The sequence below is a fragment of the Podarcis erhardii genome (genome assembly GCF_964252035.2).
Source record: "Podarcis erhardii genome assembly, chromosome: 13".
NCBI lineage: Eukaryota > Metazoa > Chordata > Lepidosauria > Squamata > Lacertidae > Podarcis > Podarcis erhardii.
Window position 1 is genome coordinate 53606970 of NC_138502.1, and position 122023 is coordinate 53728992.

Consider the following 122023-nt stretch of genomic DNA (forward strand, 5'->3'; position numbering starts at 1 on the left):
ATTAACTGTCATCTACAGGGGACGCGGGTGGCACTGTGGGTTAAACCACAGAGCCTAGGACTTGCCGATCAGAAGGTCGGCGGTTCGAATCCCCGCAACGGGGTGAGCTCCCGTTGCTAGGTCCCTGCTCCTGCCAACCTAGCAGTTTGAAAGTATGTCAAACTGCAAGTAGATAAATAGGTACCACTCCGTCGGGAAGGTAAACGGCGTTTCCATGTGCTGCTCTGGTTTGCCAGAAGCGGCTTAGTCATGCTGGCCACATGACCTGGAAGCTGTACACCGGCTCCCTTGGCCAATAAAGCGAGATGAGCGCCACAACCCCAGAGTCGGCCACGACTGGACCTAATGGTCAGGGTTCCCTTTACCTTTACCGTTAATACCTATCCACAATAACTACTAAGCAAACTGAACTCTGAGTAGGTTCCAAGGGACCAAGACTCACTGGTTATTTGCATGCCAGTTTCTATAAACTCAAGAATAGCTCTGGATGAGGACTAGGGAAGTGGGAGGGTGGGGAATACAGGATGGTTTTTTTGTGTTACTCTCTTCAGTTTTTACTTTTGTAAAGCTATAAAATCCAATTAATATTTTTAAAGAGTTGCTCTGGTGATACAAGGCTGGGGGAACCTGTGGCCCTCCAGGTGTGGTGGGACCTGGATCCACCAACCAGAAGGGCCTATGATCAGGCTCCCCAGCCCTGTATTACAAAGGAAATATACATCAGGGTGGCGGGGGAGGTTTATCTTTCATTACTGCTTTGCTTCAGAGAAGATTATAGAAGCAGCTTTTGCCTAATGAACATGGGCTACTGGCGATCCTGCTGGTCACTCCCTTTTCTGTAGCCACTTACGCCCAAAGCGCCTAGGAAATCCTCAAGCCCCCTGCATTTTACAAAGCAAGCATAGCCCCCCCACCCCACTCCACCTGGACATTCACCATATGAACCATGGCCGTACTAACACCTGAAATCCAATGATCAGCCAAGTATTTGACCCCAAATGGCTTTTTATTTTTACCACAAAGGCACTAAAAGGAACAAAAAAACACTCTTGGAAACACTCTCTATTCATGCCTACAAAGAAACTAGATGGCCAAACTCTTGAGACAAACGAACACTGTGTGGAAGGAATTCAGTGAGCCATCTCTCTCATTGCCCTGGGGTCAGCGCCATCACATTTCGAAATGTCAGGTTGATTCTCGGAGCCAGGAGCTTCTTGCGACTGGGCAGGCTGTGGTACCAGTAACGGTTGGTGGGGAAGTTCATCATCAACAAGCTCCCATGCTCCAGCTGCAACTTGACAGCCTCAATGTAGCGCGAGGGGTTTTTGCCTCGGGAATCCTTGTGCCGGAAGACAAAGTCCCTGCAGGCTCCAAAGGACACGGATGCGATGGGGCTGCGAGGGGCCAGCTCTCGCTCATCATCTCTGTGCTCCCCCATGTGATCGTGACCGTCCTTATACCTGGCAGGGAGGGGAGATGAGTGAAGCAGTTAGGTAGTTTTAGACTATGGACTCAAATGCGCTTGCAGAGTGGAGGTCTATACTCTTTAGATAGTGATGTGCATGATTTCACTTACTTCAGAATGCAGTAAGCCAGCCCTGCTGCTGTGTTTGGGGTGCTGGTCTCCTGCTCCTTCTGTTCAGGGGGCAGCAACTAGACTTCTGCCCTGAAGGTCCTGCCCCAATGGTTCCACAGGGGAAGATCCATGACATCTCTCCTCCTTTCCGACTTAATCTGTACTATACCATATGGATTTCCTACAGGCATCTTTTTGGCCACTGCAAGAACAGGATGGTGGACTAGACTGGCCATTGGCCGCCAAATATTTCGGAAGAGAAAACTAATTACTTAAATGCACCAGTAACAGTGATGGAATTACAACAGTTAATTAACCAGATAAAAACAGGTAAATCGCCGGGTCAGACGGTCTATCAGCAAAGTACTATAAAAACTATAAGAGCTTTTGGCACAGCCTTTGAAAGATGTAATGAATAAGATTTTGAATACAGGGAAAGTATCAGATTCTTGGAAAGAGGCATATATTACATTAATTCCAAAACAAGATACAGATTTACTATCAGTAAAAAATTATACGCAGGTATCTCTGCTAAATAATGGTTATAAACTATTTGCCAATAATGGCAAATCATATGAAGATGCTGTTAAAAGATTTAATTCATCAAGATCAAGCTGGCTTTCTTCCTGGCCGCCAGATGAATGAAAAGCAAGCGGCTTTAATGTCTGTAGATGCAGAGAAGGCCTTTGATAATGTGTCATGGATTTTTATGGAAAAAAACTATAGAAATGATGAACTTTGGAGAGTCATTCCTTTGGAGAATTGACGCGACTTATTCAGATCAACAGGCTATATTGATAGTGAACAATGTGATAACGGAAAAATATAACAAAAGGGACAAGAAGGGGATGTTTCCAGTCACCATTATTATTTATATCAATTCTAGAAACCCTGGTGTGATAGAATAAAAGGTATAACAGTAGGGTGCAGAGCTTATAAATTGAAAGCATTTGTGGATGACCTTGTGATAACAGTAGAAGACCTGATGGTAAGTATATCAAGGGTCTTAGAGATAATTCCTGAATTTGGTCAGGGAGCAGCTTTCAAGTTGAATAAAAATAAAATGAAAGTATTGGTAAAAAATGTGACCGTTCAATAAAAAAGAGACTTACATCGAACAACAGAATTGACAATAGAAAAAAAGTGAAATATTTAGAGGTATGGTTGACAACTATATAGCCACTTGGAAAGAAAAAAAGAAAAACCGAAAGGTATGGGGGAAGGATGAGCTTATCACTATGGGGAAGAATATCAGTAATAAAAATGAATGTATTGCCAAGAATGCTATTTTTATTTCAATCAGTACCCGTTATCAGTAGAGCAGGACACTTGAAGCAGTGGCAAAAAGTTACTTCTAAATTTATCTGGCAGGGAAAGAAGCCAAGGATTAAATATAAATTGTTAACTGATGCAAAGGATAGAGGCGGTTTTTCCAGACTTGAGGTTATATTATGAAGCGTCCTGTCTCTGCTGGCTTCGGGAGTGGATAATGTTAAAAAATGCAGGCATTCTAGATTTAGAAGGTCATGACAACAGATCTGGGTGGCATTCATATCTCTGGTATGATAAGACAAAAGTGCATAAAGGTTTCCTAAACCATTTGGTAAGAAAATCAATTTATGTAGTATGGGAGAAATATAAATATTTATTAGACCAAAAAACACCTTGGTGGCTTTCCCTGCTAGAGGTGAAATCTGTGAAAAAATTAAATGCAAAAAATGAATGGGCAACGTATAAAGAAAGAGCTGTTAACAAAAGAAGAACAATTGAAAATGAGAAGTTTGAGGATATAAGACTTATTAACTGACTGGTTACAGTATCACCAATTAAATGATGCATTTAGAATGGATAAAATAAATGGTTTTAGAATATATTAAGAATTTTTAAGGTTTGAAAAAGACTTGTTGGAAAATAAAGCGAAAATACTTTCTAAAATGTATACTGTTACATCTGTATTGATACAATGGGCAAGGGATATTGGATATAATATACAATTGTCGTCATGGGAAAAATTAAGGAGGGAAGACTTAAAATGTACAGCATGCTGTACGTTGAAGGAAAACTCTATGAAAATGATGTACCGTTGGTATTAAACTCCTACTAAATTAACAAAAATGTATAGAACTACTACAAATATTTGTTGGAAGCGTAAAGAGAAAGAAGGCACCTTCTACTATATATGGTGGATGTGTAAGATAGCAAAAGCATTGGAAAATAATTTATAATGAGTTGAAAAAAATGTTTAAAATAACATTTGTGAAAAAACTAGAAGGTTTTTTTAAAGGAATTTTAGGTACAAAAATACCAAGGGAGCAGAAAAGATTGTTGTCAGGCTCTGGGGGCTTGGCTCCCCCCCCCCCCCACTTTGGCTGCGGATAAGCAGGACAAAGTGACAAGAGTCCCTTACCATTTAAAGGGTCTTTAATGATCACAGGAAAATAACGAAGCATCCATTCCCGAGATAAAGGTGCTCCCAATTAAGCTTCCCTCCCCGGCATCTCACAGCCATTGAGCCTTCTGCATACCAACCTTATCAGCTCTCCTTGCCCTTGGAGATAAAGGCTAGACACTCTGCAGCAAAGGGGAGTCTGTTCTCTCTCTCTCTCTCTCTCTCTCTCTCTCTCTCTCTCCTTCTCCTAGCTGTTCCCCACTCAGCTCTGCCCAGCTGTTATTTTCCGATGTAACATGAACAATGGTATAAATTGAATATTAAAGATAAATAGAGAACTTTATCAAAACAAAACAAATTCCTTCCAGTAGCACCTTAAAGACCAACTAAGTCAGTTCTTGGTATGAGCTTTCGTGTGCATGCACACTTCTTCAGATACACACAGTGTATCTGAAGAAGTGTGTATCTGAAGAAGTGTGCATGCACACGAAAGCTCATACCAAGAACTGACTTAGTTGGTCTTTAAGGTGCTACTGGAAGGAATTTGTTTTGTTTTGACTATGGCAGACCAACACGGCTACCTATCTGTAACTGGAACTAGAGAACTTTATAGGATGCAGGTGGGAAAAGATTAATAATGGAACCCATGGAAGGGTGGCAGGGAGTCCAAGGACTCAGAGAATCCTATTTTTTATGATTATGACTGATATTTGAATGTAAGTGTTAAATGCAAAAATGAATGTCCTTTTCTTCCCATAAACTATCGTGTAACTCTGCTGGCAGTGTCTGGTGGGAATTGTAGTCCAAAAACATCTGGAGAGCAGCAGTTGGCAAACGTAGTCAAGGGCAGCTCCTGTAGAAATGCAGTAGGATGTCAGACTTCCGGGTTGGCGCCAGCGCCGAATGGCGGACTCCCTCCGAGCTCCGGAGGGAGTCTGCTCGGCAGGGGCTGGGTCCTACCGCACCGGCGATGCGGGGACCCTTAAAAACCACGGCCAGAGGAGGCCGTGGACATGGAGACTCGGCTGGCACCGTTAGCGCCCTCCCGACTCGTGAAGGAGCCTTTTTAAAGGCTCCGGATCGGGTGCCGGGGAGAAGCGTGGTGCTTGAGTTCTCTGCTATCCCTGCCGAGCGCAGCCGCATGCCATCCGGCGGAGAGCGCTGACTTCTTCTATTGAAAATTTGGATCTAAAAGAAGAACCCGTGAGTAATTGGAATATGGACTAAAAAAAGGGGACAAATTTTTAAAATTTGGAGCGAACGGGGGAGGTGGAAAAAAGGAAGTCAGCCCCCCCCGAAATTGTAGAAGAGCCAAAACAAAGGAATGGATAACTAAGATCGAGAGTAACCTTATTTCACCGAATTAGCAACTTCGCGAGGGAAACTTATAAGATTGAGCCGGAGGAGAAAAGTGGAATTTGTATTAAAAAGCAACACCCCCCCCCCCCCCGGAATCCCTGGAGCGATTCGTGAAAATGCCTGGAGAAGAGTAACGGAGGTTTTGACAGGTTTTGACAGCTGTCAAGGAGCTGTCAAAACGGAAGAATGTAACAGAGACTTGGTTATGGACTTTGCCGGTTACATTTGATATAAGTTGGGTATAAATTGTTTCAAATTGTTCAAATAAGGATAAACAAGCTATTTGGACTGGTGGATGGGCTTTGGAAGGGAACTTTGTTACGGGAATCCACCTAGAGGAGCTGAGGGATATTGCATGTGTTTTTGACAGGAAACTTGTGCAGTTGAATAGAACTTTTAATCTCCTGGGAAACTGCAGAAATGGAACACTATTTTGTCTACAGAGGTCTACACACTATAGGAAACAATGGAACTATCTGTTGGAAAATGAAAGGATCATGATGTAATGTTTTGCTCCTGAACAACAAGCCTCTGCAGGGATATTAGAAACTTTTGGAGAAAGAACATTTCTGTGGGAGAACAGAGAAACAAAAAGGAGGAGAATGGCCGACAAGAACAAGGAAATAACAAGAACTGGACAGAAATGGGAAAGGGGATATTTGGGATATCCAGATTTGACAAGCTTATGGATTTAAAATTGGAGTTTCTACTCCTGGATATAAAAATCTGGATAGAAGAAATGGACCCTCTTCTCGTTAGACTTCTTTTAGGATTGGACATTCGTAATTTAATGATTGGACATTCGCAATTAATAAGACTGGCAAAGAATCAGAGGGATGTGGGTTTAACGCAATGTGGGAACTCCAGGAAGATATTAGAGATGGAGGGTTAGGAGGAACGTAGCAGGGAAAAAGGGGAGGGAAAGTTGGAATCCAAAGGTTGTAAAATTATTATTTAATTCTATGTTTTTGTTTTTTTTTTGTATTATGTTTGAAAGGGGGAAACTCGTGGAAGGGAATAGATCGATCTTAGGGGGATGGGAATTACGCTAAACTGGGTAATGGAGGATGATTGCAATTTGGGGATAAGAATTTGTTGAACCTAATTGTTTATTTGGAAGATTTGGAATACATGAGGGGGTGGGGAGGGGAAGTCCTAGTTATTGGAAAAAGTTTATAAATTGGATTTAATTTGTTTTAATTTGGAAAACCTTAATAAAAATTATTTTAAAAAAAAAAGAAATGCAGTAGGATGTCAAGCTCCTCCTGCACTGCCCTCTGTATGTCACAACAGCAATCACAAGTCAGTGTAAGGGACTGGGCATGGAGAACTGGTTCCCTGGTGCTCAATGCCATACTAACCACCACCACCTGCCCAACGTTACCTGTTAATGAGAACAAAATTGAAGGTGTCCCCAGTGGTTAGCTGGATTTGGTCTCTTATGTGATCCAGAACTGGAATCCATGGCTTGGGTGAGAAAGTGACACCTGAGTATGTGTACGTCAAGCCAGCATCCCCGTAGGTCACTTGCTTCCTTGGGATGTTGTGCCACTTTCCAAATATGTGGAGTTTAGTGAACTCTCCTGCTTTGAAAAAAAGATGACAAACTCAAGATGGGCTTTCATAACCAGATGCAGGGAAGAAATGCCACCAAGTAAAAATTTCCCCTGAGAGCAGTGGTGGGGAACTTCTGGTGGCCCCCCGATTCAATTCATGGGGCCCTCTGGACACTGCGGTTGATCTCTGCTTCCTACATCACCACCCCTCTAGAAATTGCTTTTCCTTCCATGCCGTGTGTGTTTGTGTGGAAAGGAGAAAGGGAGAGCAGGAGAGACAGATGTAGAGGAGAAAACCTCTTGCCGCGAGTTAGGGAGAGGCCAGAGGGAGAGAAGGGTGTGGGGAGAGAAGAATGTTTCACACAGAGACATGTAACTCTGCAAATTTAACCTGATACGTTCTGCATGCAAAGCAGGTACTCTACAACTGAGCTATGGCCCTTCCCCATTAAACAACCCTCTTCACTGCAGCCCCCTGCCCATTCAGTGAGAAACTGCTTCTCAGCCTGGCTATTATTATCATTACTGCCCCTGAAGACGGTTTGGAAGCTTCAGCTGGTGCAGAATTTGACAGTCAGGTTGCTCACTGGTTTGAGCGTTCACACTGATCCTGGTCTGATTGCACTGGCTGCCAGTTAGTTTCCGGGTCCAATTCAAAGTGCTGGTTTTGACCTATAAAGCCTTAAACAGCTCAGGACCACAATAGCTACGTAATGGCTGTTTGTGGAATGCTCTCCCCAGGAAGGTTTGCTTGGTGCCTTCATTATTTATTTTTAGGCACCAGGCAAAAACATTCCACTTCAGCCAGGCTAATTAAGATTCTACAGCCTTTTAAACGTGTTGTTGGAGGGGGGGTTATTGTTTCGTTTTTGACTTTTTATTTTGTGCTTTTATCTTGTATCTTTATCTTGTGAACTGCCCATAGATCTTCAGGTGAAGGGTGGTATATAAGTTTAATAAATAATAATAGCCATAAAAATGAGGAAATCTATTTATAGTATGCTCCAGAAAGCCCTGCCGCGCACAGAGAATTCATGAAAGATTCAAAGATCAGATCTGTTTACCTTCAAAATATTCCACTTCCTTTTCAAGCTCCTGGAAGATCCTGTCAGCCTCTGCTTTGTTGAAAAGGATCCTATAATCACAGTTTAGCCCTTCTGCCCGGATGTGTTTCCATGAAGCACCAACCAAGGGAGTCTTGCTTTGGTGGGATGCATCCAGCTTGGGCCTCTTCTTGCTTCTTCCACTGCCTTCCGCACCAGAGTCAGCCTCCTCCCGCTCTGGCCCAGGGGACTTCCTCTTGTTCTTTGCTGCTGTGGTCTTAAGAGGCCCCCGGACAATGAATTTCTCCATCGCCAGTTGCTATGCACCTCAACTGAGGCTGTAGGAGGGCAACCCTGTGATTGACCAGAACCAGATTAGATATGCCTGGAGTGGGGCGCTCCTGGCTGTGGAGTGCTCTTTTTACTAATATACTTGCAGCAGCTGGAAACTATAATTTGTCTGCAAATTATACCCAAGGGATGGGGAGCCTTTGGCCTGCTGGATGGTGCTGTATTCCAATTCCATCAATCCTAGCTTGCATGACCAAAATGGAACCTCCAAGTTCAGAAGCAATGTACCCCTGTATACCAGGTGCCGGGGATACATTGTAGGGGAAGGCTGCTCTTTCATGCCTTAGGGTTAAAATGCCATGCTATGGCTGCACTCCAGTGCACGTCTTACCTCCCTGCAATGCCCAGGATATTCTCCAAGGCGCCTCCTGGAACCGAGGCCAGGGAGCCTCACTGCCTGAATCCTGTTTCAGGTCCCACCTTCGTCTCCTTTCCAGTCACTCCTTGCAGCTCCTCCCTTCCTGCAAAAGGTACTAACCGAGAGCCCTGCCTGCTAGAAAGAAAAATGGTAGTGTTGTTATTTCAGAACAAGACAAAGTCTGTTCGCTCCATCCCGAGGGCTTCCCAAGCACCGTAAAAGCTTCTCATGAATGTAAAATCAAAATTGCAAAACATAACCTCGGAGCAGCACAGGCGCAGTTTCCAATATTACTTTTGACCACACTTTGTTTGTAAGGTTGATTGTGCTTTGATGGTGATCTGCGGCGGCGGAGACACGGCTCTCTCTTCCTACGCGCACGCTCATCACGCAAGTCGGCGGCCCTAGCGCGCAAGGGGAGGCCTGCACGCCCCTCTTGCAAGGAGGACGATCCTTCTCGCTGTTTCCCCCCGCCTCCCGAGAACAGGCGCTGCGCATGCGCACAAGGAGCAAGCGGGCGGGCCCCAGACGCTCCTCGGCTGCGCATGCGCGCTCGCTTGGGCGCCAATTTTCAAGCGTACCTGAAGCGGGAGCGGGCGGCGGCGGCTCTTGCCGTGAGGGGCAGAAGAGCTGAGCCAGCGGCTGCTGCGCCTGCTGCCTTTCCCTCGGCGCCCTTCTTTCCGAGCTGCAGCGCCGGAGCCCGTCTGCGAGCGGAGCCACCATGATCGGCCAGAAGACGCTGCTTTCGTTCTTCTCGGCAGCGCAGGCCAAGAAGCGGAGCCGCTCCCCGGAGCCAGTCGGGACCGCTGAGGTACAAAGGGAGCCAGGCGAGAGGGGACGGGGAGCTCGCTCGCCCGAGGGCCTCGCTTCCAGCGGGGGAGAAAAAGGCGCCTTCCTGAGGTACCGGCCAATGGGAAGCGCTTTAGCCGCCCTCAAGCCAATGGGAAGCGTCCGGGGGTGGGACTAAGTCCGACTCGGTGCTCTTAACCAAGAAGAGCTAGGGCTACCTTAGCAACAGAGATCAACTGAAGGCAGGGGCTTTCAAGCAGAACTGCGATAGGGCGAGCGGGCTGCAGGGCTCCGGACCGGCGGCCAATTAGGAAGCTGTTTTGATGGCCCGTAACCAATGAGAAAGGAGGGGGCGCTATCTCGCAAGTGATAGGCCGATACACGGCGCTTTTGGTGTCGCGGGCCAATTGGGCGCGCAAGTCGCCCGTGTTTTGGTTTCTCATGGCGGCGGCGAGGGCGGGCCCTGGTCTGGCCTCGCTCCGCTGCTGCCTGGCTCCTGCTGCCGCTTGGCCGCCCCTCACGCGCTTCTTCCGCCCGCAGGCCGGCTCTCCGAAGAGGTCGAAGGCTGGCGCTCCGTCCCCGCCTCTCAGCCCGGAGCAGCTGGAGCGGATCCGCCGGAACAAAGAGGCGGCCTTGCAGAGACTCGCTTCCCGCCTCAGCAGCCTCGCTCCTCCGGAGGTCGCGCCGGACTGGAGGCTCGCTCTCGCCGCGGAGTTCGCCAAGCCCTACTTCGCCCAGGTGGGCCAGAGGCGGAGAGGAAGGCGGGGGGGGGGCTGCCATGGGCAGGGCAAGGGGGAACTGCCGCCCCGTCTGGTGCGCGGCGGCGCCCCAGGAGGGGTCTCAGCCCATCTCCCCTACCTGACGTCCTTTGAACTGGAGAGAAGGGCGATTGCAACGCACCTGATGCGAGCAAAGGATGTGCTCCCGCACGGAGCTGCAGTCCGGGCCACTTTAATGGATCCCCCCCCCTTAATTTATTATATCGAAAACAGACCTGCTGTTGCTGTGCTGTGTTAAATGGACTGTACCAAAATCTGCACACTTGCCTGCCTTGGTGCCTATCTCTTTCCTCCTTTACAGACATGCATTTCTTCCCTTTCTGTTTCCCTTTATGCCGCGTCAATAGCTTATTCAGTACTTGGTAGCAGACTTCTATGCTTGTTACTCGCGCAAGTGTGCCGCTGGGCTCAATAGGGCTTCCTAGTAAGTGTGTGTAGGGTTATTTATATATTTATGATTAAAGTTTTCCTTGGCTTAAACACCTTGTCTCTTTTTTCAAGTTGTGCTGTACAGTCTTTTCTACAGATCAGTTACATTGTTGAGTACAGTATAAGGTTTGGGAGAGGAGGGGTGGTGGTGAAATTGTGTGTGTAGGGTTCTAGTCCTGCAACCTGGTCTTTTGTATGTTTGCATGGAAGTGGTTCCTTTTGTATGTTTGCATGGAAGTGGTTCCTTCATGGAGCTAGCACTCATGGAAATTTACATAGGATGTGGTCTTACTCTCCTTGTGTATACTGTATTTACATAATAATTAAGTGGTTATTCCTGTCTACCTTGCGGGCCCAAAGTGGCATTAACAGTTTCTCCAAAACCATTATTGATCAGCCTTTATATACAAGAGAGATGCAAAAATATTTAGATTTCATCTACCCTGTCTGAAGAAGCTCCTGGTGGCTAGAAGTATTTTGTTAATTATTGAGCATGTATCTTGCTGCAACTGACGTTGGAGTCCATAGATGTTAGGCAAGAAGCTGTGGCTAAAAATTGGAGAGGGGCTCCAGGGTCATCACTTGTCCTGAAATGGGAGGCTCCACCTTGCAATGTTCCCCTCACTTTCAAGCATGTTTCTCAAGTTTCTGTATCTCTTGAAAGTTCATCACAACTTTTCTGAAAACTCAGCCGCCTGGCTTATATCATGGGATCCAATTTCAAGTCTGCGTGAAGCAAACTCTTCACATCTTTAAAAACAAGTGGCTGGCTGGCCTCTCTTTAAAGCCTTGGGCATTAATGGGATGTATTGACAGAAGAAAGCTTTATGCGTTAACTGAATTGAAATTTTAAAATGACTGCTTGAAACACAATATTGTGTGTGACGCCTAGGTGCTTGTGTGCAATCAAACAGCTACCTACTTAACCTGCTGGCCCTCCTTAACCAGGATTTGAAACTCTGCTTCTGTTTCCCAAAACAGCTAACGGACTTTGTTGCTGCAGAGCGCAAACGCTACACAGTGTATCCAGCTGTGCATCAAGTCTTCACCTGGACTCAGATGTGCAGTATCCGTGATGTGAGTAAACCTGGTACAATCAGCCCTACATTTATTCTACCTTTTCCTTCAGGAGTCACTAAGTTGTCAGTGATATCTTCTCTTTTTTCCGCCTCTAGATAAGCGTTGCACTTTGTGTCTGCATTGTTTTGAAAACCATGGGCTAGTAACAATAATGTTTGGTGCTGCTAGTTGCATTTTGGCCTCAGAATGTTTTGCATACACTACTGTATCTAAGTTGTCCTGACTGTAAAGGGAGGCCACTATTAGTTAATCCAATTGGATAAATGCTAGGTGAAGCTGAAAGGGGTGGAATGGAATGGAATGGTGGGGCTTCCTTAAAACTACCCATGTTCTGAGATTTGAACATGGAGCTTTTAATCAAGCACGCTACATAATAATAATTTATAATCATTTATTATTTGTACCCCATCTGACTGGGTTGCTCATGAACTGTGGTGTTTATATAGTTGTTCCATTGGTCTCCTCTGGAACACACGAGAGAAAGAGCAAGGTATAACCAGCCACATAACGGTGTCCTACCAAAGGGACGTATTAAACTGGGCAGAGATGAATGACAGTAGGAGTGATTGTATTGAACAAATTTCCACTTTTGTAACGTTGTTCAGGTAAAAGCTGTCATCTTGGGCCAAGACCCATATCATGGACCCAACCAAGCACACGGACTCTGTTTCAGCGTCCAGAGACCAGTTCCACCTCCACCCAGGTAAGATTAGGCTTTAAACTTTGTAGTCCTATTAGGACCAGATATGCAATGCTGCCTTTCCATTAGTCTTTCATTTTCATAGTTATCACTAATATGTTGTTATGTAATAAATGAAATCCCTATGATACAAATGCATGAGAGGAAGTCTGTCAAAACCTTTCTTATTTTTGATCATAGCCTAGAGAACATCTACAAAGAACTGGCTGAAGACATAGAAGGCTTTTCTCATCCTGGCCATGGAGACTTGACCGGGTGGGCTAAACAAGGTGAAGCAGGATCAAAGTTTGTTGGGCGCTTTTCCCCCTGTGGTGGGCTTCCCCCAGCTGCTATCATGTGTGTTTGTTTCACCTTCTGGATACAGATTGCTTCTTTCCAGCAGCCAATGGTAGTACTTGCAGCAGTGGATGGAGAATTCCTTTCAGCACGCCCCAGATTTTAGCAAGGAAACAGCCCCTGAACATCCAACACAATCCCAGCCTCCTGCTGCTTCAGAGAGGCTAGATCTTGCTGAAAAGAGCAAGCTTAGCTCAAATACAGTGGTACTCTGGTTGCGAATGGGATCCGTTCCGGAGCCCCGTTCACAACATGAGCAGAACGCAACCCGCTTCTGCGCATGCGCGTGACGTCATTTTGCACATCTGCGTATGCACGAGCGGCAAAACCCAGAAGTAACCCTTTCCGGTATTCCCGGGTCGCCGCAGGACGCAACCTGAAAAAACGTATCATAAAGCAAACATAACACGAGGTATGACTGTACAGTACAGACTTTACAGAACAGTGGATAGTTTTGCTGCTACATGCAGCTCCCTTACAGAACAGCTGCTTATTATAAGTTTATACAGCCATTAGCATTAAATTAAACACACAAGCTACAATAAAATGCCCTCAAATACGCTGGGAGGTGGGGGTTGACCTCTTCTGGTGTTGCAGAATTTGGCTGGGATAAACATACTGAATAAACATATTTTGTGTGCAGAGTATTGATCATTTGCCCTTCCTAGCAGCAAAAGCAGCATATTTTTATTTAATGTTTTCTGCATGCTTGCTCACCCTTTCCTGTTTCATTTTCAACCTAGGAGTACTGCTACTCAATGCTGTTCTTACAGTCCGAGCACACCAAGCCAACTCCCACAAAGAGAAGGGCTGGGAGCAGTTCACAGACGCAGTGGTCTCCTGGCTAAACAGCAACTTGGATGGTGTGGTCTTCATGCTTTGGGGGGCTTATGCTCAGAGGAAAGGCAGCTCTATTGACAGGGTAAGTGCACCGTTGCTTTTCCATTCCTCTGGAAGTGACACTAGTCTGGACAGTGGGGAAAGGCTGGGAGCTGGTCTGTGTGGTATGCAGCATGGAATCTAATCCTGAGCTTGGATTACGGCCTCATGCAGCACCCATTAGAGTACATTGTTTTAAAAGGGTATTCTGGGACTGCAGAACTGGGATTATTAGAGGATGGGCTCAGGTTTGGTCAGTGTTTCTGTTAAATGATATTGGTCCATGGGACAGCAGTACAAAACCTAAGATTCTGCAAATGTGGTGGCAGTTCAGTGGGGCGGGATGACTACAAGGTATTAACATCTCTGATTTCTTGCAGAAACGGCACCACGTCCTACAGACAGCTCACCCTTCACCCCTGTCAGTGCACAGGGGTTTCTTTGGCTGTAAGCATTTCTCTAAAACAAATGAATTGCTGAAAAAGTCTGGGAAGAAGCCCATTGATTGGAGCACCCTGTGACACAGAATTTGAAACCAACTGTGTTTGATTCTTAGAGTACAGTCACTACTTGGGAATAATTCTTTGGATTTGTTTTAATTGAATGTGCCAGATCAAAGAGTCTACTCCAAATCTCTTATTTTGGAGTAGCTTAGAATTTAATGGAATTAATCCTGAAAATGTGTTTTTCACATACTTGGTGCATCTTGGGACAAAAATAGATTGGCTGAGATGTTAGCCTTTTTATGTTCACTCTGGCTAGTGCCAAGGAAGGCATTCCATTCTGTTATTAGCTATTGTAAAATGGGCTTGTTGGTTTTTACTCCCCATCTTGTACATCTCATGTTGAGGGAAATGAAGGCACCTTTTCATATATATTTTTACACCAAAGAATTTCATTTTTCATTTTTGGCCCACTCAGTGAAGTATCCATTTAGCAAACTGTTTATGATGTACAAATCAATGTCTTATTTAGTCTTCTAAGCTTGTCCTTTTATCAGTTGTCAATTAAAGGTTGCATCAGTTGCTGTGAACTGTGACCCTGTTTTCACATAGTTTTCTGTGGTCTGCAGGAATTAGATCAGCTGTGGCAAAGTCAAAGGATTCCAGTTGCTTTTTTCTCATTGGGATAAGGAAAGGATGGAGCCAAATGTTGGAAAGCATTGCCTGACCTATAGGAGAAGTGGGGTTCCCAGTGCTAATGATGGTTGTGTTAGGGAAAACATCACACATGAAAATCTTACTCAGCCACAGTTGGCAGCTAAACTTCTGTTGCAGGTATTGGGCTTGTAGGAGCCATCATTATCAACTTCTGTAAATTATAAGAAAGTCTGGCATACCCTTTTTATGTGCAAATTGCATAATAAGATATTCTGTTCTGGTATGTTTTAAATACCAAATTATGACTTGTACTTGTGGTTTTTTTTACTCTTTGTACCACTAGGTGACAACAATGCAACTATTTTTTTTTACAGTCACTGTATATTTGTTATAAAAATAAACATATTTGTTATTTGCTGTTTGTTGGCTCCCCCCACTGCTTCTTTTGCATATGTGTTATTAAATTTATTACCCACATTTCACCAGCAGTTCCCAGGGTGGGTTGCAACAATTTAAAATTGGGAATTAAAAACGGTTAAAATGTATTGCATATGCAAGAATAAGGTGGATCCTGAAAACACAGATTTCAGGCGCCAAAGGCCAGGGTAACGCAATGCACTTTAAGCACTCGCCAAAAACTTTATAGTGAGGCAGCCAGATGCACCTCTGGGAAAGGAGCACCACAGCCGAGTTCTGCAGACTTATTGAATTACAATAAATCTCAGCAAGTTTCCAATTAGTTATTGAAATGAGAATGACTGTTAGCGAAACACACTGTACCAGAGTTGTTCGTGCGTAGTGGGGTCCAGATAGTATTATCTACTGAAAAGGTTAGGGTAAGATACCATATTTCTAAGAGGTTGCCAGCATCTTGGGTGGAGCATTTAACTGGCGAGTTTCTCCATTAATGCTACTGTCCACACTCCTGAGAAAACTGAACTATGCTGAAATGGCTAAAATGACCGAAAGAATCAGTAATCGGGAAGACCAAAATTTTAATAAGGAATGGGGGGAAAGTATAACTTATCTTAAAGACGATTGTAAATAGTTAAAATTGTTAGTAGGATTGGAATAACACTCATAGTTTAAGGTTGAATTCTGGACATAATGGCAGAAGTAAAGGACTTGGAGTATTATAAAAGATGCGGGAGGAAATTATGAATAATCGCCAATAGCACAACATTTGTAGGGTGCCCAGCTGGGCACCTTCTTTGCTGGAAGACGCATCCCTGTTCTGATCTATGCAGATGATGCAGCAATGCAGTGGTACCTCGGGTTACATACGCTTCAGGTTACAGACTTCGCTAACCCAGAAATATTACCTCGGGTTAAGAACTTTGCTTCAGGATGAGAACAGAAATCGCACGGTGGCGGCAGGAGGCCCCATTAGCTAAAGTGGTGCTTCGGAACGAATTACGGTAAGTTCTTAACCCGAGGTACCACCGTACATGGGTAGGCAAACTAAGGCCCGGGGGCCAGATGCGGCCCAATTGCCTTATCAGTCTGGCCCGCGGATGGTCCGGGAATCGGCGTGTTTTTACATGCGTAGAATGTGTGCTTTTATTTAAAATGCATCTCTGGGTTATTTGTGGAGCATAGGAATTCGTTCATTACCCCCCATATAGTCCGCCCCCCCCCCCAAGGTCTGAGGGACAGTGGGCCGGCCCTCTACTGAAAAAGTTTTCTGACCCCTGACCTTTTAGAACACATGACATGACAAAATGGAATATGGAATGCTGCAGCATTATGCACTTCATGTGGAACCCAGAAACTTTCTTCTGAAGGTGAAAGGAGTAGAGACGTAAGCCGTTTCTTCTTTGATGGAAGATCAAGAAAAACTTTGCTATAAACTTTGATAATTATTATGGACAAAATAGTTATGGACAAGTCTGTGCAAAAGGCTTATTTACTTACTTACACACACACACACTTGTAGTCTGCCCCGTGGAAAGATGGGCTATACATATTTTAAATAAATACCTGACATGGGCAAATATTTTGATGGAGGAAGTAATTTTTCAGGAAGAAGAGCAAGATTATTGCTGTAACCTCTGAAATAATGAGAGTCAGAATTAGGGAAATCAATTTCTGATTGTCTTGAATGTACATTCTGTTTGGATGTGTCTAATAAGCCTCCTTCTGAACTGCTGTGCACATGACTAGAAAATCAAGGGCAGAGCCCTGCTAAACTTGTTTTGCTGGTGATCTCAATTTAGTTAGCACCACAGAACAGGCAGTTCCTTCTTGGTGTTCAGTTTATGAAAGTTAACAGTAGAAACTTGACAAATTCCCTCTTTTGTACTCCCTCCCCCCTTGTCCAGTGTTACAAAACGTGGGTTAACCCAAGCAGGATGTCTACCAAGGAATTTCAGAATGAACTCTATGCTCTTGGTAGCAAGCTATGGCTCAAGCTCGAGGGACTACCCAAGGCTGAACCTTGGGAGATTGTTCTTTTTCTTCATCATCTTGTTCATTGGTATGTATGAATCATGCTTGCAACTTTCTGAGCTTGTCAGATGGGTCTATTTTGTCATTCAGGAGCTATGAATAATCTATTCTTTTTTTTTGAGCTTTTCTTTAATCTACATGGTTTCTGATTCCTCAGCAATTGTGATGCTCAGGACAGGCTTTAAGTAAAGGTTTGTAAGAATTCAGTGCAGATCTACACTGCTAAGTTTCACCATACAATATAAATGTGTGTGTGTGTGTGTGTGTGTGTGTGTGTGTGTGTATGAATGAGAGAATATTTGTGTGGCAGAGCCAGCCCCTAGGTTCTACAGCACTTAAAGTTTCAAACTGAACTTTATCATATGAATGGCATGGGAGTCAACATTGACAGAAATGGTTAACTCTGGGTCAAATGGTAGTGTGGCTTTGGGCTACCGTACTACAAGATTATGCATGTACAGTTTAGAGCTAACAGCGGAATCTCCCAGCATAAAGAACAAGGGTCGATTCACAGATAACTTCTCATCACTTGCATTCTGAGATGAATGTAGGAAGTGTGCATATCCATTGCAAAGCAGCATATCCAAAGCAGTATGAAAGCTTTGCCTGTGACAGATGTTCAAATATGAAACCGTCATCAAGTGATTAACATGCATGTGTCCAAAGATCCACCAGGTGGCATGGAGCAGTTCCTGAAACAAGTGACGGGGTAATTAACAACCAGAGATGCCGAAGAAAGCTGGTAGATATAAAAGCAACCATGTAATGTTTCCTCTGTTGAATTCCAAAGAAGAAAAGCCTCCTTGTGTACTGCAACAAATCCTCCCCCTGTTGGCATTGGGAAAGAGCCAGATGAGCCTAGCCTTCTTTCAACTAGAACTCTGGGCTAGCCTGAACTAAAGCTTTATTTCCTTTGCCCTTCACCTGCTGGTACTACAGTTCTTTACATTAGAAGTCAGCTGTACCTTTAAGAACAGCTACTACCACTCATATTCTGTCTGATTTGCAATGGGGTTTATAATCATTGTGCAGCTCACACCATCCTTTGAGAACTGTCGGTATTATTTCTGTCTCGCTGATGTACTAGGAGTAATAGTCATTGTACAGCGGAGTGGGTTAGTGTTCGCAAGTTTGAAAGCCATGCAAAATGCTTCCCCATCCCATTACAAGAATTTCCTTTCCCAGTGTCCGCTATAGCCCTAGTGTTGTTTATGTCCTTTATCCATTCCACTTCCCAGGCCTCAGAGAACCAGCTGCTTCTTCCTTTCACTCCCTCCCCCTGCCTGTATTTTCTAGGAACCCATTACCTTGACAGTGATCGTGACTGTCTACTCTCCACTCCAAGCCTGGGTGCAGCTGGGAGAGCAGGAAAGTGCAGGTTACTTTTTTTTTTGTAGGTGCCAAAAGCAAAACAATGAAAAACAATGAGCATAGTTTGGGCATGCTTGTTCTAGAGCTCTTGTTGTTAGCAACTCTTATGCCCTCTAAAAGCCACATCTCTCCCTTTCTGGTGAGTCTATTCATTGTATTAGCAGGTTGGGTTGCTCTAACTCCTGGTTAGCAATTCCAGAAGCTAATATTTTCTCGCACTCTCTCTGCCTTTCAGTCACGGTACTTTCCATCATGGTGACAGCTTGCACTGTTTGCTGTGACCACTCCTATACAAGATCAAAACCTAGGAGGATCCAAGTTCACCCAGCAGACTAGGTGTAAGAAGGGTATGAAGAAAAGGGTGTTCTCATCCTGAAGGAAAGTTCTGTACCCGAGGTAATATTTCTGGGTTAGTGGAGTCTGTAACCTGAAGCGTATGTAACCCGAGGTACCACTGTAATCTTAAATGCTTTGGCAATGCTTATATTTGTATGCATTAATATTTGTATGCATTAATATGACCTTATATCCCTTCCCAGCTCTTGCCACCAGGTGCTGTGAGTTACCAATCAGCCTCACCTGTGCGGCCGTGCCTTGTCTCCTCAGAACAAACTTAGGAAGGCCCCAGTCCTGCGAAGTCCTACTGGTCACAGGGCCCGGCTCCTGCACGCACTCCTGACAAATGCCACTCTGAGACTAGACAGACTTCACAAAAGTGGAGGCTAGAGTGTGGTGACTATACTCAACTACTGGCTCAGACTATCTCTATTTCCCCTTGGCCTTATCCCACTAACTATGAGTGATGATTTTCAATCCACATGGAAACAGGCAGTGGCAACTAAAAACTCATCCCTGGGCTTCTCTCCAGGTCTTCTACTCAGCATGGGATATGATCAGGCCAAAGCACTCATTAAACAACATGTAGCAGACACAGAACGCCAACTGGATCTAGCCAGGACCCCAACTTTTATTGCCAATGAATCTATCAGGTACTCTGCCTCCCTCATGGCATATCTAACTAAACTTGAAGTCCTAAGCATCGGAGGGCCTTTACCCTGGCACCATGTCACACCCTCCCCTCGGCTGTCATTGAAGGTTGATATAGGAAGAGAGACAATGCTGCTGTGATTCTGGACAAACAGAAATATGTGCTTCTCCAGTGCCTATATTATAGAGACATTCGTATTAGCCTCATCTACCCACTCATCTCCCCATAAGGACCCAGGGTGCACAGGGCAATTCTATACCTCCCTGCTGCTTTCAGATACCAACCCTGCTACAACATACAAGTTGCCAGGTTCTGCATAGCAGTGCTCAAAATTTGTCGGATCATGACCTGCGCCACAAACTAGATTTAATGAACACTCATATTGGCGTGCTTTGTAAATCGATAGCCATAGCCTTTTATATACTAACCTTTTATGCTCTTCCACATCTGTTTAATGCTCCTAACCCTTCTTTTAGATTCTTTTAGCTTCTTATAGTTTTTTATATATACCTTCTGTTTTAATAATTTTAGCTTTCCAAAACGTTTTACAGATTTTAAATGATTGTAACCCACCCTACTTATGCTGGTCTATGACCGTAAGAAAGATTTTATTTCATTAATAATAGGACCCACAAAGGGGAGGGTGGAAGTCCAAGATTCCTAGGAATCTTGTTTTTATTATTTATGTTTGATATATCTCTGTAAAATTTTAATTTGAAAAACCAAATAAATAAATTTGTAAAAATAGAAAGGCGGGGAGAGAGCGGAACTGAACTGGCTCAGTCAGGCAGTATGCCTTCTGCACAATTTCAGATGGAAGTTCTTTGCAAAAGAAGAAGAAAAAATTAAAGTTTAGGGTTTTTCAGATTAAATGATATTTGTTAAATTTTCAGCAGCACAAAAAAATATACAAAAATGGCAGCAAAAAGTTAATGTACAAAGCATTCTTTATCAATTTGGTCTGTCCACAGGGTTATATTCACTGTAAATGACATTTATGCTACCTATTACAATGTATCGCCACTATCCCTTCTACAAGAAGTCATGTTTTTAAGTTAGTTTTGCTTCTATGAATAATTCTGTCTTCCTCTATGCTTCTTCCTTAAGCAGCTAAAATGATTTCTGTGGCTGAGGGGGAAGCAGACCCCAATCTGCAACACATACATCCCAAGCAGTGCTTGTAACCATCAGAAACTATCTCTAGAAGGAAAACAATTACGGTACTATCCCCTTTTAGGCTTTTTGTAAAGGCCAATAAAAGAACAACCACCACACCATCAAGACAAGCGTGGATGACAGACTGGAGTACTGGGCCCAAGCTAGATGTCAGGTTCTGCACTTGGGCAGGAAGAGCCAGCTGCACATAGATGAGGTGGGGGACACCTAGCAGCACATGTGAAAAGGACAGAGGACCACAATCTGAACATGAGTCAACAGTGTGATGCAGCAGCAAAAATAGAAGAAGAAAAAGCTATTGCTAATCTAGGCGGCCTCAACAGAAGTATAGTGTCCAGATTGTTATGTACAGTGGTACCTCGGGTTAAGTACTTAATTCGTTCCAGAGGTCTGTTCTTAACCTGAAACTGTTCTTAACCTGAAGCACCACTTTAGCTAATGGGGCCTCCCGCTGCTGCCGCGCCGCTGCAGCACGATTTCTGTTCTCATCCTGAAGCAAAGTTCTTAACCCAAGGTACTATTTCTGGGTTAGCGGAGTCTGTAACCTGAAGCATCTGTAACCCGAGGTACCACTGTATTAAGATTAGCTGCAGGTCTCACTCAGGGCCACCAGTATGCAAATGAAGGATTGAGAACTGTTGCTCACTTATTGGTTAGCTAGTTGGGAGTTGTTACTGTTACAAGTTACTTAGTATTATATAAAGCAGCCAGCTAGGCTGCAGTGAGTCTGACTCCAGGAGCAGTTCTAACAGCTGCAATAAAGAGCTGTGAATCTAACAGAGCTGTGTCCTTCGTCCATCATTCCCACTATTTAACACTGGCGATGAAGGTGGGATCAGATGAAACAAGACACAGCCAGAGCTGAACTGCTGAGCTGAACACTCAAGAGCTGAGATATCGCCGAAGCTAGCGTCCATCCCTCACCATTCAACCGGCACCGGGAAAACATGGCGAGGGTTTGTTGCTCGTCTACGCCAGCAGATACTCTACCAGCACTGGGAAACAAGAAGGCATCGGCAAGGTATGCTAACCAGGACTGCCACGCTGTCACCAACTGCCGTTGCTCAGCCGAGCTGACAGTTGGCCGGGCTGACGGGTCGGAACACAGGAAAATTTATGTCACCGTGACTATTGAGGGCAAACCATGTGACATGGAAGTTGACAGGGGCTCTGCCATGTCCATCGTCTCTTGGAGTACCATCAAAAGGTTGATTCCCAAATTATCTAAGAAACAACTGGACTCCACCTACCTGCATTTGCAGGATTATCAGGGAAATAACATTCCGGTTGTAGGTGTGGGCAAGTTCAAAGTGACCTTTATGGAATTTTCGGGACCGCTGAAGTTAGTCGTGGCCGATGGAAATCGGCCCAGCCTGCTGGGACTGGACTGGTTTGCGTCCCTGGGGTTGGAAATTACAGGCATCCACAGTGTTTTGCAGTCAGAAATAGATGCCATCATCACAGAGTTTTCGGAAGTGTTCGATGGAACCTTGGGACAGTACGTGGGGTCGCCTATGTCCTTTAACCTTGATCCGCGAATCAAACCCATCAGAGTCAAGCCTCGACGCGTACCATTTGCACTCAAGCCTAAGGTGGATGACAAGCTGATCACACAGGGGTCCTGGAACCCATAGACAAAACTAAGTGGGAGACTCCCATTGTGACGCCCATCAAGCCTGATGGATCAGTGTGCATCTGTGCTGACTATAAGTGCACGATAAACAAGGCGCTCCAACAGCATGCGTACCCCATCCCTGTCATCCAACACTTACTACGCTCACTGGGAGAGGGCAAGGTTTTTGCGAAACTCGACCTTGCTCAGGCATACCAACAGCTGCCGGTAGATGACACCACTGCCAAGGCCCAGACGATCCACTCACCGTGGGGCTGCAGTTTGGAGTCAGTGTGGCGTCATTTCCACTATCTAAGGCAGATCAAGGGAAGTACAGGATTAGTCCCCCTCTCTTCTGCCTTGGTCAGAAGACACCTGGAATACAGTGTCCAGTTCTGGGCGCCACACTTGACGGAGGAGACTGACAAGCAGGGGAGGCTGACTGGGGCTTGGGGTTGTTTTCTCCTGCTCCGGATGGGAGAACTCAAACAATGGCTTCAAGTTACAAGCAATATTTTGACGAAACATCCGGAAGACCTTTCTGACAGTAAGAGACTCCCTCGGGAGGCGGTGGCCTCTCCTTCCTTGGAGGTTTTCAAGCAGATGTTGGCTGGCCCTCTGTCACGGAGGCTTTAGCTGAGATTCCTGCATTGCAGGGGGGTGGGCTAGAGCAGTGTTTCCCAACCTTGGGCCTCCAGCTGTTTTTGAACTACAACTCCCATCATCCCTGACTAGCAAGACCAGTGGCAAGGGATGATGGGAATTGTAGTCCAAAAACAGCTGGAGGCCCAAGGTTTGGAAACACTGGGCTAGAGGACCTCGGGGGTCCGTATCAAATACCTATTTTTGGTAACAGTTTTGAAAAACGTATACGTCGAACGCCGCGAGGTTCCAGAGAAGATGTCACGCAGCAGCGACTACAGTTCCCAGCATACATTTGCGCCCTCCGTGCTTGTTCTTCAGCCCTTCTTCCAGCGGTGCATGCTGGGTAACATAGTCCTCCCAGTGGCTGGTTTCCACACAGATGCCGATGGGAGGTTGCCGGAAATGCCTCCCTCCCTCCCGAGGCACGCTGGGTAGTGTAGTCTGTCCATGCCGCTAACCTCCGCAGGAATAGCCGGCGGGCCGAAGGAGCTCTGTGCAAGGCATGCTGGGAAGTGTAGTCCTCTCCCGCTGGAACGGCTCTCCGGGGCGACCCTGCTCAGTCCCGCTGCGGGGGCATAGCATAAGGGGACGCTGGATATAGAAAATCGATCATCTTGGGTTTGCGTGATTTTCACAGGAGGCCAGCGCATCACAGATCACATCTGCCTCCGCTGACTGAACTGGATCTGGTGCTCTGTAGCAGCCGGGCTGTGATGCAACGCGTGGATCCCAGGAGCGGGTCCTGATTCCACACGGGGCCCTCTTGAGACCCCCAGCAAAATGCTCTTGGATCCTTCCTTCCTTCCTGTGACGGTGTATGCACAGCTGTGCTGCTGCCTGATGGATTAAGGCAACCTTGTAAAGTGAAATATAATTTCAGTAGTAGCTTTAAGAAAGACATGAGACCTAAGACAAATTAAGGATTCGTTAAATTATGAGAGACGTGTGTACTGGCAACAAGTAATATATAATTGAAGTAAGGAATAGACCTGACGTTGGGTCTATAGTTCAAAGACCAAATCTTGCTTTATTGTTCTGTAAATAATTTTGTGTTCATTATTATTTTCATTTGTATTTTTGGTTTTCTTCCTTTTCTCTCTCTCAGTGTATCAACAAAAAAAGCAAATGAATTTATTTTTTTAAAAAAGAAAGAAATATGAAACTGACAGAAATAAATTCTATGATGCTTTCCTTTCCTTTATCATCTCGGAGAGAGACTTCTTAACCTGAATACTGTTTGATTTTTCTTGTTTATCCTTCCTTATGACAACACACCATTGATCATCACCAGGGTTTACTGGAGAATGCTTTTGAGTCCAAAGACTTTTCTTAGCTATTGACTTCCTGGGTTTGTTCACTGTGATTGCCTTTTCGCAATCCTTGAGGCTCTGTGACTTAGAATCGTGGTTTTGTGCAGTGCCCATGTCAGGAAAAAGTTTATGTCTAGATTTTACAGTTCAGTCAGTGGAAATGGATATGATCTGTGATTTGACCAAGGTTTTGGAGGTCTCTTCTGTAAAAGTCATCTGAAGTCAAGCAAGATCCATTTTTTCAATGTCCTGGATTCAACGGTTGCCTCCATCCTGGCAACATTACATTGCAAGTGATAAGCTTAATGGGGAAGGATAGTGTTGCCAAGAGGATGCATTTGCAAAAGTTGGATTTCTCATAACTGCCAGAGCGGCGCCTGCATTGTAAGTCGACCCCCCAGCATGAATTATTAAGTCCCATTCATTGCCCTGGAATTAAAGCCATCTCAATTAAGGGCTTTGGTATGTTTATCCACACGTAAAAAAATTCTTCTACACCCCAAGACCAGGCCTTGTTAAGAATCTGATTCTGACCCAAATGCAGAAGAACACTTAACTCCGGAAACGAGGGGTGCTGAGACTTCAGCTTATATCCTCTGCCCTAGAGCAGTTCCTCAGTGTTGTGGTGTGAAAAGGGTATTCTGCACATGCCTAGAGGTACTCCTGTCTTGCTTACTACCTTTTGTGTTTCAAGACTTCCATTGTTATTATATAACGCAAAGCTGTATGTACACAGAAAGGGTCTTTGGCACATTATATGTGTTGATTGGCTTATAAATGCCAGGACGTCTGTATTACCATCATCTTTTTTTGTGAAATACAGCAGAGAATTATTCAATTATTGCTATCTATACTACATATTATTTTCATCTGACCTCGTTGTTTGCAACCCCCTCAAAAAGATAACCACACAACACTCCATGCATTTGATGAAGTCTGCTGTAATCCACCAAAGCTTACACCATAATACATCTTTTTGTTTTTAAAGTGCCTTAAGACTCTTTGTTGTTCATCTTATACATGTCAGCTCAGAAGTAAGTCCCACAAAGTTCACTGTGGCAGACTGCCAGGAAACTGGGCAAAGAGTTGCAGGCTTAGGCATGTTTTATACTTTTACAGTATTTGATATGGTTGTTGTGCAGTGTTAAGAGGTTTTGGGGCAACGTGCCACCAGTATGCCAAAGACACACATCTATACTTCTCCATGACATCTGAGTCAAGAGAGGCTGTGCATGACCTGGACCACTGTCTTAGCACAATAATGGATAGGATGAGGATAAATAAGCTGGACTGCGAAGATGGAGACACTCTGGGTGGGTGGTCTGGGAGGTTGGTCAGTTGCCTCCATGTGAAAGAGCAGCTTTGTAGTTTGGGGTGGCTTTGTTGCTGGAGGCTCCAGCAGCCTCAGTGACTGAGTGCCTTTTATTAGATATGGCTGGTGTACCAGCAATGATGGCTGTTCTTGGAGGTGGGTAGTCAGGCCACAACGATTCATGCACTAGTCACCTTGATTCTAGATTCAGGTAGGTAACCGTGTTGGTCTGACGCAGTCAAAATAAACATAAAAATAAATAGTCCAGTAGCACCTTAGAGACCAACTAAGTTAGTTATTGGTATGACTTCTTCAGATACACTGAAAGAGAAGCCACCAGACCCTTATATACTGTGGGAGAGTGGGGTGGTGTTTTCCTGAGAAAAACCTTCCCCTCCCAACACTCCCACTAAGGGTCTGGTGGCTTTTGTTTCAGTGTATCTGAAGAAGTGAAAGCTTATACCCAGAACAAACTTAGTTGGTCTCCAAGGTGCTACTGGACAATTTCTTTATTTAGTAACCTTGAGTTGTTGAATGAGCTCTAGGTGGGACTGCCCTCACACCTGGGCTGGAGGCTCCAGCTGGAGCAAAACTCTGCGGCCAGACAGTTGATGGAGAAATACTATCCTGAGCTTAGAAGCTTGCCAGGGGAAGAGCAGAACTCCATGTCACACTGTTACACTTGCTGCATTGGGGCAAGCATTTCCGCTCGCCTGATGGAATGATCTCTCCCCCACCCCCCTTGCACTGTTCTGGGTGCTCTCCTGGGTCCCTCCCCTGAGCCACTTTGGGGTGGGGCAGAAGAGGAGACAAAGTCCCAGAGGTGCTTGTGGGACTCTTTGTGTTGGCCCCCACTATGGTGACTGTATAGCTGAGTCCAACCCAAAGTATTTGCATTGATTTTCAAGACCCTTAACAACTTGGGTCCAGGATGCTTTAAGGACCACCTGATTTCTTAGACCTCTGCCTGATCCCTGAGGTCTCCGGGGCGGGCGGGGGCGGGGGAGTCTGTGTGTGTAGTCCTTCACAGCTCATATTCAGCAGGTTCAGGAGCATGGGCCCAATCCTGTGGAACTCCCTCTGAGCTGAGATCTGACAGGACCCTCTCTCTGTTGAACTTCTGGTGCCTAGCAGGCATTTTAAGACAGTCCTGATTATATAGTTAGGCTTTTTAAAAAGACAAAACAAAACGCTGTCATATTTGTTAAGCTGACTGCACACTGGTTAAAGATGATTCTGATTAAGTGGTATACATGCATTGCCAAAATAAAATACAAATTATCAGAAATTGGAAAAATAAATACATAAAGGCTAATTCAGGGGGATTAGGTCAAACTGCCCCCTACTTCCCGAACCCCAGCAAATGTCTATCCATCCCTCCTTCCCTTTTGGAACAGTGATTCCCTTCCCAGGTCCGTTGTGAAGTGTTGTCATCCAGCTGGCATGAATTATTGAATGTTGCTAAATTTTTAATACAGATAGGATGGCTTAATGAGACCCTGCATTTGCCCTACCCTGTTAGATCCGCTTGATAAAGACGCCCACATAGCAACGCCCAGCCTCCCTCTCTTGCTTGCCTGCCTTCTGCTTTCCAAAACGGAGGGGCTGGAAGGCAGGCACAGGCCTAACCCCCGTTACACAAGGAGTTCTTCCTTCAGGGCCACTGGAGGTGGTTAAATGCTGAGCTTGGGTGTTGTCCCAGGAAGCCCTTTTCTCCACACTAAAGCAAAGCTTGGCTACTTGGGCATGTGAGTGTTAGTGGAAATAGCAGAAAACTGAGTCATGATATGGCTGCACCCACCTAACGCAGAATAACAGGTAAAACCTTTGCGAACCTCCCCCTGTAGCAGTTTCACAAGCTTCCAGGTGGATTATACTAAACTTGTGTAAGATGTTTTTTCTCACAGACTTCAAGCTACAAGAATTATTGTTCTTGGGGGCTACAGAGGGGGCAAAATATAGTCTGGTTGTGACCTCCCACCCCATCCTGGATAGTCACCTTTGGCTTCACCCCTTGGGTCTCATCCTGAACTCAATCAAAGCCAACAGCAGACTCCCTCAACCTGGTGCCCTCCAGATGCTTTGGACTACAACTCCCATCTACTTCCATCAGCGTGGCAGGTGGGAAGCCTACTGCACAGTGCTGAGGCTGATAGGAATTGTAGTCCAAAGCATATGGAGGGCACCAGGTTGGGGAAGTCTGGCCTACAGAGACATGGAACACCTGTCCACTGCTGGCTGCTCCCTCCCACCGCATATCAGTTTCCCTTCCCTCTGCCTTCACCCACAGTGGTCCTAGCACATGGGTCACTCTCCCAGAGGTATCATATGCAGCCATGCCCAGTTCCTCCTCCTTCTTTGGGGATTCTTCAGAGCCGACTAAGATGGTCTTCCATTAACATGGTCTGAACAGGGAGTCCATGACTGTGGAGGCCAGTTCTGGATCCACACGTCCTTCCACAGTGGGGACATACCGTAGGTTTCCGGGTGGGTGTTGATCTTGGTGAGGGTTTGCCAAGCGTGCCTTCCTCTTAGCACATTTCTCCCTTGCGTCCGGAGTTTGAGTGTCTTCAAAACCCATGGCACCTTTAGTAAAGGCCGTTCTCCAATTGGAGCACTCACAGGCCAGTGTTTCCCAGTTGTCGGTGTTTGTACTACATTTTTTGGCCTGCCCAGTTCCATGCAGTCCAGGAGGAGGCCCATCCCAGGAACTAGCAGCTGTGGCAAGGAAGATTCTGGGAGCTGCCCTGCAGGGCTACAGGAAAGGGTTAAGGACAGCTGTGCAGGATCAGGCCCATCTAATCCAGCATCCTGCTCTCACAGTGGCAAACCAGACAGGTGCCTGTGGGGAACCCACAGGCAGGATTCGAGCCTAAGAACCCCAAGCCCTGAACCTGCAGTTTTCTTGCACTGCTGCAAACCTCAGTTGTTCCTCTGAACATGCGCTGACTTCCCCTTTTGCTTCTCAGTGGCCCAGCCTTGTTTTTTACAGTCCTGTTGGCACTCAGCACCTGTGTTTGCTATGCACAAATGTCTTACACACATAGATACCACATAGCAGAGCAACGTTATACAGTGGTACCTTGGGTTAAGAACTTAATTCATTCCGGAGGTCCATTCTTAACCTGAAACTGTTCTTAACTAGAGGTACCACTTTAGCTAATGGGGCCTCCTGCTGCCACTGGAGCACAATTTCTGTTCTCATCCTGAAGCAAAGTTCTTAACCTGAGGTACTATGTCTGGGTTACTGGAGTCTGTAACCTGAAGAGTCTGTAACCGGAGGTACCACTGTAAAAACATCAGTGAAGGGAAACAAACACGATAGAGTGTAACATAGTGTAACATAGGATGAATGTAGCTCAGATCATCTTCAATAAAATACAGCCGAAGAAAGAGATTTTTGCCCAACCAATTTAGGAGCATCCCATTGATGTGTGACTGGGCACGTGCGCATTGCGCTGAACCTAGAGGTGCCTTTTCAAAGAGCCCAGAAAGGGCAAAAAATGCACGGAGGCCTGTGGGGAGTTGGAGGTTGAGCCAGGAGGTTGTGCTTTACTTGCAGCCTTGGGCAAGAAGTGAAGCACAAGTCCCGGGGCAAGTGGACTTCCAGGCTGGCGACCGTGGGCTGGGAGCTGTGAGCCCCGGGAGCAGCAGCAGCAGCCGCCGCCGCCAAGGTCGAGGGTCTCTTCCCCCGTGGAATCCTGGAATGGAAGAGCTGGAAGCGACGCCCAGGGTCCTCGAAGGCAGGCCCCGGCCCGGCAGGCATGTCAACTCCAGCCTCCCCCGCCCCGCGCCGGGCCGGGCTCCGGAGCGCCGGGCCCCGCCGGGCGTGGGGGCGTCGCCGCCGGCTGCGGAGGGCGGGCCGCCCCGCCTCCGCCCCGCCCCGCCCCGGGAAGCGGCTTCTCGCCGCCCGCCGCCGCCGCCGCCTCTCGCTGGCTGCCTGGCGGGGCTCGGCGGGGCTGCGGGCTGCGGGGCGTCGGGGCGCCATGGCGCTGCTGCTGGAGTACGAGTTCAAGGCGCTGCCGGCCGACAAGCAGATCGACACCGAGCCCTTCCTGGAGGCCGTGGCGCACCTGCCGCCCTTCTTCGGTGAGCAGCGCTCGCTCCGGGCGGGGACCGGGAGCGGGACGGGGACGGGGACGGGGGCGCGCTTGCACGGCGGGCGGAGACCCGCGTCGCCCCGGGGCGCGTCCAAGCGGCCGGCTGCTCGCCTCCCTCCCCGGGGAGACTCGGGCGGAAGGGCGAGGGACGAAGCGGGGAGGTGCGCGCGCCCAGGGGCGCTTCCCGAGGCGCCTAGCCGCGTTTCTTGTCATCATTCGGACAAGAGCCCGGCCAGGTCGGCGGCCTGCTTCTCCCCTCGCCCATTTCGCGGAGGGAGCGGCTGAGGCTGGGGGAGAGAGGGCTGCTCTGCCACTATGCGAAGAGGAGAATAGTTTTCCTTCCGTTCTCCATTTGTATCTTGCCTTTCTGCAATGCTGTACACAAAGGGCAGTTAAAAAAAGGTAAAAGAAATCACAAAGATCCCACAACCTGTTCAGTCTGAGCCAATGAAAATAACTTGTAATGATAAAAAGGACTATAGGTAGTTTTAGACCCAGAGTGGTGTTCGAGTGGGAAAGCCCAGGGTTCAAATCCCCACTCAGCCCCTGGGTGACCTGAGGCCAGGCGCTGCCTCTCAGCCTCACCTGCCTCACAGGGTTGTTGTCAGAATAAAATGGTGATGGACAGAAGTCTATGGGCACCTTGAGCTCCTTGGAGGGAAGGTGCGATATAAATCCATTAAATAAACCTCTTGTGTTGAATATTGCTATTGAATATTTTGAGTGCTTCCTCTTGTATTGGGCCTTAGAGTTTTGCCCTTCTGCATCTGGAGGGGCCCCGGCTGGCCCCGGGCTCTTAGCACCCCTTCACTGCCCAGCCTGGCAGCAGGAGTGGTTTTCTTTTCTTTCCCGCTGGCTTGATGGGTGAATTGCAGACCTGAGTGACATTGTGTGGAACCTGCATGTTAGGAGGCAGTGTATCTGTGCCAAATACTAGGGGCAAAGCAGGAGGGCATCACGCTTGCACCCTGCTCAAAACATCTGGTGGGCCGCTGTCAAAAGCTTGATTGCCGGAGTGCCAAAGGCAGGTCTCTGGCCTGATTCAGCAGCACTGTTTCAAGCTGCTTGGAGTAAACGGTGCCAATTCAGGGATGGAGCCTCTGTGCTGCTGGACCCCCAGCTCCCATCTCAGTCTCTGCAGTCTCCAGGCAGGGCTGGGAGACCCCCAGGTCTGAACCCTTGGAGACCCACAGTCACTCAGTATCGACCAGCTTTTGCCATCCTGGGCCCCTCAGGGTTGTTAAGACTGCAACTCTCACCACCCCTGAGCATTGACCAAGTTGGCCGGGGGTATTGGGAGTTGTAGTCCAACAACCTCTGGGGACTCCAGGCTGAAGAGACCTGATGTGGACAGCATGAGCCAGAGGGACCTCAGGCCGGACTCGGGGTTAAGGTGGCTTCCTCCGGTGGTGAGGTTAGAATGCTGGGAGACCAGGGTTTGACCATTTGTCCCGCAGCAGCTTTGGAGCCCTTGGCACGGAGTCATCTGCTGTTTTGTGCTCTGCCTCAGCTTCTCCACTCTAAAAAAAGCAAGAAAAGAAATGATTTAATTTCAGTAGAGCTGTTGTGAGGACAAAGACAGCTGTTACGCAAAAGAAGAGCATTTTATGTAGGAAAAGGGCTGGTGCAGTTCAAAAACAGGATTGTCCTATCCAGTTACTCGGCTCAGAACATCTTGAGTGCACCAGGTTGGCCAAGGCTGCTCTCACTGCAATGCTGCTGGAGCTTGAGAGATCTTTCAGGTCCACCAGTAGCTGGCATTCAAAGGAATAAAGAGGTGCCATTCAGCTATAATTTCTGCCCACCTCACCTCAGAAAATATATTTCAGAGTTGGAATAGAGTTGGACATCCAAAATGATGAAGGGGATGGAGGGACTCTTCTAAGAGGAAAGGTTGCAACGTTTGGGACTTTGTAGTTTAGAGAAAAGGCAAGTGAGAGGCAGCAGGATAGAAATTTATAAAATTATGCCTGGCCTGCAGGGACTGGGCAGCTAGAGGAAGGCTTTTCTCCCTCTCTCGTAGAACTCGGGGGCATCTGATGGAGCAGAGTGATGGAAGATTCAGGACCGAGTAAAGAATGACTTCCTCATGCAGTTAAACTCTGGAACTCCCTTCCACAGGAGGCATGGCAGCCCCCAACTGGGATGGCTTGATAGGAGGACTGGACTAATTCATGGAGGGCAGGGCAATCGATGGCCGGTAGCCAGGATGGCTCTGCTTTGCCTCCACAATTGGAGGCAGCAGTGCTTGCGAATGCCGGTTGCTGGAAACAGCAGGAGGGCAGAGCTGCTCTTGGGCTTGGGTTCTGCCTGCATGTTTTTCCTTGAGGCATCTGGTCGGCCACTGTGGGAACAGGATGCTGGACTCTTTCCTAAGGTTTCCACCTGTCTCTTCTGACAAGTTTTGGCAGGGCCTTTGCCATGCCCTTGGGCCTGTTGTCACATGGGGCACCTGCAAAGGTGTGGCTGGGGAGATGAACCTGTGGGGAGGTGGCACCCCTGTCACTTGGGTTACCTAATTGCCAGCCTGGCCTTATCCTGCAGCTGTGTGTCTGGCAGGGACTCAGCTTTCCTTCTAAATCCAGAGGCTTGATCTTGGCAGCACCCAGCAACCTCTTTTTCTTGCCTCTAGCCCTACAAGAGAAATAGGTTTTTTAAACGCAGCTGAAGAAATGGCCACCAGAAGGATACTGCTGGATCCGACCAGGGCACCCTGAAGTCCAACATCCTTTTCTCACAATGGGCAACCAGCCACCCCAATGGAAAGCACAGAAGCACAACAGTGCTCTCCCCACCTGTGATTCCCGGCTATAGCATTGTTATGGGGTTTTTTTTGGGGGGGGGGCTCAGGCTGGATGATACCAACATGTCCCTTCCAATCCTGTGCATGCAGAGTTAGAATCAGTGAGAGGAAACCTACTGATCCAGTTTGACTAGTCTCTTGGCTAAGCTAATGGCCTCAGCTTGCTAGTTAAATACTGCTGTTTACATGTCCAGAGTGGTTGCTCTGCTGCCATAGAGACAAATGGGTGGGCCTTTCCCCACCTCACCTGGCAGATCCTATGTCATTCTAGGATGGAGAACAAGAGGCCAAATATCAGAGGGGGGCCCTGAGGTGTGCACAACAATATTATAGCCATGATGGCTAGTAGTCATGATCCTTCATGGATTTGTCCAATCCTGTCTTAAAGCCATCCAGGTTGGTGGCCATGACTGCATCTTGTTGGAGCAAGTTCCAGTGTTTTAAGCTTTAAAGAAGCCTGTCCTGACTCTTCCAACACTGAGATTTACTGGGTAACCCCAACTGATTTTTGTATGACGAGACAGGGAGGAAACCTCCTTTCTGCCTGTCCACAGTCTCCACAAATGTGAGCATTACCTTCTCTTTGCAAAGCCTTTGTGCTTCTGGTTTTCCCAGGGACTGGCTGCGTCCCTCCAGACCATGGAAAGGTGCTCTGGACATGCTCAGAAAGGCACCTCCATTGCAGCATGTCCTCTGGGAGCAGCCATTAAGTCCTCCAAGATTCAGGAGGAAGGAAGATTCAGGACAGTGAAAGGGCTTCTGCACTCAGTACATAGTTAAGCTTTGGAATTTCCTCCCTCGGGAGGCTGCAATGGCCACCAGCTTGGATGGCTTTAAAAGAGGACTGGACAAATTCATGGAGGAGGAGAGGGCTGCCGGTGGCTCCTAGCCAGGATGGCTCTGCTCTGCCTCCACACTGGAAGGCAGCAGTGCCTTCAAATACCAGTTGTTGGAAACCACAGGATGTCAGGGGGCTGTCAGGAAAGGCAGGTTCATCCACAGGTCAGAAGGAAGACTCAGTGTGAAGTCAGCTTTTTTATTCCCAAAAGGAAAATGCAGCAGAGTTCACCCAGGCTCAACTGCCCCAGTTGAAGACGTTGCTGGGACTGGTGTCTGGCCCTCCTTTGCTCTCCAGCCCTCTTCCTCCGGACCCCTCCCAAGCAACTCTAGCAAGAAGTAGGGATCCCTCTCTAGGCCTGTTGCTCAGCAACACACAGCTCTTCATGATCTGGGTGTCAGTGGAGGAGGAGAGCTTGCTGTAGAGGAACTGGCCAACTTCTGTGAAGCTGAGGCAGCGTCTGGCTCCTCTCTCTGCTCTCTTTCAAACTGAGACCCTTGGCACCCAGCCCTGTCCTGGAATGGCTTCTCTGGTTCATGGGGTCAATAACCAGACCCCATCTTCAACACTGTTCTTGAGCTAAATGGTGTCCTTCTGAGCATGCACAGAGTATCTTTCCGCTGGAGTAGCCACAGTCTGGAATTGTGGGGTGTGCCTTCTGGGCTTGGACGTATTTTCCTGTGATCCTGAGTATTACATGGCACAGTCTGTGCACCTAGATATCTTTATTTTTCAGGAACGATTATTTGTGGGTGGGGGGCAGTTGTCTGTTTTTCTGCCTTCAGGAGATGCTGGAGCAGCTCCTCTGAACGGGGTTTGTCTAAGAAAATCTCTGTGTTGAGGCCATGGGGTAAACCGAGAAGTTGAGCAAATGTTTGCCAAGGAGTCGCTGAGCGCTTTGTCCTGCCTGGCTGCACTTCTTGCCACCAGTGATCAAAATGCGCCACGTAAGGAAAGTGATCGCTGGCTTGTCAAATAAGGAGCGCACTTTCATAATGGATGTAACTGGAACTCTTTGCTCCCTGGGCACCTTGGGCTGATTATGTTTTATGCGCTGCCTTCTCACTGTACCAGCCTCAGGGTATCTGTTGAGCGGAGCTGTCAATTGTTAAAAAAATAATAACCTTAAATTCATGAGAGCCAGAGCTCATGAAAGGTCCTAATCTGGGAAGGGATCAAGCTGGGGACCAGCTCAGAAGGCTGGGACTCAGGAACAATGAAGCAGGGTTCTGATATGTATATCCAGGCCCACTGAGTAAGTACGGCTCAGCCCTGCTCACCTGGCGGATTCTCTGCCTCTCTAGAGCATTTTTAAACAATGGAAACAAGGCAGTCCTCTAAGAGACAGGACACAAAAAGGAAAAGCAGGGAGGGGGGAAAGCAACACAGCTCCAAAAAGGAGTTTCGTAGTTCTTATAATGGCCAATTGTTAAGCACACAGTTTGGGAGGTTGGTTGAGTGCAAGAATGTAAAACTGAATTGGAGCAGCCTGTGGAAATTGCCTTACTTTGGGGAAGGAGTCATGTTGAACTAGCAGAATTCAGGAACCGCCCCCCCCCCACCGTGCAATGGCCTTGACGCCAAATGGAGCATATATGTTTGGCGATCAGGGGATTTGATCCCATCTAGCGGCAAGGGAGTGGCAGAGGCAATGATCTGGCTTGTTGGAGCAGTGCCCTGCCCTGCCCTGGCTCTCCCGTGAGTGTGGAGCAGTGACTGGCTGCTCTTTCTTCATGCCAGACGTCTTCTTGAGCAAGGGCTCCTGCCAAGTGCTGCACCCTAGAAGAGAAATCCGCTGTGGCAAATCCCAGACTTATCTTTGCTTTCCATCTGCCCAGCAGCTATGCAGCTTCTTCTTCTGGGAGCTTTGTCAAAACTTGAAGGATTCTCCCCAGGGTGGTTTTTGGGGGTGGGGAGAGGATAGCTTTCCATTTAGGGTGATCTGTTGCTATTTCATAAAGCGCTTAATGAAAGTTCAACCTGCTCTATGAACTTGATTGTGGTCCGTATGAGGGCATAAGGATCAGGCCTGCTGGATCAGGCCAGTGGCCCATCTAGTCTAGCAGATGCCACAAGGAGAAGCCCGCAAGCAGAACCCCGGGTGCAAGAAGACCTCTCCGCTCCTGTGGCTTCCAGCAACTGGGATTCAGAAGCATTGCTGCCCCTGAATGTGGGGGCAAAGCAGAGCTGTCCTGGCTGGTGGCCACTGAGAGCCTTTTCCTCCTCTAGGAATTTGCCCAGTCCAGGCTGGTGACCACCGCTGCTTCCTGTGGGAGGGAGTCCCTTAGTTTAACTACGTGCTGCATGCATAAGTGAATCTCCCAACACTGAGCTTCCTGGGCTGTCCATGAGTTGTGGTGTTATGAGAAACTTTTCTCTCTCCCCTTCCTCCAGGCCAGGCATAATTTTCTACACGTCTATTGTGTTGCCACTTCCCTGTCTTTTCTCTCCTCACAACAGCCCTGCCATGTATCACGCTTCCATTTTTACACAACTTTAAGCTGCATTAATCTGAGGTAGCCCTCCAGCGTACCTGATGGTGGTCCGTAGTGTGAACTTTAGGAGGAGCTTGACAGCATTTGGGATGCTGGGATAGTTTCACAGATTCTGCACACGGCACCTTTTCCTCTCCCACAAATAAGATAATGTTCATTCAAAGCTACCCAAGACACTTCTTCTGTTTTGATGTAATTCTGAACCCTTGATGGCTGTATATTTTGGAATATACAGAATATTTAAAAAACTTCCAGCTGTTTTGTAGAGGCACAAAGTGGATCAGCTAATCTAGCCCCTGCCAACCTGATACCTCCAGATATTTTGGACTACAACTCCCATCACTCCCAGCCAACACTCCAGATTGGCAAAGGCGAACCAAATCTCTGAAACGTATGAGTATGAATGTGTATATAAATGTTAGAATCCTAGTTTGTAACCATAATTAATGTAAAGTAGGGGGATAGTACAAAGGAGTGGACCAGCTGTTGACAGCCATCTGTCTTTGGAGACCATGGAGTGTGCCTCTGGGGGTGAAATACAACTGCTATGTTTTAGGGATCATCTTAGGGACTCCACTCTGGATTTGTACAGGGTTTACTCCTTGGCTTTTTCTTCTCCCAGAGATGTCCCCTTAGATGGGCTCTTTTCTCAGGTGGATGAGCCCCATCTGCCCCTCTCTTCCCTCTACAACAAGGGCAGAAACCACCCTCTTGACCATTGGATCCACCACGGGTCACATCTGCTCAATCTGCCAGAGCCTGTCTTGGCATGCAGGGGAAGTCCCTAATTCTCCAAGGGGTTGAGAGCCATCAACCACCCTCACCTGGTTTAGCTGGCCAGTCGAGGCTGTGGCTGCTGTCGCATGCCAGCAGCTTCTAGGAGCCCCAGGTGAGAGCTGAGTATTGAGTGGGGACCCAAGATGAGCAAACTACCCCACCAGAGGTACTATCCCTCCCCTAACATCCCCATACATCCTGGAGTGGATCAAGGGAGCATATATTTCTGGAAATTTGGTGTGGAACTCAAAAATATCCTATAAAAGGTTGAGACTTCACTTGGACTGTCTCCTCCAGGTGGCATGTCTGTTTGAGAGTCTGGCCATTGTTGTGAACCCCAATTTGAGCTGGCTGCTCTCCTGGGCTCTGTAGGCAACAAGGCCTTTCCCGGCTTCTCATTCCAACAGGTGGAAAAGTTGGATAATCATTGAGGGTCACAGAAGATCCCAGTCGTCTTCCTCTCGTCCTCCTCCCTCCTGCAACCTTTTGCACTCTACATCTGCATGGGATGCCGCCTGACCGGCTTGATGAAACAGCAGCTGCTGAAAATCCTGCTGCTCAGGTTCAGGCCCTTTCTCTGACCCAGTTGGCTCTAGGTGCAGGCAGCTAGGCGTGGGGGTGGAAGCGCGTCTCCCCTTGGGCCAAATTGGCAGGTGACTCTTGCAAGGCTGCTGCTCTGCCACTCAGCCACAGCTCTTGCTCAAGTTGCTGGTACACTTGCCTGCAGGCAGGTATTGTGTGGCCGGAACCAGAAAGGCAAGAATGTTGGGTCTGTTGTTGCATCTGGCTGATGGGAAGGCGGCACTGAAGAGCAAAAGCTCTTGGGAACTGTTAGAAGGTTGGGCGGGGATTGTCTCGCCATCTGGCCTTCTGGGGCGCTTTGGACTCCCCCATGAGGAGGGAGGAATTCTGGATGAGGCCAAAATTCAGTGGCAGAGCAGCTGCCTTCATGCAGAATGTCCCAGGTGCAATGCCCTGCTTTTCCCTGTTCGGGCTGTGAAAGACTCCTGCCCGAAAGTGCAGACAGCTGCTGCCATCCTGGGCAGACTAATATCCTAAGCCCATCTAATGCAAACATCTCGTGTTTCTATTTAAAGCAGCCCTTCCATTCAGAACCACAAAGACCCACCGGACTCTGGCTTTTCTGTAGCTGAGGTGGCACGTGGAGCTGGCTGCTTAGTCATTTGTTCATTGCATTTATATCCCACCTTTTTCTCCTGAGGAGCTCAAGGCAGAGCCCAGGGCTCCCTCCTCACTTAATCCCCACCACAACCCTATGGTTTGCCTGGGAGGCTGTGAGCAGCCCAAGGCCATCCAGGGAGCTTCATGGCTGAGTGGGGGTCTGAAAGCTGGTCTCCCAGGTCCCAGTCTGACACTCTAACCATTGAGCCACGCTGCTTCACATGGGCTTTGTATCCAGGTGGGGCTGACAGGGACCCCTGCCTGAAACTGTAGAAAGCCCCTTTCAGAAATGATAGATTGCAGCAGCGGCGGGGGGGGGGGGGGAGCCACGGATGGCCAGGCTGACGCCAACTCCCATCCATCATCCCTGACTACTAGCCATTCTGGCTGCGGCTGATGGGAGTTGGAGTCTGAAGCATCTGGAGGAGAGCACGTTGGCTCGGGGATCCTGACTCCCACCTGTGGACACTGGGCAGGGCATCAGAACTAGGCTGGATGCCCATTTCCCCATTGATTTGGTGAAAGATGGCGAACACATGGATGCTAGACAGAAAAATAAGGGCTGCTTCTTTCCATGGCTGAGGGCAGGGATGGGGAATCTGTGGCCCCCAGGTGTGCCAAGCGCCAGCTTAGTGTGGGGTTTGACTAGCTGACCCTTGGGACCCCTTCCAACTCGTTCACCAGAGCCATCGTGGCCAGTGGGACTTGTAGCCTGGCAACATCTGGAGGGCTGGAGCTCCCCCCCCCAGCACCAATGGCGATGCAGCCAGTGGATCTGTGTTGAGAGACATCCCCCTCTGACCGATTTCGTCACTCCAGAGAACGCTTTTGACAGACAATAGGCAGGCTTGTTCCCTCCTGGGCTTCACAGTAGGAGCTATTATGTTAGGAAATGCATTATAAAAGCTCTCTTTGCAGCCCCTCCCCGCCAACCCCCTTAGTCTGATCAGCTGTACAAAGGCTGCTTTGAGAGCCAGACTGCTTCTTATGGGTATGTTGGTAAACTGGTTCACTTGGCATCTAGCAAAATGTTTCTCCCTCCAAAACTGTATGAATACCTGACGGCTTCATAAACTGATGTGAGCTGTGAAGATATCACAAGGTTGGGGGAAACTGTGGAACTCTTCGCGACTAGAAACTGGCCAACAAAACATTTTCTGGAAGTACTAAAAGGCTGTTGGCACTGTGGGCGCATCCAACTTTATAACGTTTGGACTGTCTCTCCAAAGAGATCAGGCTGTCATGCGTCTGGTTTTCCTTTCTTATTATCCCCACAACACCCCTGCAGTGTCAGTTAGGTTGAGAGAAATTGATTGTCTAAAGTCGCCCTCAAAATTTTGGCCCCTTACCACCTCCCATGCTGCATCATCTCTGGTTGGATTAGATTACCTTTGCAGTTTCTCCCAAATTAAACAGCTCAGGACCACAAGACCTCAAGGACCGCCTCTCCCCATATAAACCATCCTGGACTCTGTGTTCATCTTCTGAGGCCCTTCTCCATGTGCCTCCTCCACGTGAGGTCCGGAGGGTGGCAATGCCAAAACGGGGACTTTTCTGTCCTGGCTCCCCATTTGTGGGGTGCTCTCCCCAGAGAGGTCCGCCTGGTGCCTTCTTTACATATGTTTAGGTGCCAGGCAAATCTTTCCTCTTCAACCAGGCCTCAGGCTGATTAATACTCTACAGCATTTAAAATGTGATTGTGGAAGGGGGTTGTTCTTTTGTGCTTTTGTGCTTTCACCTTGTATTTTTATCTTCTGAGCTGCCCTGAGATCTTTTGATGATGGGTGGTATATAAATCTATTAAATAATAAAAATAAAAATAAAAATAAAAAATATGATCCCAGGTACCTCTCCTTGGAGACTTTCACCCCTCCTGATACCTGGTTCCATTGACTCTTGCTTGCAAGGCATTTTTATTGAAGTTCAGCCAGAATCTCCCTTCCTGAGTTTTCACCTTCTTGTCGACCAGAAAACTAGTGCAAACATGTTGCCCCCCTCTTCTCACGTGCCCCCTAACTAGGGGGTGGGTTTTTTTAAAGGAAACAGTTTCCTTTCTTCTTACTGGGCTTTAAGCAGGAGTCTAATGTTGGGTTAAAATTTCGTTTTATAATGTATAGAAAACAAGAACAGTTATAACGACAGGTGAAAATTGAAAGACGAAAAACAAAACTATAAAAGAGGCACGTAGAAGAATGAGTACAGTTGCACATGGGATAAAATAACAAAGCCAAGAATTTTCTGTTTAGCTGTCAGTCACATTGAATCCTGAAATTGTAGAGCAGGTTTCTTTCGTCCAGCGTGGGGCTCAAACCCATGACCTAGAGATTAAGAGTCTTGTGCTTAACTGACTAAGCTATCCCAGGAGCAACCCTTGTGGTCCCTTCCAGCTCTACAATTCCAGGATTCAATGTGACTGACAGCTAAACAGAAAACTCTCTTAATATAAAAGGGTTTGCTTATCCTGAGCCACCATTGGAAGGTCAAGAATATTCATGTTGTTCAATTGTCAAGTTTGGTTCAGATTTGCCAGGCTTCTGACGAGGGCTGTCTTCAAAAAGATGCTCATGTAATAAATGAATGCCAAAGCATATAAACAGTGTCTGGAGGTTCTAGTCCTTGTCAAAAACTCAAATGATGTGTGATTTTCTTCATTATAGCTATATTCCGGTGCCTAGTGACCGATTCTGGGCTCCTTTCCGTGGCAGCTGTGGTTTGTATTAATGCCAGGCTGCTCCTTTTCCTTTCAGATTGCTTGGGGACGCCCATTGTGTATGCGCCAGTCAAAGCCGACCTCTCTGGGAACATTAAGGTAAGGAAGGGCCTTGGTGCGTCTTTGGGAGAGGCTGGCCAGTCAAGTGGGAATTGCCCTGCAATGGGGGGCAGAGCCGGACCCCAGCCCAGGGGGAAGCAGCTGCTTTGCTGGCAGGAGGCTCCAGCAGGGCCAGAACTCGGCTTGCTGTCACCCCGGGCAAAGACCCAGTTTGTCACACACCCATACAACACATTTGTTCATAAAGGGCATAAAAAGTAGTTTGAAAGAGGCTGGAGAAGCGATAGTCTTTCCAAATACTAAAACTGTCTGTGTATGTATCTGGTTTTCATTCAACCTTAAGTAGATCTCCTCAGAGATCATTTGAGGACTTCTAAGAAGTATTATGACTGTATGATATACTACAACTCCTACTCCTTTTTTTTAGTTTTTAAATACATCTTTATTGGTTTAAAATACAATCTTACAATAAAGGTAAGTACAACAAAGTTAAGCACAGAAAAGAAAAAAAGAAAAAAGGAAAAAAATTATTCTCCACATCAAAAAGTACAAAAAGTTTAAAAGTAACAAGAAGAAAAAAGAAAAGAAAAAAACAATTAAAAGTACCAGATATTTATACATCATGTCTTATCCAATAAAGTCTTCTGTGAAAAGCTTCCAGTTGTTCTCATTATGCTTTTTCTGTTGTCTTGATTTTATCACACAGTTTGTTTTATATCTTTTTCCATATATACCTCTAAGATATTTATTCCATTTATTTATTATACACAAATATCATTCAATTCTGCTAGGATGGTATCATTTTTACAATATAGTCTTACATATTCCTTAAATATTTTCCATTCTCCGTATACTTTTTGATTTAAGGTTCCCCTGACTTTTCCACTCAGCCTTGCAAATTGGAAATGCTCTATCATGAGTGTCTGCCATTCTGTTATTGTTGGTGTTGTTTCCATTTCCAACTTCTGGCCACTAGTATTCTTGCAGCTGTGATTGTGTACATGAACAGTGGTCTTGTGTTTTGCTTAATTTCTATTGGCAATATTCCTAATAGGAAAATCTCCGGCCTTTTTTTAACAGTGAATTTAAATAATTTCTTAAATTCATCATATACCGTATTTTTCGCCCTATAGGACGCACTTTTCCCCCTCTAAAAATGAAGGGGAAATGTGTGTGCGTCCTATGGGGCGAATGCAGGCTTTCGCTGAAGCCTGGAGAGCGAGGGGGTCGGTGTGCACCGACCCCTCTCGCTCTCCAGGCTTCAGGAAGCTATCCGCTAGCCGTGGGAGACCCAGCTCTCCCAGGGCTAGCAGAGAGCTTGCCTGCACCCAGAAGCTTGGGGCGCACTGAGCTCCGCATGCCCCAAACTGCGGGATTAGCACAGCGCTCCGCTAGCCATGGGAGAGCGGCGCGGCTCTCCCACGGCTAACGGAGACCTTGCTGGCACCCAGAAGCTTGGGGCGCGCTGAGCTCCGCACGTCCCAAGCTTTGGGATTAGCGCAGCGCTCCGCTAGCCGTGGGAGAGCCGCGTGGCTCTCCCACGGCTAGCAGAGACCTTGCCGGCAGCCAGAAGCTTGGGGCACGCTGAGCTCCACACGCCCCAAGCTTCGGGATTAGTGCAGCGCTCTGCTAGCCGTGGGAGAGCCGCACGAAGTTGCGCGGCTTTCCCAAGGCTAGCGGAGATCTTGCCGGCACCCAGAAGCTTGGGGCACGCTGAGCTCTGCACGCCCCAAGCTTCGAGATTAGCGCAGCGCTCCGCTAGCCGTGGGAGTGCCGCACGGCTCTCCCACGGCTAGCGGAGACCTAGCTGGCAGTCAGAAGCTTGGGGGGCGCTGAGGTCCGCACGCCCCAAGCTTCGGGATTAGCGCAGTGCTCCGCTAGCCGTGGGAGTGCCGCGCAGCTTTCCCAAGGCTAGCGGAGACCTTGCCAGCACCCAGAAGCTTGGGGCGCGCTGAGCTCCGCATGCCCCAAGCTTCGGGATTAGCGCAGAGCACCTGGGGGGGAAATAATTCCCCCCCTTTATTTCCCCCCCAAAAAAACTAGGTGCGTCCTATGGGTTGGTGCGTCCTATGGGGCGAAAAATACGGTATGTTGTTCCAAAATTCACTTATAATTATGCACGTCCACCACATGGGATAGTAAGACCCTATCTCCTTTTTGCTTCGCCAGCATGTTGGTGAACTACCTTTGTACATTTTAGCAAGTTTTGACGGGTTGTGATGCCATCTGTAAAGAATCTTCATGGTATTCTCCCTCAAGTTATAACATGATGTAAATTTAATGACTTGTTGCCACAGTCTTTCCCACTGCTCCATATAGATATTATATCCAAAGTCTTGTGCCCACCTTATCATTGATGTTTTTACCTGCTCCTCTTTCACTTCCCACTCTAAAAGATATTCATACATTCTTAATATATACTTTCCTTTATTATATATTAATTCTCTTTCAAAAGTGGAAGTTTCTTTGGCAAGACCTTCTTTCTTATCTATACACAATTTTTGATTTAGCTGGAAATACTGTATCCAATCAGACAGATGGCATTTTTAAAAAGTTGGCTTATCTTTGTCTGATTCTAGTAGTATCCGGTAGGTGGGTCACTCTCCCTTCATGTTTTTCCTTTTAACTGCTATTGCTTCCGCTGGAGATGTCCACAAAGGTATCTTTGGTTCCAAAATTCCTCTATATTTACTCCATATCTTATAAAGTGATTTCCTTATTACATGGCTTAAGAAACCTTTGTGGACCTTCACCTTTTCGTATATTAGATAGGCGTGCCACCCAAACCAGTTATCATGCTCCTCAAGATCCAAAACATCTGTGTCTTTTAATGTAATCCATTTTTTTAGCCATACTAATCCTGCTGCAGCATGGTATAATTCCAGATCCGGTAATCCAAATCCTCCTCTTTCCCTTTTGTCTATCAATACCTGATGTTTAATTCTCGGTTTATTTTGGTTCTAGACAAATCTAGCTAATTCCTTTTTCCAATCCTGGAAGCATTTCATTCCTCCCAGAATTGTTAAAGTTTGAAACAAAAAAAATCATTTTTGGGAGGATGTTCATTTTTATTACCAAGATTCTTCCCAAAAGGGAAAGGTGTAATTTAGTTCAGTTTTCCAAATCCTTTTTTATGTCTTTCCATGTTTTAATATAGTTATCTTCGTAGAGATTTATATTTTTATTTGAAATCCAAATCCCCAGGTATTTAGCCTTATTTTTTAATTTCTAGACCATTTTTTTCTTGTAATTCAGTTTTCTCCTCCTGTGTTAGATTTTTGGTCAATAACTTCGTTTTCTGGTGGTTTATCTTCAGGCCCGTTAATTTCCCGTATTTTGTAATTAAATCAATAGCTGCTGGAATACTTTGATTTGGATCCTGAGTTGTTATTATATCATCTGCGAATGCTCTGATTTTTGGGAGGATGTTTTCTCTCTGATTGTAATTCCTTTTATTTTCCCTTCTTTCCTGATACTATTCAGCAGCAGTTCCAAAGCTAATATAAATAACAGGGGTGACAAGGGGCACCCCTGTCTGGTTCCTTTAGTTACAGGGATATTGTCTGTTAGATTACCATTTATTATTAACTTTGCTTTTTGTTGTTCATATATTGCCTCTATTCCTTTTCTGAATTTTGTTCCTAGACCCATAACCTCCAATTGCTTATTAATGTAATACCACAAAACATTGTTGAATGCCTTTTCTGCATCGAGTAATAATAAGGCAGCTTTTTAATCATTTTTGGCTTCTAAATATTCTAAAATGTCTACAATGTTTCTAGTATTGGCCGAGATTTGTCTTCCCGGGAGGAACCCGGACTGATTTGGGTGTATAATTTCATTGATGGCCTCTGTAAGCCTATTTGCCAGTATACTGGCAAAAAGTTTGTGATCGCAATTTTATAGTGATATTGGCCTATAGTTAGATATTGACTGTGGGTCTCTCCTACTCCTACTCCTAATGATAGAAACTGTGATAATAATCAGGCACACACCAAAGACTTAAGTCCTATTGAACTCAGTGGGACTTACTTTTGAGTAAAAGTGCTTAAGATTGCAGTATAAGACTGCAGAATCTTTACACAGTTACCCGGGAGTAAGCTCCATTGAATTCATTGGGACTTCTGAGTAGTAAAGGCTTGCAGTTTAAGGCTCTAAATAATAAAATAAAAGAATAAATACTCCACAAGTTTCCTTTAAAAAATTGCTGAATAATTTAAAGTGGATTGGCTACATTTTCCTTCCAAATTACAGGAAGGGATAAATACAAAGTGCTTCGTATATCAGCATCACATTTCTTTCATTACAGGTATTTTATTTTCAGTATAAAGAGGACTCAGTTTTTGCAGCTGATTGTACGCACCAGTGCCCTCTTTATATATTCTCATGGTGTAAACATGTATGTTGTCCTCTGAACCCAAACACACACACACACACACACACACACAGAGAGAACACAAACACATAAGCAAGCAATACGCCAAAGTGCTTCTGTTCCCAAAGAGGGCAGGAGGTGGTGTTCTGATCTCTTCACCGCTTTTAATTGATCTCTGAGATGTTGAGGGAAACAAAAGAAGAAAGAAAGAAAGAAAGCTTCCCCTTTTCAACTTTGCTTGGAGAGCAACCTTCTCCAGGATTTCTCTTTCGCAAACAGTTCCAAAAACAGGCATGGGGAAAGGGGAAGGAGGATCTTTTTCCAGGTTTTTTTTTTGCATCCCCTAGCAAATTAGCATCCCTCTGGTTCTCAGCAGCTCCGGATCCACTCTATGAAAGACTCTCCAGAGCCGCAAGAAGGGGCCGTGGTCAGAGGAAGCCCCTGCAAGCTGGGAGCCTCAGTGGTGTCCCTCTAGGCTTCATCCAGTGATGAGACTCTGGCTACCCCCCCCATTAACTTCGGCCCTGGGTTCCAGGTTCAGTCCCCCCCCGGGCATCTTCTTAAAAACATTTTTAATTACATGGTGAGAATTCAAAATCGGTAGCAGCCACTGTCTTCCCCTCAGTCCTCAAAACAAAAGTGAGATGTACGAGGGAGATGGTAGAAACAAAGAGAGCAAAAATGACTCTTGGTTTTTTGCTATTTGTCACCTGTGCCGCGTTCTCTGTGTTGTTGAATTGACCTTTCATTTGGTTCTATTTCAGAAAATACGAGCTGTTTATGAATCGAATCCAACCAAGTTCAAAACGCTGCAGAACATCTTGGAAGCGGAGAAGGAGATGCATGGAGCGGCTTGGCCAAAAGTTGGGGCAACCTTGGCACTCATGTGGCTGAAAAGGTGCCTGCGGGTTGGAGGGTGGTGGCTTGGAGGCCTCCCTGGCGCCTGGGGGGCTGACGGGATGATGTAATGTGGTCACCCAACAGCCTCTGCCAAACGAATAATCCTCCAGAAGATTTCATCTCGCTACTGCTCTCCGTCCCAGCAGGAGAGCCATGCTGGCCGGGGCAGATGGCAGTTCTGGTCCAAAAGACCCGAGAGGTACCAGCAAACCCTGAGCTATGAAAATGCAACAAGGAGTCGGGGGGAATGGCTGAGGCCCTTGTTCCCTCCCCACCTGGGTGTGGAGTGCCAAAGGGAAAGACAACATTTGGCATCATAGAGTTGTAGAGTTGGAAGGGACCCGCAAGAGTCATCTAGTCCAGCCCCCTGCAATGCAGGAATCGCAGCTCAAGAATCCCTGGCAGGCGGCCATCTGAGTTCTGCTTTAAAACCTCCAGTGGAGGAGAGTCTTTATTTACTCTGCAAAATAATTTTATTTATTTCATGAAATTTATAGACTGCTTGATTGTAAGAAGAAAAACCTGAAAGCAGCTTACAAGAAGAATAAAACAATACAATTGTCAAAAAAGCAATTAAAAACCAGCTATTTAAAACTTTCAGAAATTACTGTATTTTTCGCTCTATAAGACACACTTTTTCCCTCCTAAAAAGTAAGGGAAAATGTGTGTGCGTCTTATGGAGCAGATGCTGACAGGCATGCTGACAGGGCTTCTCGCACCTCGTAGAAAAGCCCGCAAGAGCTATGCTCCCTTTAAAGAGCGTGCAGCTCTTGGCTGGCTTTTGCGGGAGGTGGGGGAAGGGACAGAGGGCAGCTTAGCCTGGGAGAGGCTTCGGCGGTTATCCCAGAAGCCAGAACAGCAAGAGGCTATGCCAGAAGCCAGATCCCTCTTGTTGTTCTGGCTTCTGGGATTCAGAATATTTTTTTCCTTGTTTTTCTCCTCCAAAAACTAGGTGCGTCTTATCGTCTGGTGCGTCTCATAGAGCGAAAAATACGGCAATTTAAACTGACGATAAAGCTAGAAAAAGGTTGAAACACATGCCAACATTCTGCATCGCTAGGTAGCCTTGCCTAAACAAAAACATTTTTAGCCAGTGCTGAAAAGAGCATGGCAAAGGCAGGGAGTTCCAAAATGTGTTTCCTGCCACAATATGATCCAAGCTTTAGGAGAGAGTGGAGGATGAGAATTGGCAGGAAAACATAGGAACAGAATTGTTGGTGTGAAGTCTTTAATCGGGACCAATCTCTGCACAAATACAAAAGAAAAATGGTCTCAGTATACTATGTACTGCCTGTGGTGGGAAATGCTAGCATCAGTGATTTCACTGATAACCTGTCCCCACCCCCCCACCCCATTTTGGGTAGATAGATGGGTGATCAGCTGGAGCATAAAGAAGCACTAATAGTGACACAAGAATGAAAAAAAATACCGATAGTAAAAGGATGGTTTGTAAGAATCTGGAAAGTAGCTGTGATGCATCAGCTAGGAAGGGTTGGATAGATAGATATAAATGATACTATGCACATAGAGGTATTTGTTATAAGTGAAATAAAACAAATTATTATTTTAATCCATTTCAACGTGCTGTTGAACACTGCTCAACGCTGTGCGCCTCTTCAAGGCTTAGTAGCCATAGCTCACCTGTTCACTGTGTTCCTCTGCCCCCCCCCCCAGCCTGCAGCCACTTTAATCTGTGTACCCCAGAGCCCTCCTGCTTTGAATGAAAACAATCACGTCTTCAGTCCTCGGTCCAATTTCACTTCTTTTGCGAGAGAGACCAGGACAGGGCTGGGCTTCAATCCCACCAGGGTCTCCAGAGGATTCCAGCCGCTCCGTTTTCTCCACTATGAAGGAAGCTGTGCTGCTCTCGTTTTTTGGGAGGGGATGATGGTCATTGGCTTGTTTTTGTTTTTGTCTTACAATGTATTTTGCATTCTCATTTTGTATTTTTCTGTTGTGAACCACCCTGGGATGGTCTGACGGAGGGCGGCATACAAATAACAGCCACTCCCATCAGCCTCTGCCAGTGGAGCCAGTGGTCAGGGGCAGTGGAAGTTCTAGTTCACAACAGGCCTGTTTTAAGTGACAAAAGGTTCGGGTGCTGTGTTTCCTGGCGGTGCCTGGCAGGTGCCTCTTGCAGGGCAGGTGTCTTCCCCCCGCCTCACCTGCCCCGTTTCTCCCGCAGGGGCCTGAAGTTCATCCAAGTTCTGCTGCAGAGCCTGTGTGATGGCGAGAGGGACGAGGAGAACCCAAACCTCATCCGGGTCAATGCCACCAAAGCCTATGAGTTGGCACTGAGGAAGTACCACGGCTGGATGCTACAGAAGCTGTTCTTGGTGAGTGGAGCTCACAAGAGCCACCCAGCTGAGCCAGCCTGATCCCAAGGGGCTCCGTGCCTAATTTTATAAGCTTCCTGTTGTGTCGCCTCTCACGCACCTCTTCTCTAAACTACAAAGCCCCAAACACTGCAGCCTTGTTTCATGGGGGAGGCACTCCAGCCTCTTGATTGTTTGGGTGGCCCTTTCCTGAACCTTTCCCAGTTCTGCAGTCTCCTTTTTTGTGGTGAGGTGGCCAGAGCTGTGAGGTAACCAGAAATGATAGCTGAAGGAACTTCCTTCTTCTGAAGCAGTCTCTCTTTGAATGCCAGCTACGGGGGCAGGGAGAGCTACAGGAGATGCCTTGGTTGTGGATTTGCCCCAGAATGGTCTGGTTGGCCCCTGTTGGATGCTGACCTAGATGGGTCTTAAGGAGAATCCTGCTGGACACCCCATTGCTGACTGTGCTTCAGGCTAGGAAGGCTAATAGCCACTGACTAACCTGTTCTCAGTGTAGAAATCTAACCCAGAGTTATACCTGTTTTGCATTTTGAAGGAATTCTGCACTAAGTTAACCTGAGTCTTGCACCAGGAAAACAAGGTGAATTCTGCCATGGGCATAATTTTTCCCCACCTGTGTGTGTGTAATTCTGCTAGTCACTAGGAGGGGTGAGGCAGCACAAGGTGCTGAGGAAATCCAGGAAATCATGGAAATCCAGCTCCCCTCCTCTCCTTCCCCACTTCTCTGGTTCCTGAGATTTTAGCTGTTGTTCTACACATGCTTTCAAGTCTTTCTTGCTGGTCATGAGGACTGAAATTCTCACAGCATTGGGCCTCCCACCCGCCATCCATTTCTGTGCTTGCCAGTTGCAGAACGCAGACATGCCCAGACATCCAGGGGCAGAGAATTCCCTAGATTTGCATTCACCTGATAAAGAAGTACTCCCCCCTCTTTTTTATCTTTTTTTCTTAAACAAGACAAAACAGTAGATCATCCCTAAGAGTATGTTGGTCTGCTCTCCATGTTGTACAATATTTATTTTCCACTGCAGTTCAGGTGGGGTGGGTGTTTAACTCCAGGCGGTTTTGCCACACCTTCCGTTGTCTGACTGGGTTGGCATGTTAGCACTTTTCCTGGGGAGGATGAGGGAGGGCAGCCCTGTGCATTGGTCTTCTGGGCGAGGAGGGCAGAGATCATAGAATCCTAGAATCCTAGAATCCTAGAGTTGGAAGAGACCACAAGGGCCATCGAGTCCAACCCCCTGCCAAGCAGGAAACACCATCAGAGCACTCCTGACATATGGTTGTCAAGCCTCTGCTTAAAGACCTCCAAAGAAGGAGACTCCACCACACTCCTTGGCAGCAAATTCCACTGTCGAACAGCTCTTACTGTCAGGAAGTTTTTCCTAATGTTTAGGTGGAATCTTTTTTCTTGTAGTTTGGAACCATTGCTCCGTGTCCGCTGCTCTGGAGCAGCAGAAAACAACCTTTCTCCCCTCCTCTATGTGACATCCTTTTATATATTTGAACATGGCTATCATATCCCCCCTTAACCTCCTCTTCTCCAGGCTAAACATGCCCAGCTCCCTTAGCCGTTCTTCATAAGGCATCGTTTCCAGGCCTTTGACCATTTTGGTTGCCCTCCTCTGGACACGTTCCAGTTTGTCAGTGTTCTTCTTGAACTGTGGTGCCCAGAACTGGACACAGTACTCCAGGTGAGGTCTGACCAGAGCAGAATACAGTGGCACTATTACTTCCCTTGATCTATATGCAATACTCCTATTGATGCAGCCCAGAATTGCATTGGCTTTTTTAGCTGCCGCGTCACACTGTTGGCTCATGTCAAGTTTGTGGTCAACCAAGACTCCTAGATCCTTTTCACATGTACTGCTCTCAAGCCAGGTGTCACCCATCTTGTATTTGTGCCTCTCATTTTTTTTGCCCAAGTGCAATACTTTACATTTCTCCCTATTAAAATTCATCTTGTTTGTTTTGGCCCAGTTCTCTAATCTGTCAAGGTCGTTTTGAAGTGTGATCCTGTCCTCTGGGGTGTTAGCCACCCCTCCCAGTTTGGTGTCATCTGCAAATTTGATCAGGATGCCCTTGAGTCCATCATCCAAGTCGTTGATAAAGATGTTGAATAAGACCGGGCCCAAGACAGAACCCTGTGGCACCCCACTAGTCACTCTTCTGATAACTCAGGCTTCATTCACACCAGACGTCGAAAGCACAGTCATGGCTCCCTCCAAAGAATTCTGGGCACTGTAGTTAGTGAAGGATGCTGAGGGCTGTTGGGAGTCCCCTGTTCCCCTCAAAGAGCTACAATTCCTGGGGTGGTTCAACCATCACATGGAGCTCTGCGAATTGTAGGCCTCTGAGGGGAATAGGAGTCTCCTAACACCTCTCAGCAACCGTGCAGAGCACAGCTCCCAGAATCCTTTGGGGGGGGAGCCATGGCTGTTGAAGTGGTCTGAGACTGCTTTAAATGTATGATGTGAAGGAAGCCTCACTCTGAACATGACAAATGAGTGCAAAGCTAAAGAGAGGGATTCACATCCTCTCCAAGTGTCCTGATTTTCCAGGGGCAGTCCCGGAATTACTGAAGCCATCCCAGTTTCTGATTTGGTCCTGAAATGTCCTGCTTTTCCTTTTCCCTCCCCTCCACATCTCATATAATAATTAAAAGTGGTGTGTGTTTATGTGTAGGTGCAAAAACAGAGTCCTGTTTAAACGGACAATAAAATTCCTGCACCCAGTGAAGGAAATGGTGAAGCTGGCATACGAAGCCCTGCCTATAATTTTGAAGGAAAAGGTCACCAATCCACGTTAAATTCTTGACTGGCCATGCTTCAGCAGCTGCTTTAGGGAGGAAAGAGAGGGCTGGCTTGGGGGTGGGGGAGAGAGAAGCCTACTGGCTCCTCAAAGAGAGAACTTTTGCCTCCCTTTCCTCCCCCCCCCCACTTAACTCCGCCCTCCTGCGTCCAGTTAGCCACCTCCTTCCACACATGCACCCCATGCATGCTCCTCGTCCCTCCAATGACAATGGGTAGACCACCGCCAGTTTTTTATACTGGGGAGTAGATCGCAGCCTGTTTGAAGTTGGAGATGCCTGATCTAGTTCAGCCTGTTGGGATGCAGGCATGTGCAGCTGTCCCAACCTTGGCGTTCTCAGTGCCCTGCTCTAACCAACTGCGCTAGCCGGAGTTTCTTGCTTCGTGTGACTTGGGTTTATTCTGTCTCTCTCTTGTCCTCACCCAGGGCTCTGTGTATGCTCTCCCTTACAAATCGGATTTGCTGAAAGCCCTGGAAAAAGGCAAAGAGGTGAAGGAAGAGGAGACCTTAGAGAAGATCCACCAGTTCCTCTCCAAGGCGACACCCATCCTGGATGCAATCTACGAAATGTACACAAAGATGAATGCTGAACTGAGCTACAAGGCTTGACCAAGCGCCTCCCTCTGCCCCACCCGCTTCCTCCAGCAGATGGTCTCCTGGTCACTGTGAGCAGCCCCTCCGGCCAGTCTCAGCCTCTGGAGAAGCACGACTTAGAAATGCGTTTCTACCGAAACTGAAGCAATACAACCTGGAGGTCATCTCTAGGATCCTCCTGAACCTTTTGTCCTGCTCGTTCAAGAGCTTAAAAAGTATTTTATAATCTTTATCTAACAGATTTATTTATAACCAGTCTCGGGAAATGAGGGGCACCTGGCAATAAAGCTTAGCTAAGTGGTACTGTATTCCATATATATATATATATATATATATATATAGCATATATATATATATATATATATATATAATAGAATCATAGAGTTGGAAGAGACCACAAGGGCCATCGAGTCCAACCCCCAATATTTTATAATCTCTGTATATTTTGGGATTCCTGTATAGTTAGAAGCTTCGATGCTTCGATGGTGCAGCAGGTATGGCTGTTTGTACCTGGGTTTTTGATGTGCTGACTGAATTAGGTGTTTCTCCACAACAGATGCCAGCAAAGTGTGTGTGTGTGTGTGTGTGTGTGTGTGTGTGATTTGCACAAAGAAGTAATAATGAAAACCAGCCTTCAGTTACCTTTCTTGAGTGACATTTTTAATCTCACCGGAGTCGAAATATTTTCTCACTCCTTTTTGCAACTGTTTACTTCAGGGATAACTTCTGACCCTTTGAACTACCTGCAACCTGCCTCCTTTCCCCACTTTCCCCATTGTTGCCTTTTCAGATATCTTGGTTTCTGAGGCACAATAACCATTTTAGGCCTTAAGTGGATCACTGCTCATCCAAGCCTTATATTTTCTTCAAGTAGCAACAGAGAAGACAAAAAAATAAAATAAAGTCTGATGTGGGGAGATGTGTGTCTGTGAATTTATTTGTAGAGTTGAGCCATGCTCACACATTTAAGGGGCTAGGATGCCATTTTAAACAGTCCTGGCTTCCCCCAAAGGATTGTGGGAGCTGTAGTCTGTTAAGGGGGCTGAGAGTTGGGAGGAGACCCCAGTTCTCCTCCCGGAGCTTCAGTTCTCAGACTTCTCTGTGAAGAGGGATTGACTAGGGAGAAGCCATGACTATTTAAAGTAGTATCATAGTGCTTTCAGTGTATGGTGTGATTGGGGCCTGTGTGTCTTTTGCAGACAACTGAGGGGAGGGCTTTGCAAACCCCTGCTATAGAGGTCCCCCCCCCATCCTGGAAGGTTTAAAGGCTGGCCGTAGGCTGCAGTTCCACAGGAGCAGATCATGCCTGCAGAAGGAGGTATTGAGGGACAGAACCTCAGTCTTTTTCTTTCTTTTTAAACGGTTAGGGCTCACCCACACTTCTGCGTTCCCCATGGAAAACCTGCTGCTTACTGCTGAATCAGAGCAAACTTTGTCTAGTTTTCTCTGGATTGACCTTCGCTCTGATGTAGCACTAAAGAGTGGATTTTCGGAGCAAGGGCAGAACTGCTCTGAGCTGTGCATAGAAAGCCTGGGGCAAGCAGAAAGCCACTTGGCCCTGTGCTTTCTAGGGAGGGGGCAAGCGGAAGTGTGGAAGATATGCTTGAGAAGGTTTGGGCCAGTTTTTAGAGGGAAAAGGGGTAGGGAGAATCACAGTGCCAGTGATTAGGGGTTGGGCTTTAGCACTTTTGGCGACGGCAAAAGCAGGGTAAAGGTAAAGGGCCCCTGACCGTTAAGTCCAGTCGCGAACGACTCTGGGGTTGTAGCACTCATCTTGCTTTACTGGCCGAGGGAGCCGACGTTTGTCCACAGACAGTTTTTCCGGGTCATGTGGTCAGTATGACTAAGCCGCTTCTGGCAAACCAGAGCAGCGCACGGAAATGCCGTTTACCTTCCCGCCAGAGCGGTACCTATTTATCTACTTGCACTTTGACGTACCTAGCTCCTGCTAGGTTGGCAGGAGCAGGGACCAAGCAATGGGAGCTCACCCCGTCGCGGGGATTCGAACCGCCGACCTTCCGATCGGTGAGCCCTAGGCTCTGTGGTATAGACCACAGCACCACCCGCATGATGTCAAATAGTAAAACCAGCAGAAAATAAATCAATACAAATAGAGAGAGGAATGCAAAATTAAACAAATTTTATGTAATTCTCACCTGCTGCACAATTGGGCTTTCCTTGGTGCAGAATCCAGCCATTATGGTTATTGAGAGCATTTGGTTTTTGGCCGAAAAGGCTCTGGAAATAATTTACGTACATTTACAACAGGACGCTCCCTGCCCCCAGGCTTACAATGTAAAAAAACCACAGCACACAAGGGGAAGGGGACTGGGAGGGAAGAGGAAAAGAAAAACCAAGCTCAGGCACCAGTTTCTAAAGAGCCTTTTGTTCCTATAATGAGCAGCGGGCCCAGTTCAGGGGCAGGAGGCGCCTGATGGAGCTGGGCTTTCAGCAAAGCTGATGGCATGAATCTCGCTTCCTATCTCTCCGTCCGATGGAATGGCTGCCCCAGGTGACAGCCGAGGGAGAGTATTGTGTTAATTTGTGATGTACAATTTTGACTTTGCTGGGTCAGCTTAGCTCAATGCAGTAATCAGTCTGCTGGCAACAAACAGCCTCATGAGAGCCCCAGCCTGCTGTCCCTGAATGTGGAGGGTGGCCCTGTGACTGAGAAGGGACCAGTCCTCTTTGCAGTTCTCCAAGCATTCTTTGAAGCCTTGCCTATTGCCGCCCATTGTAGCATCTCGGTGCTTCTAGATCCAGAGCTGGTCTCTCCATGGAAATAATTCCATTCATTGACCTGCTGCCTGTTTAAGGAAACAAGGCAAAAAAGTTAAATTATGCAGACCTGAAGATGTTGGGGAGCTCCTCCAATTTCCTCTAAATCAGCCTTTGCCATCTGGGTGCCCTCCAGATGTTTCTGACAGGCTAGCACAGATGTGTGAGCTGACACTATTGGGGATTTCGGTCCAAAACATCTGGAAGGAACCTGGTTGCCACAAACTGCTTTAAAGAGCCCTGTGGCATCTCCAAGGCAGGTGGACGTCTCTCCATTCCTGAAGCCTGAACTTCCTTATTGCATCAGCACATTTTGTTATCTGTCACTTGTTCCACAAATTTTATCATTCCCTTCTGTGCTGGGTGTAGACCCTTACTATTTATTTAATAAAATTTATACACTGCTTGATTGTGGGGGGGGGAAACAACCCTCAAAAAAGTTTTACAAAGGATAAAACAAACAAATGATCAATAAGAAGGATTAACAATGATTAAAGACTTTTGGAAAATTAAAATAATAATAGACTGAAAACAGCTTAAAACTTGTGTTGCCTTTCTAAACATCTGGGTAGGCTTGTATAAACAAAAAATGTTTGTAGCCATAAAAAGTCCAGGGAAGGTGCCTGCCTGATATCAAGAGGCAGGGAGTTCCAGAGTTTGGGTGCTGGAACTCTCAAAGCTCAAGTTACAGCTGTGGCCTGGGCTGTCTTAAGCATATGCAGTGCCGGGGTGAAAAGATCTGCCCAGCGCCCCCCGCAGCTTGCCCAGTCCCAGGCGCACAGGAGTGCGGAGCCAGCCGGCAGTCTTGCTGGCTCAGTCACGCCCGAACTTGCGGTGCAGAGCTGCCCGCAGCAGAAGAGTCTGCCACGGAGCTCTGACCAACGGGCAGGCTCTTCCCTGGACTCAACTCTCGGGCCTCGGACTCTCGGCCTGGCGCCCCTGAGAGCCTGGCGGCCGGGTGCCCCACACCCCTAGCACCTATGGGTAAGACGGCCCTGACTGTGGCATCTGCCACAGTGCCAGTTCTGATCAAAGCAGTCAGGTGGGTGTCTATGGGGGGATGCCATCCTGCAGGCAAACTGGTCTCAAGGCATTTAGGCCTTTATATATGACGGCAATGCCAGTGTAGATTTCTTGAGCACAGGGGTTGGGTGCTGGCAAGGCGTCACACCTGTCAGCATCATGCTGCAGCATCCTGCACTAAACTGTAGCTTCCGGATCAAGTGGAAGGGAAGCCCCACATAGAGTAATCCAGTCTTGAAGGAACCTGTGCACGAACTCCTGTGGCCAGACTCTCCCAGGCCAGGACTAGTTGCAGTTCGAAAATGGCACTTTTACCCACAGTCCACCTGAGCCTACCATGACTGAGCTGGATCCAGAAGCACCCCAGCCCGTGAAGCTGCCCCTTCGGGTAGCTAGCTGCTAGTGAGCTTGGGGGAACCCCAGGTCTGCAGAAGTAAGGGGGCAGGAATGCCACACTCCCTAACACTTGGGGGAGGTTACAGATAGGTAGCCGTGTTGGTCTGCCATAGTCAAAACAAAACAAATTCCTTCCAGTAGCACCTTAAAGACCAACTAAGTCAGTTCTTGGTATGAGCTTTCGTGTGCATGAAAGTGTATCTGAAGAAGTGTGCATGCACACGAAAGCTCATACCAAGAACTGACTTAGTTGGTCTTTAAGGTGCTACTGGAAGGAATTTGTTTTGTTTTGACTTGGGGGAGGGAACAACCCAGTGAGCCTGCTCAGAATGCTGGATGGCTGTGGGAGTGGAGAGGAAATGGAATTGAGTAACCTAGAAAGATCCATCCCTCCCTCCCTCCCTCCCTCCCTCCCTCCCTGAAATCCTGAACTGGAGCAGCCCACTGCACTGCAACATTTTGTTGCAGGCGCCACTTCTCCATCGCTCAGGTACCTTTTCAAGCTGTGTTTATTTTTAAACACCACATCATTTTGTTTTGCATTCTTTGCCAGAGTTTAGAAACTAATGTAATGGGGCTGTGAGCCAGCTTAATCGCATCATCTATGTAGCTTTGTCCTACTTCAGTGGGCGGCATCACCAATGTCTTCCATGGGCTGACTAAGAAATCCTTCCCTTGAGAGTTCTAGCCCATTGCATGCTAAGTGCAGGGCTGTCCCCAACCCCATCCTGGCTCAGAAAGTACCATCAAGGGATACTCTGTGTGTGTGCCCACAAGAGCATTTCATTGGAGCCAAGCCTTTTCCTGGCTCGATGGAGATGTCGGTTGCCAACCGGGTGCCCAGAAATCTCCACGTAGTTGCAGTTGGACCAGTGACAATAGCAAAATGTGGGGAATTTCAAACACTGACCACCGATGCACATAAATATATAACAATAGTGGCTGCCTTATTTCCAGTCTCTTTCCAAATAATATTGACCATTAAATCTGCCTTTTACAATGCTACCTCAGTCCATGTTTTCACTGCGGTATCCCCCACAACCCTAAGACCTCTGGGCAGCTGGGAGGGGCAGCAGGTTGGGGGCCTGACGAGGGTGCTGCCTGCTGCCTCCCTCACTTTCACCCACCGCCTGCTCCTCTCCAGTCTCCTCTTGTCTCCCCTGCAGCCTTCAGGGCACTGACTTCAGGGAGAGAAGCCAGCAGCCCCCCTCCAGCAAGCGGACCAGGTGTCGCCCTTCCAAAGGGGTTTGGATCCTTCTCTCCAGCTGCAGGGTTGGAAAGAAGCTCAAGGACGGATGGGGGAAGGCAGACTCAGCCAGGGGGGCAGCAGGCTCTGGTGCTTCTGTCCTGCCAAGGCTCCCAGCCTGTCTGCCCTAATCCTTGTGCTCTTGCTGCATTCCGGTGGGGATTAACTCCCTGCCTTTTGCTCTCTGGAAACAGGGCTGGGGTGGCCCCAGAGGGGACTTTGGAAGCAGCCTGGTGGACAGAGATGGAAAGCCCAGGCAGGTGCCTTCTGCCAAGCAACGCAGGCCCTGGGTCCACTGACAGCTCAGCAGTGCCAGCACTGACTGGCAGCAGCTGTCCAGGGTCTCAGGCCCAGAGTGACCTAACAATGCCAATTATGCAGCTACCAGTTGTGCTGGTTACTGAGAGGTGAGGGAAAACACACTCTGCATGTCCTCAGAGACACTCCCCTCACTTCCTATTACTCCAGCTGATGGTGGGTTGCTTGCCCAAGACATAGGCCTGGAAGGAGGAGCCTGTGGTGACTCCACCCCAAACATTGCTGGAGTAGAGCTCTGCTCACCCCTGACCACTGGCCATGCTGGGCAATGGACAGGGTGGGGATCGGACCCCATCTAGAGCTGGGGGACACCCAGGGGTGGAGGAAGGGGGGCAGTGGGGGCAGGCTGCCCCAGGTGTCACCACTGAGGGGGGTGTGTGAAAAAATGCCAGGTGGCACTCACCGTGGGGCCTGGGAGTGAGGCGGTGGCTTGGGCGCCCGCAGGCTCTGCGCTGTCCAAATGGTCCGCCCACTGCCTCCCCCTCAGCTGTAGGGCGACTGAGTGGGAGGAGGCAGGTAGACTCCTTGGAGGCCCCACAGAGCATCCTGCCCCGGCTTGCCCCGCCCCCACCCCTGGGTGCAGGGCACTTGCACTACCCCAGGCGCCCAATCGGCTTGCTCCGCCACTGGGGACAGCCAGGCCCGTATCCTGAGCAAAGGCCATTTTGTTTGTTTGTTTAATTCGTGTTTCCACTCTCCTCCAAGGAACTCTAGGTGGTGTACATGGTTGTCTCCAACTGCTCATTTAATCCCCACAACAACCCTGTGAGGTAGTTCAGGCTGAGAGGTAGTGACTGGCCCAAGGTCACCCTGTGAGCCTCATGACTGAGTGCGGATTTGCACCCTGGTCTCTCCCAGGTCCCGGTCCGACACTCTAAGCCTTGCACCACACTGACCACAGAAGGAGAAGGATAACTGTAATCAGCTGATTGGACTGGGCAAGGCAGGGCTGAGCTCCCCAGCACCTGCCATCACCCAGAAGAGTGCAAAGGGGGCAGGGGGAGCTGGAAGCAGAACCGCAGTTGCTGTCCACTCAAGGTGCCCTGATTCACCCACCGGACCACAGCTCAGTGGCAGAGCAGCCTGGGCTGCAGAAGTCCCCGTGTTCAGTCCCCAACAGGGCTGGGAAAGACTCGTGCCTGAAGCCCTAGAGAGTTGCTGCCGGTCTGTGCAGGTGGAGCAGAGGTCTGACTGGGCATAAGGCGGCTTCACATGTTCCTGAGCCTAGGGGTAGAGCAGCTGCTGGGGCTGCAGAAGGCCCTATCTCCGGTTAGGGGTTGGAAAAGACTCCATGCCTAAACCTTGAAAAGCCGCTGCTGGCCAGTGTCCACAGCACTGCGCCAGATGGACCACTAAGGCACCTTCCTATGTTTCTTTTCTCCTCCTCCTGACAAAGAATCCTATGAAACTGACAAGCTTGCAAAGTCAAGCAGAATCAAGCCTCTTTTAAAACAACAACAAATGGAGGCCAGGTCCCATTTTTAACATTGGCAAGAGGCAATAAAGTGCTCTGGGTGAGGCTGTGATCCCACACATGCTTACCTGAGAGTAAGCTGCCAGAACTGAGTGGGTCTTACTTCCAGGGAAGAAGTGTGGAGAACTGGGCTGACACTCCCAGTGTCAGAAGAGAAGAGGCGCCCGGCTGGATCAAGCCAACGGCGCTGCTGCGGATTCAGCCTTCTGTTCTCAGTGGCCCGCCCGGCGCGCTCGAAGGCCCTGAGCCCCAGCCCCCTCTGCCCTCCGGCAGCTTCTGGCAACTGGGATTCAGGAGCCAGGGGAGAGCCATCCTGGCCAGCAGCCCTCGAGATCCGCTCCTCCATGAAGGTGTCGAGTCCTCTTTTCAGCCCATCCAAACTGCTGGCCATCGCTGCCTCCTGCGGGAGCGAGTTCCACAGATTAGCTAGTACTGTCCTGAATGGTCCAACTTCCAATTCCACGCGAGTTCGAGAGTTATGCGAGAGGGAGGAGAACTTTCCGGTTCTCCACGCCAGGCAGAATTTTAGAGACTTCTCTCGTGCCGCCTCCCTCTCGCCTTTCCTAAGCTGCAAAGTCCCCAGCGCTGCCGCCTCGCATCCTAGGGAAGCCCCGTCGCGGATCGGATCTTGCTTCCTTCCGAGCAAAGGCTCCGGCGGCGGAGGACGGGACCCAGGCGTCCTGCGCCCCCTGCGCGCCCGGCTCACGTGGGATGCAGAGAGGAGGAGGCGCTGCCCGGAGGAGGATGGCCCGCCCGTCCGGGGGGCGGAAGGTCAGGCAGGCCGGCCGGCTGCCTGCGCGGTGGGCAGACCTGGCGACGGCTCCTCCGGCGCGGCTCCAGGTAGGGGATCGGGGCCAGCGCCTTCCCCCGGCGGGGCGTGGGGCGTGGGGAGCTGGTCCCTCTTGCTTTAGCCAAGGCGTGGGGGGTGGGGGTGGGGGGGTCAAGCCCTGCCCCTCCCCCACCGCGCATTCCCGGGCTGGGCGCCCCCCAACCTCTCCAAGCCTTGAAGGCGCGTGAATGGGAGCCCTGGAGGAGGAGATAGGGCCCGATCCCCGGACGCAAAACTTTACGTTCGAGCCTTGGCCACGTGCCTGCCTGGGGACCTGAGCTGATGGCGAGCCAAGTGCCCTCTGCACGCGCTCAGAGGCAGCGTCTCCAGGGGAAGCCCTCTACCCGCTCTTGAAAGGGGAGGAGATCCGATCCATGGAGCCCCCGGTTGGGAAGGACTAGGATGACCCCTGCTCTGATCCAGCCCCCCCCCCGCTATTCTTAGAGTCTTCCTGTTCACACGTGCTGCTCTTCTGACCAAGCTAACCCTGCTGGCTCATTTAACCCACACCACGACCCTGCCAGGTAGGCCAGGGTCACTCAGGGAGTTTCAGGGTTGAGTGAGGATTTGAATCCGGGTCTCTCCCAGGTCCATCCCTCTAACTGTGACACAGTACACAGCTAGCAGATGGTTTTGAAGACTAGCAGATGGTTTGTGTAGAGAAATGGTGGCTGGTATCTGGGTGTCCAGATTGTGCCTTGTCTTTCAAGGATCCCATCCCCCTGGGCCACACATGTGCCTTTGCAAGCCAATCATGGCTTTACTTCTTCATGCAGTGCATAGTGGAACTACGGAACTCCCTTCCACAGGAGGCAGTGACGGCCACCAACTCGGATGGCTTTAGAATCATAGAATCCTAGAATCATAGAGTTGGAAGAGACCACAAGGGCCATCGAGTCCAACCCCCTGCCAAGCAGGAAACACCATCAGAGCACTCCTGACATATGGTTGTCAAGCCTCTGCTTAAAGACCTCCAAAGAAGGAGACTCCACCACACTCCTTGGCAGCAAATTCCACTGTCAAACAGCTCTTACTGTCAGAAAGTTCTTCCTAATGTTTAGGTGGAATCTTCTTTCTTGTAGTTTGGAACCATTGCTCCGTGTCCGCTGCTCTGGAGCAGCAGAAAACAACCTTTCTCCCTCCTCTATGTGACATCCTTTTATATATTTGAACATGGCTATCATATCACCCCTTAACCTCCTCTTCTCCAGGCTAAACATGCCCAGCTCCCTTAGCCGTTCTTCATAAGGCATCGTTTCCAGGTCTTTGACCATTTTGGTTGCCCTCCTCTGGACACGTTCCAGTTTGTCAGTGTCCTTCTTGAACTGTGGTGCCCAGAACTGGACACAGTACTCCAGGTGAGGTCTGACCAGAGCAGAATACAGTGGCACTATTACTTCCCTTGATCTATATGCAATACTCCTATTGATGCAGCCCAGAATTGCATTGGCTTTTTTAGCTGCCGCGTCACACTGTTGGCTCATGTCAAGTTTGTGGTCAACCAAGACTCCTAGATCCTTTTCACATGTACTGCTCTCAAGCCAGGTGTCACCCATCTTGTATTTGTGCCTCTCATTTTTTTTGCCCAAGTGCAATACTTTACATTTCTCCCTATTAAAATTCATCTTGTTTGTTTTGGCCCAGTTCTCTAATCTGTCAAGGTCGTTTTGAAGTGTGATCCTGTCCTCTGGGGTGTTAGCCACCCCTCCCAGTTTGGTGTCATCTGCAAATTTGATCAGGATGCCCTTGAGTCCATCGTCCAAGTCGTTGATAAAGATGTTGAATAAGACCGGACCCAAGACAGAACCCTGTGGCACCCCACTAGTCACTCTTCTCCAGGATGAAGAGGAACCATTGATGAGCACCCTTTGGGTTCGGTCAGTCAGCCAGTTACAAATCCACTGAGTGGTAGCATAGTCAAGACCGCATTTTACCAGCTTCTTTACAAGAATATCATGGGGCACCTTGTCAAATGCCTTGCTGAAATCAAGGTAGGCTACATCCACTGCGTTCCCTTCATCTACCAGGCTTGTAATTCTGTCAAAAAACCAGATCAGGTTAGTCTGACATGACTTATTTTTCAGAAATCCATGCTGACTATTGGTGATCACAGCATTCCTTTCTAGGTGCTCACAGACTGTTTGCTTAATGATCTGCTCCAGAATCTTCCCTGGTATTGATGTCAGACTGACTGGGCGGTAATTATTTGGGTCCTCTCTTTTCCCCTTTTTGTAAATAGGGACAACATTTGCCCTCCTCCAGTCTGCTGGGACTTCGCCTGTTCTCCAGGAATTCTCAAAGATGACTGCCAGTGGTTCTGAGATCACATCTGCCAGTTCTTTTAATACTCTTGGATGCAGTTCATCTGGCCCTGGAGACTTGAATACATCTAAACTAGCCAAGTATTCTTGTACTATCTCCTTAGTTATCATGGGCTGTGTTTCCTCTGCTGAATCATTTGCTCCAAATTCTTCAGGTCGGGCATTGTTTTCTTTATCGGAGAAGACTGAGGCAAAGAAGGCATTGAGGAGTTCAGCCCTTTCTGTATCCCCTGTTTGCATTTCACCATCTTCTCCTCTGAGTGACCCCACTGTTTCTTTGTTCTTCCTTTTGCTAAGAACATACCCATAAAAGCCTTTTTTGTTGCTTTTAACCTCTCTAGCAAGCCTGAGTTCATTCTGTGCTTTAGCTTTTCTGACTTTGTGTCTACACGTGCTGGCTATTTGTTTGAATTCCTCTTTGGTGGTTTCCCCCCTTTAAAAGAGGCTCAGACAAATTCATGGAGGAGGAGACGGTGCCGGTGGCTCCTAGTGGCCAGGATGGCTCCGCTCTGCCTCCGCAGCTGGAGGCAGCCATGCTTCTGAATCCCAGTTGCTGGCAAGCCCAGGAGGGGAGACGGCTCCTGTGACATTTCACACCCCACCTTGCAATCTTCGCCTCTCTTATTCAGCCCTGTCTACACTGAGTGGCAGTGGCTGTCCAGGGTTTCAGACAGGAACCTGGGACCTTCTGCACACAAAGCAGATGTTCTGCCACTGAGCCACAGACCTTCCTTATTCATGTTCATTCAGGAATAAACTCAAATGGGAATTTACTTCCAAATAAGTTTGCATAGTATTGTGGCGGTGTTTTTTCTGTATGTTTTTTTTTTTTTAAAAAAATACATATATTTTAAAACAACAACAATCCTGTGTGCTTTTGATCCAAAAGCTTTGATATTTCCGTTTTGCTTTCTGTTAAAATCATAAAAAATTATTTCAGAATATGTAGGGGGTTTTCTCCAATTTTTATTTTTGCCATGAAATATAGAATTATAGATTTGTGGAGCTGGAAGGTACCCTGAGAGTCATTTAGTTCAGCCCCCTGCAATGCAGAAATATCAACTAAAGCATCCATGAGAGGTGGCCACCCAACCTCTGCTTAAAAACCTCCAAGGAAGGAGAGCCCCCCACCTCCTGAGGGAGTCCATTCTATGCCAGTTTAAAATGAAACCCAAGAGGACATGGTCACTTCCTCTCAAGTTTCTGAGTACTTCCACTTCATCCATCAGTCCCTCCTTGTTGGTGAGGACCAGGTCCAAGATAGATGATCCCCTTGTTGCTTCTTCGACCTTCTGGGAAATGAAATTGTCAGTGAGGCAACGGAGGAATTTGTTGGAATCTTGGCAGAGTATGTGTTCCAACAGATATCAGGATAGTTGCAAGTCTCCCATGCTTACTACATCACTCCTTTTTGAAAAAAAGCTAACGCTACTCTAGGCTGCATTTGAAGAGAAGTCATCATCCCCCTCTATTCTCCCTTGGCAGTACTGTGTCTAGTTCTGGGCACCACAATTTAAGAAGGATGTTGACAAGCTGGAATATGTGCAGACGAGGGCAACTAAGATGATCAAGGGTCTGGAAACCAAGTCTTATGAGGAATGGTTGAAGGAGGTGGGTTTGTTTAGCCTGCGAAAGAGGAGGCTGAGAGGAGACATGATAGCTATCTTCAAATATCTTAAGGGCTGTCATATGGAGAATTTTTTTCTCCTGCATTGGAGGATAGGACTCAAACCAGTGGCTTAAAATTACACGAAAGGAGATTCCGACTAAACATTCAGAAAAACTTTTTGATAGTAAGAGCTGTTCTGTTATCCATTATTCTTGAAAGGCATTCTGCCTGCGTCGTGGTGTTCCCTGACAGCAATTCATTACGTTGATTATTTCTTGTTTATGGATTCATACATACATTATATAATGATGTTTATGATTTGTAAATTTTGGATTATATTCTAACTTCTACTAATAATACATTTACCATACTTATTAGCCATGTGTTGCGGCTGTATTTGAGCAGTAAGTGATATTTGGCAGTGGAACAGACTCCCACGAGAAGTTATGGACTCTCCTTCCTGGGAGGTTTTTAAGCAGAGTTTGGATGGCCCTCTGTCCTGGATGCTTCAGCTGAGATTCCTGCATTGCAGGGGGTTGGACTAGATGACCCTTGGGGTCCCTTCCAACTCTATGATTCTATGAATGTTTGGTAATCTCTGCTCTCTCTCTGCTCCATTGAAAAATTCCTCATCTAAGCCAGTAGGTCAAAGTGTGGCTAGACAGGCCTCCAGTTTCTGGAAGCTGCACCTTCTCTTCCAGCAAGGCAGCCAGCTTGGGTTTGCTGCCGGTGTCGTTTTGCACATTCTCCGGCAGGAAGAGAAACGGCACGGGCGATCGCTGTGGTTGTTTCCTCGCCGTCCTTGTCTCTTGGTCCTACGTGCTCCATGAGGTTGTTTCATTTCAGTTCAGGCAGTATGAAGGAAGTGAGGCTTGCTGGGGGAGCCGGCAGGAGTCAGGGTCAGGTGTGGGGCTTCTGCTACAGGGTGGGCTTTGTGGGGAAAGCAGCTCCTTTCCTGTGGGGACATACCAGGAAGTGGGTGGTGCCGCCCTCGGTGTGTTCCTACATGCCCCCATAGAAGCAAGGAGTGGTCTAGAGTTCTCTGAGTTGCCACAGATGATTCCATTTGCAGGTGGAGTCAACATTCCTTAGGACTGGAGCTGAATGCTGATCTCCTCTGAGAGACTTTGGCAAATCTTCTCTCCCCCCCCCCCCCACTTTGGACGCATTCCTGGTTCCTTGGAATGACGCTTGCAGGAGTCACATTTATTCAGCAACAGCAGAGCACCTAGCAAGAAGCCGGCTTTGGTGGTCCTGTGTGGCACTTGGGAATGAGATTTTGGCCGCAGGGAAACTGAGGCAAGGAAACCCCTCTGTGGAGCTCCTTGAGACATCTCTGTTTGGTGTGTGGGGCCAGCCTCCTGACATTTAGGTAAGCACAAGTGGGGCCGATTTGGGAAGGGGAGAGGGACTCTGTTGAATCCTGGATGGGATGGGGGTGGGCCAGCTATAACTGTTATCAAACAGTGGAATCTCAAGTGGCAAAGTCATCTTGCATGCCAGGAGTCTTGGATGCTATCCAGCATCCCCATGTAAGGAATCTCGAGAATGGAAGTGTAGAGTCCAGATCAAGTCCCATTCTTTTCTGCCTTGGTCAGACCACACCTGGAGTCCTGTGTCCCATTCTGGGTGCCACAATTTAAGAAGGATGTTGACAAACTGAAACGTGTGCAGAAGAGGAGACCAAGATGATTAAGGCTCTGGAAACCAAGCCTTATGAGGAACGGTTGAAAGAGGTGGGGATATTTAGCCAGGAGAAGAGGAAACAGAGAGGAGATATGATGGCTGTCTTCAAAGATCTTAAGGGCTGTCACATGGAGGATGGCGCAAGCATGTTTTCTCCTGCTCTGGAGGATAGGACTCAAACCAATGGCTTCAAATTACAAGAAAGGAGATTCCGAATAAACATTCGGAAAAACTTTCTGACAGTAAGATCTGTTTGGCAGTGGAACAGACTCCCATGGGAGGTGGTGGGCTCTCCTACCTTGAAGGTCTTCAAGCAGAGGTTGGACGGCCACCTGTGTCCTGGATGCTTTAGCTGAGATTCCTGCATTGCAGGGGGTGGGACGAGATGACGCTTGGGTCCCTTCCAACTCTATGATTCTATGAATGTTTGCTGTAGGAAGGCATCATCCAGGCATCAGTGCAGTCTGTCTTGGAGGTCTATAGCAGACACGCACAGTAAGGTCAGCGTTGTTCCTCTCCTACAATGTTTACCCATATACTCTGAGTCTGCCTTCCATGCTCCAGGTCATAGAAGTATTCACAAGTGTACACCAGTGTGTTCTGAGGTCTGCAACCACTGTCCTTGCTCATCTGGCCCAGAAGCGGTGTCTGAGGTGAGCTCCAGTGACACAGCATGGCTCCTGGCAGTCCTGCTTCTGTGCGCCACGTTCCTCCAGGGGTTCATGTCCTGCACGGCGCAATCTTCCTTCTCCCTAGCGACACCCCCTCCTGCGCTGCTGTTCCAGGACAGCCCTCTCTGCTCTATTGAGAAATTCCTCATCTAACCCAGTAGGTCAAAGTGTGGCTAGACAGGCCTCCAGTTTCTGGAAGCTGCACCTTCTCTTCCAGCAAGGCAGCCAGCTTGGGTTTACTGCAGGTGAAGTTTTGCACATTTTCTGGCAGGAAGAGAAATGGCACGGGCGATCGCTGTGGTTGTTTCCTTGCCATCCTTGTCTCCTGGTCCTACGTGCTCCATGAGGTTGTTTAATGTTTTAGTTGAGACTCATTCTTTGCAGGGGGTTGGACTAGATGACCCTCGGTGTCCATTCCAACTCCACAATTCTATGATTCTAGGAGAGCTGGGCTTGAGCTTTGCTGCCAGCTCTGCTTGGCCTCCTGTTCCCCCATCACTACAGCTGGTGTAGCAAAGATCACAAGCTGTGAATTGGGAGACCTCCAGTTGAAATCTCACCTCTGCCAAAACTCCTAGGAACCTGCCTTGCACTGAGTGAGACACTGGTCCCTCCAGCTCAGTACTTCCTGCACTGGCTGGCAGCAGCTCTCCAGGGTGTCCAGCAGGGTTCTCTCTGGAGATGCTGGAGCTTCTTCCTGCAGGCAAACGGAGGCTCTAACAAGGAGCAAAGTCCTTCCCCAACTCATGAGGTCACCCTGCAGAAGCTTTGCACCTACCTCAGCCCCCCACCCCCAATAGCTTATTTAAATCATAAGAAATTTGTGGAAATGCTTCAAACACACACAAACGGATAAGTGGTTGTTAATAATTAATGTTTGTTTATATCCATGAGAGAATAACCTGCCTGTGCAATATTTGGGGGATAGGACACCCCTGCCCCATACTCGTCAAGCTTTTCCACAGTGTTTTGAGTGTCTGAACTTGTAAAATGGTGGGTTCTACCTTTTGCCATTGATAGTTGTGAATGAGTTATACAGAATGAACTTATTCAGAAAAGCAGAGCACACCAGCCTAGGGGCTGTGGGGGTGGGACATTCCGTTCTCTCTTGATGAGGGGAGGGGGATTCGAATCAGTTCACATTTAGTGGTGAACCCACCTAATTCACAATTTCTGAAATGATCACAATGATCACAGTGCAGTTCTCCAGCAAAGCAGCGTGTACCAAAATGTCTATATCGGTAAAATATGCATGTATGTATGTTGGTGAAAATAGCATGCAAAAATTGTATTATTTAAGGGGAAATTGCTTCAGAAATGTGTATATAGAATCATAGAATCCTAGAGTTGGAAGAGACCACAAGGGCCATCGAGTCCAACCCCCTGCCAAGCAGGAACACCATCAGAGCACTCCTGACATATGGTGGTCAAGCCTCTGCTTAAAGACCTCCAAAGAAGGAGACTCCACCACACTCCTTGGCAGCAAATTCCACTGTCGAACAGCTCTTACTGTCAGGAAGTTCTTCCTAATGTTTAGGTGGAATCTTCTTTCTTGTAGTTTGGAACCATTGCTCCGTGTCCGCTTCTCTGGAGCAGCAGAAAACAACCTTTCTCCCTCCTCTATGTGACATCCTTTTATGTATTTGAACCTGGCTATCATATCACCCCTTAACCTCCTCTTCTCCAGGCTAAACATGCCCAGCTCCCTTAGCCGTTCCTCATAAGGCATCGTTTCCAGGCCTTTGCCTGGAATTCTATCTATATTAGATAGAAGTGCATACAAAAATGAGTTTATTAGGATAAATTTGCTGTAAAATGCTGTTGGATTTTCATGAGGACTTAAAAAATAATAATATGCAACTGAATTTCAGATGGGAAAAATGAGGAACAGAGGAAGTGGACAGATCTGCTCATCCATACTTTTGACACCCCTTTCCATATGTCAAATCATGACCTTAAGTGGTTAAAACTAGATTTAATGTCACACCCATCACCACAGCCCCACAGGCAGGTTACAGCTATAACCATTTTACAGATGGGGAAGTGTGCACTGTGAATTCCAAAAAGTCAGGACCTGAACCCAGGTCCCCTCAGTTCCAAGTTTGGTGTATACAAGCAGGCAGGCAGCACTTTCAGTGAGGAGTTTGAAAGAGCACTCACAGAAGGGTCACAGAGCACCTGGAATTTGCGCACACATTTTATTGCATTCCTCAGGGTTTGAAGAAGGATTAAGGGTGGCTGGCGCCATAATAAGTAAACTCTAGTTCATTGGGCTGGGCATTCACTATTGCAGAAAGTTCAATACGAGGTTGGTTGGTATTCCTCTCAATGTTTCCAGTGGCGTAGCGTGGGTTGTCAGCACCCGGGGCAAGGCAAGTAATTTGCGCCCCCTAACCCGTGGATTTGCGCCCCCTAACCCATGGATTTGCCCTAACCCCAGATGTTGCGCCCGGTGCGGCCGGCCCCCCCTGCACCCCCCACGCTACGCCACTGAATGTTTCCCATGTTAAGTTGCCTCTTTTCCATCTAACTCCACTTCTGACACTTGATTTAGGCAGCTGTACAAAAGTTACGTTTTTCCTCTGCAGAAATGACCTCCGTGTAGGAAACATTGTGGAGCATCTGTGGCCCAGCTTAGTGCCCTCCAGACATTTCAAGCTACACCCAGAGTTGCAGCCCAAAACATCTGGAGGGGCCCAAGCTGGCGAAGATGAGTGAGGGCTGCAGCTTGGGGGCTGAGCACCAGCTTGGGATGGCAAATGAAAGAGGTGGCAGGATAGACGCTGATAAAATGATGCCTGGCAGGAAGGAAGTGGATAGTTTTCTCCTTCTCTCATAACGCTAGAAATCGGTTCAAAAACCTCCAAGAAGGAGAGTCTGCCACATTCCACTGTGTCCATTCCACTGTGGAACAGCTCTTACTCTCAGAAAGTTCTCCCTAAGGTTTAGTCAGAATCTCCTTTCTTGTAACTTGAATCTACTGGTTCAGGTCCCACCTTCCAGAGCAGGAGAAAACAAGCTTGCTCCTTCCTCCATGAGACAACGCTTCAGGTATGTGAAGGTGGCTATCCATCCTGTCACCTCTCAGTCTTCTCTTCTTTGGCTTAGCCATCCAGGCCAGGCCCGGTGGAAGCAGCCTTCCAGGCTGGCTGGCCAGGGACTCCTGCAGGGGTGCGTTAGGACCCCCCATCCTCTGATGAATAGATTTCTGCTGCTTCTCCCATCCTGTGCTGCCAGACATTCAGCCCCGATGAAGTCACTGCCTATGGTGACTCCCTGGCGGAGCTCAGAACCTCCCTGTTTGCTCTGGGCCGTTGCCTCCCTCCCTCCCTCCACGCTGCTGTCCTGGAGCTGGAGAACAGAGCCTGGCTCTGTGCAGCTGGACATGAGGCCTGAATCCCCAAACCTGTGAAATTCTACAAACGGCTTAAGCAAACAGGATGGTCAGGAGGAGGGGAGAGGGGGACGGGGAGGCCAGACTGAATCAGTCCCTTGTGCTGCCGTCACCTCAGCAGGCCGGCCCTCCTGCCTATGGGGCTGAGCAGGCAAACTCCGCCTGGGGCAGCGCTCCAATCACTGCCTCCCTCTGGAGCAGGCCACTTCTCTGGGACTTTGACCACTCCACTGGGGTGCTGCCTGCCCCACCTCAGCCCTCCCCGTCCCTCGCACTGGAGGGTGTGGCCTCAGATACACACCCACCTTCCCACACCTGGTGTCCTCAAGCTGCTTTGGGAGACGGCTCCTAGCAGTAGCACTCCAGCACCCAGATGACGCTGGGGCTGAGGGCAACATAGTTAGTGAGTTGGGTGGGACCCCAAGGGTCATTCAGTCCAACCCCTTGTCATGCAGGGATCACAGTTGATTGCTGCTCAAAACTTCTGCCAGGTTGGGGGTGGCCGATATAGACAGGCTGCCTGCCTTTAAGTGCCCAAGGTGCTTGGTTTTGAGTTTTGTAGTCTGTTTCCGCTTTTATAAAAAGAAAGAAAGAAAGAAAGAAAAGATAAGGGCAGAAGATCATGTCTGAATTGACACTGGGGTAGGATTCCATTTTCAGGGCATCTGAAAGCCCCTACTTCTTATTGGTTTATTCAGCTGTGATTCCTTCATTTCTGGGGGTTGGATTAGATGACCCTTGAGGTCCCCCTTCCAACCAGTGGCGTAGCGTGGGGGGTGCAGGGGGGGGCCGGCCGCACCGGGCACAACATCTGGGGGCTAGGGTTAGGGGGCGCAAATCCACGGGTTAGGGGGTGCAAATTACATGCCTTGCCCCGGGTGCTGACAACCCACGCTACGCCACTGCTTCCAACTACAGTTCTGTGATTCTGCTTTAATGATTGTATTTGTATCCTGCCTATTTTCTCCAAGGAGCACAAGGTTGTGTACATGCTTCTCCCTGATCCTGTGGGGCAGGTGAGGCGAAGGAGGGCAGTGGCTGGCCTGAGCTTCAGGTTCAAGGGGCTTTCGAACCCTGGTCTCTCCCAGGCCCTAGTCTGACACGCTGAATACTACGCCACTTTTTGGAAGCATTGGTCCAGCAGCCCCACCCTCCATCTTTCCATGCCCTCCATTCTCAAACAGAAACTCTCTAGGGAAGATGATCCCCAGGCAGAGACTGAAGGGCTGGGAGTTGCAGGCTGTTTTCAGGGCTCTGGTGAAGGATCCATCATAAACCTTACTATTTCTTTTGATTTGATTAAATATTTGGATTCCGCTTTTCCAACAACAAATGTTGAGTTCAAAGCTTTTTAATGTTTTTAATGTTTGATGTTTAATCGTGATTTTAATATTCTGTTGGGAGCTGCCCAGAGTGGCTGGGGCAACCCAGTCAGATGGGCGGCATACAAATAATAAAATAATAATAATAATAATAATAATAATAATAATAATAATAATAATAATTAAGGTGGCTCCCAATAGTCACAACAGCAGCAAAAAGCAGCAAACATTGCAAGCAGGGTAGCATAAAACCAAAGCAGACAACAGCAGCACATTCATTGGAACAGTTAATGCAATTCAATAAAGTCATGGTAATTCAGAATATCGGAAAGAGCTGCTGAGCACCAGCCCTGAGGCCGGGGACACCCTCTCTCTTCCGATATGTGATTTTGCCTCCTACAAAAGCTGTCCCCCCCCCCACCATGGGGACGCCGACTTCTTCCAGCCGAGGGGCAGCCAGTCCAGAACGTTGTCAGCTGTACCACGCTATTAGGCTCCGCCACGGCCCAGCCCCAGAGCCATGCGGGAGGCGAGCCAGGCTGGAAATAAGCAGCAAGGCTCCTCCTGGCCTGTGTCCTGAGACCGCGGGGCTCCCTCTGATGTGGTCTCCCGCCCCTTGTGGTTCTGTGGGCTGAATGGAGGGAGCCGCCTCCCATCTGACCATTGGCAACCCTGTCTGTTTTCTGGATTGCTTTCTATAGTAACACGGGGTGGAGGCCCAGCTGCAGGCTGCCGTTAACCAACCCCCCATGTGTGCTTCTAGGCTATCACCAGCAGGAAAAATAGCACAGAAATCTCTGTCCCGCCATAAAGCCTGTGTGGTGTAGTGGTTTGAGTGGCAGACTAAGGGCTGGGAGGCCAGGGTTCGAATCCCACTCAGCCACAAAGCTCACAGAGTATCCTTGGGCTGGCCATTGCCTCTCAGCCTCACAGGGCTGTTGTGAGGATAAACCGGGGAGGAGGGGGGCATCCACCAGAGTCACATCTAGCAATGTGGGGTGGCACTTTTCCTAAATTCCCTGTCCTGAAGGGGAAGGGGAGGGGGCATTTATTGGAATTAATATACCTTCTTAAAAATCAATGAAACACATTTTTTTAGACAAAGCGGAGAGGAGGAGAACTATGCACTCCACCTTGATAGTTTATAAAATGATGCCCTGGAGAGATTTGAGAGAGAGAAGTCCCCCCCCCCCCTTCTAACTCTAGAACTTGTGGGCATCCCATGAAGTCGAATGTTGAAAGATTCAGGGCAGATAAAATAAAGTGTCTAGTTTAACCATGGAACTCACAGCAGCAATGGGCCACCAGACTGGACAGATTCATGGAGTCGGGGGCTCTCATTGGCGTCTGGCCACAATGGCTGTGGCCTGCCTCCAGCAATGCTTCTGGGGGGAGTCTGCTCTTGTGCTCGAATCCTGCTTTCCATTGGGGCATCTGGCTGGCCTATGAGTACAGAGTGCCAAACTGGCCTGATCCAGAAGGCTCTTCTTACTTTCTTACAGTTTCTATGCCCAAACCAAAATATGGTCACCATGCACCCCTGTTTCTAAGTGGTGAGGTGTCTGAGCAGTGGCGGCGTGTGCCTTGACTTTGGTGTCCTTGGAAGGAAGGTGACTGGAGGCTGATGTTGTTTCTGTGATATTAGGCATTATTTGCATATCTATCCAGGCTGTGCTTGAGATGGAAGGTTCAATAGCATCAACACTCCTAATTGATCCTGCTCTACACTCAACACCACGACTTGTTGCAGAGAGCAAGTTTCAGAGGGCAAGTCAGGCCACTGCCTGGTTTTGGCCTGGTTTTTCAAGATTGCCAGCCCATTCTTCTCCAGACATGCCTGCTTCTGGAAGGATCTCCAGCCATTTAGTATCTGTGGCAACACCTTAGCTGCCCGTGGCCATCTCTTGAGTTATCCAGAAGCCCACTCTCCAAAATACTGTGTGTCTGTGCAAGGCTAAAGTGGTCCACCTGGTATGACCTCTTCTGTGGACTTTTTTTGCAACAAAAGTCACAAAATTAGGGTAGGTAGAAGGCCCCCAAATCCATTTAATGTAAACTCAATATCATTACTGTATTTAGTTTTTTTGGACAACAGTAAAATGTGAAAAAACAGAGCAGGCTCTTGCCAAGTGGAATGCATAGTTGCAAAGGAGGAATTATTAGATCGAAACTGGGAGGAAGACAGCTTAGTCTGGGAACCCAGGTGAGGAACTACGCAGTCACAGGGACAAAGTGTGTTCTCGGAGAAACTGAGCAAATTCTGAGCAAGAATATATAACAGATTCCCAGAAACACTCCAACTGAAAGCAGAACAACCCGGTATTAAACTTATGGGACTCTTTGTCACCAGATCAGAACTGACACTGGAACAATGGTCACCGACCCCTGGCCCCAGAGGTGGCATGGGGAGGGCGCCATGCCTCTTTTCACCAGACAAATATGGGGAGGGGCCTGTGTGCGGTCAGGACCCCGTGTCAGGCAGGCTGGGAAGCAGTCCTGGGAAAGGCTGGTGGCAAAAAACTCTCCAAGTGATCTCCTAATGAGCCTGAATCGCTCAGCTTCCATCAAATTTCCGATATTTGGCTTAAACTGCTAATTTTCAATGCCATAAAATGCCAACAGTGTCCTTCAGCTCTCTATATTGGACAAACAGGCCAGACCTTACGCCAAAGAATAAACGGACATAAATCGGACATCAGGAATCACAAGACAGAGAAACCAGTAGGAGAACACTTCAATCTCCCAGGACATTCTATACAAGATCTCAAAGTAGCTGTTCTATTACAAAGGAATTTCAGAAATAGACTGGAAAGAGAAGCTGCTGAATTACAACTTATCACCAAACTTAAAACCATGGAGAAACCTGGCCTGAACAAAGACCTTGGATTCTTATCTCATTATACATGACAAAGCCATTTTTCACCTTTTCACCCCTTGCTTTTTCCTGTAAGACCTATTGCAGTCGTTAAGAGTCGTCAACAGGCTCATCACAGCTATCTGCCAATCACCCATTCCCACCACCCTTCTTAGTAATACCCCTCCCCACCTTCTCACTATATAGAAGGGTCTGGAAACTTCTGTTTCAGTGTATCTGAAGAAGTGTGCATGCACACGAAAGCTCATACCAAGAACTGACTCAGTTGGTCTTTAAGGTGCTACTGGAAGGAATTTGTTTTGTTTTGCTAATTTCAAGTTAAGGATATGTAAAAACAGCAGCAAGACTGAGATAAAGAGAGACAACTCTGTGCTCACACGCACTGTTGCACTTATTCCATTCTCAAGCAGCAGAATTTTTAAAACATCTGATGGGGGGGGGGGACAGGCAGCCCATAAATATAGTAGGGATTTCTGTATGCTGTGGGAGTGTCTAGGCATATATTGGTTCCTAAATATATATTTTAAACCCCTAAAACTGCCCAGCAAAGACCCATGTTCAGTGACTTCTAAGATCTGTGGAATATTAAGGATGGAGCGCAGGGGAAAGCACAACTTGCCTGCTTTCCTGCTCTCCAGAGCCCTCCCCACCCCTCGATACAAAAATAAAATACTATTGCAGCACGCCAGTCTCCGAGTGCTGGGAGACTCCAGGAGTTCCTGCACTTTCCCCCGGGTTGGGTTTCCTTGGAAAGAAGGTGAACATGGTTTTATTTACACATATACAATCTGAGGACGGGATGGAGGAGTATAGCAGATCCCACCTCTGTATACCAAAAATGTAGTGGATTCCATAGCTACCATCAATTGTGTAGCGGATCCCATCTACGTATACCAATTGTGGCGGATCCAAACTGCATACACACTCTAATAAACACTAATAAACTAATAAATAGAGGGAAGATCGTGTAGAAAAATAAATGCAGCAAATCACATTGTGAAAGCCAAATTTCTCCATTTCAGTGGAGGAAAGAACATTTTGTGTTTCTGAACCTCATCGAATCATAGAATTGTAGAGTTACAAGGGATCCCGAGGGTCATCTAGACCAACCCCCTGCAACGCAGGAATTTCAGCTAAAACAACTGGATGCATAAGAAATGAAATTCCAACAAACAGCATAGAAATGCCTTCCTTACCCCCAGAGACACGTAATTTGTGTGTTCATTTCTCTGCCATAGCCAGTGTCCACATATTCTGGTACCACAATGAGAGGTTTAATCCCTTTAGTGTCTTCCATTTCTGGCCCATGGAAGGTCTTAGGGATGGAGAGCTTTGTTTCGTCTCCAGGCAGTCTTTTGCAGACAGCTGTGGCCTCCACCACCTTTGAATTACTCCATGTTGCTTATATTCCACTGTAACTTGGCCTGTTTGGACCAGGCCTCTGATGCCTTCTGTACAGCACCTCGTTTTCTCAGCCCTCGACAAAGAACTAACATTTTTATTCTTAATAAGACTGGGCAGCTGGAGAGGCATTGGCATTTGCTGCTGCCCTCGAAATCACAAACCCTCCGTCATCCAGAGGCACCGTCCTTGCGGCCTCTTCCAGCCAGGCAGGGCCAACCGGCAACAGGAAGGGAAATGAATCATCGGTGCTTCAGGTGTGTCTGAAAAGCAAACGGGAGCATGGCCAGTGGGTGGCCCCAAATTTCAGTGGCCAGCAAACCAACGGAACGGGAACAAACAGGCCTCTGTGTGCCTTCAGGCTGAGCTCACGGCCTGGCATCTCCCTAGAGGCAGGGGCTGCCTCCATTTCCCACCCTTTCTAGCTGATAAACCTTTGTGCATTTGGTGGCTAAATTTGGACAGCCAGTGTGGTGTATCAGACTGGGACCTGGGAGATCAGGGTTCAAATGTGCACTTGGCAATGAGGCTCATGGAGCGACCCAGAAGCCTCTCACTGCCTCTCAGCCCGACCTCCCTCGCAGGGTTGTTGTGGGGATTCCGTGAGGAGAGGGAGGGCCAGGTGTGCTACCTTGAGCTCCGTGGAGGAAAAGGTGGCATAGGAATGGAGTGAAAACATCATCATAATAACTAATAATAAATAATTTTGCATTCTTGCCATATCAAGAATTATAATAAGGTTTTAATTCAGTGTTTTGTTATCCCTGGAGGGCAGCAGACATAGCAGGAAGTCCTGTGTCTTTCCACAACAAATTTCTCCCGTAGTTTAGAGCATCAGAAGAGGCTGCTGGATCAGGCCAATGGTGCATCTAGCATCCAGTTCTCACAACCAGACCAATTCACACATTGCTTCGAAAATATTATATTTTATATATTGTAAAGGATCTTGGCTGCATGCAATAAACTTGTCTTAACTTGACTATTTCCTTCCCCCCAAGCCAGTGTGGCCAGAGGTTGCTGGTGATGGAGCTGTGTGGCCCCACAGCCTCCGGAAGGGCAGATACAGGTTCCCCATTGCTGCCCTGGAGTTTTCCCAGGTTGCCCCCTAAGAAGAGAACTGCTTTTCCAAAACCTGCCAGACTCTGCAGAGAACCTGCTTCTCACTCTCATTTCTTTGCTGCATCAAGTCATTGGAGGATTTTACGCAGAGGTCGCGTGTCCACCTGTCAGGGATTCTTCAGCTGTGATTCCTGCTTTGCAGCAGTGATGGACTAAATGGCCCTTGGTAGTCCCTCCCAACTCTACAATTCTGTGATTCCAAGTCCCTCTTTCCCCTCTCTAGGTCCCCCCCCCCAAGCGTGAGGGCTTCACAAGAGGTCCTTGGCTGTCCATGGCAGGAGATGCCCCTTTGGTCGGCTTCAGGGCTTATTCTCAGGTTGTTTGCTCCTACGACAACCTTGCATGGCGGGTTGCTTCTCACCTCTAGAATTTGCCCCCTGCCCCCTCATTGTTGGAAAGCTTTTGAAGGTGTATCGAATAGGAAAGGAAAAGGAAAACGTGCTTTGTTTTGCAGAACTGCTTCATGGCACACTCAAATGTGCATTTTTTTCAAGAAAAACTGGAGGGCTGTGTGAGAGAAGCCTTTTTACTAAACTGGTGCTCCCCAGCTGATTGGGGTGATGGGAGTTGAAAAAGGCTGCTGCAGGGGGCTGCAGATTCCCCTCCTGTTACAACACCCCTAAACAACACCCTGTGAAAAGGAGGGGGGATCCCAGGCTGCCCCCACCCCAGATGAGCAGAGCCCTTGGGCAAGTGGACTGGATGGGACTTGGCAGCCACCAAGTGTAATGACAGGCTGCGTAATGAGAAGTATGCAAAGCCAGCCTCTCCCATGGGAGAGCTTGTCAGACAAGGCTGCCGCCAAGTAGAAAATCACAGGGGGATGGTGGCTTTTGCAGGTCTCCCCCCCCCGCCCCCGCCCTCCCCCACCCCACTTCCTTGTCCTGCCAGAACTTGGAGCAAAGGCTGCACAGAGCTGCATTTGCCTTGATTACACGCGGAAGAGAAGAGGCAGGAGGCTTGGCCCTTTGGCAGACGCCTTCACCTTTTATTGTGACTGTCAGACTTGCGGCTCCAACTGTTAGAGGGCAAAACTCCTTCTCTCTCCTACCCCCCCGGGGGGGGGGAGATTTCTAGTTTCAGCCCTGAAGTTTGTTTACAATCCTGGTGCTTAGTTACTAGATCAGAAGCATGTGCAGAGGGCCTTCCCATCACCGCTACATCACTGCAACAGGTTTCAACTTCTTAGCAAGGATTCAGACCTCATTACCATAGCAATGGTTAAAATTAAAAGCACCACCTTGGGTTTACTCTAGAGTGAAGTGTTTTGAATGCTCTGAAAGTGCTTTATTAATTCATTGGAGGTTTTTAAGCAGAGGTTGGATGGCCATCTGTCAGGGATTCTTCAGTTGAGAATCTTGCATTGCAGGGGGTTGGACTAGATGACCCCTTGGGGTACCTTCCTACTATTCTGTGATTCTAATTATTTAGCCTGCTTCCTTTGCAGAAGTCTGGACCTAAAGCATCATCTAGTCCAACCCCCTGCAATGCAGGAATCACAACTATTTCTATTATTATTAGTAGTAGTATCATTGGTCACATGCTGCTGATTGGGGAGGCTTCCTGAGCTGGGGAGGCTGCCCGGGGGTGTTTGTGACGGCAGCTGCAATACCTGGGAGTTGGCCTCTTTCAGCTCTGTGGGAGTGGGCCCTGAGCAGAGATGTGTAGAGGTGCTCACTCAGTCTCAGAGCATCCACCAGAGAACACAGGTTAGCAGCAGGTGGATTGGGAAGTAATGGTAGATCTCTGGGCAACTTGCAGGAAGGGTTTAACAGCCTCAGCCTCAAAATGACTTCCCCTGCTCCGCATTAGGCTGGTGAAATGAAGAGAGCTAAGCCAGAAGTTGACTCTGGTGGGAAAGGATGGTAGGATCAGTTCCTTTCTGGTCCTGAAAACAAATCCTTGGGCTCAGAACCAGAGCTGGACTTTGGGCCTCAAATGTGCTGCCCGCTGCCTCTCACACTTCATTCTAAATAGTGGTTGTGGTGCCTCCAATACTTTGTGCCCAGTGCAACTGAGCTGGCTATGCCCCCCTAAATCTGCCTCTGTCAGAATGTGCTCAGAGGCAGCCTTTTCTTCCTTAGCACACAATTTGCTGTTCCAGAAATCTTTGCCTTGGTGACGGAGCAGCTCAGGGCCCCCTGAAACTTCAAATCCTCCTGCCTTTCTACATCCCGAGGAAGCTGGACTTTGGGTGGGGTTGGGCTGGTGAAAGCTGCCCTTGTTTCCTTGCCCTGCTGGCGTCTGTGCCGTAGAGCAACCACATCTGGGCGTGGGTAGGCTGGTGGCCAGCCCCACCGTCCTCCCCACAGTGCTCTTTGAAGCAGGCCCTGGTGGGGCGGCTGGCAGATGGGACAGAGCAGCAGCAGCGTAGAGCTCCTCCAGCCTCCCTCCTTTCCCCAGTTCCTCCCCACATCACTCTCCTGTGTGCCTGCGGAGCACATCTGGCACATGGAAATTGTTGCCGTTTCAGCCCAGGAGGACGAGCGCCAGGCAAATCCAGCTTCTTTGCACTTGAGAGCCCAAGGTGGGTGGTATTTGGAACGCAATTAGAGTTTCAGGTGAGATGGGGATTTGCACCCAGAGCCAGGTCTGAAGTTAGGCTGGGGTGGGGGGGCCTTGCCTTTGCAGGCATCTTCCAGACCCTTTCTTGGCACAGGAACACAGGAGCTGACTTTTCCTGAGTCAGACCCCTGGTGTCTACACTGACTGGTCGCAGCCCTCGGGGGTTTCAGGCAGCCAGTGGTCTTTGCCATCGCTTCCTGATCCCTTTCCGTGGTAATGCCTGGGATTGAACCGAGGCTCCTCTGCATGCAAGGCAGGTGCTGCGCCACTGAGCTATGGCCCTCGGCACGTTCAGCTTTCATTTAAAACAGCCAAAGGAACCCAACACAGCAAGTTTCTAGTCCTCTTCGTGCTGGAGGCACAAACAGGTGTTGTTTTGCCCTAATGGCTTGGTAAGAGTTAAAACTGCTCCCGCCACAGAGTTCCAAGGTGATTGACAAGCCCTTGGTGCTGGGGGGGGGATGTTCGCTGAAAGTTTTAAAAGTGAAATCAATTTAATTTAAGCAGATTAGTCTACCTGCAGTTGGCACTGCAGTTCCATACAGATTTACAGGCTCTCGCCCTCCCCCAGTGTACACTTTTAGTAGAAATGATTTCAAGACATTTTGGTGACTGTGGCAGAAATCCCATAGGGATTCCGTAGGGACTACAGGAACTGACCCTTTGTTTCTTTTTTGATGTATCCAAATTTTGCCATTTGGGGCATAGGCAGGACTATGTTTGTCTGGAATATGTCTTCAAAAAATGAAGACAAGGGATTCCCTGAGCTTACAGAGTCCTTCCTAGGACCCCGCCCCGCCCCCAACTGTCATTACTAAATATGTGAGCACACAACATGAAAGCTTGGATGCGCTAAAGGTCTTTGGACACGGATGTGAGGATGCAGCTAGGATTTCAACAGCTTGTCAATGGGACATAAGAAGAGGCAGAGGCCATCTCGCCTAGCCTCCTGTTCTGACAGGATTTGCCAAGGGCTTCCTGCGCTCCTCTGCTTTCCAGAGACTGTGGAGGCAGAGCAGAGCCATGGTGGCTAACAGCCCTCGATAGCCCTCTCCTCTTCTAAAGTCATCCAGGCTGGTGTCCCTCGCAGCCTCCTGTGGGAGGGAGTTCCCCAGTTCAACTCTGCGCTGCATGAAGAAGGACTTCCTTTTATGTCCTGGCTGAATCCTCCAACATTCAGCTTCGTGGGATGTCCAGGAGCTGTTATTGGGGGCGGGGGGGGGGGGGAGGAAAGCTTCTCACTCACTTTGTCTCTAAACTAAAAAGTCCCAAATGCCGCAACCTTTCTTCATAGGATCCTTTTAGTGGCCCTTTTCTGAACCTTGAAAAGCTTGAGAAATCTGCATTTGGCTGTGTAATATATATATAACTTATGGACTTTGGCTAATTTGGGGAAAAATGCACACAAGCCTCACATTTCCAGGGGGGTGGAGAACCCACAAGACTTTGGACTTAGATGTCCCACACTCTACATCTGGATGTCTCAATTTATATTGACATGCCACCTTTTCTTTCTCTTATTATTTATTGCTTGCTTGCTTTGTATATACCGTATGTCATAATCTCCTGCTATTGCCCCTTTGGGTTGTTAACAATGTTAAGAAAGATTTGCAAAAATTGTGGCATGCTCCCTTCTGTTCTGTATTTTATTCCATTTCTTTTCCCTCTCCCAGACCAGGTGTGACCCGCTCTGCCCCTCGCCACAGCCCTCATGGCAAATCTGGAAGACGCGGCCCACGCCAGCCCCAGCGAGTCTGCCGAGAGTCCGAGTGAGGAGCTTTCCCCACAGAACGACTCCTTCCCACTCTCCTCACTGGCCAACCTGTTTGAGAATGAGGAGGGAGCCCCCTCGGCCGAGGCTACGCGAAGCCCCCCAGGAGCCGGGGATGGAAAGCAGAACCTCCGGATGAAATTCCACGGGGCTTTCCGCAAGGGTGTTCCGAACCCCATGGACCTGCTGGAGTCCACCATCTATGAGTCTTCGGTTGTGCCAGGACCCAAGAAAGCCCCCATGGACTCCCTCTTTGACTACGGCACTTACCGCCATCACCCGAGTGACAACAAGTGGAGGCGCAAGAAGGCCCTGGAGTGAGTATGGCGGCTGGTCCGGCTAGATGGTGGCGTCTTCTTGGGCTGCAAAGAGGCTGGGAGCTGAACTCCCTTGGCTGGTGCTGGGTCGGGGCAAGCCGTTCAGCCTCAGAATATAGAATGTAGGATGCAGAACTGCAGGGGTGGAAGGGCCATCTAGTCCAGGACTCCTGCAATACAGGGGTCACAGCTAAAGAATCCGTGACCGGTGGACAGCCAAGCTCTGCTTAGAAACCTCCAAGGAAGGAGTCTCCACAGCCTCCTGAGGGAGCCCATTCCATTGTCAAACGGCTCTTACTGTCAGAATGTTCTGCATAATGTTAAGCTTTAGTTCTTCCTAATATTTAGTCAGAATCTCCTTTCATCTGCAGAATATATCCCAAAGAACATTTTTTTAAAAGCCAGAAAAGGGGAGCAGTCAGAAAAAAGCGTAATGATGATTCACCCTTCACCAGCAGGTCTCAGGACGAGTTAAAAGAGGGTCTGTAGGGAAGGAGCTGGGCTGACCTGAGTGCTTTACAGCTTTAAACACAAACACCTTGATTTGGGCCCAGAAACAAACTGGGGTTGTACAAAATCTAAAGGGAACCCCGGCCAGTAATCTGGCTGCTGAGCAGCAACTATATGCTGCCCCTGGGAGCTTACACTGAAGGGTGGCTCTTAAATTATTATTATTGTTCTTCTATTCTTATTAAATTTTTATACCCTCCTCCTTCTGAAGATCACAGGGTGGTTCACAACATAAAAATACAAACAGAGTATCTGTAATGTCTGAAAAGTCTGTCCTGGGTATGAGATGCATAATTTCTAAGGAAGATCCCTGGAGTTCGGTATTTCCGTCTGGACCTTCCCACTTTTTGCAGTTAATTTCCTGAACAAGTGGAAAATTGGGGGTGGGAGGAAGGGAGTGAGGAATGACCGCTAACACAGTTTTGAAGCACCACTAGAAAACAAGCATTTTGCAGGATTCACCACGAAAGGGCATTTTTGCAAGACTGTTTCTCCAAATGAATGCCTTGGGTGGTGGGATACATTCCCATGGGGGCCATTTATCACCTAAGCAAACAATTGGCAGAGTGTAGGCTCTGGTGGGACGTATTGCAAAAGGAAGTGTGTGCACTGACTTGGCAGGACATCAAATTCAGGATGAAAAAGGGTGTTTCATTCCCCCCTCTTTCAAATCCTGACACTAAAAATGTACCCTGTTGTGAGGTCATTTTGGTAACAGAGGAAAAAAAGCAAGAGGGAGAATTGGTTTTAGGAAGCGATACTGGAGCATGTGAAGAATGCCCCCCCCTCTCTCTCCTCACCTGGATTGGATAGCCCTCCCTGTTGAAACCCAGCAAGGGCTCCTTCCCTTCCCATCTTGTTCCCACATGGCTCTTTGGGGCAGGTGTGGCAGGAGTGGCGCCTGGTCAAAGAGTCCTCTGTTGAGTCCTCCTGCCTTGGCTGTGGATGGGCCGGGGGGGGGGGGGAGAGGCAGGGTTGCACCAGCTAGATGAACGGGCTGCTTGAGGAACAGGGGCACGCGGGTGCCAAGAACCTCACAAGGTGCCAGGAGGCCTGGGGTGGGCACACTGCACCTCTCTCTCTCTCTCTCTGAGGCCCAGCCCCATCCCTCCTCCAGGCTGCTTTGGAGACAGAAGGTGGATGAGGTGGAGAAAGGGGGCCTTCATCGTGGGAGGCGATAGATACACCTTTTGCTCCTCTGTGCCAAGAAACTCCAAGGGTGCCTGTGCTTTCCCAGGTTTGGTTTCCTGGGAATGAAGGCTGATGGAGAGACTGGGGTGTTTTATTTGCACCTCTGTACAACCTTAACAGAGGAAGGAGGGGCTCAAGAGCATCAAGACCCCAGCAGATCTTGCCTCTCCTTTAGGGTTTCAGGGAAGCCCCAAGGCACAGCTTTGGGGTCTAGCACAGAGTAAGTCCAGCCTCTGTGTCTCCAGCTTCAAGCATCAGCCAAAAACTCTCCCACACAAACTCCTTGGCCTGTTATTCCCCATCCTAGGATGAGGTGGGGAAAAGGCCTGCCCATTTGTCTCTATGGCAACCCCTTCAAATAGGTAAATGATGATACTATCCTGACCAGCCAAGGCCATTCCCTTGCAACAAAAATTGTGTGGCTGATTTAGAGGCTTGTTCTGCTAGACTGTAAACCTTACCGGATACAGAATCATGGATTTGGAAGGAACCCACAGGTATCGTCCAGACTGACCCTCCCTATCTATAAGTACAGGGTGTATAGAAACAAACACAGAGGCCAGAGATCAGCCCCAAAACCTATTTGCAAGGCCTGGAATATGGGTTACAGTGCCCTTTTGCAGCCCCCAACAACCAAAGCTGCCCCCCCCCCACATCTAGGACTGGAAGCTGAGGCGACAACTCTGCAGGGTGTGATAAATCCTGGCAACTTTGTAGTGGACTTCAATTCCTCCAGGCGGCTGTGTTGCCTGCCACCTCTGAGGCTTGTTTGGCCCAGAGCACAGGGAGGTTTGCTCACCAGCTTGCTCCATCCCCAGGAAGAAACCCCCCAGCACCAAGGGGCCTGCCCCCCACCCGCCCCCCATCCTCAAGGTGTTCAACCGGCCCATCCTCTTCGACATCGTCTCCCGGGGCTCCACCGCTGACCTGGATGGGCTCCTGCCCTTCTTGCTGACCCACAAGAAGCGCCTGACAGACGAGGAGTTTCGAGGTGAGGGGGACGAGAGGCAGGGGCACCCATGGGGGAAGGAGGGTGTTGAGCAGCCAGTGGCTGAGGTGTGCTGCCAGGGGAGCTGGGTGCCTGTAGCTGGCATGAATCCTGCAAAGGCAGACTTACTTCTTTAGCCTGACGAGGGCTGAATCTACACTGACCTGTTTAATGTTAGTAGGATGAAATTAGATATATCATTCTAAAATGTCACAGGGCATACGGGTAAATTAAAAGCATTTCATATCTTGTTTTCTCCATAAAACACAGTTTTCCTACTGTCTGTTCTTGGTTCCTCTGCAGCGCCCTCTGTTTTTTTTTTTTAAATCATGTTTATTAGAATTTCCAGAAAAATCCAAAATATAAAAGAAAAAAGAAAAAAAAAGGGGGGGGGGAAGAAACATTTACATTTAAGCCTTACTTTCATTAACATCTTTCCAGGACTTCCCCACCCCGCCCCCTCTTGTATTCCATTTCCATTAAATTAGTTATTAGTTCCACAAGTTCTTACCCCAAATTTTAAGCTTATTATAATTGGCCCAATATTCAATTTAATTCATCTTATATGACCACTTTTCCTTTAAATTCCACCGTCCTTCAACTTAAAATCGCCCCCCCTAAGATCGACCCCTGTTCCCTTCCACAGACTCCCCTCTTTAATACACCGAACCGAACAAAATAAAAAAATAAAGAAAACATAGTTCAGAATATAGTTTTACACCCTTTGGATTCCGAATTTCCCTCCCCCCTTTCCCGGTTTCGATCCCCAATGTCCATCAATCTATCTACTGTCATCCTGGAGACCCCACATCCATGTCCAGATCTCTCTCAGCTCCACTTTGCCGTCTTTTTAGTAGTCTTTGCCATCTTTTTATTAGTCTTTAATTTCAAACACCAAATCTTGGAAAAGCTTTATCTCAAGAAGGTCCATTTTTCTTCCATCCAGATCTCTGTATTCAAAAGTAAAACTCAGATTTTGTTTCTTAATCCTTTTAAGTCTGGATGTCCCAAATGCTCCCACTTCCAGCTTAGTCCAATTCTTGTTGTTCTCTTTCCTCACTTTCCTCAGGTTTCTTTTCCTGTTCCGCTGCAAAAACATTCTAATTCCAAAAGCTTCTAGTTCCTCTACAGAGGCTTTATTTATTTATTCAGGAACAAAAACTTGCGTCAAGTCCCTTCCGTTCTTCAATAGATATATCTATTGTCTCCTTTAGTGTAGAGACCTCTGTAGACAAAATAGTGTTTCGTTTTTGCAGCTTTCCCAGGAGATAAAAAGTCCTGTTCAATTCCACGAGTATTTTTCCACTTACAACGATTCTTGTAGTGTCCCAAAGCTCCCTCTAGAGGGATTACAGTAACTTAGTTTCCTTCCAGATCACACCCAAAAGTCAAACTAACTTGTTATTCCTTGTTTTCAACAATTTATATCCAAATTGTAACGAATCTAACCGGCAAAGTCATTGTAACAAAGTTCTCCTTTTATTCTCCAACTTCGACAGCTGCTTTGACAGCTGTCAAAATCTCTATATCTCCTCTCCAGGCTCTCTCACGGATCACTCCCGGTTCCCGGGGGGTTGCACTTTAGCTCATACGATCCACTTTTCTCCTCCAGCACAATCATGTAGTTTCCCATCGTGAAATTAATAGCTTTTATCAATAAAAAACAGACCCTTCTCTCGATCTTAGTTGTCAGATCCTTGCTTTAAATCATCTACAACAGGGGGGAGACGGACTTCCTTTTTGCACCTCCCCCGCTCGTTCCGAATTAAAAAAAAATTATTTCCTTTTAGATACGATTTCCCAATTACTCACGGGTTGTTATTTTTAGTCCAAATTTTCAATGGAAGAAGTCAGCGCTCTCCGTCAAATGGCATGCGGCTTCGCTCGGCAGGGGAAGCGGAGGACTCATAGCACCACACCACCCCCCGTCCCCCGCTCCGTAGCCTTTAAAAAGGCTCCTTCGCGGGTCGGGGGGCGCAAACGGTGCCCGCCTCGTCACCAGGTCCATGGGCTTCTGCGCCCATGGTTTTTGAGGGTCCCCGTGTCGCCGGCGCGGCAGGACCCAGCCCCTGCCGAGCAGGCTCCCTCCGGAACTCGGAGGGAGTCCGCCATTCGGCGATGGCGCCAACCCGGAAGTCCCTCTGCAGCGCCCTCTGGTGTCTCATTTTAATAATGCATTATGAATGTTACAAGCAGAATGTAATGTGTCCATCTGTGTTACGAAAACCAATCCTTAACCCTTCCTTAACATGATAAACCATGAGTGTAGATCAGCCCCAGGCAAGGGAAGGGAAAGGGGGGCAGCAGGGTATCCCTGTCCTTGAGGTACACGTGGCAGGATTGTTTATTTTATTGCATTTCATAGAATCCCAGGTTTGTAGTGTTGAAAGGCACTCAAAGGGTCCCTTGTCGAATTGCCCGCCAGGCAGGGACTTGTATCCCCCTGTGTTCTCCAAGGAGCTCAAGGTGGCTCTTCTCCCCCTCCTTGTGTGGTGTGTCTGGGCGAGAGGCAGTGACAGACACCCAAGGCCACCCAGGGAGCTTCATGACCAAGCAGAGGTTTTGAACCCGGGTCCCTGGGTCCTTGACTGACATGACAGCACACTGGCTCTTTCCCGCCTACTGGATGCTGGGAGTCTTGCTCAGTTCTCCTCCTCCGCTTGAGATGGGCAGGAGCTTTTCCAGAGCATGGCTGGCGTTTCAAATATCAATTGTGGATTGTGTTGTGGAGGCTCCTCGTGCTTTTGTCCCTGTAGCCTAACAGGTTGGCCAGGTTTTTGTTTTGTTTTTTTTAATTGTTTCAAAATCTGCTTGGCCACAGACTACAGTGGGGCAGAAGACGTCTGTGTGTCTGTGCCTGCTTTTAGAAGCGAAGACACTTCCCCTGTTTATGCAGGTTTTTTGTTTTGTTTTAAAAAACCTTTCTCCAGCAGCGGGGGGTGGGGGTGGGGTGGGGTGGGGAGAGAAAGAGACCCAACCTACTAGATCATGGCTCCTAGCCCCCTGGCAGTCTGAGGCAGCGGACGCTAGGAATGCCACTTGCGGAAGGCGCAGGAGGGCAGAGATGCTCTTGCGCTCCGCTGCTGCTGCTGCTTGGGGGCTTCCCATTGGGGGCATCCTGGTGGCCACTGTGCAAACAGGACGAGATGGGCCCCCACTGGCCGCACCAGCCAGGGCTTCCATGCTGTTCTTAGAGCATTCCAATGAGATTTCCTCAGGTGGATCAGAATTCTTAAAAAGCAAAACGATTGACAAATACCTTGTCGTGCTGTTCAATCCCTTGCTCTCACTCAGCTCACTTCACAGCCACAGTCCGTCCTGAGCCCAAGATTCTGTCCAGCTTTAGGTTTCTCTCTTTAAATATAAGCTGTAGAAAGCAGCTTTAAAACACAAAAATATGGCTCAGAATGCACTTAATTGCTTGTGCCCAGCATTATTGATGATGTGCAGCCAGGGCACTGGAACATCGTGCTTTGCACATGCTCAGTGCATAGGGGAGCATGCAGAAGAGAGGGGGAATGGACCTCAGTTTGTCAGCAGAGGGTGATGCAAATGCACATATAGAACCATAGAATTGTAGAGCTGGAATTGTAGAGTCCGACCCCCTGCAATGCAGAAATCACAGCTAAAGAATCCCTGATGGATAGCTATCCCACCTCTGTTTGAAAACCTCCTAGGGAGACCATTCCACTGTCCAATGGCTCTTACTGCTAGAAAGTGACTGGAGAGTGTCTACAGTTCCTGATGAGGGTTGGAGAGACCTGGGTTCAAAACCCCCACTCAGACTCAAAGGTTGCTAGGTGAACTTGGGCCAGCCACTGTCTCTCAGACTACCTCACAGGTCTGTTGTGAAGTTACAAATAGAAGGTGGGGGGTAACAACATACACTGCCCTGAACTCCTTGGTGAAACGTTGAGAGGTGAACATTTTAAAGTAGCAATTGCTCAGTTCCTTGTCTGTGATGCAACATCCTGTTCTGTGCCTCCCTCCCTGCTCCCACCCCAGAGCCCTCCACTGGCAAGACCTGCCTCCCCAAGGCCCTGCTGAACCTCAACAATGGCAAGAACGACACCATCCCATTCCTGCTGGACATCGCGGAGAAGACAGGCAGCACGCGGGAGTTCATCAACTCGCCCTTCCGGGATGTCTACTACCGAGGTGGGAGGGGGACTCTGGCAGGAGCAGTTGGCGGGGGGGGGGAGGCAGCTGCTCCAAGGTGGGGCACTGGGGACCGTGCCTGGTGACTGCGGTGAGCTTGGCCTCAGTCCCACCTTGAAATGATTGTCCAAGGGGCCTCAGTCCCATCCTTGAGTCTTGGTCAAGCCAGTTCTCTACAGGCTCCTTTCCCCCATCTTTTTACTTTGGTTCTGCTATCCAAGGAGAGTGGGAAAGAGCTGAACGCCCAGCCCTGAGATTCCGCCAGGCACTTCTTTCTGGGTTTCTCAGTCCTGAGGGCCAGAAACTTGTTTGTTTGTTTTTAAATGAACACCATTATTATTACAGTGGTTCCTTGGGTTACAGACGCTTCAGGTTACATACACTTCAGGTTACAGACTCCGCTAACCCAGAAATAGTGCTTCAGGTTAAGAACTTTGCTTCAGGATGAGAACAGAAATCGTGCTCTGGCGGCGCGGCGGCAGCTGGAGGCCCCATTAGCTAAAGTGGTGCTTCAGGTTAAGAACAGTTTCAGGTTAAGAACGGACCTCCAGAACAAATTAAGTACTTAACCCAAGGTACCACTGTATTTATTAAATTTATCAATCACTTTTCTTGCCACAGAAACTCAAACCGACTTATAATATTTTAAGCAAAAAACAAGCACATATATACATTAAAGCCAGCATCAAAAAACAAACTCCAGTCTACACTAAAACATCCCACCCACGCAGGAAGGCCTGATGAAAGAGGAATGCCTTGGCCTGGCACTTAAAGATTTGTAATGATGGCGCCAGGCAAGCCTCCCCAGGGAGAGCATTCTGCAAGGAGGGAGCAACTACTGAAAAGACCCCGTTCTTGTCTTGCCACACGGAGCAGGGCCTCAGGTGATGAGCACAGGCTCTGGGCTGGTTTGCATGAACTGAGCTGGTCCTTGAGGTACTGGGGTACTGAGCCATATAAACAAAGGCAGGGGGGTCACACCTCATGCTCCACCCACTTTCCCCTCTGGCCACACCTACTGCTGGCAGGCGAGATTCCAAGTGAGCTGAATTGACCAGGCGGTGGCACTCTGGTCTGATTTGTGGTGGAATCGCAAGAAAACATGTTAGAGGGGCCACAGGCTTGGCAGCGACTAGATGGGAGATTGGCTGGCAAGGCTAGTGGTGAAGCCTAGTGGCTTATGCCTGAATGGTGGTTCGGGTTGTGTGTCCCCTCCAGGCCAGACTGCACTGCACATTGCGATTGAGCGGCGCTGCAAGCACTACGTGGAGCTGCTGGTGGAGAAGGGGGCAGACGTCCACGCACAAGCCCGGGGGCGCTTCTTCCAACCCAAGGATGAGGGCGGCTACTTCTACTTCGGTGAGCAGGACAGGGAAGCCTCCAGATCCCTCCGTGGGGTCTGTCCTGGTTCTCTGCCAGTAGCCGCTGCCTCATGAATGTTGTTCTTTTTTCAAAAGCGTATAAAAGAGGAGCTTGCAATCTGATTCTTTTTCCAGCAGAGAACACAAGAGAGGAGGAGAGAAAGGCATGGCAGAATGAGGAGAACAAACCACACCTACAGATGTTGTAGGTTTGGTTAACTGGAGATGGAGGTGCATTTAGGTGCCTGGAGACAGGAGATCTGGAGGCAGACAGGGGCACCGAGGAGGACAAGTTTTGCCATGGGCACATTTGGATTTTAAGCAAGTGCCATTGAACTCCCTGCCATCGGAGTCGGTGACGGCCACCAACTTGGATGGCTGTGAAAGGGGATTAGACACATTCTTGGAGGAGGCGATGGCTCTTGATGGCTCCTAGACCCAGTGGCTCTGCTCTGCCTCCACAGCTGGAGCCAGCGCCAGCCATGCTTCTCCATAGCAGTGGGCAGGGGGCTCTTGTCCTTGGGTCCAGAAGAGGCATCTGGTCAGCCACTGTGAGGACAGGTGCTGGCCCAGATGAGCCTCCTTTGGCTGGTTCAGCAGACTCTGCTGATGCTCTTGTGTTTAGGAGTGGGAAGATCACCCTCTCACCACCAAGGGAGCAAAGGGAATGATTTCAGAAGATTTGTGGGTGTCAGGGAAAGACCTCAAGTGCCCCCTTGTAAGCATTCAAGGAGGGGGTGCATTCAGTGAGTGAGAATTTTAAGAAACAGGCATCTCCCCACCCCCATAAAAGTCAGTTGGCTCTTGCAAGAGTGGCGGAGCCTCTGTGCATTGCAACACCCAAAGGCCAGGGGTCCCTTTTCCACCCAGGCTTTGTGGTGACACATCCATCCAGCAGCCCTGGAAGCAGAGTGCTCTGTGACTGATTTGGTTGTCTTTCTCTTTTCCATATAAAGGTAAAGGGACCCCTGACCATTAGGTCCAGTCGTGACGGTGCTCATCTCGCCTTATTGGCCGAGGGAGCTGGTGAACAGCTTCTGGGTCATGTGGCCAGCATGACTAAGCCGCTTCTGGCGAACCAGAGCAGCGCACGGAAACGCCGTTTACCTTCCCGCCAGAGCGGTACCTATTTATCTACTTGCACTTTGACGTGCTTTCGAACTGCTAGGTTGGCAGGAGCAGGGACCGAGCAACGGGAGCTCACCCCGACGTGGGGATTCGAACTGCTGACCTTCTGATCGGCAAGTCCTAGGCTCTGTGGTTTAACCCACAGCGCAACCTGCGTCCAACCTCTTTTCCATAGAATCATACAATTATAGAGTTGGAAGGGGGACCCTAAGGGTCGTCTAGCCCAAACCCTGCAGTGCGGGAGTCACTGCTAAAGAATTGCTGACCAACAGTCACCCAACCTCTGTTAAAAAGCTTCCAACGAAGGAGAGCCCACCCCTTTCTGGGGGGGGGGGGTCTGTTCTACTGTGCAACAGTCTGACCACCAGAAAGTTATTCCTAACGGCTTGTCGGAATCTCCTTTCTTGTCATTGGACTCTGTTGGCTCAGGTCCCCTGCTCTGGAGCAGCAGAAAACCAGCTTGCTCCATCTTCCGTCTTCCATCTTCCCTCTTTCCTTCCGCCTTCCTGCCCAGGTGAGCTGCCCCTCTCCTTGGCGGCTTGCACCAACCAGCCGCACATCGTCCACTACCTGACAGAGAACGCCCACAAGCAGGCCGACCTGCGGCGCCAGGACTCTCGTGGCAACACGGTGCTCCACGCCCTGGTGGCCATCGCAGACAACACTCGTGAGAACACCAAGTTTGTCACCAAGATGTATGACCTGCTCCTCATCAAATGCGCCAAGCTCTTCCCAGACACCAACCTGGAGGCTCTGCTCAACAACGACGGTCTGTCGCCGCTGATGATGGCTGCCAAGACGGGCAAGATTGGGGTGAGATCCCTCCCCTGGGGGGGGGGGAGCTGCTTGGAAAAAACCCAGCCCTGTTGGCCCAAGGCCCGGGGGCCAACCGGGTGCTCCAAGGCGAACAACCTCACAGGGTTGTTGTGAGGATAGGAATGTAAGAAGTGGCCGCTTTGGAACTGCCTGACTATGGATTCCAGCAGGCATCTTCACGCCACTCTTTTCAGCTCCTGACAAAAATATTTGTGTTTAGACAAGTCTCCTTGGATATGGGGAATGTTGACATCTGGTTTGTTTGTTTTTTAGCTTATCACTGATTTTAATTACTTTTTGAATATTTAAATCTGCTGTATTTAAATCCTTTTCCTGTTAATTTTTTTGTTTCATTCTTTTTGTAAACCACTTTGAGGGTTTGCTTTGACAGCCATGGGGTATATAACTTTTATGAAATAAATAAATTAAATTAAAATAATCATGGGGGGAGCCATGCCTAAAGTCCTGAGCGACTTAGAGGGTGTAGGGAGGAGCCATGCTCCACAAGGGAGCAGGTGGGCTGCCCAGGCAGCATCTCCAGGGAAGAGGAGCTTCTGAGCGGGCGGGTGACAGAAAGGGGCCTCTTTCGGCCAGAGACCCTGGGCAGTCTCTGCCTTCCACCCCAGGCACCCTTCAAGCACAATTCCCGTCAGCCCTAGCCATCATGTGACCGGGGGCAGGACTTGTCGTGTGGCTGCTCTTGTTCTCTAGAGCAGCATCCCTGTCGCGACAGGACAGGCTCCCACTTTCTGGAAACCGCTGAAGACATTTTTCTTCCAACTGGCTTTCCCAGCTGGTTCCCCTCCATAGCTTTCTCTCCCATGGATTTTTCCACTCCCCGTCCAAAGCCACCGTGGTCTCCTGCAGAAGCGAGCTCCAGAGCTTAACTATGCACTGCATGGTGAAGGAGCCCTTTCACTGTTCTGAATCTTCCGTTTCAGGTCCCAGAGGATGTCCCGCAATTGGGGTGCCTTTCCACGTTGGTGGACATGGCTGCCTCCTGCAGAAGGGAGTTCCGCAGTTCAGCTCTGCGCTGTGAGGGGAGGGCCTTCCCGTCACCTGCCTGACCCGGCTCCCCCCTTGTCTTGCAGACCTTCCAGCACATCATCCGGCGGGAGATCAAGGACGAAGACGCTCGGCACCTCTCCCGCAAGTTCAAGGACTGGGCCTACGGCCCTGTCTACTCCTCCCTCTACGACCTCTCCTCGCTGGACACGTGTGGGGAGGAGGTCTCCGTGCTGGAGATCCTGGTGTACAACAGCAAGATGGAGGTGGGCAGAGAAGGAAGCTGCAGATCAGGGCAGCTTAGGTTGACGGTGCTGGGCCTTTGATGGGGCAAGCGGGGGCTGCCGCCATCTTTGTTCACCGGGCCCCTCTCCCCGCAGAACCGCCACGAGATGTTGGCCGTGGAGCCCATCAACGAGCTGCTTCGGGACAAGTGGCGGAAGTTTGGGGCCGTTTCATTCTACATCAGCGTGGTCTCCTACCTCTGTGCCATGATCATCTTCACCATGGTGGCCTACTACCGCCCCCTGGAGGGCACTGTGAGTACTGCACCCACTCCACCATGGAGCTCACGAAGGCTGCCGACCGGGGCAGAGTGGCTGTGATTTAAATTAGGGTTCTGAGGTTTGGGGCGCAGCCTCCCATTTTCAGTTCCCATGATGCCCTAGCAAAAAACTTCTGTGCTGTGCTGGGGCTGGTAAGAGATTGGTAAACGTACGGTGATTTGCTTTGATCCTCTCAGGCATTTGAACATGTTAAATAATGAGGAACCCATGACTTATCAGCTTCCTTTATTTATACCCAGAACTTCAGTCTAGCAATTCCGCAAGAAAAGTAGTGATCGGGAGTGAAAAGCCCTGCATTTCAGGGGGATGGACTAGGGGACCTTTGGGTTTCCTTCGAAGTCTACAATTCCATCATTCTATGAGTCTATAATCTCTAAATGCTTCTTTAACTTGGAGCGGGGGAAGTATTGGAGTTGAGTGAAATGGAGGAAGCCCCTCAGGCTTAAGGGAGGCAAGCAACGGGCTCGTAATTGGCCTTGCTAATTAAACACCCTAGTTTAGTGCAGCAGCTCCAGCACAGAGAGACATGGGTTCAAAGGGACGGGGAGGGTGTGTGTGTGTGTGACTTACCTCACAAGTTTGTAAGTTCCCTGGAGAGGGTCAAGCTCAGGATAGATAAATAAATCACCAATGAATAAACTCTGACTTATAAAACAAGTCTGTATTAGACATTGTATCTATGGATAGGGAAAGAATGGCACTTCCGGGTTCAAAGACAATCCACCTCCATTGATTGTTGTTGTTGTTGTTTAGTCGTTTAGTCATGTCCGACTCTTCGTGACCCCCTGGACCAGAGCACGCCAGGCACTCCTGTCTTCCACTGCCTTCCGCAGTTTGGTCAGACTCATGTTTGTAGCTTCGAAAGCACTGTCCAACCATCTTGTCCTCTGTTGTCCCCTTCTCCTTCTGCCCTCAATCTTTCCCAACATCAGGGTCTTTTCCAGGGAGTCTTCTCTTCTCATGAGGTGGCCAAAGTATTGGAGCCTCAGCTTCACGATCTGTCCTTCCAATGAGCACTCAGGGCTGATTTCCTTAAGAATGGATGCGTTTGATCTTCTTGCAGTCCATGGGACTCTCAAGAGTCCCCTCCAGCACCATAATTCAAAAGCATCAATTCTTCGGTGATTAGCCTTCTTTATGGTCCAGCTCTCACTTCCATACATCACTACTGGGAACACCATGGCTTTAACTATACGGACCTTTGTTGGCAAGGTGATGTCTCTGCTTTTTAAGATGCTGTCTAGGTTTGCCATCGCCTTTCTCCCAGGAAGCAGGCGTCTTTTAATTTCGTGCTGCTGTCACCATCTGCAGTGATCATGGAGCCCAAGAAAGTAAAATCTCTCACTGCCTCCATTTCTTCCCCTTCTATTTGCCAGGAGGTGATGGGCCCAGTGGCCATGATCTTCGTTTTTTTGATGTTGAGCTTCAGACCATATTTTGCGCTCTCCTCTTTCACCCTCATTAAAAGGTTCTTTAATTCCTCCTCACTTTCTGCCATCAAGGTTGTGTCATCTGCATATCTGAGGTTGTTGATATTTCTTCCGGCGATCTTAATTCCAGGTAGGGATTCATCCAGCCCAGCCTTTCACATGTTGAATTCTGCATATAAGTTAAATAAGCAGGGAGACAGTATACAGCCTTGTTGTACTCCTTTCCCAATTTTGAACCAATCCGTTGTTCCATATCCAGTTCTAACTGTAGCTTCTTGTCCCACATAGAGATTTCTCAGGAGACAGATGAGGTGATCAGGCACTCCCATTTCTTTAAGAACTTGCCATGGTTTGCTGTGGTCGACACAGTCAAAGGCTTTTGCATAGTCAATGAAGCAGAAGTAAATGTCTTTCTGGAACTCTCTAGCTTTCTCCATAATCCAACGCATGTTTGCAATTTGGTCTCTGGTTCCTCTGCCCCTTCGAAATCCAGCTTGCACTTCTGGCAGTTCTCTGTCCACATACTGCTTAAGAATTTTAAGCATAACCTTGCTAGCGTGTGAAATGAGTGCAATTGTGCGGTAGTTGGAGCATTCTTTGGCACTGCCCTTCTTTGGGAATGGGATGTAGACTTCTCCAATCCTCTGGCCACTGCTGAGTTTTCCAAATTTGCTGGCATATTGAGTGTAGCACCTTAACAGCATCATCTTTTAAAATTTTAAATAGTTCAGCTGGAATATCATCACTTCCACTGGCCTTGTTATTAGCAGTGCTTTCTAAGGCCCATTTGACTTCACTCTCCAGGATGTCTGGCTCAAGGTCAGCAACCACACTACCTAGGGTGTACGAGACATCCATTTCTTTCTGGTATAATTCCTCTGTGTATTCTTGCCACCTCTTCTTGATGTCTTCTGCTTCTGTTAGGTCCTTTCCACTTTTGTCTTTTATTATGGTAATCTTTGTACGAAATGTTCCTTTCATATCTCCAGTTTTCTTGAACAGATCTCTGGTTCTTCCCATTCTGTTGTTTTCCTCTATTTCTTTGCATTGCTCCTTTAAGGCCTCCATTGATTAGACACTTGGGATTGAGAGTGAGGCAGGGGGAGCTGTTTCCATCACATGAGCATCACAAAAGCCATCTTCCTATATCTCAAGGGCTGTCCCAGGGAAGAGGGAGGGAGATCACTTTCTCCTGCTCTGGAGGGGGTGTGTGTGCTCAAACCAATGGCTTCAAGTTACAAGAAAGGAGATTCAGACTAAGCATTAAGGAGGGTAAGAGCTGATCAAGAGTGGAACAGACTCCCTTGGAAGGTGGAGGACTCTCCTTCCTTGGAGGTTTCTAAGCAAAGGTTGGGTGGCCAGAGATTCTTTAGCTGAGATTCCTGCATTGCAGGGGGTTGGACTAGATGACCCCATGAGTCCCTTCCATCACCTTATGACCTTCCCAGAGGTGCTCTTTACCCAGCTGCTGTTGGGAAGGCAACATGCTGAAGCTGGCCATCCCGTTGGAGCGTGGCCATTGCTGCGTGCTTAGCAGGTGTCTTTCGGCACAGCCTCTCAGCAATGTCTCTTCCCCTCTGTAGCCCCCGTACCCGTACACCACCACCACCGACTATCTGCGACTCGCCGGGGAGATTGTCACACTCTTCACGGGCGTCCTCTTCTTCTTCACCAACGTAAGTATGAGCCGTGTGTTACTTGGCAAAGGGGTCTCCTCCTCCTCCTCCTTTCCCCCACCGTTGCCCACTTCTTCCTCACCAATTTAGCAGATGTGTTTTTCTTTTTCCCTTTTGTGGGCTCCTCCTGCCATTCTGTGGCCTGATTACAGAGCTTGCAGGCCACATTCTCATCATACTTTTAAAGTGCTTTGATACTGCTTTAAACAGTCATGGCTTCTCCCAGAGAATTCTGGGAGCTGTAGTTGCTGAGTGGTGAGCAAGTCCCTGTTCCCCCTCAAAGGCCTACGATTCTCAGAGATCCCTGGGAAGAAGGATTGACAGTTAAGCCTCTGTGGAAATGGTAGCTCTGTGGGGCGGGAAGTAGGGGTCCCTCTTTAGCCATGACTGTTTGCAGGGCTGCCAGAGTGCTTTACTTTCATGGTGTGCATAAAAGGTAAAGGTAAAGGGACCCCTGACCATTAGGTCCAGTTGTGACCGACTCTGGGGTTGCGACGCTCATCTCGCTTTATTGGCCGAGGGAGCCGGCGTACAGCTTCTGGGTCATGTGGCCAGCATGACTAAGCCGCTTCTGGCGAACCAGAGCAGCGCACGGAAACGCCATTTACCTTCCCGCCATTTACCTATTTATCTACTTGCACTTTGACGTGCTTTCTAACTGCTAGGTTGGCAGGAGCAGGGACCAAGCAACGGGAGCTCACTCCGCCGCGGGGATTCAAACCGACGACCTTCTGATCGGCAAGTCCTGGGCTCTGTGGTTTAACCCACAGTGCCACCTGCGTCCCTTGTCACGGTGTGCATAGGATTTATCAAATCACACTCAGTCTTGCGCACCATGCATGCTTGCACTGGGGTTCTGCAAAGGGGCCTTGCTTGGATCTGAGGATGATAATGTAGCTTTGGTTCTTAACAAAGTTGCAGGACTGAAGGAACAAAGGTTACATCCACACCATGCGTTTAAAGCTTTGTGGTACTACTTTAAACAGTCCTGGTTTACCTGGCGCACCCTTTTTTTTTAAAAGGAAAAACAAAGTTAACCTCTTTTGTCTCACTTTGGTGTGATTTTATTGAATACATAAAAAGAAAATTTGCATTTGTCTCTTCCAGAAATCTGTCAAAAAATCTGGAATAAGTAACTTGCTTGGTTAATACATTTCTTGATGTGATAGAGAGCCTTTTATTCTTTCAGTGCCACGTTCATGTTTCTGTGTCTCTGGCGTCTCCTGTGAGCCACATTGCTTGAGCTCTCATTTCTTAGGATGTTTCTTTCCACTTACCTGTCTGTATCTCATCACAAACATCCAGATAACCAGCTTTATCTTTTCTTCTTGTGAATATAACATCCCCTGCCAACCTTGGTTTGGGCTGGTTTAATTTATATGCTTTTGACTCATGAAGTTCCAATTTGGTTTTTGGGTTATATGGTGAAAGTCAACAAAGACACTCTGCCCCCCCCCCAAGCCACCTGTCAGGGAACTGCCATCGGAGAGACAGGTGGTGGACAGGCTCCAGGAGAATAGGAGAGAATCTGCAGCAGAAGAGGGAACCAGCAGGGGGAGTGCAGGAGTCACAGCGGAGGGGAGGCTCTGGGATGCTTCCAGTGAGAGTAGTGGAGAGGTAACGGGACCCCCGTTGGGAACGCCCACCCTTCGCCGGAAACTGTCACGCAGAGAGTCACGAAAGCGCATGTCTGTCAAACAGCTTTTATGTTGGCGTAGATTCCGTAGACGCCCACTGTCAGATTCTACCAGCGACTGATGGAGTCATGCTTTGGGGGCTCCGTTAGTGCATCGGTTTGGATGACCAGCCAAACCCCAGAGGGATCAAGCTTTTACGCACAAGCAGCTCATTATCCCATCACACCACCCATTCATGGCTTCCCCCAAAGAATTCTGGGAGCTGTAGTCTGTTAAGAGTGCTGAGAGTTGTGAGGAGACCCCAGTTCCATAGAATCCTAGAATCATAGAGTTGGAAGAGACCACAAGGGCCATCGAGTCCAACCCCCTGCCAAGCAGGAAACACCATCAGAGCACTCCTGACATATGGTTGTCAAGCCTCTGCTTAAAGACCTCCAAAGAAGGAGACTCCACCACACTCCTTGGCAGCAAATTCCACTGTCAAACAGCTCTTACTGTCAGGAAGTTCTTCCTAATGTTTAGGTGGAATCTTCTTTCTTGTAGTTTGGAACCATTGCTCCGTGTCCGCTTCTCTGGAGCAGCAGAAAACAACCTTTCTCCCTCCTCTATGTGACATCCTTTTATATATTTGAACATGGCTATCATATCACCCTTTAACCTCCTCTTCTCCAGGCTAAACATGCCCAGCTCCCTTAGCCGTTCTTCATAAGGCATCATTTCCAGGCCTTTGACCATTTTGGTTGCCCTCCTCTGGACACCTTCCAGTTTGTCAGTGTCCTTCTTGAACTGTGGTGCCCAGAACTGGACACAGTACTCCAAGTGAGGTCTGACCAGAGCAGAATACAGTGGCACTATTACTTCCCTTGATCTAGATGCTATACTCCTATTGATGCAGCCCAGAATTGCATTGGCTTTTTTAGCTGCCGCGTCACACTGTTGGCTCATGTCAAGTTTGCGGTCAACCAAGACTCCTAGATCCTTTTCACATGTACTGCTCTCAAGCCAGGTATCACCCATCTTGTATTTGTGCCTCTCATTTTTTTTGCCCAAGTGCAATACTTTACATTTCTCCCTGTTAAAATTCATCTTGTTTGTTTTGGCCCAGTTCTCTAATCTGGGTTAGAGTTCTGGGTTAGAGTTCTCTAATCTGGGTTAAAGTTCCCTTCCTAGAGCTACAATTCCCAGAGTTCCCTGGGAAGAGAGTTGGGTGGCTAAGCTCAGATGGGTGGAAGTTGCTGTGCAAAATGTCCAGAGGGCCATCAGGTGGATGAAGGCTGGACTAAAAATGCCAAGTTCCTTGAGTAGCTTCTGCCTCTTCTCCATTGTGGACATTTTGTCTTCTCTTCCTCCCCAGATAAAAGACCTCTTCATGAAGAAGTGCCCCGGGGTGAATTCTTTCTTCATTGATGGCTCCTTTCAGTTGCTCTAGTAAGTAAAAGAAAGAAACCAGAGTGCAGCAGAATCAAATTTGCGGCCTGTGTGTGGCCCCCGACAGGTCAACCAGGGGCAAATGTGGCCCTCAGGCCCTCAGGCTAGCCACCCCTGCATTTAAGAGTGTGGGGGCCCCTTTGCCACACATTCCAGGGCATCTGCTGGGGTGCTTTCTGGCTCCCCCCTCAATTCATTTGGGGGAGGGAGCCAGAAAAGACGTCCAATGCACATTTAAAGCACATGACCTTCCCCAAAGACTCCTGGGGGGGTGTGGTTTGCTAAGGGGACTGGCAGATTGCAGCTCTGCCAGGGGTTAAACAACTGTTCCCACAATGGGAGGGGTAGCATGTGCTTTAAATGCACATTAGATGTGCTTGAAAACTAAGGTGTGAATCTGCCCATAGATTTTGGAAGCCCTTCTGGGTGAGGCTACCTGGTGGTTGCAGTGTTGCCCCGCTGCTCCCCACCTGTCCGCCCCTGACTGGGCTTTGATGCTTCTTGCCTCCAGCTTCATCTACTCGGTCCTGGTGTTAGTGGCAGCTGCCCTGTACCTGGCGGGCATCGAAGCCTACCTGGCTGTCATGGTCTTTGCCCTGGTCTTGGGCTGGATGAATGCCCTCTACTTCACCCGCGGCCTCAAGCTGACTGGCACATACAGCATCATGATCCAGAAGGTGAGCCAAAGCAGAGCGCAGTGTCCGGGGCCTGTGAGGACCTTGGGCTGGAGGAGGTCTGGCCGGTTATTTGAAGGTGGGTGAAAAGCTGAAGGGACTGTGGGATGCCTGAGGGTTTTGACCAGCAAGGCTGCATTCCTGTGTGCTTATCCTTGCAAAACCAATTTTTCATGGTTTCTTAGAAACCAGGTTGTGCTTTGTCATCCCTCTAAAAGCTTCAGCAGAGCACCCTGTCAATCTGCTCAGAAGAGGGTGTGGCTGATGGGGTCTTCTCTGGGGCAACCGTCTTGCCTTAGTAAACAGAGTCTCAAACAAACTTTATCCTAAGGGCACTGTGAAGCCTTGGTCCCCCCCCCCCCCGCCACTCTGGGCAGTGCTGAACTCTGCAGCGCAGGGGCTGGCATGATCCTCAGAACCTGAAGCTCCCCCAGCGTTGCTGGAGAACAAGAGTGGAGTGCCCCCCACCCTGCGCTTGCTTGACAGGGGGGACCAAAGAAACCTCTGCACATGCCCTGTGTTCAGATATACAGCTGCTGATTCCTGGAGGTTAAGGACTGATGGTGTCAAGCAGCTGTTTTGGTCCCCAAGTTGTGGAACACTTGTGGAATGTGGGGTGTTGCCACCACCCCTCCAATCGTTCAAGATTCGCTCTGGCTCCTTGCTGCAAACGTTCCTTCAGATCAGAAGCAGGAACCCTTTTTAGCCCAGGGGCCACTTTCCCTTCTGGACAGCCTCCCAAGGGCCGCTTGGCAGTGATGGGTGGGGCTGGAGGCGGAAGTGGGCAGAGCAACAAATGCAATTTTTATCTTCCGTTTCTACACATGCTCCCATGCCCCCCTCACTCCTGGCAAGCAAGAGGCTTGACCAGAGGTCAAAGACACATTCCAGGCAGGCATTTGGGGCCAGTGAAAGGTGTGCCCTGGGGAGGGTTCTGAGGGCCAGACAGAGCAGCACAGAGGGCCAGATTTTGGCCCCCCAGGGCCTGCCAACATCTCTGGCCATAGCCAAGAGGCAGTTTCCAGGTGTGCTTTACTGCCTCTGCGACAGGTGAGCACATCCCAGTCAGGAAGGAACACGGGGGTGTGAATCAGGGCCGAAGGGAGCGGCACTGAAGGACACATTTGTCCTTGAATCTCCTCACTCTGGCTTCAGACTGTTAGGCGACTAATGTGGGGCTCATCCCAGAAGCAGCTGCCTTGAGCCTTTGCCTGCAAACATTCAGCCTGGTGTGTTTAGTGGCTGCCTTCCCTCTCTGGTTGCAGATCCTGTTCAAGGACCTTTTCCGCTTCCTGCTGGTCTATGTGCTTTTCATGATTGGCTACGCGTCTGGTAAGATGGCTGCCCTTTTCGGAGTGCTGGTAACTGGGCTCCTTGGTTTTCCTATATTTGAAAATCTGTGTCCTGCTGCTCAGCTGAGCAAGCTCCTCACATACCTGCAAAGTTTGAAAGGGGCATTGCCAAGGCTTTTCTTGGGCAGCAACATTCCTTGACACAAATACTGTTGGATTTTGAGGTTTTCAAAAACAGCCTCCAAGGTGTAAAAGATGCTGACTCTGACAAGCTGCTCTATGGCGCTTCCAAATGTTTATTAGTGAGACTTGGACATCAAGCAATCAATTAGCACATAAATTAAAACAAATCAATTACAATTTGGAAACCACAAAACTCAAAACAGCAAATCTAACAAGTCTGGTTAGCAGCAAAACAGAAAGAACATTTCAGTCACCCAACCACATTCCTGAACAGCCAAGTTGCGACTGCTTTTCCTGAATGAACTTACCCACCCAGGCAGATGCTGGTTTGTTTTAAAAATATTTATTTATTGAATAGTTATGAAATACAAATTAAAAACGAAATGAGACAGCTGCAAAGGGTGAGTTACTGATGTTGGAGTTTTGAAGCAGCTCAATAACTAGACAACCTTATAACTTCCTTCCTCTGTATTTTATGGAGTTTTGAAATGGAGAGATAACTCAGAATGTCCAAAGAGGGGTCTCCTGCCCACTGGGGGGCCGTGGGATTTCCTAGGGGTGCTAAGATGTCAGTCGTGGAGTATCCTCCCCTCCCCCAGCAGCCTCAGAGGCAAGAAGAACACACAGTTCGTATTTTATGGTTTTTTATTCAGTCATCTGGTTGCAAGACAGAGGATCCATGTCTCCACGCATAGGAGACGTTGGCTTCTCTGAGTCCCTCTTCTTCCGTCTCCCACAACATCCTGGAAACCTACGGGAAGTCGCAGGAGTCACATCCCCGCATTTTCTGTTCTTGAACATGGAGGGACCAGCGAGCCCTTGGACCAGGGGGGCCTCCCAGACTCTCCAGGGAGGTCTCTGCTGTCTGCTCTCTAACCCCCCCATCTTGTAACTAGGGATTTTCTCATTCATCTGTACATCAACCTGTCTCCCTCTCCTCCTGAAACTGCTGGAGACACAGGGTCGAAACGCCCCACTCCTCCTCCTCCTCCTCTTCTGAGAGGAGCTGATCAGACGAGGCCTCACTTCCCATTCCTCCTGTTCAGCCCAGTCCCTGACATAAGAGGCAGGCAGGCAGCAGGGGGCGCTGGAGGCATAAGCTGCCATCACTGCAGCAAGTCCATCAATTTATTGACGTAATTAAACAAAATAGTTTTTAATGGATTTTGAATAAAGGCGCAACTAATTGTTGCGGTTTGGGGTTTTATTTTGTTAATACCTTCCTTGGTTGGTCATGCAACCCGCTATACTGAATAATGCTTTCTATAGGGTAAGGTAGGGGTGCTGGGGACGAGTTTATGGAATTAAGGGGAGAGCCACTGGGATAGAGTATATCGGGGTGGGGGGCAGACTTAGCCTTTACAATTGTATAGTAAACAAACACTTTCCATATTTTCCCAAATGAGTCCTTTTTCTTCTGCACTCTGGTCACCCTCAGGATTGTGTTGCATTGCCACATTTTGGTCGATATTTAAAATCATTTGGAGAAGCATTTTTAAAAATGGTCCTGTTCAAAAGAAGTGGGATGACCTAGTGTTGCTATTTTCTGCCCACCTAAAGCTGAGATTTGAATTTTGCATGCTCAATAGAGTGAATTTTCATGCTCAAATTGGTTGAATTTTTTCTGGCGCTCAGTCGGCAGGCAGGTTTAATTCCTATAGATAAACATTTGGAGTTTGATGACAGGCTTGGTATTTTTAAACCTTGTTTCTCCCCCCTCCCAGCTTCTAAATCCAACAATATTTAAAACTAGAAGCACTGCTGTAAAAAAATATTCAAAGAAGGGACAACACCACTTTGGGTGCCTTCAGACATTGTGAATATTGTGCAAATTTTCCTGAGGTTAGAACTCCTGCCCTGTTTTCTGATTAGCCTTCTGCACGACATGCCTGTTGCTGTGAACTATGGCTTTGTGACCAAGATGTGCTAAATTTCATTCATGCTGGGCGGGGGGGGGGGGGGGGGAGGCCCGACAATCGGCACCATTTTTGTTTTTTGCTGGAATCAAATAACACATTAGTTTTCTGGCAGTGGCTTTTACATCATGTGAAAGCCCAAATATGAGGCAGAAATTGAGCAGTTAGGAAAACTTCAGGAAAATGGGAGGTGGTGTGGCGCAGTGGTTAGAGTGTTGGGATCGGACCTGGGAGACCAGAGTTTGAATCCCCACTTGGCCATGAAGCTCACTGGGTGACTCTCATCCTCACCTACCTCACAGGATTATTGAGGGAGTTAAAGGAGGAGGAGGAGACCTGTGCACCTTGAGCTCCTTGGAGAAAAAAAGGTGGAATATAAATTCAGTGATGAAATGACAATAAGAATAAAATGGACTAAACTGTCCTATGAATGCAGCTTTTGAAGTGTGACTCTATTTGGGACTGTTTAGCCTTGACACCACGTTCTCATCTAGAGGAAGGCGACGTGGTGCCCTCCAGATCATTTAGACTCCAGCTCCCATCAGCCCCAGTCAGCCAAATGGCCAGTGCTCAGTGTGCAGCACCCAGAGGGCCCCTGGATGGTAACTCCTGGCCTAGCAGCTCTCCCAGGGAGACTCCCTTGGCTAGTGCAACTGCTCAGTGCTGCCTCCTTGGCTTTCCTGCAGCGCTGGTCTCCCTGCTGAACCCCTGCCCCAGCAGCGAGGCCTGCAACGAGGAGCGCTCCAACTGCACAGCCCCTGCCTACCCTTCCTGCCGGGACAGCAAGACCTTCAGCAATTTCCTCCTGGACCTCTTCAAGCTGACCATCGGAATGGGGGACCTGGAGATGATCGAGAACGCCAAGTACCCTGGGGTCTTTGTCATCCTCCTTGTCACCTACATCATCCTCACCTTCGTCCTTTTGCTGAACATGCTGATCGCCCTCATGGGGGAGACCGTGGGGCAGGTGTCCAAAGAGAGCAAGCAGATCTGGAAGCTGCAGGTAGGCAAGTCGCTGCGGTGGAGTCAGCCGGTGGGCTTGCAAAGGGCCAGAACACACCTTGATGCTCTGGAACCGCCCCTGTGCTCGTGAATGCAATGCAATTTAACTGTCTTGAGTTCTGAATTCTAAGCTGCTGTAACCCACCCTGGAATCTGCTAGTGAAGGGCAGGTAACAAATGTAATAAATAATAATAATAGGTTGAAGTTTCATAGCACAGGAATGGGACGCTTGCATCTCTTCCATTGCTTCTAGACTTGAACTCCCGCCCTGCTTGATTGGGGCAGAGAGGACTCCGGCAAGAGGGCCGCCGGTGCCCCATTCAGATCTCAATTAAAGCCTGGACAAAACCCAGTTGTAAGGGGGTGGCTTAGTAAAAGGCAGTGCACTGTCAAAACAATACAAGAAATCACAGGTTTGCAATGCGGGATTCCTTTATCATTTCTTGGAAAAAATTAGTATGATTTGATAAATTTGGAGCTTTATAGTGTAGGCAAAAGTTGTAGAAGACATTATGGTGGGGATTTGTTGCTGATGTTTGTTTTTTGCTGTTTTCATGAATAGTATGAAATTGAGTTTGAATAAGGTTGATTCCAACAAATGGACTTTCTCGTGTGGTTTGGCTCCATGCTAAGATGACCTCAGCATTGGTAGCATCCAAAAAGGCTGCAGAGGCAATAGATCACTTCCGACAACATAGTTTTGACTGGCTATAATTCAGATACTCAAAAAAATAATTTAACAAGTTCTTTGCATCAAGTGGGTTGCCTGAATTGCCCTTGGATTAGCCTGAGGGTGTCATCCTGAGACTGACATCTGGATCAGTAGAGCCACTGAGACCCGGTCAGGAGTGGACTCTCATACTTCTCCTGACTTCTCTGCTTGCAGTGGGCGACCACCATTCTGGATATTGAGAGGTTCTTCCCCGTGTTTGTCAGGAAAGCCTTCCGCTCAGGAGAGATGGTCACCGTTGGGAAGTCCTTGGATGGGACGCCGGACCGGAGGTGGTGTTTCAGGTAAGGGCGAGAGTCCCCATGGGAGAGGGAGACGTTGACTGAATGCTTTCCATTTCTGGATTAGGCCCTTGAGCCAGAGTTGTCTGCTGGAAATTCTGCGCCAGTCTGGGTGACAAACCAAATTTTGCCCCAAGGAAAACCTCCCCCCACCTGGGGTGTCAGCAGGCATTGCCCGTGCCCTCCCAACCACCCATCTCGTCACACCCATGAGGACTAGGCACTTGAGATACTCAGGGAACTGCATCCTGGATTAGGGTTACATTTTCTGCACTCCTACAGGCACACAGGTGCACCTAGTGCTATTTTTCTAGAAAAAGGGGCACCAGAACTTGCCACGAACGCCTCCCTTGTTCTCTTAGAATGGCAATGGTGCCCCCTTGAGAGGTGCCAGAACTTAGTTCTGGTCAGTTCCGGCTGAAAAAAGCCTCGGGTGCACCCATTCTGAAACGCACAGCCTTCCTTTTTGCCTCAGCAAATGCTGTGGGTTCTGGACGCTTTGCAGAAAGCCTTACATCAGCAGAGAGAGATCTTTCCAACATTTAGAAGGTGCTCTCCAAAATGGAATCTTTTTTCTTTTTTGTATTCTGCCCTATAATTTTAAGACCAGGGCAGGCAATGCCTGTTTTAAATTAGACAGCGCTCCCAAACCAGCTGTTTTTTGTCAGTACCCTTCATGGTGCAGAGAGAGCAACATAGGGATATAGGAGAGCCAGAAGTGAGGGGTGTTTGGGATGGCATTGGAGGGGTGGGGTGAGGATCTAGACCCTGAACCAGGTCTGAAGCTTTGAGGGAAGATGGTCCCAGGCCCTTTCTTGGCACAGGAGTGCAGGACATTGCCTTCTGCAGAGAGTCAGATCTCACTGACTGGCTCCCCAGAGTTTCAGAGAGGGAGCCTTTCCCAGCCCTCCCTGGAGATGCTGCTGGAGACTGAACATTCAAGGAAGATGTTCTGCTCTGGAGCGACATGCCTTGCCTGCCCGCCCTTATCACATCGATGCCCCACCATATTCTCCAAAGTGCTCAAGGCGGCAGATGTGGCTTTCTTCCTCCCCACTTTATCCTCACAGCAACCCTGTGAGGTAGGTGAGGCCAAGAGGCTGTGACAGTCCCAAGGTTACACTGTGAGATTTACAGTTGAGCAGGGAGTCCTAGTCCAGCACTCTAACCACTCTATAGCACTGTCCAGGTCTGCTAAACCAGGTGTGCTAAACATTTCAGACCGCCCAGGATGACCTCTCTCTCCCCGCTCCCCCTGCCAATACCTCAAATGCCACAATGCTTCCTTCCTAGAGTGGACGAGGTGAACTGGTCTCACTGGAACCAGAACTTGGGCATCATCAATGAGGACCCTGGCAAGAGCGACACCTACCAGTACTATGGCTTTTCCCACACAGTGGGCCGCCTCCGCAGAGGTAGGTGCTGCTGATTGCAGGAGGGAGGGCTGGAAGGGGTCACGGGTTGGGGGGCATTCTGGAAGCAGGCGCTGTCAGCTTGCTCACAGGAGAGTGGGGTGCTTCTAGAGTCTGCACGGAGGAACCTGCTCCCCCAAGAGGCAGCAATGCCCCCCCCCTTGGATGGCTTCAAAAGAGGACAGGACAAATTCATGGAAGAGGCTGCGCTGACTCTGCAGTTGGAGGCAGGAAGGATTCCCGATGCCACTTGGTGGAGATGAGGGTTAAAGAGGCTCTGGCAGCTGGATGGGGGATGTGATCCACTGCTTTGCCATCCTGGAGCCCTGCAGCAGATCTGGGTGGTTGGGAGTTGTAGTTCTAAACACCTGGTAGGCACCAGGTTGGTAGAAACAGCAAAAGTGTTGCTGGGGGGATGAAGAAGTCCAGAGGCAGCTGTCCTGCCCCAAATCAGAGGCACTTGGTGCTGGAGGCTGTGCAGAACCCAGGGAGGGGGCAGGGCAGGCTTCTCTGCTCTGCCCAAGTGGAACGGTGGAGGCCAAGCCTCCTTTGTGGGAAACGGCAGAGGGACACTGAGAAACTGGAACGTGTCCAGAGGAGGGCAACCAAAATGGTCAAAGGCCTGGAAACGATGCCTTATGAGGAACGGCTAAGGGAGCTGGGCATGTTTAGCCTGGAGAAGAGGAGGTTAAGGGGTGATATGATAGCCATGTTCAAATATATAAAAGGATGTCACATAGAGGAGGGAGAAAGGTTGTTTTCTGCTGCTCCAGAGAAGCGGACACGGAGCAATGGATCCAAACTATAAGAAAGAAGATTCCACCTAAACATTAGGAAGAACTTCCTGACAGTAAGAGCTGTTTGACAGTGGAATTTGCTGCCAAGGAGTGTGGTGGAGTCTCCTTCTTTGGAGGTCTTTAAGCAGAGGCTTGACAACCATATGTCAGGAGTGCTCTGATGGTGTTTCCTGCTTGGCAGGGGGTTGGACTTGATGGCCCTTGTGGTCTCTTCCAACTCTCTGATTCTCTGATTCTATGATTTGGGAAGGTTTTGCCTGGAGAAGAGGAGACTGAAAGAAGGACAGGATAGGATAGCTGCCTGGAAGATGGAGCCCACTTGTCTTCTCCTGCTCCAGAGGGTGGGATCCAAACCAATGCACTCAAATGGCAAAGTGGGAGATCCCAACGAAACATTAGAGAGAACTTTCTGACAGTGATAGCTGTTGGACAGTGGAATGGACAACCTCGGACTCTCCTTCCCTGGAAGTGTTTAAGCAGAGATTGGATGGCCACCTGTCATGTATGATCTAGTTGAGATTCCTGCATTGAGGGAATTGGACTAACCCTACAGTGTTATGATTCTGTGATTCTTTTTCTCTCCCTGTAGATCGGTGGTCCACCGTGGTGCCGCGGGTGGTGGAGCTGAACAAGAACTCGCAGCCAGATGAGGTGGTGGTTCCCCTGGACAGCATGCGCTCCCCTGCAGCAAATGAGCACAAGCCCAGCTACCCCCAGAGCTGGAGAAAGGAGGACTCCCACATCTAATGGATGCGCAAGGAGCAGGGGCAGAGGGAGCTGGTCTCTGGACTGGGATCAAGAAGCTGCCTAGCCTCTTTGCCACTGCAAGCGCTTGGCGGGCACAGCACCGCTTGGAGCCCATGTGGAGGGAGCTTCCTCTTGCTCCTGCACCTTCATGCGAGGGTCCCACTTGTAGTCTGCAGAATGTGGCCCACCTGCCTCCTCCAGAGCAGCATGCAGGGGGAGGAGCCTTCCCCAGGTTATCAACTTGAGGTGGACAGCAGAGGCACATCTTTATGGGTTTGCTTTTGAACACAAAAAACAGAGTTGTCACAATACCAATTTATGCGCCAGTGGGTGGAAGCTGCAGAGGCTGGTGACTGGGAACATCATCCTGTGCGGTCAGGCTACGAGCTCCATGGCACTGACGTTACAGGAGGCTGGGTGGCGACAGTGACTCTTGCGGGGGCTGTTTGAAGTGGCCAGTGACTCCTGGAGTGGCTCTTTGCGTCCAAGCGGGCTCTAAATTCAGGGTTAACTTCTGTGATGCTGAGCCGGGGCAAATGGCCCAAGGGCTGCTGCATTTCTTACTCCAAATAGTTTTATTTTGCACAGGTTTTATCTGATTATTTATTTAGTAATAAAAGCCAAAGTATGTCAGCTGCCCCTCCTTGTCTTGCCTGGTGGAGAGCGTGGGGGGCAAGCGTGCAACAGGCAGGGAGTCTGCCGGGTCACTGGGAGCAAGTCACACTGCTGCATCTCACCCCATGTTGGGCCCCCTCAGCCCCTTCCCAAGGAGGCCTCTTTCTCCCTCTCAGCTGCTCAGTTTGCACAGAAAACCCAAAGTTTCTTTGTGCCATTTTTTTTCCAGAGACACTGTTCTTCCAAATAGATCTGTTTAGTCTGCACCCCCCACAACAGCTCCTGAGTTTGTGAGCAGCACAATCATGTGGTCCTATGCTTAGAAACAGTGCAGGGGTTGTGTGTGCCAGGGATGGGGAGCCTGCGGCCCTCCAGATGTTGTTGGACTCCCAACTCCAATGGTCAGGGATGGTGGACGTTGCAGTCCATCAACATCAGGAGGCCTACAGGCTTCCTCGTCCACCTTCTGGACTTTGGGACCCTGCCTGGTGAAAAGCTTCTGCTAAAACAATGCAGTTCTGAGGTGCACCACCCTGGTCCAGCTGATGGGGTGTTGGGGCTCAGCTGCATGCTGCCATTCCCAGAATCAGAATACTAGAATCAGATAATGGTGGCGTTAGAAGGGCCCCAGGGGTCATCTATTTCAACTCCCTGCAATACAGGACATCACAGCTAAAGAATCCCTGACAGACGGCCATCAAACATCTGCTTAAAAACCTCCAAGGAGAGTCCTCCACCTTCCCAGGGAGTCTGTTCCACTCTTGAACAGCTCTTACTCTCCTTAATGCTTAGTCAGAATCTCCTTTCTTGTAAGTGGATTCCATTGGTTTGGATCCTCTCCTCCAGAGCAGGGGGAAACAAGCTTGCACCCCCTTCCATGTGGCAGCCATGCAGATGGTTGAAGGTGGCCCCCTTCTCCAGGCTGAACATGCCCAACTCCCTCAACCTTTGGCAAAATTATTTGGCAAAACTGTAGTTTTAGTTTTGTCACAGGATTTGCAGGCGGAGGTGCCTCTCCTAGTTCATCCTGCATAGCAGCTTTAGTTAAAGGGCAACAAATGGGCAGGAAAAAATAACCCCACATCCAAGTGTGGGGGGGGGCAGTCTGGCATCCGTGGTGTACAGTGAAGTTTTAAAATCACATCTAGGGCAGAAGAAGACATTACCCTTAGCAGCTCACAGCAAAGCCTCTGCATTGCTATGGAGCGGGGGGGGGGGGTTGCTGCCTATTAGAATGGTTAATAAATGTTGCTTAATAATATATTAACCGTTGAAATAAATACTTGAGTAAAACTCACAGCCTTGGACAGGAGCACACAGTGTCAGCCTGCAACTGCAACTCTGAACCACAAGGGGCAGTGCAGCCCCGGGTACAGTCTCTGCTGGGATCCATTTAAAGAGAGAGCAGTTCTGCTGGCGCTTCCTCAGCTTGTGGCAGGCAGGCATCCAACAGGTATGGCATTCCCATGACTGCTTGGAGCTGACACCTGTTAAAGCAGGGCTAGGGAGTCAAGCCGTGGGCTTTGGACTGCCTCTCCCATTGCCCCCTCCGCGCTGGCCAAGCTGTCTGGGGCTTCAGTCCCAACAACATTTGGAGGGACCACGGGCTCCCCACCCCTGCCAGGGAAGAGAGATGGTCCCTCTGAGCATGTGCAGAGTGCCTTTCCCAACCAGCAAGCAGCTTTCTTTGAGAGTTGCTCTACTGGGTGCATTCCCATCACAAGCACAGAAGTGCCATTCTGCAGAAAGGAATCCCACCACAGTGCTTCTCCCCCATAAGCCCCCCTGGGTTTGTGTCCTGATGGTTTGGCAATGGGGGAGGAAGAGGAGTGAGACGGACGTGGGGATCCAAGGGCTGAGGAGGCAGCATCTTAAGCCAACGAAAGTCAATTACTGCTGGGGGTCACAATGGCGCTTTGTCACGTTGAAGCATGACAGGCGCCTGGGCGATGATGGAGCGCAGCATAAATCGCCCGCGTCAGGGGAGTCTGCCGGCAATGGACTAAGCAAGTGATGTGAAATTGCAGAGTAAATATTCCAAGGAAGGCTCCCTCCCTCTCTCTCTCCTCGGTAAGCAGTTGACTAGCCCAAAGTGCAGTAGAGGAAAACTCCGAATTGCATCTTTACAGCTCCAGCGTTAATCTCATTTTTGACACTGATGAGGATTTTCTCAGTTGCTCTCTTAAAGGAGACCTGGGAAGAGGCTGACAGCCTGCTTCTAACAAGGCTCGGGGTTGATGTGTGGGAACACGTGTTGATTTCTGAAGGGAGCTCTGGCTCTTGGAAGAGTTCTAAAACAGAGATCTATCTGGGGCTTAACAGCTTGGCCTGCTGAACAATGCAGTGAGACGCAAAAGGTTGCACATTATTCCGCCAGCCAAACTGCTGCAATAAAAATAAATACATAGGTGATGCATTAGTACAGTATTGGACACATTTGACTCTGGTCAGAGCAACACCCCCACCCCAGCAGCTGAGCAGCCACTTTTACCACCCTGCACTCAGAATCCTGAAAATGTAAAATAAAACTGCTTCAGGGGGCACCTGAGATTAGAATCCTAGAATTGGAAGGGACCTCAGATTCCATTGGTTTGGATCCTCTCCTCCAGAGCAGGGGAAAACAAGCTTGCACCCCCTTCCATGTGGCGGCAGCCATGCAGATGGTTGAAGGTGGCCCCCTTCTCCAGGCTGAACATGCCCAACTCCCTCAACCGTTGGCAAATTTATTTGGCAAAACTGTAGTTTTAGTTTTTAGTTTCAGTCCATTCTGCTGCAACGCAGGAACAGATTGTAGGGGATTCATTAACAAGCCTGATTGCCTCTCCTGGAATTTGATGGCCTCTGCAGCTACTGCTTCTGCTGCCCAAACAAGTTGTCTCCAGTTTGGTCATGCGTGGCCTAATTGCCCAGTAACTGAGAACCCCGGGGTTTCCAGAGGCCGTGAAGCAGGTCTTTCTTTGTCCCCCAACCCAGGCAGGGCTTAAGCATCTGTCCCAAGCAGGCCTCCGCCCAACAATCACTTGGGGGAAAGAGCAAGACATGGGGAAACGATGTATTTGATTTCTAGGATAGAGAGAAAGATGCCAGGGAGATTTATTGCCCGCAGTCACAAGTGCCCAGAGCGCAAATGCAACAGGTCCCTCCTGCTAATGAAGGCCACGGACCAGATCGTTTTGCCAAGAGAAGCTCTTCTCGCTCGTCACACTGGAACTTGAGGATGTCCAACGAAAGTGAATGTTGGAAGACTGAGGACAGAGGAAAGAAAGGACTTCTTCATGTTCCACATAGAGAAGGGCACTCGCTGCCGCAGCGGAAGAGGACTGGACCAGTTCCGAGAGGAGAGGGCTATCGATGACTCTGGGCTCTGCCTCCCCCAGGGCCTCTTGCCCTCTCCTTGAGGCACCTGGGGGGCCACTGCGGGAACCAGAGGCTGGACGACATGCCCCCCCCCGCCTCATCCAGCAGCCTCTTCTTGTAAAAGTTGAGAGAAAGGGGGGTGGGGACAGCGGTGAAGAGAGCAGGGAGCAGCTTGGTTTCTGAAGCTGCTTTTCATTTTTCAAGAAATGGATTCTCCAGCATTCATTGCAAGACAATAAAAACAGCTGACAATAAGTGCTGCAGTAATGAACGCTTCAGGAGCGGAGGTAATTGTTCAATTAAGATTAACACATTACCAAAGTCCCATATTCTCTCCCCGCCCCCCCCAGCTCTTTATTCTCCTATTGTAATTTAAGAACGTCAAGAAGGGATTTAAAAGCCCCTCCTGTCAATGCAACACACAATCGTTTTTATTATCATCGGATCCCTCCCATTTCCCCTCCCCTGGCATAACAAAGCGAGACAGACTGATGGGGGGAGGCAGGAACATTGGTGGGAAGAAAGGGGGTGCTTAATGCAGGAGCCAAAGACAGAGGGAGAGAAGGAGGGGGGCAGAGAAGTTGCTGCCGTCCACATTCTCACTTATGCAAAACTTTGAAGGGGAAGGGAGGGGGTCCTCCCCTGATTTTGCTTCCCCAACTTAAATTAGGGCTGCCGTGTTAAATTGATTCATTGGCTCCACGGATGCACACAACTTTTTGACAAAAAGCCCCCTCCCCCCATAAAATGGTCAGATTTGTTTCTGTGGTTTTTTTATAAGAACCATCTCTCTCTTAGGCTTAAAACCAGCTTAAAACACAACTAGGTCGTTCTTTTTCTCATTCGAAGCCAGTTTTGGGGAAAAGGCATTAAAATGCAGCTATTTCATAGGCAACAAAAGGATGGTTTTGAGTCATGACCCTAACCAAAGTCTCATGAGATTTTGAGAGAAATTAAATTTTACCAGTTGCAGAATATGGAATTGATGAATCAAGAGATAGAATGGAAAATTAAACAAATGAGACAAAGGACATTTGAATCAGCAGACAAATGTGGGAAACTTCTAGCATGGCAACTGAAGAAGAGACAAAAACTGAACACAGTTACAAATTTGGAAGTGGAAGGAAAGAACATCTATAAACCAAATGAGATTAGTAATTGTTTTCAGAGTTATTTCAGGAGACAGTATGCACGAGGGCCGGAGAAAGAAGGAGAAATAGATGATTATGGATTACAAAAAATTTCACAACAAAGTACAATGGTCTTGAATGAGAAAATAACAGAACAAGAAATAGAGGGTGCCATTCAAAATATGCAACTGGGGAAATCTCCAGGACCAGATGGATTGACTTCCAGATATTACAAAGCTTTGAAGGAATGGTTAGTACAACCACTGAAGGAGGTTTGTAACGAAATTTTAGAGGGGAAAAAGGCACCTGAATCGTGGAAAGAAGCATTTATTACGCTTATACCAAAAACTGAGACTGAAAAGAACCAGATTAAGAACTACCGCCCTATATCATTACTTAATGTGGATTACAAAATATTTGCTGACATTTTAGCAAAAAGACTGAAGAAGGTGTTGGTGGAAGAGATTCATAAGGACCAGGCGGGCTTTCTCCCAGGGAGACATTTGTCAGATAATGTGAGAAATATAATAGACATTATGGAATTGCTAGAAGTTAACATTAATACGAAGGCAGTATTAATATTTGTGGACGCGGAGAAAGCCTTTGACAATATTTCTTGGAGTTTTATGAATAAGAATCTCCATGGGATGGGGGTAGGTCAAGGTTTTGAAAATGGTATAGGTGCAATATATTCTGAACAAAAAGCAAAGTTAATTGTAAACAATGTGGTTACTGAAGAACTTTCTATAGAAAAAGGGACACGACAGGGGTGCCCAATATCCCCATTACTTTTTATATCTGTCTTGGAGGTTTTGTTAAATATGATCAGGGGGGACCAGCTGGTTAAAGGAATTCAGGTCGGAGCTAAACAATACAAATTGAGGGCTTTTGCAGATGATTTAGTATTGACCTTACAAGAGCCAGACACTAGTACGAAAAGAGTTTTAGAATTAATTCAAATTTTTGGTCAGGTAGCAGGATTCAAGCTGAATAAGCAAAAAACTAAAGTCTTGGAGAAAAACCTAACAATTGCAGAAAAAGAGAGGTTCCAAAGTGAGACAGGATTAATGGTGGCTAAGAAAGTGAAATATTTAGGGATCAACATGACATCTAAGAATGTGAATCTATTTAAAGACAACTATGATAAATGTTGGACAGAAGTAAAGAAAGATCTAGAAATATGGTCAAATTTGAAACTTTCCTTGTTAGGCCGAATTGCTGTTATTAAGATGAATGTATTGCCTAGAATGCTATTTTTGTTTCAGACTTTACAGGTTGTGGACAGAATGCACTGTTTCAAGAAGTGGCAGAAAGATATATCTAAATTTGTCTGGCAGGGCAAAAAGCCCAGAATAAAATTTAAGATATTAACTGATGCAAAAGATAGAGGGGGGGTTTGCCCTGCCAGACTTAAGACTTTACTACGAATCGGCAGCTTTCTGCTGGTTGAAAGATTGGCTACTTCTTGAGAATACGGACATTTTGGATTTGGAAGGGTTTGATAATAGATTCGGTTGGCATGCATATATATGGTATGACAACATTAAAATTCATAAAGGATTTAAAAACCATATCGTTAGGAAAGCATTGTATAATGTTTGGATTCAATATAAGGATTTGCTGGAAAATAAAACCCCTAGGTGGCTGTCACCAATGGAAGCTAAGGAGGTGAAAAAACTTAATATGGAATCTAAATGGCCAAGATATGGCGAAATTTTAGAGCAAGATGGTGGGGAAATTAAATTACAGAGTTTCGAGAAATTGAAGTTTAAAGTAAGAGATTGGCTTCACTATTATCAAATAATGGAGGTGTTTAAACAAGACAGGAAAATTGGCTTCCAGTTGGAGAGATCAAAACTAGAAACAGAACTGTTAGAACCCAATACTAAGAATCTATCAAGAATGTACAGTATAACTTGCTGTTGAAGTGGAATACATTAGATGAGACAGTTAAATCAGCTATGATTAAGTGGGCACAAGACTTTGGTTATGACATTATGTTTGCTGACTGGGAACAGTTATGGACCACCGGTATAAAATTCACAGCATGCAATGCCTTAAGAGAAAATATTATGAAAATGATTTACAGGTGGTACATGACCCCGGTCAAGCTTGCAAAAATTTATCATTTGCCCAACAACAAATGCTGGAAATGCAATGTGACTGAAGGTACCTTCTATCACCTTTGGTGGACTTGCCCGAGGATTAAGGCCTTCTGGGAAATGATCTATAATGAAATTAAGAAGGTACTTAAATGTACCTTTCATAAGAAACCAGAGGCATTTCTCCTGGGCATGGTCGGCCAACTGGTGTCAAGGAAGGATAAAACATTTTTTATGTACGCTACTACAGCAGCAAGGATTCTCTTAGCAAAGTATTGGAAGACACAAGAACTACCTACGCTGGAAGAATGGCAGGCGAAGGTGATTGACTATATGGGATTGGCGGAGATGACCGGCAGAATCCGTGATCAAGAAAAAGAGACGGTGGAAGAAGATTGGAAGAAATTTAAAGTATATCTTAAGAACTATTGCAAAATTAATGAGGACTAAAATGTCAAGGGAAAGGAAAATATAGAATTACAGCCGTAACTGAATAAGTATGAGAATGAAATTAAAATAAGAAAATGTTATTATTTGATTGACGTGAGGAGTTGTTGGAAAAAAGTTCAAAACAGGATGCAGAAAAGGGGAGGTAAGGGGAAGTCCGGGAAGTAAGTTTAATGAAAAAGAGGTTTTGAAATTATACATGTTTATATGTTTTTGTATGTTTCTTTGTGTGTGTTGTTTTGCTTATAATCTGTGTTGGAAAATTAATAAAAAATTATTATAAAAAAACCACAAAAGGATGGACATCAGATAGATATGAATCAGGGCCAACATTGTGTGTCCACCCCATTCCAAGCCAGTGGATGCGGAGTAAACGGGAGTGTGTTCATAGCCTTAGAGTAAAATCCAAAAAAGTACTTTTTTGCTTCAGAACTGTTGGCTTACTCATGCGTAGATTTACGCAGATGTAGATTAGTCAGTCAACTGAAACTCCTAATTAAGGGACTTGGGCCCCACCTGCAACCTCTGTTTAACCCAGTATCATACCACTTTAATCAGAAACAAGGAATCCCAGGCACTGTAGTTTGTTCAGGGGGCTGAGTTGTGAGGCGGCACCCCCTCCCCTCCCCTTGCCCCTCCCCGAGCTACAATTCCCAGAGTTCTCTAGGGGAAGATGGCATGTTCAACCAATTTGAAAATTGTAACTCTGAAAGGGGAATAAGCTACTGTGACTGCCTTAAAGGTGTGGGGCAGATGGGGCCCAAGTCCCTTAATTATGAGTTTCAGTTGACTTGGGGGGGGGGGCAAGATTTATTTAATGGAGCAACAGCCTTAACCCTTGCAATGCTTTTGCACTGGGGAGCCCATGGGGTGTGTGTGTGTGTGTGAAGAGCACCCACTGTGTCAGGTTGTGAGATAAAGCCTTCATGGGACGCAAGTCTGAGCCTCTAAGAGCCTGTGAAAACAGGTCTGGGGGCTCAATGTAGTGAACCCTGATGCCTAGGAAACACCACAAAGCCTCTGGGACTGCAGTGGGGGTTTATTTTGGCCAGTTCTGGCCAGTTCCTGGGATTTGTGGCAGGTGAAAGGTGTTGCCCTGGGGATGTTTCCTGGGCCTCAGGCCTGGCTCCCCTCCCCTTTGGCCTGGGCCAAGTGCGGCTCCCGGGAGGAGGTCACGAAGCACATTCCAGGCCACAGTCAATATGATGTCTATTGCCCCAAAGCCACAAAAATGGCACTGCATTAACAGTCCTGGGTAATAAACAAGTATCGACATCTTCTATAGTCAATGCAGGAGTGAACTGACCTTTGCAGCCAACACAAACACCCCCACCCCCCAGCAGGAGAGAGAGCACGGGGATGGGAGACTTTAACGGGAATATAGAAGAGTGGTTTTTTTAATGCAGGCTCTGCTTGTTATGAGAAAGTACTTGGATTGAAAGCACTGCGATGACACTTTAAATGCCACGGCTTCCGTCAAGGAATTCTGGGAGGTGAGAATTATTAGGGGGCGCCTGTTCTCCTCCCAGAGTTACAATTCCCAGGGTGGTCTAACACTCAATTCCTCTTCCAAGGGAACGCTGGGAATTGTAGCTCTTTGAAGGTAACAGGCAACTCCGAATGGCTCTCAGCACCTTTAACAAACTACAGCTCCCAGGTTTCTTTGGGAGAAGTCATGCCTGTCCAAAATAGTATCATAGCGCTTCAGATACATGGCCTAATGCACAAGATCACGCGATGTTGCCTTAAACCAAGCCAACCCATCTTCCCCCACCTGGCACACCACCCATGTTTTGGATTACAACTCCCCCCCCCCCCGAAACCCCCAATTCAAAAGACCTGCAGCCACCAGCCAGCGCTGACAGACCTGCTCATGGAGTCAGAGACAGCATGCAGCTGAGCAAATGCCAAGCACAGCGGCAAATTTATTTTTAGATAAATTTGAAGGTTAATTTTGGAAACGAACATTCAATCAAAGTGAGAGATGAACGGAGGCTCCCCCCTCCCCGTTTAAATTATTTTCTGAGCTGTGCAGTTTTACAGTAGCCGCCTCCTGAGACCCTGCTTTATCAGATGCTTCCCTTGAAATTATTTTTCTCCTCCTGACTGTATTTTGATCAGGCCAGGTCTGCAGGGGGAAATGCTGCTATCCCCTGGCACGTTATAAAGCCTCGCAACTCTTGGCTTGGCAAGAGAGAGTTGGATGCTTGGGAGATGAATGAGAAATGTCCCCGAGACACATCAGCCTTCTGGGCTACTTCCTGCCGAGCGTATTTTGGAGCCTCGACGCAGCTTCTGCCTGCCTTGACACCATCAACACTTCTGCTTATTTTGCTAAGTTTCTAAACCTCTGGAGGTTTCTAAACAGAGGCTGGGTGGCCACCTGCCAGGGATTCTTTAGCATTGTGATTCCTGCATTGCAGGGGGCTGGACTAGATGACCCTTGGTAGTCCCTTCCAACTTTACGGTTCTGTTAATCCTCTCCGGGAGGGAATGTGGGTGTTTTGTCCCTCAGTGGCACTGAGTGCTGTGCCCCTCACCAATGCCCCTCCACTGGCCCTTGCAGCTTGCGACCCCCTCCCCTTAGATCTCCTCCCAGTCTCCCTGATGGAGAAACTGCCATGGTGTGGCTCTGCTCCTTGTCAGCGCAGGAGGCAGCCTGGCCTGCTTGGCGTTGGTGCCAGCAAAGGCAGGCAGCGGGTGGCAGAGCTCAGGGGCCAGTGTGGGGGAAAGCGAGATGTGCCTTCCCTTTCCCAAAGGAAGGAACTTTTTAAACACAGCCAGCAAACTCACATGCATTTTCCAGAGCTGTGCCATATGTCGGGAGCTGCTCTGAGGATTCTCATTGGTTGCTCCCCAGTTCAAAGGGGCAGATTAATGGAGGAAGAGACTCTGAGATGAAACAGTCAGCTGGGGCTGGAGACTGGGGAGAGATCAAAGAGAATTGACATTAGACACACGGGCAGGGGGAGTCAAGTCAGCCCAAGCTCAGGGGCTCCTCCAGCACCCAACTCCTTCCAGGCACCTTGGCTGCAATATCTGGTCCTCCCTTTCAGGCCAGGGATGCCTTTGGATGGGGCTGCTGCGCTTGTAGCCCTGACCTGGCAGGAACCAGGCTGCCCTTCCCACTGCCAACCAGGCTGGAATGGTGCATAGGGCAGAGCCCTGCTGACTTTCCACCTGTTACTGCAAAGATAAGGCCAAACAATTTTGATTTTTGGTCAAAATAAATATACATAATAGGAGTCTCAGGAGCTGACCCACTTGCCCATCTATCTCAATATTGTCCACACTGAGTGGAGCAGCTCTCCTGGGCTCCCAGTCGCTCCCAGCCCTCCCTGGAGATGCCAGCGGGGATTGAAAGTGGGCCCTTCTGCATGCCAAGCAGGTGCTCTGCTGCTGAGCTACAGCCCTCCCCAATAAAGTTATAACCCTGCAAACCAGGGAACAGCAGCCGTGTTCCTGATGCAGAGCCTCAGCCGCGGCCAGTGGGGGCACAATCCTCACCCCGCCCCCACCAGAGCGGCTCTGAGATATAGGCCAGCAGCTCTGCAAAGTTCAAAGGAGTCTGCAAAGCCAGCTTGCTTATGGCTTTCCTGTCAGTAACTCTCCTAATGCAGGTAATGAGATTTCTGTGTATGCAATGCAGCCTAAAGGCCTCAGCTCTGGCAGGGGAGTCGAGTCCCATCTGTGGGGCCAAGGGCAAGGAGGGAGGGCAGCCACCCCACCCGCTGCCTTTGCCCCTGGGTGTGCCAGAGGAGAGCACCAGCTTCTCACGAGTGCCAGGGAACGTCATGCCAGCACAGACACACCAGACACACTTCTCCACTGGCAACGGACAAGCATTTGCCTTGGGTTGGGTGGCTGGCAAGCGGAAGAGGTAGGGCGAGTTTCAGGGCTTGGGCTGAAATGCCCTCTGAGCACCAGGCACCTAAGCGGGGTGACGTTAGTTTAACAGGATTTGCAGCATAATGTGCTTAGGAAGGAGGGCATGTGTGCGCAGCTCGGGGGAATAAATAACCCATTTTGACGGCTGTTGAATGTCATCAGAAAGCTGCCTGGAAAGGTGGGGAAGGAGGCCATGGCAGCAGTGGTGGGAGAGGCAGAAAGCAGAGGGCATCTCACCCGCTCTGCCGAAAGACCAGCTTCATCCAGGCCCGAAACTGCCTCCATAACAAGTCCACAAGCAGGACCCAAGCACAACGGGGCACACAGGTATTCAGAGGAGGGCAGCATGTTTTGCATCATCAAAACATTGGGGGTGGGTGGTTTTAGAACATGTGAATTTGCGTAAAATTTGCATATGGCAATTTACATGCCTCCTTTTCTTCAGGGTTCATTATTGGGCTGGACAGCCCTTCAAATGCAGGGCTGCCCTCTGATGGCCTTTCAAAAAAGAGGAGCGCCCCCTGCAGAGGAGGCCCCAGCAGTCACTGTGCGGCTGGACAAGGCAAGGGGGAGTGAATGTTTGGGTGCATCTTAGGATGAGTGCCAAAGTGGAACCCAGCCCACAATAACATGCCTTCCAACATTCCTCAGGTAAAAATAGGGACATTGCTCACTCCCCCGCAACTGACCCTCCTCAACCCCCCATTTTCGCCCCCCCGGCATTTCCTATCAGAAGAAGGGCGAGTGTCACGACCACGACACCAATGGGACGCAGCACACCTGCTCTCCGCCATCCTGAGAAAACACCTTAATTCTGATTTTATGTTATCCTTTGGTAGATTAGCAAAAATAAAAACACTCCAATAAATGCATTTTATAAAGGGATAAGATTAGATGTGGATGCACAAAGCTTTTTTCTTTTTTAGAAACCAAGCCTCCTTGCTCTCCGCTGTTCTTCCCGTCCAGGGCAGCTCTGCCCTCTGCCTGCACCTCACACCCTGCAGGGCTGGGCCTTGGCAGCGGCAGCCTCCTCCTCCTCCTCGCTTGCTCTCCATTGGCTGCTATCAGCTGCCCAAGGAAGGCGGCTGGCGGGGCGACCGTGGAGAGGCACCGGGATGCTCCCCTGCAGCCCCCACCGCTGAGGACCAGCTCACCCTCCGCAGCACTGGCAGGGGAAACAGGGACATTCCAGGATCAACTCAGAATCTGGGATGGCTTCTGTAATTGCTGGGCTGTCCCTGGGAAATAGGGACACTTGGAGGGTATGCAATCAAGTTGGTTAAGGGGCCACAGCAGGACTCTGCTGCTTTTGCTGCACGGGAACAATGCTGTCCCCTTCTGGAAGTTGTTAGCATGCAGACAAGTTGCTCAGCCTGTTCCTTTGATTGCTAGCCCTGTGCATGACCAGTGCAATTCAAAAAGGTACCCAAAGGTTGGGTTTTTGTTTGATAGGCAGTCCCTGCCAGGTTCTAGCCTGACACTACTAACCACTACACTGCACTGGCTCATGTGCGTGCGGACTGTGGTGAGGAGACCGGGGAGCAGGAAAGAGAGGCTAATCTGTGCGGGGGGGGGGGGACTCTGCTCTTGTAGATTAATTAACGTAAAAGCCCAAGGCTAAGACCTTGTACATGCAGCATTAACCTGGATCCAGACAGACCTTCCTTCCTTCCCTCCCTCCCTCCTTCATTCTTTAGTTTTTCTTGCCAGAAGGATGAAACGCAGTGCCTGGCAGAATTTATAGGGTCAGAGGACAGCTTCATCATACCTGGGTTGCCTCTTCTAGGAGATTCATTACAGGCGTATTCTCCCGTCCCCAGGGCCCCCTCCAGAAGTGAGACCCAAGGCAGCAAAGGAACTGACCCAGCTCAGAGGCTGATCCCACAGTAAATCAGATGTCATTCTGCAAATGTAACTGGAGAAAAGTGTTCTCTGTCTTCTTTTCTGTAGGATCAGAAAAGCCCAGTCTTTCCATTGCAGGGACAGACCTGCTTTCCTGCTTGAGAAAGAGAAAAAGCCTTTCATTCGCAGAGCTGGGCTGGCTGAACCCTTAAGGGCCCAGAGCCTTAGAGACTTGCTGCTGCTTCCTCCTGTCTCAGAACCAGATAAACATCACCTGTTTCTATCAGCCACAGAAGGAAGGGCCCCTTGCAAAATCCCTTTTCTCTTAGTGTGACAGGTGGGTGTACTGAGCCTGTTCCTTTCTTGGTTTGCACCATGCAGCTTCACCGGAAGAGAGCATTTGCTTGCACCCTGTGGAGTCAATAGGGGATAGTGCTTTGCTGGCACCCTGCTGACTGGAGGAGCGGTGTAATTCTGCTGCCTGTATGAGGCAAAATTGGAAGCCCATCCTCTGCACTTGGCCATCTGTTGGGAATCTGTGGGAAGAAGCATTTAGCAAGACGGGGCGGGGGGGGGGAGCACATTGCTAGCACCAGATATTGTTCAGAAATGTATGTATAAGTATACAAGTTATTTTTCAACAAATTAAATAATGAAACAGCCACCCAGAGTGGCTGGGGTAACCCAGACAGATAGGTGGGAGTACAAGTAATAAATTAATATATTGTTGTTGCTGTTAAAACAGCCTCAAAAGAAAAACTGTTTTCATTTGCTGAATCCTCAGAGGAGATAGTACTTTTCTTGCACCTGCTGCTTGAGTGTTCTATGACGCTACCGGGCACCAGGAGTTTGGGAGCAACGTGATGTCAGGATGCTGATGTTGAGGCACAGCTTTGCTTGTCCAGAACATCTGAATTAGGAGAGGCTGTAAAACTTTCCCATTCCTCCGATGCAGACTGTTAAGAATACATTCCCCACAAGGTCTACTGAAGTTTGCTTTTAACTTCTTTTGGTTTTCAACTTCTTTTTAA

General features: G+C 48.5%; 4 protein-coding genes and 1 long non-coding RNA gene across 11 annotated transcripts; 4 read left to right on the forward strand and 1 right to left on the reverse strand.

Moving 5' to 3' along the window:
* Positions 1-987: 987 nt before the first annotated feature.
* ALKBH2 (alkB homolog 2, alpha-ketoglutarate dependent dioxygenase) lies at positions 988-8392 on the reverse strand. Of its 2 annotated transcripts, none has more exons than XM_081836564.1 (3): positions 7945-8392; positions 6709-6910; positions 988-1460 (listed from the first exon to the last, which is right to left on the reverse strand). In XM_081836564.1, the coding sequence occupies exons 1-3, from the start codon at positions 8231-8233 to the stop codon at positions 1148-1150; spliced, it is 804 nt and encodes a 267-aa protein (XP_081692690.1). In that variant the 5' UTR covers positions 8234-8392; the 3' UTR covers positions 988-1147. The 2 variants fall into 2 exon arrangements, with proteins under 2 accessions (XP_081692690.1, XP_081692691.1); XM_081836565.1 differs by having other exon boundaries at positions 6709-6907; positions 7945-8387.
* An 821-nt stretch (positions 8393-9213) lies between these two features.
* Positions 9214-15145, forward strand: UNG (uracil DNA glycosylase). Of its 2 annotated transcripts, XM_081836563.1 has the most exons (7): positions 9214-9443; positions 9962-10159; positions 11611-11706; positions 12315-12412; positions 12590-12678; positions 13489-13667; positions 14005-15145. In XM_081836563.1, the coding sequence occupies exons 1-7, from the start codon at positions 9354-9356 to the stop codon at positions 14143-14145; spliced, it is 891 nt and encodes a 296-aa protein (XP_081692689.1). In that variant the 5' UTR covers positions 9214-9353; the 3' UTR covers positions 14146-15145. The 2 variants fall into 2 exon arrangements, with proteins under 2 accessions (XP_081692689.1, XP_081692688.1); XM_081836562.1 differs by lacking the exon at positions 9214-9443 and having other exon boundaries at positions 9848-10159.
* Positions 15146-16419: 1274 nt separating this feature from the next.
* LOC309327354 lies at positions 16420-25540 on the forward strand. The gene is made up of 4 exons (XR_014150513.1): positions 16420-16827; positions 17046-17200; positions 18779-18956; positions 23605-25540. It is a non-coding gene; the product is annotated as an uncharacterized lncRNA (long non-coding RNA).
* A 3978-nt stretch (positions 25541-29518) lies between these two features.
* GLTP (glycolipid transfer protein) lies at positions 29519-51902 on the forward strand. Its single transcript, XM_081836569.1, has 5 exons — positions 29519-29675; positions 40529-40590; positions 45691-45824; positions 48012-48162; positions 51400-51902. Exons 1-5 carry the CDS (start codon positions 29573-29575, stop codon positions 51580-51582), a joined length of 633 nt encoding a protein of 210 aa, XP_081692695.1. The 5' UTR covers positions 29519-29572; the 3' UTR covers positions 51583-51902.
* A 7632-nt stretch (positions 51903-59534) lies between these two features.
* On the forward strand, positions 59535-108244 carry TRPV4 (transient receptor potential cation channel subfamily V member 4). Of its 5 annotated transcripts, none has more exons than XR_014150500.1 (17): positions 59539-59642; positions 64634-64933; positions 80268-80682; positions 83202-83374; positions 87377-87529; positions 88748-88888; positions 90533-90831; positions 91926-92105; positions 92220-92378; positions 95419-95511; positions 98503-98576; positions 99088-99253; positions 100516-100582; positions 103328-103644; positions 104581-104658; positions 105949-106070; positions 107454-107593. XR_014150500.1 is itself a non-coding variant. In XM_081836509.1 (17 exons), the coding sequence occupies exons 3-17, from the start codon at positions 80306-80308 to the stop codon at positions 107609-107611; spliced, it is 2607 nt and encodes an 868-aa protein (XP_081692635.1). In that variant the 5' UTR covers positions 59541-59642; positions 64634-64933; positions 80268-80305; the 3' UTR covers positions 107612-108244. The 5 variants fall into 5 exon arrangements, 4 of the variants coding, with proteins under 4 accessions (XP_081692636.1, XP_081692635.1, XP_081692637.1 ...); XM_081836509.1 differs by having other exon boundaries at positions 59541-59642; positions 104531-104658; positions 107454-108244; XM_081836511.1 differs by lacking the exon at positions 64634-64933 and adding an exon at positions 60076-60155 and having other exon boundaries at positions 59586-59642; positions 104531-104658; positions 107454-108244.
* Positions 108245-122023: the final 13779 nt, after the last annotated feature.

Coding starts and splice junctions, on each gene's coding strand:
- GLTP (XM_081836569.1), top strand. CDS start 29,573: ATGGCGCTGCTGCTGGAGTACGAGTTCAAGGCGCTGCCGGCCGACAAG. Junction 29,676..40,528: donor GCACCTGCCGCCCTTCTTCG/GTGAGCAGCGCT, acceptor TTTTCCTTTCAG/ATTGCTTGGGGACGCCCATT. Junction 40,591..45,690: donor ACCTCTCTGGGAACATTAAG/GTAAGGAAGGGC, acceptor GTTCTATTTCAG/AAAATACGAGCTGTTTATGA.
- TRPV4 (XM_081836510.1), top strand. CDS start 80,306: ATGGCAAATCTGGAAGACGCGGCCCACGCCAGCCCCAGCGAGTCTGCC. Junction 100,583..103,327: donor CATGATTGGCTACGCGTCTG/GTAAGATGGCTG, acceptor GCTTTCCTGCAG/CGCTGGTCTCCCTGCTGAAC. Junction 104,659..105,948: donor GACCGGAGGTGGTGTTTCAG/GTAAGGGCGAGA, acceptor CTTCCTTCCTAG/AGTGGACGAGGTGAACTGGT.
- ALKBH2 (XM_081836564.1), bottom strand. CDS start 8,233: ATGGAGAAATTCATTGTCCGGGGGCCTCTTAAGACCACAGCAGCAAAG. Junction 6,911..7,944: donor GGAAGTGGAATATTTTGAAG/GTAAACAGATCT, acceptor TTTTTTTCAAAG/CAGGAGAGTTCACTAAACTC. Junction 1,461..6,708: donor AATTTTGTTCTCATTAACAG/GTAACGTTGGGC, acceptor CCTCCCTGCCAG/GTATAAGGACGGTCACGATC.
- UNG (XM_081836562.1), top strand. CDS start 9,863: ATGGCGGCGGCGAGGGCGGGCCCTGGTCTGGCCTCGCTCCGCTGCTGC. Junction 10,160..11,610: donor CCAAGCCCTACTTCGCCCAG/GTGGGCCAGAGG, acceptor TTCCCAAAACAG/CTAACGGACTTTGTTGCTGC. Junction 12,679..13,488: donor GACCGGGTGGGCTAAACAAG/GTGAAGCAGGAT, acceptor TTTTCAACCTAG/GAGTACTGCTACTCAATGCT.